This window comes from Falco cherrug, chromosome 12 (assembly GCF_023634085.1).
Source record: "Falco cherrug isolate bFalChe1 chromosome 12, bFalChe1.pri, whole genome shotgun sequence".
Taxonomy (NCBI): Eukaryota; Metazoa; Chordata; class Aves; order Falconiformes; family Falconidae; genus Falco; species Falco cherrug.
In genome coordinates, this window is record NC_073708.1 from 4,344,156 (window position 1) to 4,460,659 (window position 116,504).

Here is a 116,504-nt window from a genome sequence, read left to right on the forward strand (position 1 = left end):
GCATCTTGTTTGACAATGAGGAAGCTTGCTTCAACAATTAATTTGCAAAGGTCTGTATGTTAGCTGCTTTGACATGAATGTCCTAACTAATTAAAAGACAGCCTCTAATGGTAGCTGAGCAGGAATGATCACCTCTAGTTGTGTTGTTTAACACATTTCATAACCTAGTGACTAAGCAGAGAAGGAAATGGTGTTTGAATTTACCAAATATGATTTGTGTATTTAGTAAACAAGAAAAGTTCAACACATTTAATTTATTTTAATTTACGTATCTATAAACGCCTGTAATTACTTGGCCACTGGAACAGGCAAATGGATTATGCAACAGCTGAAGGTGATTCTCAGCTCTAGGGTTCCTTAATTTATAAGAAATAAAATCAAGAATCACATTTTAAAGCTTCTGAATTTCACATCCCTATTCAGTCTTTATTCCTTTCCCCCATGCCCTTAGTCCCATGTCATGTCCTAACAATCAAGGATTTTCTCCTTACCAATTCCCAGTTGTGTTGGGTTTGCCGCACCTCTTTACTTTCCTGTTCTTCTAGAGCCAGTGTTACTGCTCCAGCCTTCCGAAAGGAGACTCCAGCTTCAAAGAGTCACAAGGCTGGCACAGAAAGAACAGGCTTAAAGCAGTGTTCTCATTAGGTTCCTGACATGGCAGGTGCAGGGGGCAACAGCACTCCTGTAGTAAAACCAGAGAGAGGGAGAGAAGACCTGGAGAACTTTACAGCACAGGGCCTGAAGATAAATTATTTCAGAGTTAAGGTAAGGTGAAGTCTCTTGTTCTTCGAGGTTGCTGGTTTCAGAGGATTTTTCTACTTAAGTACTCATGGTGCACAGGGTGCTTTTCCTTTTCCACAGCCACTGTCTAGCGCTATACTTGAAAGAATCTGTTTATTTGTAATAAATCAATTTTAGAAACTGTTTTTAAAAAGCAGCCTTGACATGCAAGTCGGTAATATGCCCTGAGTACTAGGCTTGTGTATTTTGTTATAAGGAGTACAACTTGTTCAGAGGATATTTACAAGATTTTGCTTGTACTCCATGTGAACTGGGGACCACACTGAAGGGCTCTTGCAAATCAAAAAGAAAAGAACATGCATTCAAGTGTATACCATTAGCAGTGTGCTAGTATCCTAATTTTTGAGAAGCAATTCTGTGTAAGCAGCATTCTTATGTTTTGCTTACCGAGTGTCTTTAAAGCCCATCTGCTTAAATCCTCTCACTCAAGAATTTCAGGTGTCAAAAAAAGCTTCTAGCCCTCATTTACCAGGTAGCTTTCATGGCCACACCTCACACTTTGACAACTAAGAACAAAGAGTTTTTACCCCAAGTTTTCTACCTTTCCACTAAAAAGTATTTGTTTTTGAGGAATAAGATGCGTGCTGTTTGGATACCAAGGATGGAAGCTCTAGGTCTGTAGCAGTGCTAACTTCTAGCCTCGCCTCGCCATGGGCTAGGCATGTATATGTTTACTAAATGCAAGTGGAGAACTACTGAACTCTAATGTGTCACCATTAATGCGCTATGAGAACATTTAATTGCTGAAAAGTTTCAAAAATCTCTCTGATTATGAATCAGATTAAATTCTGTGGATGAAACTGACATCTATGAACGATTTGTAGCCAAGCGAGGTAAAATGATGTACTTCTAATCTGGCATTTTATGAGCATTGGTATTCACTGAGTATTCAAACGAAGGTTGTTTACATGTTGAATGGCAAGAAAATATAAATGGGAAGAAAATAAGGAGTGAGCAGTGCAGCCAGCAAAGCCTCCTCCTCCATAAGGCTGTGCATTCAGTGACCTAATTACATTTTGACGCACAACACGTTTTAGAGCATGTTCTTTCACAGAACTAGTGAAAGCTAGAGATAGAGATACAAATTACATAAGTTTACCACCAAGATAGGGTCTGCTATTGAAATATACCTTAGCCTTGCTTTTCCTCCTTCAGGAGTAGTTCTGACTGTCATCCATACTTTCTGAAGTTACAAAAATAAGGGGGTTTATCTGATTTCTGTCTTTGAATGATGACCATAAGCACCACTCTTACCTCTTCCCTAGGACATAGTAGCACTTAATATACTGTGTCCACATCATGCTTTTTCATTTCATATTGATCTAAGTCAGAAACTTCTTACAGTAAGAACAGTTGTTCACTGGACAATCTCCCCAGGGACGCGGTAGACTTCATCGCTAGAGGTTCTCAAGATGCATTTGCAGGGTGCTAGATCATCTCATCTAGGCTCCCCTTCCCATGAAAGGTTGGACCAGGTGATCTTTTGAGGTTACTTCCAACCTGGGCTGTTCCATGAAACATGTTCCATGTTTCTGTGATTTAGAATCTATTCAAATCCACTCTTCTGTTTGTGGGTTTTCAGTGCTTTCTTGCCCGTCTCTCAGAACTAGGGTAGTAGCTAAAGCACAACCAACTCTTAACTTTTTTTTAAGGCTATTTTATCAAAATAGTATTTTTAGCTTTCCAGCCAGAACACTTGTGATTTTCTTAGAGTATCTTCTGCAGCTAGATTTTAAGACCTTCTGCTAACCTTTTGAAAATAACTCGTAACATTTTTCTGTTACTTAGATGGAAAGGATTCATAATAGATTTCAACCAACAGCCTGTCTGAGCAAAGGGCTGCTTTTATCTTATGACATGTCTTCTCGGTACTACTTTCTGCAACCTAGTTTTGCCTTTCAGACAATAATGATTACAGTTTCCTCTAGCAATAGATAATTAGTATTTATCCACATGGTTTTATTGTATTTGCAGCTGTCTTTGTCAACAGCACCTTGTTATCCTGCTTACAGAAGTCGGTGCTCTTGAAATGGCTGCTTTCCCTTGGAGAAATCTTGTAAGGTAGTTCTGGATAATTACGTTTCTCTCCCAGTGGATTTCATACGCATTTCACTTAAATGCTTCTGGTTGATAATAAACTGTGTTTCTGAGGCAACCAAGAAGGGTGTGGGAAAGTATATGCAGGATGAACCCTGCCATTCCCTCTAAAGAAAAGGGCGCAGTCAAGTGCTATTATGCAGCATGTCAAAGCAACTGGTTCCTTGGCATGCCTTCCTTACGGTTAGGCAAGTGTGGGTACACAGCAGAAATGGCCAACAATGTGACCACGATTTTATCGGTTCTTCTGATAACACGTCTGCAGTTTGTCAGCCCTGTGGACCTGTTAAGGACTGTGTGTTTGACTAAGAGCCGCTGGAAGTTTGTTACGGTGGTAATGCCTGTTTGCATGGAGAGTGGAGCTCATCATGTCTATGTCTGTGGCACATCAGGGTTACATTACCCTTCCCTCCGCAGGGAGGTAATGAAGAAGGGATTGGAGAGAGAACCTCCTTCTCCCTCCCTCCCAAAATAGCGTCGGAGGCTGATAATAAGGCAGTGTGCTGACTGTGCGCGGCACTTTTGGGGTACAGGAGCTCCCAGTACTTTCACTGGCTGCCTCGTGGGTCCAGACCATGAGGGAAGCTTGGACTCTGGTGACGTAAGAAACCACCTCTCTCCCGATGTCAAGGTGCCACGGGTGAAGTGGCTGAGGCTGCGGGCACAGATCTTCATTCCTTTGTTGAGGAGAAGGTGCCTCTCCTGGTTCTGTTGAATTCACTTTCTCTATGGGATGGAAGAGCTCAGCCAAGTTGCCCTTTCAAATTTAATGCAAAACAGGTGTTTAGAGAAGGAACTTTTTGGGACAGTAAAGGGAAAAACCCCTCAAAGATCAGGATTTCGTAGGAGAAAAAGTGGGAAAATATTTATTTTGCCTCTGGCGGTATTTTTGTTTTGATTGTATTACTTTATCAAGGGAGCTGCAGTGTGGATATGTTACATCAGACTAAAATCTAGCAGGGCCAATTTCTTATCTTAGGGAAGGATGGTTTTGTTATTAAGCAGCATAGAAACAGGATCATTTATATCTGTTCCTGACTTTGCTCACATTTCTCATGGTATCTTTTTAAGCTGTTTAAGATACAAATGTTGCGATTAAAACACAGCATTTCCCTATCTTAAAAGGAAAATGATGATCTTTAATTAGCTAGCATTTGTGAAATGCTTGGGGATCTTGGGGATCAGGTATTACCAAAGTATAAAATGTTATAATTAAAAGATGTATTCAGTTCTCATTTTGTTTTTGCCCTAGCTGTAATTAGACAGGGAGGTTTCCCATTCAGTATGCACGCTGACATCTGTTCTTGGGTATAAAGCTTCTGGGATTTGGCATATTTTCATCTGCTAAATGACGAGACAGAATAGCAATCCAGTTTAGGGCTCATGAATTTTCCATAGTTTATCTCTCCAGACTCCCAGAGCTGACTTGCATATTACATGTGACCATAGATTATGAAAGGCTTCTCAAATACATTTGATAAAAGATATGCTACACAGAGCGGATCCTGAATTCTCATCTGAGTTAATGCCTTTAAAATGCACAACAGTAAACAGTATTTCCTCATCGTTGTCTACTCCCACAGCTCCAACACATGCAGCGGGCAAACCGTAGCAGCCACCCTTCTGCGAGCAAGTGCGGAGCTCTCAAGCAGAGCTTAACAAGCAACCAGACTGATAATAGAGTCTGATTCACACTTGACTTCTAGAAGTGCTTTGATTTAGTATTATATTCTCAGCTGAGATACCTATAAACTTGTGAAATGCTCTTTTAGCGGTGCTCTGCATGAACCTGGTCTCCTCAAAGTAGTTGAACAATTGCTCTGTTACACGTTGGTACAACTGGCATGTGCCCAGAGAGCAGGAATTATATTGAAGTTGCCTTCAACCAGCTTTCTTGAAGGAAGAGGCTGTGTAGCAGAGTGCTAAACTTGGTGTTACATACCATCCTCAATGTGCCAAACTTGTGCCAAACCTGATCAAGTTTAGTGTTTGTTTAAAAAGTTCTAGGATTCAACGCAAACATTTTAAACTATCCTGTGATCAACTGAGTGGCAAAGTCTTAGACGTACCTACTGCTAAGCTACATGTGCAAAACGTAGCTATGTGAGAGCAGCTTCACAGCCAGCGACAGAGATGTACAAGCTGAACGAGAAGTATTCAAGTCGAAAACGTAACTTCCAGTCATTGCCAATCTCCCGCATGTCAGCACAATCCACACTTCCTGCGACTCACCAACTCCTCACTGAACATACGAGGCACAGTAACGTATGGCATGCTGCCCATTCCTGGTAAGCTGAATTAGCATTAGAAAAACAGCAAAACAGAAGAAAATACCTTAAAGTCACATATGGTATAAAGCGTCACTGGAATTATTATTCAGAGGCAAGGGAATTTGGATAATTATTCCGTACTATCTTACACCGCTGTGCCAAAGATCTGCAAACTGGTGCTCTTGCGTGTTTTAGGAAGTTGGTTTGAACACCAGACAGTATTTACTGAAGTGACATGCATGTTAGTGCCTGCTTGTGTAGGTTCATCGTTCATCCTGTAATCATATATTCAACAGCATCCTATATAGGCCACCAGAGTTCCCAGTAAGAGGCTGACTGGAGCGGGAAGATACAGCCCTGAAGACTGAGACACATGAATCCCATCTCAACATGCCTTGTAGAAGAAACATCCTATTTGAAGGATGTTTCAGGTGGTTCTTCCTTCTTGAAAAATGTTGGAGAACATTTCTAATGGCCTTCAGTCCTGCGACACCTACTGCATGAGTAATCGATGGTCTTTAGAGTAGCCTCCATGGAAACTTTAGAGGGTCTCAGCGTGGCTCCAAGGGGAAGTGGATTTTGCAATGGGCGTTACGAGTGACAGATGGGCAAGCGGAGACAAATGATGGGCCAAAGAGAAGAGGTGGGGGACACGTGCCCAGCCCCGCCCTCCCCTCTTGTCCGGCAGGTAGACGTGTTCTCCATCGCCTCTGCAACTTCTGCTGGAGCCTCCTGCCACCTCCCGCTCCTCAGCGCCCAGACAGGCAAGGGGCCGCCCCGGGGGGCGGCGGGGGGCAGCGGGGCCGGCGGAGCCCCCCCGGGCCCGGCCTCCTCCTGGCGGCGGGGGGCGGGAGGCGGCGCCTGCGGGAGGAAGCGGCGGGAGCGCGGGGCCGGGCCGGGCGGCGGCACTCCCCGGCTGCGCTCCCCGGCAGCGCCCGCAGAGCTGCGCCCGGCTGCGCCCCGGCAGCATGGGCGGCTCGGCCTCCAGCCTGCTGGACGAGAGCAAGTGCGCCTACATCCGAGGTAGGGCTCTGCCGGGGCGGCTCGTCCGGACAGCGCTGCAGCGGGCGCCGCGCCTGCCGGGGGGCTGGCAGGGAGAGCCGGGGGCGAGGGGAGGGCAGCCCCAGCTCCGGGCGGGGTCCCCGGGGGGCCGGGCGCGGTGCAGCCGCCAGCCGGGGGCCCGGGCGCCGGGCGGTGGGGCCGGCGGGGTCGGGGCAGGCTGCTCGGTGCTCGGGGAGGGAGCGCGGCCGGCGGGGGACGGGCGGCCGGGCTGCGAACGGCAGCGCCTGGCAGGCTCCCGGCGGGTGGGTGACAGCGTGCCGAAGAGCAGGCGGCGAAAGCCCCCGAGTGTGCGGAGGTGCGGGCGGGCGGCCGCGGGCCGTGTGGCAGCGAGGTCCCGGCGCTGCAGCACCGGCGGCTGAAACCTGTAAGGCACCGGGTTTTGCTAGAGTGGATTGGGGCAAGACCGTATGGGCTGATGTTTTGCAAAGCCCGTTGAAGGCAGCGGGAGAACTGCTAGGTGGGTGTGCCATTGAGCTACTCAGCCTTGTGTAAGACCAACTTTTTTATCCCATTAAAATGTTAGGAGAGAGAAAACAACAAAAAATTGCTTTAGGTTTACGCATATTGCTTTTAAATTACAAAGGAAAAGAGCGTAATTCTGTATTTTGGGGGTATTTTTGTTATTTCAGTAGTTAAAAGATGAAATACATTTGTCTCTTGCCTGTCTACCTACGCTCTATCGGTATGGTAGCAGGTACAGTATTTACAAGGCAAATTTTAAGACTGGAGATCTACAAGCAGAATAAAAGTTTGCATGTGAAAGGGAAGCCCTGTTCCAGTATGGTGTGTTACACATCCTTGCCGCTGCGGGCTGGGAGATCAAACTCGGTGCTGGTGATTCACCCCACAGGGTGACTCCTGGGTGGTGCTCGCAGCTGAGCTTGTTCTTTTATTCTGCTGCTTTGGGAGGGCTTTTGTGGTGTGGAGAGGGTGAAAATGTTGAACTGCTTCTCTGTTAGGACTCTTCTGAAATCACAGTGGATCTTTCAAGAGATTCCTGTAGTGGGAAAGATGTCCAAATATGAAATGGCTTTCACCCAAAAAGCAGTCAGCAAAGCTGCTGGCCTCGTATGCCGAGGTTTTTCTACAGTGTCCCCTCAGTATTGTCATTTTCTCCTGCCCGTGGAGGGTGTTTTCAGATCCCATCAGAGCCACGAGGGTGCAGTCCCTATGGATTTCTTTTTTGGTTTACACTCATCCCTGTGCTGCAGCCAAAATTGGATTTCCACATTCAGCATTTCAAGTTTTCTGCTCCCTGACTGGAGGTGGTTGTGAGCACCTGAAAAGGCTGCAAAAATTACTAAATTCTTGTTTATAACAATTTATTTATAATAATTGAAATAATTTAAATTCCAATTACTGGGAAAAAAATAGGAAATTCAGGGAGCTTGTTAGCTTCTTCACAGCTGTGCAAGAGGAAGTGGTGCAGGTGTTTGCCCTGGACATCAATGTAGAATTAGAATGGGGAGCTCATGCCAGAGGGTTGGGAAACCTCTGTCGTTTGGACACGTGTGAAACTGGACTGAGACGTCCCTGCAGCTCGAAGGGAGGGTGCCTCTGCCGTGCTGGGAGCTGTGCCGCTCTTCAGACACATCTCTCGTTTGCCTATCATGTCTTTGCAGAGGCAAGTGATAAAGCAAAATCACTGTGAAAAAAAGGAATTAAAACATTGTGCTTATCCCCTGCCGTTCTTGCTGTAAGTTAGGATCCTCCACTCTAAACTCTTGCTCTGAAAAATAATTAACGAGGCACTTTGTACAGAGGCTGCCCATAAATCAGTATTTCCAAGAAGGAAAAGGAATTGGGAAGAGCATCTTAAATCAGAGTGTGGTCTGGCCAGTTCATCAAACCTACTGCTCATGCTGAAGCTGGAGTCTGCAAGATTCAGACCTTGCTTATTTGTCTTCTATGTCTTGGTCTGATGTATTTTCAGAGCGAGTGCTGTGGTGAGCTCTCCTCGTTTGGAGAGGAAGCAGGCTGAATCACTGATTCTGTGAATTGAATAAGCAGCATGGTTTTTAGCTGGCTTCGTAAAGGTTAGGTGGGTTTTACTAGGAGGCTGGGAGTTTTAAGGGGTTTTTTTCTCCAAAGATGATGCAGAGGAGTCCTCAGTAAAAAGGGAAGGGAAATAGCTGCTTTTTGTCAGTAGAGCTGTCAAGCTGTAGTGCTTGAATGGGGTGGCACGGGTGAGGGAGGTTGTGAGGCAGCAAGCTCAAGGGTGCTGCCTCTCATATCTTGATCAGAGACTGCAGGCAGTGGCATTCTCCAAACTTTGCACATTTTGGGATGCTCACTCATATTGGCCCAAATATCATTCAACTCAAGGCAGGAAATCCTGCATATTACTTCAAGCGAGAGTTTGGTCTAGAGCATCTCTAGCGCTCCCTCCCAGCTGGCATTTCGGTAAACAAATTTATCCTCGTAATCTATATGTCCTGGTTTCAGCACGAGGCTTTTACATCTCCCTTGGCGTAGCTTGGTGGACGGCTCACGCTCCCCTTTCTTTGCCTTTGGGGGGGAAGCTTGCTTCTGGCATCTGGGGAGTTACTCCTGCCACGCCAACCTCCCCCTGCCGCAGAGAGGATTGCTTGGGTGGCGTGGCAGCTCTGCAGCCTGCCGGGCAGCTCCACGTTGGCCAGGATTGCGTGGGGCAGAGTTAAACATTGCTTGGATGTGGGGCAGGATTGCTGCATGGTTGTTCTCATGGTGGTAGAATTTAATTTCTTGCTGCCATAATGATAATTTAATTTGTCTGAAGCCATGTCCCTGTGTTGTAAAGCCTTGTCGTTTATTTGGACAACATTTAAGCTAAACCATAATATAACAAATGGAAATGGGGGACCGAGGGCTAAAGGGACAGCAGGTGGAGTTTTCAGCAATAAACTGGTAGGGTTTCTTCATCAACATACATACAAATCTACAGGTTTTCTAATTTCCAAAAGTCTATTTGCTCACATTATTTGAGGGATGAGAGGAGAACAAAACAGGGTCAAAAATTCTGTGCTATGTAAAATTATGTAAAAAAAATATGTAAAAACATACATGTAGGTGTCTATATAAACCAGTGAGAACATGGCCCTGGGCACAGCGCCACCAGGTAGAGCCTGGGAGACACTTTGCTCTGTGCGCTTCCCTGTGGGTGGCTAAGTGTAAGCCTCATGAGACCAGCTGGAGAAATGAATCCTGGAGAAACGCATGAAGGCATCCTATGTGGAGTCTCGGTTACTGAATTGTGATTTCCACCTAAACCGACCTCAACTGGTATGCCTTTAAGGAAGAAGTGGTAGCGTTGAACCAGCCAGACTGCAAATCATTGAGAGCCCTGTATACTTCTACGTGGGGTGGTATCTGGAGCCGTACCTGAAAGTCAACCAGTATAATTACTGACCTGGTAATGTGCATTTCCTGTAGCAAATAATTCCTAAGGAGAGAAGATATGATGCCAATGGGTAATTTTTTAAGTGGTCTTCACAGTATGATACACGTGAGACTGTGTTTGAAATCGCAAGGATCATCCTTGGGAAGTTTGAATTGGGGACAGGTACTTCACAAGCTGCCTAAAGACTTATTTGGGGATGGCAGTGTTCTGCAAAATAATTTTTATGCTCAGAAAATCTTTGCATTAAGAAACTATATATATGTAGCACGAAGTTACATTTTGCAAGCCGTCCCAAAATCTTTTTGTCTTTTTCAAGTAGAGATGAATGAAAATCGGTCATTATTGTGAGATGAAATTGTGAGTAAAATGTCAAGACCCAATATTCCTTACTCCTACCTGAAGGAAATTCATGTCATAGTAAGATAATGATGAAATGAGTCAGCAGGGACTCCTCTGAGTGCTGGGGGTGGCTTGTGTCCACTGTGAGAAGGTGGGTGGAGGATATTTAGGGGAGAGTAGGAGGTTGTGTAGTGCCAGCAAGGAGGAGTGGGGCAGAAAGCCAGACCACATGCGCTGTGGCATTACTAGTCTTGAAACCTTAGCAGTTTCAAAGGTGTCTTATGTGTAGCACGAGCCTGTTTTTCTAGCCATACCTATGGAAAAATATTTTTTTCCATTTATTTAAGATCCTTAAGATATTTAAAATACATACACACAACGTTATAAGCAGTACAATGATTTAGAGGCCCCTGAAATTAGAAGAAAATTTTATAGTAATTCCTCTAGGTTTTGGACTGAACCCTTAAAAAAGAAGGAGACTTGTGGTGGAGGTAATCCTTCTTTGTAGGTTTATGGTGGGATCACATGGGAATTATTCAGGATGCCAGTGAAATAGATGGAGTTTAAAAAATAGCAGTAATAATTAGGAGACTGGGAGTTGGTCATGTGAAAAGAGTTTATTAAAAAAATTCATGCTTTCAGTTTGATGAGGCATGGGCTAAACTTGTGATGGGAGGTTTTCATTGCATGATTTGTCTAATGATATTTAATGAGTGTTACACCCAACAGGGAGCGGTGCGGGGCGGTAGTGAGGAGTCATGGACTCGGGGTGCAATCACAAAATTGGGGGAAAAGATGAAAGTGCCTGTTAAAACAACTTGGTACTGTGCCCTGAGAGTTTGTGCTGGGGGTTTAAAGATTGCTGATAGAAAATTTCTGCTTTGTGTCTCTTAATACTCAGTAAGAAACAATCAAGGAAGCAGATCTCGCAGTGGGGAGAAGGTGAAAATGGCCCCGAGAGTCTTAATGATTTTCCATTTCTGCGGTCTCAGCAGCAGCAGTTGTAGGGGACCAAGCCCTGCCCTGTCACGTGTAGTCTGTTAGGACCAGATTTTTTTTAGATTTGCAGAGGTGGAGAGATTTCAAGCACCCGACGCCAGTAATTTCAACAGGTACATCTTCCAAAGAGTTTAGTATACAAAAAATTGAATTTCTCTGGAGGTTGTTTTTTTATTAAAGATGCTCAGTGTGCTTGGCCGTATCGAATCCACCCATTTCTATAAATGTAAAGCGCTGTGCACAGGACGAGGCTCTGTAGTAATTTGCTTTTGATTTGTTTGTTTAAATGCAGTTTTTCTTCTGTTCCTTCCCTTCTTTTCCATCTCTTTCCTCACACAGATGGGACAGCCTGGCCAAGGGACACAGCGACAGTGCTGTGACCCTGTGGTGCCCAGGGGTGCACCCTGTGGGTTTCCTCATTGTTCAGGACTTTCCTCTGAGCAGACCTTCCAGACGTTCTTCTTCTCAGCCAACAGTGAAAGCTATTACTTAATGTCTGTAAGAAGTTTCTTTCTAGTCATTTGTTTGGCCTGTGAATGTCAGTATGGTACTAATTAAGATGGGGTTTTTTTGCACAAGGATGAAACACTTTAAATGTGTCCATACAAGATGCAGCGCACTTGAAAAAAGCAGGTAGACTCCTCCTGTTCTGTCAAATTTTAGAGGAACGTGGTTTACCCTTTGCTTAAAAGGCAAGAAAATCAGTCGCTAGCTTTACAAGAAGCCGTTCGAACAAATACCATCGGCTGGACGGAGAGAAGTCCCATCCTTGGAGGGAGATAACCCAAGTGCCTGACACAGCTCTGGAGTGAAATTCTCTGCACAGAGCCATGAGCAGGGATGCTGGAGGATGGAAGAATAACTTGGAATTAATTCTGGAAAAGTTGGCCTTTTCTGGACAGGCCCTCAGAGTGCATGTTGGATTTTCTGCTTTAAACTGTCGCGTAGTCCTTCTGGTTTTAATTTGGTGTACAACTGCAAGTATAACAGAGTTTTGTAAAAAATCTGGCCGCACTTACTGCCTTTTCTCTCAGCCTGGTACGAGCTAAGTCTTGCTGTGTTTTGGAAACCCCTCAAGTTTTCTGCAGGTGAGCGTGGCTGTAGCATCAAAAAGAGCAGGAGTGTGGTGTGTCTACATTATCAGCATCTACTTCATGGCTCTTAGAGGGTGCTTTTCATTTTCACATTCTGAAGTTTGTGGTAAAAGCTGATACGATTTTTTTGTGTTTCCCAAAATCCAAGGAAGAGGCAGAATAGTATTTTCTTTTACAAACATGTATTGAATCCAGAATTCATGATTGTGGGTTAGCACTGAGCAAGTACTACCTGGTCCAATCCAAATAGGCATAAATACCCATGGAATGAAAAAATGATGTAAAGTGCATAAGAAATTAACATTTCAGTATGGATATGAGATTCTATTCTTTATTATATGCACCTTGCTAAGTTTTCAAGTTCTTGAAGACCTTAAGAAGTAAGATTTTGAAGAAAAATCCTTTTGGCTTTACTTGCTTTCTTGGAAGTTTTAGTCCTCAGAGAGGTTGTTGCTGTTGGGATAAAAATCCGCCACTGGCTCCATAGTTTTAATAAATGGTGCCTGTCTGTGTTGGAAAGGAGAGGCAACTTCTCTTTGGTCCTTTATATTCTTTAATTCATGGGGCCAGGCACTTTATCTTAGCTTTCGACTGAACAAGCAGAAGACGTCCAGGGATGTGATTGATGGGAAAGGTATTTGCCACCCAACTTGAACAGAATATACTGTACTTGGTAACTTCCAGATGTTAGCTTTGGGAGATTAGGGCAGGAGATACCTTCTCTGTTCAGTTTCCATTGCTCATACAGTCCCATTTATTAATTTTCAAAAGTACCATGAGCAATTTTGGAAGTTCACAGTCATATTGTCTTGCAACAGGCATGGTCAAGAATTTCCCTAATCAAAGCAGGAGGCAAGATACTGTTCTTTGGTTTGTCAGTTAAAGGGTTGTCTGTGATCACTTGACATTTTCAGAAACCCAGCAATCTTGGTTATCCATTTTGTGGCACAGCTTCTGCCAAAGCATCTGGGAAGCCAGGTTAGGCTCCTTGCCTCTTCAGCAGCATCATCTCAAGCTCCCTTACACCAAAGCAAACTGTGCTGCTTGCACAAGAACTAACCTTAAAGATGATGTGCTAATGCTTGCTACAGAGCATAGGTTTGAAAACTGAAAGGTGGTTTCTTTCTGGGAAAGAAGGTCAGTTTTTTATGGTACTGTGAGTGAAGGGAAACCACAGAGTGGTAGGGGAAGGCATGTAGCATTTTTGATGCTTTTCTGCCGTCTATGTAGAAAAAACTATGTACAATGTTTAATTAAGCACTTCCCAACAGAAAGAGTGTGAAATATGCTCACCTTTGCCCAAGAAACCTGTAATTGAGAGGCACACTGTAAGAGTGCAGTCTGCTGTGCTTTTGTACTTGATATTTTCCAAAATCTTGAAGATTGGAGGTTAATTAGTGCAGCTTGGCCACAAATTGTAAGACAGTCTTTGCATCTGATAGAAATTGTATTGATATTAAAGGGGGAGAAAGCAAGCTCTGAGATGATTAAAGCGGCTTTGTTGTTGATGCCTTTGGGCAGTAGCAGCTGAAAAGCCAGTGTCTAGGTCGGGAAGGATGATATTCATAAGCAATGTGGTCATGGCTGCTTTAAAGTACACAGCACTTCTTTCTACAGCTTTTCTGTTTGCATATAATGAACCTGCTGTTCTCTTCGCGCTAGAAGAACTATAATAGTGGCTGCAAGTTTTTGAACATGCATGCAAGCATTTTAGTTGCTTTGCAGTTAAAGGACAGTGATGAAACGAAGCCAACTTACAGAAAAGCGAGATTAAAGCTTGTGGAAATGGCCCAAACTTGTGTGAGGAAAGGGTTCACCTGTTTGGGTTTTCTAAAAACTTTATCCTGTATTTCTTTATTAGTCGTATATATAAAAAGAGTTTGGTGGTGATTTTATACTAATGCTTAACTTGATACGCATAACCTAAGATTTTGGTGACTTAGTTTCCCTAGGTATTTAATCGTTTATTTTTGAAATCATAAAACTTTAATCTTCAGGCTTCTGTGATATTAGTTGATACCTCAGACAGGAACAGTTGCTCTTACACTTTGGGTAGTACTAAAGCTTTAAGCCTACATGTTAGGCCATTGTAGTGCTACCAAAGTTGTTATTTAGTTATTGCATCTTTTTTAAAAAAACTAGGTAGTTGTTTTAGCTAGCAGTATCAGGAAGTAGAGAACAAAAGCAAGGCTGACTCTTGGGTCCTTCTAGTTAGATGATTAAAATGTTGAAAGCAACATAGTTTTCAAAAATATGTAGATTGTTTTTGTATGGTTAAAATTCTTCTGGGAAATAAGTGGAAGCAAGAATACGGTAGTTAATTTATTTTCTAAATAAATTTTTGAATCCCAAAATAACATCCAAAACATATTTTTAGTAGCTATTTGTGATGATCTTGATTTTAAGCCTGTTGCTCTGCCTTGCCCTGAGCAGCGCAGTTCCTAAGGAGCGTGCAGATGCTCCGGAGGCTTTTGTTGTGGCGGACGTGCGGTGATTTCACGCAGATTGCATTCTGTGCAGAGCCAGACCCACCACGTGTGTCTCGGGCGTGTGTCTGCTGAGCCTGTGGCGGCCGATGTGACAAGGAGGAGGTGCCATGTCAGCCCTCAGAGCGTGACTGTGACCGTGGTGCTTGGTCGGTGTTTGCTGCTGGCCCTTGCAGGTGCTGTGTGGTCACGCTCCGGGATCTCGGAGGGGGCTGTGCCAATTGTTCAGGTCGGGGCAGCACACGCTCCTTTGGGACTGCCTCAAACCGTGCCCAGCACCGTGCTGCTCGGCGGGCTGGGGGAGCTCCAGCCATGGGGGCAGCAGTGAATGAGCTCCACAGTGGAAAACAGCGCCAGAGCTTCCTGGCTTGCTGCCTCCTTTACGTGTCTTCCCAGTGAGCCACGTCTGTCCTTCAGAATAAATTCTGCTTTTGAGATTTATGCAAAGTGAGCACGTCAGCTGATCTTCAGGTTGTTTCTTCAAGATGTCATTGCTTAAGCCGCGAACGTGGTGCATCTTCCCCGCTACAGTCTCTGGCCAGGTGGCATGCCGAAGAAAGCCACCCACGTCAGTGCCTGGCCTGTTTTCGGTCTCTCCGCTGACAACACCAGCAGTGGTGGTGCCTTTTCAGATGATGGTGGACTTGCAAGGAGATCGTTGGTGATGGTGTAAGACAGTTCATCGCTCCCCCAAAATGCTGCTGTTTTTTCCAGGTTCACTGTGCGGTGTTAGAAGCATGTTTTGACTGCGGCTCTCATGCACTGCAACAGGTAACTCACAGAAACACCCGAACTGTGTGTTCGTTGTTGTGTGTGGGACACGTTAGTCCTCATAAATCGTGTCGTGATACAAGCAGTGTAAGGCAATCCTTGTTCCTGGTTGTTTACTCTTCAAGCAGGCAAACCACACAAAGCTACAGCAAAGGCCCAGAGGATCAAAGGCAGGGACCAGGGAGTGCCAGGCTGAGGAGAAGCAGCCTGTGCCAGTCCCCGGAGCAGGGTCAGGCCTCTGCATCAGTTCCAGCTGCACCGTGCTGATGTGTCAAAGCCAGGCAGGGTTAACAGCTACGGGACGTGCTAGGGACCAGCTGGATGTTTAAGCACTCGTGATCACTAAATACTTTCACAGCTGACCTTAGGAAAAAATGTCTGCAGCTTCTTTATGTTATAAAAACATCTGGGACTTCCCATGAAGGTTTATGTTCCCCAGGTCAAGGTAGCTGCAGGTTTTTTGGAGCTCAAAACCAGCTCTGTCCATGCATACAGTTTCTAAAGATCCCGTGCTCGCTGCCTGTGATGCCTGATTCTCTGAAGTAATACCTTCCTGGATTTACTGCTGGTTTTTAGTTCTGTGTGCTTGGGATCCCAGCTAAAACAAAAATTGCCCTCGTGTGCCATATCTGGAAGCTTACTGCCCATCAGCTTTTCCCTACTCTTTTTCAGAGCAATGTGGGCATTGTTGCTTCAAATTTACAAAAGATGCCACCGCCATCCCACCGCTCAGCGTTCCAGCTCACTCATCGCTGTCCTTTTAGCTAGCATTCTTCTTTAGCCCCCCCTCATCTGTTATCTTAGGAGGCAATTTTTAAAGCTTTACGTATTTTCCTTCCTCTGCGTGAAACCACAGTTGCTATTTGTGCTGAGATTCTCTGCAGAGTTTTATTGCGATGATGATAACTGAAGATCCGATTCTTGAAGCAGCATTGGGGATGTTAAATATCTTAGGTGTTGTCTAAAGACCAGCTTGCGTCTGTTGAAGGTGATAACGGAGAATCCTTGCAGATTTTCACTTGATATTCCACATATTATAGTGGTCACGCTACAGGAAAAGCAAGCTTTCATCATCCCCAGGCAAAGATTTAATGGCAGGGTCAGTGCAAAGGAAAAAAAACAAGGCTTTTTTGCTCTTACAGATATTCTGTAAAGAGTATTGTTGTCTGTAATTTAGTCTGCCAGACACTTTCCACTGTTTTCAGTTGCAAATGAGGCTTTGCCAGTCTTCAGCTGTTCAGGCTGAAGTTTCCATGCTAAGTGGCCTCAAATTGCATTTTTGAGAAAACTGCAGCTAAAGTGGATGAGGTTTTGGGGTTTTTTTTCTTTTTTTCTGAGAATTAAGCTAAAGAAAGCGTGGTTTTCCTCTCTTTGGATGTTCTGTTGAGCATCTCAAGCATATCCTGCAAGAGCAGGGAAGGGGCTGAGGGCCGTAGAGCTGGAATAAGGCAAGCCAGAGGCGAGTGGGAAGGGTTTCTATCCACTGCCCAGTGTTCCCCTGCTGAACTAAACCCTGTCGCTTCCACGTTTGCTCTTTGTGCAGGCTAGCAAATAGCTGTGACACCTACAGCTACCAGCAGCAGTTCAACCCTGTAGATAAAGGTGATGCCACAAAGCAAACACGACTTTCTATCGCATAAGCTTACTGTGTTAGTGAAAAGGTCCATGGATCAAAGCCCTGAACTTGCCCCTGTTGTTTGAGGGAGACCAGGGTACAAAGGCAGCTTTTTGATATATTTTTCTATTGGCTTCATTCAGTAGGAAGCCCCAGATTTGTTGTTTGCTTTGGTCTTTTTTTTTTTTTTTTTCCCCTTCTGAGATTTCCTGTACACCTGCCAAGCTACAGAGTCCCGTGCAGGCATCAATCAGCTGATCATCCCGCTGAGATACAGTGATAGGTGATGGTATTTTATTTCATACATGAGGAATTATGGCTATTAATTTGGGGCTTGACAAACCTAGTGCTTAATTTTTCAGGCAACTGGCCATTTTAATGCTCTCCCCGGATTTCCAGCCAGGCTCCAGCAGTGCTCAGTTGTGACTGCGGGCACTCCCCACTTTTGCAAATCAGAAAAAGAAGGTGGCAGGAGCCAGCTGAGAGCTTCTTCCATGAGTGATATACATTCTGTCCAGCTTTACATCTTGTAGAAGATATAGAGACAGGATCTGCTTCTTTGGGGTGGTATTTGCCTGCCTTAAATATAAATCAGCTCCCTGCTATTTCCAGCTCACCATGCCACAAACTTTCAGAGCTCTGCCGTGAATGGGGAGGTGATTAGAAGGTAGTATTTTTAGGTGTGATTGTAAAGAAAAGTAGCTGTAACCGCTGCTGCTTGTGCTTCATCATCTTTGCTCTGAGCCAGGGAAGCAGCAGCAAAACAACTGACACAAGGAGTGTTTGAGGATAGTGACAGTTCGTGAGTGTGGCTGGAGGGAGGTGTCCAGATGTCAGGGTTGCATTTGATGTGTCTGGAAGGAGGACTCAAAAAATTATCCAGATTGTCAGCTGATCTAAGTTTTTGGTGGGTTTTATGCTGCTTTTGGAGGAGAAAAGATCATAGAGGCATAGAATGGTTTGGGTTGGAAGGGACCTTTAGTCCAACCCCCCTGCCGTGGACAGGAACATCTCCCACCAGACCAGGTTGCTCCAAGCCCCGTCCAATCTGGCCTTGAGCACTTCCAGGGATGGGGCATCCACTGCTTCTCTGGTGCCAGTGTCCCACCACCCTTTAAAAGTGTTTCAAATGCACATAGAAAAGGAGACTGTCTGAATTAGAGGTACAGAGAAGACACAAGTTTTTGATTTTCATATGCTTTTAAAATGTAATCATGGTTGTTTAGTTAGTTATTAGTGTTTTTACCAAGCTTGGTAATTTGCAGTGGGTTTTCTTTCCAGCTATGGCCAGGAAACAGTTTCCTTTACCCGTCTTGTGGCCCACATTTGAAGAAGGCAAAACGATCATGTGATGACCCTGTGCTAGGAGCACAGGTCTGTTATGGTGCTGTACTTCTAACGAAGAAGGGCGGGCATCAGCTGAGGCTATGCCATTTCCTACAAAGTGATGTTGAAAAAATTATTCCGAACTGAAACATTGCCCAAAACCCAAAAGGAAAGTAGAAAACATCTGCAAATATCTTAAGGGCGAGTGTCAAGAGGATGGGGCCAGGCTCTTTTCAGTGGTGCCCAGCAACAGGGCAAGGGCCAATGGGCACAAACAAACACAGGCAGTTCCGTCTGAGTAGGAGGAAGAACTTTGCCTTGATGGTGGCAGAGCCCTGGCACAGGCAGCCCAGAGAGGCTGTGGAGTCTCCTGCTCTGGAGACATTCAAACCCCACCGGGATGTGACCCTGTGCAACCTGCTCCAGGTGACCCTGCTTTAGCAGGGGTTGGACTGGATGGTCTCCAGAGGTGCCTTCCAACCCCGCCTGTTCTGTGACTCCGTGAAGTGTCAGCCAGCACGGTGAAGGCACATCCACCTCCTGGGCAGGCTGGAGTTAGCAGATCAGCTGTGTGCGGAGGAAAGGGCGATGCCCTAAAATGAAGCTGTAAACTTTTTATACAAACCAAACCAGTCTCTGGCATTTCATGGATCAGACCTCAGAGGTATTGCTCAGTATTATAATGTACTAAAATGAAGGCTGGTGGGTGCACAGCTCCCTGGTGTAGCTTCCTATAACTTGGCATGGGAGGCTTGATAGACTGGAGCCAATGGTTGTTCCAGCATCTTTTGCTTTAAAAAAAGATAAACAATCAGAAATCCTGTGAAGCAAACCTGCACGTGCTGCACAGGAGGATTTAATCCAGGGAAATCAACCCAATTAATCCAGGTGTGTACTCTGTGATGGAGGGACATACATCCATTTGAATATGAAGCATAATAAATCATCTGTTTACCTCAAGAATCTGATATTTTCTCTCCAAAGCAGGATGGCAAGCTGTGTTAGCCTCCTTGCCCATTTATTCAGTTTGTGGTACAAATCAAACGTTAACAAGTTGGAAAGAGGTCTTGAGCAGACCAGTGAAAGGCCACAGGACAGGCATTGCTCCCAGTTTCCGTGAGCTTTATTGGAGTCCAACCGATATGTCAAAGGTGTTTGTAACCCATGCCAAAGTCTTACTTCAGCCATCACAATGTATTTAATTGAAGAAACTGATCTCAAGGAAGTTAAAAAAACTTCGTGAACTACAGAAGCAAATCGTGTGCTGGGTAGAAAATGATACCGATAGCTGCTTCTGTCAGCCTGCTGGTCCAAACCAGACTGAAGGAATGGGGAAGGATGTTGGTGTCCATATGGACTGATGTGGGATTTGAGTACCTCTCTCTCTGGATGCCCAAATCAAAGCATCTTGCAAACTTGAATCCTAATTTAACCTTACTTCTACATCTGTGGTACTTCACTGGTCTGCTGCATTGGCCACACTGCGTTTTTAGGGCTAGTATTAGGATTCAGCTCCCATTTCTCTCATTCCTTTAGAGATAAATATTTTAGTTATGTGGCAGATGCTTTCTTTGAGGAATGGCAGCAGCGTGCATGCTTGGCTTCGTGGTATGTAATTTCTGTGCCACTGGAGGGACCATGGGTGTTTTGTTAGCCCAGCAGTGCCAGTCCAATTGTCCCATTATGGGGTTTCCACAGGAGCTGTAGAAGAAAGGTCCCCATGTTGTTGTATGTATTTCAGCATTCTCTACCACAGCTCCAATTCCTTCCTCCTCTTCTTGAGTTTCAACTGCTTTTTAGCTGAGAGCAGGAGGGCCCAGCAGCAAGCTGCTTTCAAACCATGTCCAACCCAAGCAGTGAGGAGTAAGAGCAGAATTGAGGCCGTATTTGCTGTGAGACCCATCTGAGGTCTGCAACGCTAAAGAAGCTTCTGTAGAAGACTTTGGAGGTTGGGCATTAAGGGCCTGATGTGTTTGTGATAATCTCTTGGGAGCTGTGGCCAAGTAGCGGTGACAAATCATAAACTGAAGCAGCCCAGCGAGAAGCCACGCTGGCATTTTTTGGAGGAAGAAGCTGGGTTTGAAGGGAACGAAGAAGGAAGGCCCCCATGTGAACTTAACACCAACTTCCCTTACGCATGGAAAAAAACATGAAGCTGCTTGGCACATCTCGTACCAGAATGGGGGGTGTCTGAAGTTGATACCACACTGAGATACAAGGGAGTTACCAATGTAAACAAACATACAAAACCAACGTGTTGGTAAGAGTATAAGATACTAGGTGGTAATTTTGAGCAACAGCTTGTGGTTTGTTAGCTATTAATCTTGCTACATGGTTTTTCCTTAGCGTGCCTTAAATATTTAGGCAGCAGGAAGTGTGGTCAACTGAGAAGTTGCTGTGCTCTTTCTGTAACGCTTGGCATAGGCAGGTGTTACTTTCATGAATATAAACTGAAATCAGACTTGCCTTGGAGGGTGCTCTCACAGCCGAGTTGTGCAGGGCGTTGGGGCTGAACGGTGTAGGTGAACACTGGCTGGGGTTTTATTGCTACTGTCTGCAAAAGAGTAATTTTTGAAATAAAATCCAGCCTCCCTGATAGCTGAGGTGCCTGGAGTTCTTCTGTAGGAAGGGACACGTGATTTTCTGAGAGGCTGAACCAAAAATAAATTTAAAGCTGAATCTGAGGATGCTATACAAGATGTCAGGTTGAGTTTCTGTGACTGTTATGTATAGTAGCGTAGGCTGAATTGGTGCCAGAGATGTGAGCGTGCACAGCCTTGGGAGGATGTGAAAGCCATATTTCAGATGGGGCCCATCTCTCTATTCATAGTTTTAACTTCTTTTGGATGATGGAGACATCTGTAAAAAGTAGTAAGTCCCCTTTCCTTCCAGAATAAGACTATGAGTTTTCCAGCTGTTGGCTAAGACAGGTTTTCTTGTTGAAATAGCTTTTGTCTGATGTAAGTCTAAAACAATATGGTTATGGTAACTGAAAATATTTCTTTATCAATTCTGTCCCTTGTTAGTTTTAGTTGTAAATCTAAGTATTTCCATTCATTGTTGCTTCTTGGTAGCAGCTGTTTGATTTTTAAAACCTTATGGAGTCTTCCAGTGAAGTGCACACTGCTGATAATATGCAGTATTACTTATATTCTGTATTTTCTTTACCATACTGTGTGGTTAATTTTCTTTCATCTTCATAGTGGATTCTCGTGATCATAGAGCACGCTCTTGCTTTCCTTCAGAAATCCTGTCATCTTGAATAATGCAAAAACAAGCCCATAACATTGATTCATGTGGTTCTTGGTTGCAACCACAATAATATGGATTGTGCCATATATTTGTCAGCTGACGCCATTCTGTATTCATAAAACAGGCCTTAGGATCTTTTTTTAGATCTGTAGAGTTTAAAGATTAGCTTATTAGGCACCTCTCTGATGTGTAATTATTCTGGACTGAATAATATGTTAACCAGAAGATACGCAATTTATATACAGCAGACAAGTAAAGAAGAGCGTATGCTTAAAAAATCAGTTTGCTGGAGCAGTTTGGCAAAAAACTTAGTTCTAATGCATTTAAAAGACTTTTTATTTAAATAACTTTAAAAAAAATAATACATGTGCTGGCTAGTGAAGCGGTTTTACTTTTGTATCTTACATGTTTCTTGACTATAATTCTGTTTTCTCTCAATTTCAAAATACACTATTTTACAAATTAGAGGAACCCTAGGAATTAAGAGTTTAAAAAGCATGTTAGGGTATCTGCTGAATCATGGGACTGCATTATCTCCTCCAGCTTTCTTCACATTGCTCCGTACTAGTCATTCTTGAATGAGATAACATCTTATGCTTTCTTTTTTTGTCACAGAAGGTTCTCCTGAAGCACACTAAGCAGGTATTTTTAATACATCCACACAAAATTTGTAATTTTTAGAACTTCAGTTGGCATTTAGACTTTCAGCTTGGCTTCAGAGGTGCTGAGCACCCACCTGGCACTGGTGGTTGGAATCCAGAAGTTCTGGAAATGTGAGAAGTTGCCTCACACTGCTGGCAGCAAAAGTAATTTTCAGAAATGCCTTTGAATCTTCAACCATGTATACTATCTTCTTAGTGACAGAGGTACTTCTAAAAGTGAAATAATTATGACACAGGGACCTCGTTACTGATTCAAAAGAGGTTGTAAGAAGATTATCATCTCCTAGACTATGAGTTTTGTGGCATTTAGCTGGGGCATGTGTCCCTCGTAAGGACATGCCTGCAAGCAAAATTGGAACCCAGTATGTTAGATCTGAGACCTGTGTTTTGTTATCCTGACCCCTGAACTTCTGAGACGCACGAAGAGGAAGTCATGACTCCATGTAAACTCAGAGTTTTGGAGCCAGAAGGTTCAACTTGACTGGCTCATTTTCGAAGGTTTGGTGCATCTTTGCTAGTCCAGCTTAGCATAAAGCAGAGACTGCAAGATGCACTTTTTCAGCACTCTGTCCTAGTGGCCATGGGTTTTACATTGGAAGCTATAAAGAATCCATGAATCATATTGTTGGTTTTTGTGAATACAGTTTTCCAAAATTCCTGGCCTGTTCTTATTCAGTCATCCTTCACTGATGTGCTCTTTAGTTAACCAAAAGCCTGCCTGTTTGTATGAAGCAGCTGGTTTTATGCAAAACCAATGGTGAACCTCTTGGTGAAATAACTGCTTAGTGATGCTTGAAAGGGTAAACAGTGAAGAATTAGTGTCCCAGGGTACAAAGAAGTTCTGCTACTGCATGAGTAGCGTGTGGCCTGAGTAGCATCTCATCGGAAGAGATGATGGCACTGTATAGTAGAGGTCTTTAGGAGTAATGGCGAGGGATAGAAAAGTCTCTAAAAGGTTATTGTGGATTCAAGAGCTCTTGGGGGTGTTTTGAAGCCACACTGGATGCTGTTAGGTGGAAAAATATTTCATAGAAATTGAGTCCTCATCCTGCACTTCATCAGCTGTGTGAATCCCATCAGCCGAAACAAAGACAGAGATTGGATTTATGTGGCTTTCTGACAAAGAATGCAAACGTGGCTTTAAATTTAGTTGTAATCAGTAAAAGCAGGCAGCCTTTGGAGGAATTCAGATTTGGATGAGATTCAAAATGTGCGTTGCTCCATTAGAGGCAGTTTGTGGATATTGGACGCTTACATGGGCTCAAGGCAAGCTTTGGTAGAGCAGCCCTGAAGAGGCTGGAGCAAAAACTAGAGCATCTCAGAGACTCTCCTTTATCTTCTGCCATCACATAACTGAGGAGTTTGGGGAAAGACACACAAAAAAGTACATTGTATAATTTTGAAATGTCAAAGCAACACCACATAATCATAGCTGTTTATTATTATCCCAAATCTCCTCTTTCTTATGAAGACCTGCACTAACATAAACATTTTGTGCCCCTTTTTGCCACAGAGAGTTGCCTTTAGCATCCTTTTCCCCAGTTGTGAGTCTGTAAATAAAACTGCTGCCTGGCTGCCTCCCTGGTGAAATAAACCATGATAGTGTGCTTCAAATACAGTTGAGTAGATAGGAGCTAAATATGTTTACAGTAGCATTACTAATGATTACTTCTGCATTCAGAAAATGAAAATGTAATCTGAGGTACATAAATTTGCCAGTTAAAACTCCTTATCACACAAAAGCTATTCTCTTCTATTCTTATCCGCTCTTGCACGTTGCATTCTTATGGCTGTTTTTTTCATAGTCCTCTAAATAAAACATTTTACAAAACACAGAAAGATGAAGAATTTATGTTTTGATGTGGGCAAACACAGCAGAGGATCACATTCTTCTCCAAAAAGAGAGGAAGTATCGGCATCCACGTCGATAGGAGCTCAGATTGGGTTGAAGGTGAAAACTTTAGAGATCCAGGATAGACAAACTGGGACTTACCAAACTGGAGCTCCATAACTGATCAAAGGCTAGAGCGATGAAAGCCAACTGTTCGGTGCACTCCCTGAGGCATTGCCACCGTAGATATAAAACCCAGCCTTGAACATGTACTGGTTACATGTTGCCACAAGTCATGGTATATGGGCAAGTACTTTTGGTGTGTCTGTGCGTGGAGGTCCTGCTGAAGACCTCAGGAGGTGCAGCGCTACCGAGAACCAGCAGGAGAGCTCTCACTGAACCAGTTCCAAATAAATTCTTGGGAACAAATTTCCTCTTCTTAGTAATAACCTGTCTGGCTGTTTTTCTGAGCCCAGAAGCTCACGTGGTCCTACTGTACAAACACAGCGCTGGAAGAAGGTGGTTTTGATTTGGTTTTTTCCTTTCAAGTTGTGTCATGTCACAAGCCCTTCTGAATGTGAAAGATAAATGGAGAGGAAATGAAGCAACTTATCTTTTTTTTTTTTTTTTTTTTTTTTTTTTTCAAAAAGGAAGGAGCATTGAAACTTTGAGGCGGAAGAGCTGAGCGGCTGAGGAGACTCAAACACACATTTAGTGAGAGAGACAATAGCTGACTGTTGCTTCTTCCTGGGAAGGCTTCTTAGAAATGGAAAAAAACAAACACCAGCACTAGCCCTATTGTCTTCTCAGTGATGCTTTCATGAGCGCTTGAGGAACTGAAACTCATCCAGGCAGAAGAAGAAGAAAGTACAACACTTGGCGGACTGTCAAGTGGCTGGATTGTAACCCCTCTGAGCTTGATTCCACCGCATATAAGCAGGCTTTAGTGAGACCAGCTCTGTGGAGGAAGTAAGGTGACTTTGAGGCTCCTCCTGTGGACTTGTGTGCCACCCCCTTCCCGTCACAGCAAGCGACGCTGTGGCTACGCCTGCCTGGGAGTCACAGTCAGACACTCAGTGGGGCTCTGGTGTTTCTCTGAATTATGGCTAAAAGTAGAAGCCTGAAAAAGAAAATAAATACTTTTCAACAGTTTTCTGGAACAAAGAGTAATTAGACCTTAAACCCAGCATTTGTGCAGGAGTGACTGTAAGATGAAGGTCTTGCTTTGTATGTGTCCTCCTTTATATTTCCACCAAATTCTTTCTGAACACAGTTCTTTTTCCTTCTTTTTTCCTTCAATTCCCATAACCTGTGACCTTGTGACCTGGGAGTATTTCTTCTACCTCTGATCATCTGGATTGCTGGCACTGGCTGGCTGTAGGAAGAGCAGACCTGGTGAAAGTGAGGGTACCCGGTCATCTTTGATACTGCTGCAGTTGCAGAAAGTTAAGGGTTACTTTGATTTTTACTTGACTTCTTTTCAGGATAAAATTTCTGGAATTAATTCTGAATTTGCTAGCAGAAGGTATACTTTTATTAGTCAGGTCCCAACTATGATACACAAGAATCAAAGGCATAAACTCTGCCAAGTCCAAGGAATGATTAAGTTTAATGTGTCCTTTTAGCTTCGCAAAAAATCTCCAAAAATATTTGGATCACTTTGTTTCCTTCTTTCAGTGTTTCAAAAGTACTGGGATCTTGATTATGGCCATGCTCAAATTTGGATGGGACAAGAGAGGGAAAAGGAGGCCACTGGCGGGTCTCCTGTTTTGAGAAGCTCCAGGCAGCCAGAGGGCCATCTCCCTTCTTCTGTTTGCTTGTTCCCCTTTGTTTTCTATTCACGCCCTTTGCCTCATTTTCTCTGCTGCTGCCCATGGATTGTCCCTGGGCTAAATTTAGCAGGGGCTTTTGGAGTGGTCACATTGGTTTTGTGAGGGAAGGGAGGACCTCCTTCAGTCATTTGCAAATTCTGTTTCTGGTGCACCCATTTCACAGCTGGAAGAGAGCAAAAGGCTTTGTCCTAACCCAAACTGGGAATTCTGGGCAGCAGCAGCCTCTATAGTAGAGTCTGAGTAAAGCAGGAGTGAGAAAACCAGACATACTAATTCAGGCCAAGATTGTTTTAAGGGCGAGAGCAGACTTACTTGAGGTCTCTACAGCTGAGCATCAGTGCATCTTCCTGCCTTCGCTTTACACCAGACATTTCCGTAGCTTTGAAAAAACCCTGGGTCTGCACGTCTAGCACTGTGGTACCAGCTCTTGGTGTTTCTCAGCTAACTTGAATTATAAAGTTTATCTGTTGCATCATACGAGTTGTAGTTTCCCTTCCCCATCTCTAATATTCACAGAAAAAGAGACGGTTTTACATAGGGCTTGGTGAGCAGATTCATGTAATAATTATATACTTGCTTTTTAAACTCTTAACCTCAATTGATGCTTTTTTGCAGCCATCAGAAGAAACCTCTTTCCCCACAGGATGAGGCACCAACGCTTCCTCCTGACTCTTCTGCAGAATTAAACATTCAGTGAACAGTGTAGTTTTGCTGGCTGGGAGATACTATCATCCACAGAGAAGTAGAGTTGTAAAAGGGGAGACTCAGTTCCATGAATGTAGCCCCTTAAATGCTTGGAACTAGTTCTTACAAAGTATGAATGCAATCATTTTTAATTCTATTTATTTATAAAAATATAGCAATATTAGGATATTATCTTATTTTTCTGAATGGGAGAACAGACTGTCAGCAAAGAAGATTTGTCTAGTTTGCCTTAGCTAAGGCACAGAAAGGTTAAATAACCATATGTTATGAAAAATCATTTAGAAATGCCAGAACTAAGGAACATTTGTCTACTGATTCATTTTCCCACCTTAAAACCACTAGTCCGCACTGGTTGCTCTCCTGCAGCTGCTGGGTGTACATATGGATGGATAATATTATGGAAATAGTTTTTCAGTATTTTTAATGCGTATGCAAAACAGGTTACTCGGAGTCATAGTGAATAATTCTGGCTTTACCAAGGCAAGCATGCAGACTATTTGCTGGGATCGTGGCATTGCACCCTATGGCGTAATGTTGTGAAACAACATTTTGTCTTGTAGGTTGTGTCAACCCTGAACAATTCCTACTGTAGCATCTTCGTAGCCAACACAGTCCGTGTGTCGGAAAATGTTCCCACTGTATCCCCACGTTTTGTAACATCAAAATATATAATATATTGAAGAAATTCTGAAGTAATGCTTCACTCTTCTAGGTTATATGAAGTGAGTCCTCCCATACTCTCCCCGATAACGTTTTGCTGTGACAAGTTACGTTTCTTTGCATTCATCTTATAGTATTATAGCACAAAATTCGTAAGAACCTGAAGTAAATGATTAAAAATACACTACAATGGAAATATTCTTCTATTTTTGTTGTCCAAGCTTAATGCAAAGTGGGAGGTGGGGTAAAAAAATTCCTTGGGATGTGAACTGCACTTTACCTATTGCTCTTGCTGTAATATAAAGTTTTATTAGAAGCTGAAGTATATATATATATATATATTGTTTTTAAAAAGGGGGAAGAGTAATAAAATTGATTCTTGGTTTTCACAGTTATCTCTTTGTCCATCTGAAGACCTGTGTTTTCAGCTACATCTAATAAGGATAAATATTTGTCTCCTTTGCTATGTGAAATATGCATCTGTTATTTTTTTCCCCTGTGCATAACAAACTTTGCAGCCCAAGTATCACTGTGATTTTTACTTAAAAGAGCTTCCTGGGATGCTGTAGCAGTTACTAAGAAAGCAGCGTGTCAAAAGACCACATGGGGAAGAGGTTACCTGAGAGATTGTGACAGGAAAAGGCTTTTGGAAGCTCATAAGCTGGAGATGGGAAGGAGACCATCTCCGAGACTGCTGCTCCATTGTACCCCTCCTGGGGAGAAGATGGGCACATTCCTTGCAGTCTCTTTCCAAACATCTTTTACAGCTGCTGCCCTGCAGAGAACCAAGGCAAGGCAGTGTTGGCACAAGCTAAGAAAAATAGATGAAATTGGAAAATGGTCCAAACTGACATACTGGTGACATGTGTATGGCCTGGGGCTATAGATCCCCGCTTCAGAATCTGAACGGTGTTTGGGTTAAAATCTGTGTATTTACCTAGTTGGTCATTTTGGTGTTCAAAATGGCAAGGAGGAGCCCAGAGGCTGAAATCAGTTCTTGTGATAAAATTAAGAGATGTGACCGTGGTCTTGGAAATCTATTGAAATGAATGCCCATACTTTGAGACCTCTCATTTAATTTAGTTCAGAGGTGAATATTGTTTTTAACCTTTTTTTGCACATAGGCTAGCTGAAATATTGTCCTTTGCAAATCACGACATTTACTCATTTTTGGTGTGTATGGGAACCAAAAAAGAATCAAACACCTTATGATTCAATGAGAGAGATTGCAAGGAAAGGGGACCTGAAGACCTTTATTCCCATTTTGTTACCCAGATGTAGCCCTTTTCCATTGTGTGAGGTTTGTGTGTTTGTTGAAGAGAAACGGAATAAAATATTACCATGGGATAATGGCCTTCTGCTACAGTGCTTAACAAGTGATGCCTTTATGGGAAACCTGGTACTCTGAGAAGTCCAGCTGGGTTTACTTACACTAGACCGGTGGTGAAAAGAATTATAATGTAAAGGGAATAAAGGGAACCTCAGCCTAAATGAGGGCTTGCATGGGAAGATGTGTGTGAGTGTGTCTGTACTCATAACTATGTCCAATGTCATACGTGCCTTTGAGTAATTTTGTAATAGAGATGTCTGGTATGGCATGATTTTGGCAAAATAATTAAGAAAAAGGAAATGAGTAAAATTATCTCCTGGATCTGTATGAGCACACCCCAGGCATTACACAGAACTAATCTTATGCAGGTGTGTCTGTCTGTATAAATGCATACATATATTCAGAAAAACCTTCAACTAGTATCATGAGGACTTATTTCTGTTATCTGCATCTCTGGTGTGAGAATCGTTTTTATTAATTTATGTTGTGGATGGTTGGGCAGAGAGGTACATGGCTGCAACGCCTGTCACCCGAAATGGAGGGAAGAGGGAATACATCATCCTGATTTAAAGGGTGATGTGGCATTGGCTTACATTTTTTGAAAGCTGTTTAAATGTTCCCAAGAAACATTTGTGTATGACCTACCATGACTTGTAACGTGATGCTGAGATCTGGATTGGAGAAAGCTGCTCAGGACGTGCTTGGTGTCTATTTCCCCAATAGTGGCTCAGCTTGTGGCTCAAGGGGTTGAAAAAAACCCACAAAACTTGAAAACGACTGACCTTCACCAAATTAACTTAATACAGAGCGTAGTTTAGCTTCACGTGGCCCCCGGGAACTAGACTGGGTTCATTTATTTTATTAAATCACTAATTCTTCTGGTGCTGTGAAATAAGCTTATAAATAAAGGATTGTCAGACCTTATTCTTGATGAATTTGACCGTGAGTAGTTGTTTCTAGACAGAGCTTTGCTGCTTCTAACCCCGTTACCAATAAAGGATAAATTTCAGCAGCCTTAAGGATAAGCTTATCTGACACAGTGTTAATCAAACCCTTGGCTCAGGTTGGGCTTGTTTCTGCTTGATTACCCACAAGCTTTGGCCTTTATGTAAGTCATGATTGTTAGTATTTTTGTAACCTGACAGAAGTGCAAAGGCAACTCATGAAATCTTGTTTCTCCTCGGAGTATCGATTCAGCAATGGGGTTGGTGGTTGGTGGTCCCTGCTGTTCGATAGAGCAGCGCCCAATCTCACTAGTTGCAAGTCAGGCATTTAGAGGTTACAATTCAAATCCTTCCCGTTGTTTTCCCTATCCCCTGCTCCTGGCCTTCGCGTTTAGGAGGGCAGCACTGCAGCACTGCCAACGGCTTCCTGATGTTTACTGCCTCTCCCCTCTGCAATGCTGGGGGAGCTGCTCGTGCGGGACCTGTCTCCAGCTAGAGAAGTTGTCCGTCCATTTCCCCCAGCGGGAGAGATGATCCATGTATGGGAGGAGGTGTGAAGAAGCTGGAGGCAGCAGTGTCCCAGGGCTGGCCCGTGTCCGTGAAGTGCACGTGCTGAAGGACGAGATGTACCCAGTGGAGGCTGCTTCTGTGGTTCAAGCAGGTGCGAGACACGTACCATCCCAACCCGCTGCCTTGCAGTGGCGGATTGATGCTAAAATATGTTCCCCTGGGCATTTCCACCTTACCAGCAGTGGGTCTCAAATAAAATACCCTGGCAGCATGTAGTGCAGTTGGAGGGAATTGTGTACTTGCAAAGGACAGAGCTTAGGAATAACGTGATTACAACTGAGATATCCTCCGGAGAGTTTCAGGATAGAGCAGACGCTTGTGAGGGCGTGGAAGGTGTGCTGTTAGTATATTGATGGTTAATCATAGATCAAAGGTGTGATAGTCCTGTCTCTGCGTTTCCTGAGAAGAATTTTCTTGATCCTGGTCTGGGAGGGAAGAGGAAAGGGGAAAGGAAATCTGGCTGCAGGAATGAATCTCTGAGTTTGACCCAAGAGACAGTCTGTGTTTAAGTAGGATTAGTGCTCTGTATTTTGCTTTGCATTTTTTAATAATGAGATAGTATTCAGAATGAATTTCAAATAGCAGGATCCATAGTTAAATCACAAGCTACTCTTAAGAAAACAAGCCTTTTTTTAGAGCGTATGAGGTCTGTCTCACTCAGGTCTGTCTACTCCCTCTGAAATACTTGATGCTCATGAAGTTGCCTGAGAAGAACGTTATAGGTATATAGATCTAGTGAAATCTATGGGATAATTGTGCAGCTCAGTATAAAATGTAGCCTTGTTTAGTGGAGCACTTGAGGAAGAGCTAAGTACTCAAGTAAAAAATTGTAGAAGGGGAGATCTGCAAGGCTGGAATGGAGCCTGTTATTTTTGGCTCCTTCTTTGCTGTGGATCAAGCTTACATGAACTTACAAATGTGTTTGTTTAGCTTGCCCTGAGAAAGAAGCTTCGCTTCTGGTGGAGAACAAATTTCACACCCACGGTCTCAGCTGGTGAACTTGCTAAGAAATCTGATTTTTTTCACAAGGCAGCATCGACTTTCTCACTCATCCTATAGAGAAGATGGGCTAAGCACCCAAGGAGTGCTTATATGCTGAGACTCAGGAAGAAGGTGATCCAAAGTGTGATGGGTATTATTCTCTCCTATGCATTGCATTTTGGGTGACAAACTGGAATTTTATCAGTGCAGTTTAGTATCTGCGTTGCAGAAGGATAATTCAGGAGTGTGTGCATACCAGTGTGGTTGCAGCATCGTAAGTTTTTAGTGAGAGTAGTCTCCGTTAATACAAAACAAAGCTGAGAGTAAAGAATTGGTTTCAATATTTTGTCAGGTGCAAACTGTGCTGTTCAGCGTGTGTGCCTGGGAAAGAGGGGCAGCTCCACTGCAGAGCTTCTTGGTTTGGCAAAGTGAGTGCAAACAAACTTGCAGAGGCGATGCAGCCAAATTAGAACGTGCAATTTATGTCTGTCATCCCTTTTTGCCATAACAGATATTAAGTCATGACTCACAAATAATCAAAATACTGTTTCTATAAATAAAGATCAAACTGAGCTATGCTTTCTACAACAAAAAGAGTATTTTATATTGCCTCCCGGTACATGTAGGATAAAGCCTGGGAGCTCTTGGATTTAAGCAGTTTCTGGGTGGTACTGTAAGTCCTGCACAAGAAAGGAGACTGTAGGAGAGAGGGAATCTGGTGATTCCCACTGCACTACTGTGTGTCCCAGGGCACCAGAAGGTGGTGAGCGCTGTTAGAGAGGATACGCCAAAAAGAATTGCTTTTACAAGTTTTCTGGTTACCAGATGCATTTAATAAATGATAATGATGTTTGAAATGAATGGGTGAATTCAGGAAGAGCAGGTTTTATACACAATATTGCAGCAGAAGCTGCTTCTCTCTTTTCACAGCGAGTATCTAACCCATTTTAGAGCTGCCGATGCTGACATCCACCTTTACCGATTCACAGGGCTCAAGTAGAGCATCTACAATTTTAGATGTTTATCTCAAAGGTTGTATTTATCTTGGAGTTGGGATGAAGTTGACCCATGAGCTGAATGAACACTGGTGATTTTATTAACTCATTTTGCTGCTACCCTGATGGGCTACGAGAATACAATTACGTATTTGGATAGACGGACAGATGGATGGACATACAGTCGTAATTTTAAAGCTTGGTACTGAATTTGCTGAATAAGATTAAGGCACACAGCACAGTTTATAGTTTATTGTTTATTGTTTAAAAGCAAGTCCCCAGTTGTGGGCTGCACTCCTGCCTGGTGAAGTACCATGTGGGTATGATCAACTGATCTTTTTATATTTACTTCCGACACCTTTGCTTGTGGCCTTGTGGGAGAAATACAGGGACAAAGTCATTCGTTCCTGTTCTGTCTCAGTACTTCACACTTGTTTGAAGTGCTGGGTGTACTGGCATTCAGCATGCACAATGCTTATTGTTTCTTTTAGGTTTTATTTTGTCTAGGGTTTGCTTTGATATGGCAGATCATCTACTTTTTTTACAGTTCACGTCCCTCGGGGCACAAAGTGTCTTTTTCAATGGGCTTAAATGGTTTAAGAAGATAAATCCCCCAGATCGCCAAAGAGATTTGTATCACTGCTGATGGTATTTTTCAAAAACCCTGTTCAAAAGGTGCTGAGTGCAAGCCATTGTGCTATGAAGAGGAAGGGTCATAGTCATCTTGCTACCCTTGGAAGGGTCATCTTACTCCCAGAGAACAATATATAAGTGGAGTAGCATTTTTTATGGCAAATCCTTACTTCTTTCTCTCCCTTACTTCCAAATGACTGAAGTCCGGTGAGTGCGGGCAGCGCCTCTGTTGTATGCCAGCCAAGAAGTTACTATTTTCTGACTTCTTCCTGAATTTTCCTGACCTGCATCCATACCAGTCACTTGGCAACACGTTGTTGGGAGTGGAGAAGCACGGCAGGGCAAGGTAACCAGCCTGTGCGTGGCTGTGCCACCAAGCTGAAAGCCAGCAGCTAGACCTGGTTTGGGAAAACCTGCCAAGGATTGCCCATAGTTTTTAAAGTTGTATGTCAGTTTATTTCAGTAAAAGCAGAGAAACCCAAAATAAAAAGTTGGGTATTTGAAGACATGCTATGGGTTGATGACTTGGAATTACGTGTAGGTGTCCAGCATGGGTGACACACAGTTAAGAAGGTCAAAGGCAGTGGAGAAACAAGAAGAAACAGGTTTGGGGGAGGATTCTCCCATTTCCAGTAGGGCAACTGGCAGATGTTTCTTGTTTCTCAGTGGAGTCGCATTTGGGTTTAGTCTTATAAGACGTATCATAACTTCTGCTAAACTTTTGTGATCAAATGCAAGGGTGATTCTGTGGAGCAGGAGATGCATTGTGGAGCATTAGCAAAGTTTATTCTGGAGCAGGATCTAACCCTGAGCAAAGGGGGAATGGACCTTTGCCGTGTTAATTTGACAGAAATCCTTCTACCTCCATCACTTGTCACCTTTTCATGTTGGTAAATTCAGTTGCATGCAGGCTTCTACTGGGGATGATAAAACTATGTATTCTCCGAGGATAAAGGTCCTAGCTGCTGGGTTTCAGGTCACATTTATGTGGGCTGGAGCTGCGCCATTGCCAGACTGAGCAAGTGGGAAAGCTGCCCTTGCTCCGTATCAACAGCTCTGACTAAGCAAGCCACACTAAATTTGGAAAAGAATTAGGGGAACTCATTTTTCAACTGCCCTGGAGTATTTTGTCTCCAGTTGCCCCATGTTATCATTTAATGGGAAGAGTTTCTATTACTCATGACTGTTCGCATCATGTTTATTTTCAGATAGTGTATTTTTATCTTCTGTAAACCAAACGAGTTTAAAGATCCGTCAACGAACAATGGATCAAGGGTCCATCCGCTTCTCTTCCCACCCGCAGGTAGTGTTGCAATTCTTGTTGAGCCAAATGGTGCAAGGCCAGGGCTTCATGTGGTGCCACTCACAATCTCTTCAAAAAAACATTTCTTCCGATTTTAAGAGGGGGTGGTATTTTTAATGCGGACATCCTTTGCAACAAGTAGTGCAAAGACTGGAATAAACAGCCTGAAACATTTGCTCCTCGATTCATGTCTTGATTGATTGTAAATATAATCTGCACATAAAAATTACATTGATGTCATATTTCTTACTTCTATATTATGAACTACGTAGTTCCTTTCTCTTTGGTCATAGTACTTAAAGCTGATCTAAGGAATACTGACAGTAAAGAATCACACTTTGGAGCTGATTTAGCCATAATTGAAAGACTTTGCCAAAATTACAGATATTTCCTGCGATTGTTGGGGTTTTTTCCCAACACCAGATTTTTGTTCTTTGTCCCACTTCCTCTACAAATTTTTACTGCAGGATGCAGGCAGTAGTCAAGTGAGGTCCAGTGTCTCTGAGCCCTCTGTAACAGATTAAGAGGCCACTGCAAGCTGGAAAAGAAAAAGCCACAGTGGAAAATAGGGGCGAACCCTGAGCAGGAAACTCCACCGGGGCCAACAACATCCTACTGCTGGCTGGGACCAGAAGAAAAAAAAAAATGCTATAAAGAAAGTTTTGGGAAGCTTTGTCCTTATTTGGAGAATAAGTTTATGCCTCTGACCAAAGCAGGCTAGTTTCTAAAAGGCTGTCAGATGGGCAGGGATTTTCTGCTTCAGCAGCACTGGTATCCTGCTGTTGTGCACAAGCACATCCCAGAATGGGTATGTCTCAAAAAATGTGGTCTCGTAAAACTGGAGGGCTGGAGTCCAGGTTGTCACCTGGTGCTGTCCCACAAGTAGATGTGTGAAAAACTTACGTACTTGAAAACTTAACCCAGCCTCCTGACATCCCCCCAGCTTTGTGTAATGCCTCTGCGCGTGCGGCAGTCAGCTGAGCTGTCTCCTTCACGTACCTGGGCAGGGCTTGAAGGGGCGGCAGGTTTGTAACCCAGCAGTGATGTGGGGTTGGAAAGGGGCAGGAGTGGGGCAAAAGGGACTTGCAGTTTAGCTGAAGGCAGCGACGCCGTTGATGCTTAAGAAGGAGAAGGCTCCAGCTCTCCTCTCTGAGCTGGTTACACGGGAATAGGTGGAATGAAAGGTTATGTCACTATGTCCCTAAACTTGAGGGATGCATCAAATTCTGTTCATCAAACTGCAAATAAAAATGCAGAAGCAGAGGAGCTAATGTATAGCTTTTTCTTTTGTGGCATGTAACTAAAGTGATGTAATTATCAGGAAGTTATGGAGTAATTAAATACTGTGGCTGTCTGAATTGATGAAATTACTTCTGTCAGCCTGGTAATGTCCCACATTAGGAGCAGATCAGAGCTGGACCTGAAATAGACACTTTACAAAGTCTTTTGCCATTGCCCATCTCTGTGAACTCCTCAGCAAACTAGCTATTTTTCCATGGCAGTCTCAGCCACACGTATTTGGGGTTTTTAAATGGAAATAAGGTAGCCAGATGCAGTAAATCTTGGACGACAGGATCTTGTACACCAGAGCATCCATGAACTTTCTCCCATAAAATTCCATGCACTTATTCTGGTAATGATCCATGGCTTTTCTCTTTATTCGACTATATTTAAAATTATTTAAGATTTAAAAAGGCATGAACGTTCTGGGAACTGCACTGACAGTTGAACACCATTTTTTGGTCAGAAACGGCAATCAAATCAGTAGTAATCCAGCAAGTATTGCATGGTTGCTTTATAAGGACTATGCTTACATGCTTGAAAGAGCAAATCCGTCGAGTCCTCTCTCTGATTTCATCATAGTTGCTGCAGACTCACAGCCCTTTGTATGAAATACAGAAACATCATCAAGACTCCTCATGAATCCCTGTCGGTGATTTGTGCTGGCAGGTGCCTGGGAGGAGTTTATCAATCTGGGAACATCATTGTAGGTGGTTCAGCTTCTCCAGGACTCTGGAGGTCTCGGTGCTTCTTGCTGGTTCCTCTGTTTGGCCCTTCAAGAGTGCTAGTCCTGGTCTAGGAGTCCATGCATATAAAGGCTTCAAGAAATTTCAGTTTGGGAACTACCATATTTTTTGCCAGAAAATTTGGTATTTTTTCCCCAAGCAAAACAAAATAAAATTGTGAAAACATCAAAATTGCTTGAGGTGTGAAACTACATTTCTCTATTGTATGCTGAGGAAAACCCCTTTGTCATGGGGCTCCTTAATACAAAGAAGAAAGGGATCTATCTTTCCAGTCCCCAGGACAGTCGGGATGCTATCTAGATCATAGTCCAGGTTTTGGTTTTCACATTGCTGCAGACTCTTTGTCACATATACACATGGCCTTAAAGTTTAACTTCACTTCCTTGTCTGTAAAGCTTTAATTTCTTTGATCAAGTTAATGAGTTAATTACTCCTAAATTGCTTTAAGATTCTCAGGAATGAGGCTGTCTGTGTGTTTATTGCTGTTATTGCTACTGATGAGATCTTGATCATAGCAAGACAATACAAAATTAGTGTTTATTGCAGCATGACTGAGTATCTGTTTATATTCAAACAAAGAAGAGATTGCAGTGCCCAAGCCTAGAAAACATCCTTTGTAAGAGCTTTGAGTCAGCTTTAAAATCTCACTGTGTGATAAAACTGGCTAAATCGGCTAAACACTAGCTAGCATCACTTGTCTGTATGCTTATCACTTGTCTATATGTTTCGTTGAAAACCTTATCAGCTGTTAAACACCCGTGGATCTGTGGCAGAATGTCCCAGGGAGAGGCATACAGCATCTTTTCTTAGAGAAATAGATTTGGGGTATGTTTTGCTCACTCTTGGAAGGAAAACCCCATGTCCAAACTCCAGTGTTTTCCTGGACAAATCCCCTCTGCGCTTTGTTGTCACAACAGCTGAATGCATCTCCAGGGGTGTCCTGGTCTGCTGTGCAGGTTGGTACGCTCAGGCAATATTTTGGGTTGCTGGTGATAACTGCCTTGGTACTATGCTACAGTTTCTGAATCCACATATATTAAATACAATTAAATCTCAATTTCTGCTTCAGGAAAAACAGAGGCCGTCATCAAAAACTTCAGCCCGCACTACAGACGCCAGTATGCGGTGGCTTTCTGCAAGCACGTGCAGGATGAGCTGGAGCAGCACCGGGATTCCCAGTCCCGGTTCCTGAAAACCAAGGTAGGAGGGCACACATAAGCCCTTCCCCATCCTCAAGCTACCATACAGATCTGCTCTCCTGCATGAAATAATTAACACGTCAACTATTTAAATAACGCATTTAGTAGTTGAAGTGTATGAAAAATATGAGCTGGAAATGTATCAGCTGCTGACTGGACTCGGTTTTCTTGTTTTTCCCAGTCTTGAATGCCCTCAAGTAAAGTTATTAGGCGGTACAGATACTCAAAGCTTCTAAAAATCAAACCCCAAGTATTTTTCAAGTTATTTAAATGTTTCTAATACACAAGCACACAATGCAGAAATATTCTTTCAGCTTCTTATACTGAGTAATTTAATACATAATAAATGTGTATCTAGGATATGTTATGTGTGTACTTTCTTATATACAACCTAAGTGTACACAACAGATTTGCAAGTACAGATGTTTGATTTGGTTCAGTTAGGTTTTGGATGGAAAAGCTGCATTTGGTTTCAAGTTTGAAGTTTGGTTTTGAAAATACATCTTTGTTTTGGTCTTGTTTGGTTGTCTCATCGTAGCATGAGAAGAACCATGACACAAGTTTCTGGTACAAAGCGTGCATCTCATCGAGATGGAGGTGGACACTTGGACAAAACTAGTTGCTTCCTGCTGATGGCAAGGTTTTGCAAGAATCTTGGGACAGAGATCATACAGTCAGGGCAGAAAATCCTGTGGGAAACTTAATTAACCCTTTCATCCATGGCTATAGGGTTTCATAAAGAAGATGCAGCAATCCCTTCTGTGAAGTGAGCTGTGGAAAGCTGTTTTTTATTAGAAAAAGAGAGACAAAAAAAGACAGAAATCTCTTTATTGGAGGAAAATGCAGAGAACCAGCCTTCAATATTAAGAAAATATGGGTCTAAATTTTTCAGGTGTATTGGAAATCATGGGTTTCCAATGATCTTGAAGTGAGTAAGCTAAAGCAATGAGGTGGAATGTAAAAGGTGGGATAATAGAACAGCTGCGTCTTTCAGAAAAATGCATATCAGTTACAAGAGCACAGATGCAAAAGTGTCACAAAGCAATTGGAAGTAATTTTCTATTTTATAATAAAAAAATTGTTGCATCAATGCAATGGGTTTAGTACATAGTGGAAAGTGGGAGATGATGAACTACAAGTCATCTTGCATTCAGCATGGCATCCAAAAGGTAAATAAGAATGTCTCTGTCTCAGAAATCTGGAAGTATTTTTGGAAGACAGAGCTCTACTGCTGCCTCCTCACCTCAGGGTACAGAATTTGATTGTGTATTTTTGAGAACTGAGGTGTGATTATGAGAATGTCAGATCTCAAAACCTGTCTTTATAGCCCCCGCTGGAAGCTGGGACAGTCTTATATGAAGCAGAGCTGCTGCATTTTGCTGAGGATCTGAAGAAGTGGAAGGACAGATATGTCGTTATCAGAAATGACTACACTGTGGATTGCTTTGAGAGTAAAGAGGTAAATGCTTCTTCCTCTTACATTCTTCTACGCTTCCAAATAAACTCATACCAAGTGAATTTTCCAGTGCTGCTGCCTTTCTTTTAGCATTTTTAGATGAAACGTTATCCTCAGTGAGGCAGCTTCAGCCTTGTGAACTGGCCTGAAGCTCCACAGGGATGGATGAGGGTACAACTGAGCGCCTTGACTTGGCCATATGTATTTGCAAGAACTAGCAAATCATTTTAACAGCGCTTTGAACTTTCCTTTGCCTATCGTAGAGTGCTTCTTATCTGTATGTCATTGTAATACATCCCCATGCTTCTGCAGTTGGATTTTAAGGAGCCGTTCTTGGGTGGCTTCAAGCTGACTGCAGTGAAGCTTTTCATTTAGCAGCTGCCACAGTCAAACTAGTCCTGGCTGACAAATCAAACAAATAGAGTTTAGAAGAAAATCCCATCCTTTTCCCTTCCCTTCTGTCCCTGAGTCTTCACCATGGCTGATAAGCACTGAGAGGATATTTTAAAATATGCTTCTTACATTCAACCATGGTTTAGATTTGACGTGTCTAGGGAATATATCCAAAATTCAGTCTGACAAAAAAACTTTTCCCTTTGGGGAATATCCCTGTGCATTAGCTTTGTCAATGAGTTGTGTATTTTATCTTTTCCCTCTCTCTTGTTTTTCCAGGCCTACCAGAAAGGAGCCAGCCCTAAATATCACATTCTTCCTGCAGGAGGCAAAGTACTGACTTCAGAAGAAGATTACAATTTGCTGTCTGATAAACATTTTCCAGATCCTGTTGGTAAGCCCCTTTTGAAGCTGAACTGCCAAACCCCACGCTCTGTTACCTACACAGACCACTTCTGGGCAGGCTTTCAGGCTAGACTTTAAAATGGGGCAACAGGAGATGCACACAGCCCTTTTTCTAAGTCAAAGCACAGCTCCAGAGTGTATGTACACAGAAGATGCTATAAGCTAATGTTCTCAGAAATGCTGGGTCCTGTTTTTTTTTCAGCATCCCGGCACAAAGCCGCTGGAAGCTCTGCAGAAGCAAGGCAGGAACCACACCACCATTGTTCCTGGGCCTAGTAAATATTCCTGGTTTATTTGTTTCCATTTTTAGATGCCAGCTGCCTGTGTTGACTCACAGTTGATAATAAGTCCCACAGAGAGGGCAGGAAGGTTGCTGCTGCTTTTGTTTCTGGGACAGGAACCATTGTGGTCCTGCCGGCCCCCCCTCCACGAAGATGGAGAAAATTCGGGCTTTAAGGGAGTAGATCTCATGTTGCAGAGTCAGATTTGGAAAATGGAATGCCACATAAGGAAAGGATAAGAGCAAGATGTAGACAAGGTGTTTTTTTTTAAGTCTTGTCTCATGCCACTTAAAATTATGACTGCTGGGACGTGCCCCCCTTACACCCCTTTCCCAAGGCATAGGGGGGTCAGAGGGTAGTGTGGGGCAGCTGTGCCTGGAGGTGACTTCTGTGTGTCACCACAGCTCTGCAGGAGTTGGGCTTGAGTAACATGGAGTAGCCCAAGGCTGCTTGCGGGCTTCTGTGCCTCTCCCTTCACAATGACTGGCTCAGTTAGTCTTTTATCGACCTTCTCCCCTTCTGTGCGATGCTGAAGACACCCAGAGATCATTTAGTCATCCATAAACAGTGTTGTACAGCATCATCCCTTGTGCAGAGAGACTGGAAAGTGGAGATACTGAGTGCTGTCTTTGCTTCACCTTCCAGGCCTTGAAGTGACAGTTCGTAAGGCCGTCTTGCAGTGTTTGGAAACCCTGGAGGTGGGGAAACCACTGCTGTTCCTACATGGTTGATGGAGTTTGTTTCTATACAGAAGACCATACGCTCCTGTATGGTCTCTATGTGGAAGAGACCAGAGCTGCCCACTGACCTATTTGCCGTGAAAACCTTTTCCCTAGCAGCTACAATCCAATGAAATAGTTTCTTTGAAATTTTACAAGGAATGTGTAGTTTTTGGCCACCTTGAATACAAAACAAGAGGACATCAAGTTGCTACAGTATAACTTAGAGAGGTGGTTGGTGCCTGTTGAGAGTGCCCATCCCAGCCGTGCCCCCCTGCCCTCTGTGCCCAATTGCTTGGATCAAGACTTGATTTTGTCATGTCTCATGCTTCCCTGCTAGCAAAGGTCTGTTTTCTCTGTCATAGCAGAAGAAAAGAGCCGAAGCCCCCAGGAAACCTGCAGATTTCAAATGGAAATGTGTTTTCTGTGCAGGGTCGAGTGAGAAGGAGGTCGCCCAAGCCTTCGTTCAGCTGCCGAAGGAGTTCCCGGTTTACCTGTGGCAGCCTTTCAGCCGGCACAGCTACTATTGCTTCCCGGAGCCAGAGGCTCAGAGGCGGTTCAGCGCCATGCTGGGGGACTGTGTGAGACACTCAAACCACGGTGAGTGCAGAAGGGGCCTTGTCCAGCATGTCATTCACCCCGGGGAAGATTTAAGTAGCTGTTATAGTAAAAAAGCTGTAGAAAAATGCAAATCACCTACGAAAGATGCTTGGCTTTCAGTACTTTGAGGAATACATTAATTTCTTCTTGCTTTGCTGGGAGCGAAGTTAGGTGGGATTTGAGCTACAGTGTGGCACACTTGGGTAGAAAACATGGGATTTGCTTTGCAAGTGGTACTCCCCTCTCTCTCAGCTCATCCAGTATCATAATGGAAAATCATAAGAGATGTTTATGAAAGAAATCTGGCGTAACAAACTCTCCCCAGTGTTTGCAAGCTTGGCAAATGCATTATAGATATAGTAGACCAGGTTTGTACAACATGAAGAGAGCGTAGTTTCCCAGTACGTTTATGAGATGTTATACATATATCGCCAATGGTCAAACATTTGATGTTTTCTGGGGGTGTTTAGATGGCAGCTTAAGCCCCAGCCATGATTAAGCCTCATAGCTGGGTCATGAGTGGTGTGTACGACATGGTATTGATTGTTTGCACAAGGATAAATTTTAGATCTCGCTTTCCGAGTATGTTAGACTAGAAAACTTAAAAAAAAAAACCAACTTGTGACTGGCTAGGATTATAAAAACAACCTTGCTCCCATGGAATTGGAAGATCATTTGTGAGTTGGATCCTTAGAAAAAGGAATGCTTGCCTGTTTTTCAGGTGACTTTTCTCTTTTTCCATCAAGCTGACCTGGTTCCCCTGCTGGTGTCCAAGCTGTTCCCTGCCTTTAGTGTCACTTTTGAGTCCCATCTGCTTCTGCTGCCCTTGGTGAGAGATAGGAACACTCAGGAACTTATCCAGCAATCTCAGCTAATTGGGCCTGAAGCCCGTGCTTGTAGATAAATTAATTGAGAGTGCAGTGTGTCAGCAGTCTCTTTTACTTACAGAAGTGGGTCCCAGTGTATTTTCTTTAGTGTCACACTTGCCTCCTGGTCATCATCTTCACCCCATTATGCTCAGACAGCCGTCTCACAGTCTTGCTTGGATACTTCTCAATTGCTCTCTCTTTTCCCTTGTCTCCACTGCCAAAGGCATTCCTGGTCTCCTTTAGGACTTCACCCCTACAATAAAAACACACATTACTGCAGTGCTAGGCAGTGTCCTAAGACGTGTAGCTATTTGTGTGGTGCTCGTGATGGTTGATGGCAGGTGCCGCCTTCGCACGCCACACAGGATTCTTGGTCCCAGTGCTAGCCAGGTGGTGTACACTCCCGTGACGCTTGGTGGTCCCCCTCTCCAACTTTTTTCCAAGCCATGCTGAAAGTGGTGAGGCACTGTGTGCCCCTCTGGCTCTGACAGCCTCCTACGAACCAGAGGAAGCAGCTCCAATGCAGATCTGTGTAGGCGTGGAGAGGCTGAGGGCTAAAATACCCTGGTAGGCAAATACCCAGTCATGGGGACTATCAAGACTGTTTTGTGGCTAGATTAACATGGGTTGGAGGCATCAGTCTAGAATGAACATGCCTTCACTTGGCACTTCCCAATAGCTTGAGTTTCAGTAACTGTTCTCTCTATAGTTGCTGGAGGAAGAGGAATTCCCATAGTGTGCCTGAGGGCAAAGCCTGCCTGTGTGATTTTCAGTTCTGACTCGCCAGGTTTCAGCTGCAGCAGTCATGCAGTATGGAAGTGCTCTGGACTTTGGAAACCACCCCTTCGCTCCTCACCAAGGTTTGCTAAGGAGATGGGGATACAATCAAGTTTTCCTGGCACTGTCAGTCCCCCATGACTTGAAGCCTGTTCATTTGCTTTGGGGTTTTTCATTTCTCTCTTCTGGAGCAAGTGTAACAGGCTTGACAAAGCTTTTGGCAGCCTTTTTTTTCTTAAAGTTCAGCACATCACTCTAGGGACCAATTCTGAATTGGCAGGGGCTGGGACTAGATGACCTAATAGGTCTTTTCCATCTCCAGTGCCTGTGAGTCTGTGTTTTATTATATTTCATATGGCTCAGCTATTGCTCATTTATACATCTGTTCCAGGATTTATCCCTCTCAGTTTTTTCTGTGGTCAAGTTTTTATCTTGATGTCAGTAGATGCTTAGTGACACCGGAGTGTCTTCATCAAGGCTCACCCTTTCTGTCGTGTTATTTCTGTTCAACAGGCTGATTGGTAGATTAGATAGTCTGGATTAAGACCTACTGTTACACCAGTAAAAGTGAACAGTTTTTTACAGCTAGGGAAATGGAAGCCCATATTTTCTGGATTTCTTGGAGTCTCCTAGAAACCCAGGGCTGCAAGCAGAAAAATGATCAATGACGAGTACCCCAGTAACCTTAACTCTACCCTTGCAGTGAATTTCTTCATTTTATTGGGTTTTTTTCCCCAAGAACTTCATATTGATTTCTGTTCATTCTCACACGGCTGAAAGATGTTACATTACTAATACTTTTAAAAGCTTTACTTGCAAACAATTCTGCCTACAAAAAACAGGCAACTGAACAAACTGACAAAGTTATAGGCGCGTGCAGCAATACAATGGGTAATAAGGCTTGTGATATAAAAATTGGCTGGCCTCTTTCATTAAAAAAATTGAAAAGAGAGAAGAAATGTGAAAAATCCTTTGAGTTCAATTGTGGAGTGTAATTTAGTGGGATAAGGAGCCCCGGCCAAGGCAGCACTCGCCCCCCCTCTTCTAAAAAGTACCCAGTTAACTTTTGCCAGGGCAGATTTTGCAAGGGCAGGAGAAAGATGTTACAACTGATCAGAAATTGCCTTTCTGTCTTTTCTATAATCTACCACTTCTGGAAGGGAATGTATCGCACAGGGCTTTAGCCAAAAACTTGGAGGAGTTTTTGGTTAAAGTCTGTTTTCTCCCGGGAAGCAGAATTAAATACAGTCTCTCGCTGAACAGAAGACTGGAGCGGATCGGCATGTGGGCTTGTGGTGGGAGCGACCCTGGCATTCAGCTGGTTCCTCTCTTCAGAGTCCCTCTGGCATAAATAACCCGTCCAGCCTGTGCTTCTGGGTTTTCTGGTCAGAACTCATGGTCAGGAGAATAATTACAAGTGTTTGGATCTAGTGATCACCACTTGTAAATATGATTCAGATGTACAGACTGTGGGTTCTGGCCCTCCCCTCCCCCCCCCCCCCCCCCCCCCAAGTTTTCCTATTGTGTTTGGCCTTTATACGAATTGATCAGGGTTTGCAGTTCTAGCGGACAATGATTTCCTTCATTATCAGTGGAATATGTAGATCTTTTGCACCCGTCTTGAGTACACTTCAAGTAAAGCACATTTAAAACCTTTAAAATAAGCCTGAGCTGGTTGTGGCTTTAAAAATATTCTGGCACAACTGGATGTGTACACCAAGATTCTCTGAATGACCCTCGCTCTGAAAGCTGACGGACTTAATTAATTAATTAATTAATTAATCTGCCTGCAGAAACTGTCCCAGGTTAGTGATGCATCTGAGCAGCTCCCGCTTTGCTTTTGGGATACCTCAGGACTTGGGGAGGGGTTCATACGCCTGCTGGGTTTTAAGCTGTGAGGTCATTTGATTAAGGGCTAATTAATGAAAACACAAACGCCCAGGGAGCAGCAGAGGAACCCCGACAAACAGACGGTGCAGAGGGGACCCCACCCTGGCTGCCCCAGTGCCCACAGCAGGGGGCTCAGCTCACGGACCTGCTGTGAAACCCACCCAGGTGGGCCACCAGCAGCTCTCCCTGACGCCGTGCAGCCTGCAGGGCTGTGGTTGCATAAGCAGGAACGGGACTCACTTTGGGATGGACGGGAAAAGCATTTGGAGATTGTGTGAAGTGCATTATGGGATGTTTTCCAGGAGACTGTTGGGATATGTGAGATTTATTATGGGATGATTAGGGGAAGGACCAAAGGTTGGAAAAGGGAAGGATCAAAGTGGGTTGGAGAGGATCAAGTGTGGGATAACAGGGGGAAAAAGGGGATAAATGGGGTCAGCTGGGTGTGAGCAGGCGGCTTTAGTCAGTACACTCGTCCCACACTTCATCACCACAGTCTGTCCTGTCTTCTTACTAAACTTCACTTCGGTTTTCCAGGGTGAGAGTGCTCTCTGGTGTGTGTGTTGGGGTCCTCAGTGCCAGCAAGTCAAGAAGGGGTCACGGGGACTCCACAGATTTGAGGTGCCAGCACCTGGAGAGATGTGTGTGAGAGGTCCCAGTGCCAGCAATGGGAGGAGGGACCACAGAGTACAGGGGCCCGCGGGTGCAGGGCCACATTCTGGTGAGACCAGAGCGCTTTCCTGATGAGCTTCTACTAGCCGTGCATGTACGTAGGCTTCACTCACTAGCAGACTTCAGTCTGTACTATCTGGCAAAGTAGAGGAGAAGAGGAGTGGGAGTCAGTGACCAGAGGCACCATAGGCGTGGGACGAGTACTGTAGGGATCGTGTGTCTGAGCCAGCTACTGAAAAGATGTGGGAAGATACGGGTGAGTCTGGGAGTTCCTGCCGGGGGGAACGTAGGTCTGGACCTGCTGTCAGTGGGAGCAGGTGCAGAAGGATCTAATGAGAGCTGCAGCTATTGGGTTACCGGATTTGGCAACTCTAACATAAGCCATGCCTGCATCTGAATCACTTTTCTGGCTGAGTTTGAGTCAAATCAATTTCAAAATTGCTGTTCACCATATAGTGTGTGACCCTTCTCCTCTGAAAATTAACAACTGTGTAACTTTGCTCCCAGGAAAAAAAAGACTACTGTTAATTTGCATACTCAGTACAGAGGTGCTACTGTCTAATCTTGACCATTATCTCAAAAGCTCCATCAAAAAACTTCCTTCCAAGCTGTCGATTCTTTACCAGCAGCTTTGTAATTAAGGACTTCAGTGAGCTGCGTTAAAGAACATTGTGTGCAGCTCTGAAATGCCATGTTTAATTTCTCATTGAATTTATTACCTCGGCATAGGATATAAAGCATTATAATGGACATACTTGCTGATTTCAAAGCTTTTTGGCTTTGATCAATGAATATGATAAATGAAAGCGTGAGTTAAAGTAGTTAAATGGCATAAGTGTACATACAGAAAGATAACATTGAGGGAGTTCTCTAGATATGTAACACAGCTCAGCCAAAAGCTGTTCTTTGCAGAAGAGCATCAAGCAAACAGATACAGAGGCGTCAGTAGTAAAATAGGGTAGTGTAGAGGAATAGAGTAGTAGTGTAAAGTAATCATAAAAGTTTCACATATAGAAAAGAACGTACAGTTCTCTGGGTACAGGATTACACAACTAAATTTTCAACGTTCACTTTGCTAGTCTGTTCCTTATGCCATAGGACATTTGCTGTATTTTCCTGGGGCAATTATGTAGCCTTCACTGTTTTAGTAAAACTGAAAAATTAATGTTTCAAATGATGAATGTGGCAAAGAAAATGATAGTTGTTGTGAAAAATGCAGTTTCAAGGGTTACTGGAGAACTCTTGCTTTCTGACCTGATCCGAGTGGGGATGCATTTACAGGACACTAAATGTGGCCTTATTAGCTTTAGTAAATAATTAGAATTGTTGACCACATTAGAATTTCTATCTAGAGAGTCTACATTACATCATTCTATATGTACTATATTTGTTTCAGTTTTGATGATTCATTATTAATTCAGGAGAATAAGAGCATGTGTCAAAAAATATGTATCCTAATACCACTTTCATATTAAAGTCCTGACAGAAGGTGCAGCAAGAAGGAGAATTTTCTGCCCATAACATTTTTTTAACTTTGCCTCCCTAATCTTTGCCTCAGTTGAGTGTTTCTTAGGTTAATAGGGAGGAGCTGCTGACTGTTCCGTGGTACTTCCAGGGAGCCTGTTCTCAAGCATCTGTGGAGGTCATACCTTCATCACTATAGGATTTTACGTAATGCTTAGTTTTAAAAACTTCTGAGGTTTTTAAAGAAGCTGTGCTTAAGTTGAAGTGTAGGGTGAAAGGAAATGGCTTCGTTGTTTCCTCCAATTTCCTAAACCACTACTGCCAGTTTAGATGTGGGCTGTAGCGTGCAATTCATTGGTTTGCCTTTATCTCCATGATCCCTCCACTTTCATCCACAGCTTGGACTTACTCTGGTTCCCTCTCCATCCACATTTTCCTAGTGAAATGATGAGAACTACACCTCAAATTTTGGTAGGAATTTGCTGCTGAAATGGCCATCTAACCTCCAACAGGGAAGCGCTGTCAGTCCCAGAATGGCAGTAATGAAGGAAATGCTCAGAATATTCACAGTGCTCTTAACAGTTCCCATTCTCCAGTTTTTAATCCTTTACATATGTATACCCTGAAAATCAGACTGAAGTTTATTCCAAGTGCTTGTTTTTTGTTATTTTAGGAGGTCTTCTCATTTTCTATGTGAGGTTACCAACTGTTGTGTTTCACTTCGTATTTGCTGTTAAAAGTGAAGAAGCCCAACCACTTGGTGCTAGGATAGGGGGAAGTCTGTGTGATAAGAAGGAAAATACAACTAGCTAATTCTGGGAGATAAGGAGTTTCGCTTCATGATTTTATTTTCTTTCATCTGGTTTGATTTCACATCCTTAACTTGATAATCACCCTCATGACACAGAAAGCTAAGGGACTTTCAAAACCACACATATCCTGACATCTCCAATTTCACCATAAATAACAAAACAAAGCAAAAAAAATTAGAGACATAAATACATTAAAGACATAAAAGAAAGAAATACATTAGGCAAGAGGGAAATACAAAATGTACTTTTTGGCTCCTGTGGGGCATTGTGTCACAACTTGGCTACGTCAGAGCAACTAGGACAGCTTCAGATTTTTTTTCTCCATCTGTCTTCCAGGGTTGCCATTAGCTGTGTCCACATTCCCTTTTTCAACTCTTAAGTTTAGCTGGCAGGTGTTTTTCTCATAATTATTTCTATCTTTCCTATGCTACATGTATATAGTACACGTAGGGCTTACCAAATCTTGGACTATAATTCAAAATAACTACTGAAGCGTTAAAGGTTGAAAAGATGACATTGAATACTTAAGCTGAAGGATATATATCTCCATATACAGAGCAAAGCAGCTCTCACAAGTCCAAATAGAACTTCAGAAAGATTTCTGAGCCTTCATCTTGTAAACAGGGTGGGCTTTTCTTCTCCAGAGAGGGCAGATGAAAAGGATTTTCTTGTTGCCTTTTTCAGATGACATGCAGAAGGATCAATTAAAGTAGAACTGAGGAGGAAATTGCTTTTTTTGACACTAAAGAACAATGTCCTTCTGCACTGGGATGAAAGCAAGGTTTGTTTGGTAATTTGGGGTGGGAAAAGGTACGAATAGAGACAGATTATTCAGCCCGTCGCCTAGACCTGGGCCTTGAGTCTGGGCTCCTCTCACTGCAGCTGCTGCACTTTGATTAATTAAATCACTTTATAGTTAATAAGATAAGCTCTCCTGTGATCCACATGAGTTGTTGAGACCATGGCTGGTCTTTCACCAGACAGATACCTGAGGTGCAAATGGACTTCTCAAAACTGATGTGTAAAGTTTCACAGAAATATTAATGCTGTCGTAACATTCAAAACCATTTTGCTATAAATATCTTTGATGAGGCTTGTGGGATGCTGTGAAACTCATGAAGTATTTTAGGACACAATTTAGATTTATTTTTTTTTGTGTAATATAGAATATTTTGCTTAAAATGAGACTATTTTTCCTCTTTCTGGGATGTTTTTGCTCTACAACATCAGTTCTTTCAATCATTGTGGCTATCGCTTTTCCAGTAAGCCTGCTTGCTTATAGTATAGTTAGGATTTTCAGTCTGTGGGAGTTACTTTCATTCTGAAACATCAAGATGATTAATGTGCTAAAATCCTAACTACAATTACAGTCCTCCTACTTCTCTCACCTCCACGCCTTGTGCTGATTCTCCTTTTCTTACATAATACCTAGTGTGGGGTGGTACAGAAGAGGCCCTGGCTTGTGCCTAGCACCCAAGCCTATTTCAGGAGCCATGAAGATACTCCTTTGTGCAGGTGTACGGTTGTATTCATGCTCCAGCTTCAAAGTTCAGCAGCAGAAAAAATTCTCACCTGCACCAGGAGCACAGTAGCTGGTTTGGAAGGTGCCTGGAAGTTGCCAGAGAAAAATGATACTACGATTCTTTGTGTGTGTTTATACAGTGCACTTCTGTTAAAACTATGAAAGCTGCTGGTCCCAGCAGAGGGAGGTTCCTTGTAATCTGTCGTATGCTGATTTGAACAGCTTTAATGCAGGCATTGTGTGCTGCAAAGCAAATAGTTAAACCTGTTGAATGTTGGTTTGATGATCTCGGAGGGAACTTGTGCTGCAAAGCTTTATTTGCTATAAATACAGCTTATTATGGCAGGGTTGTATCCTGTTTGGAAATGACCTCATCTAGCTTCTGTTAGTGGTTAGCAGCTTCATACCACATGATCTATGAATAATATACGTTGCTGTCAGGAAAACATCAGAGCTGTGAGCTTCGTGCTTCTCAGAACCAGGGTATTACACTTTGCTTTGTTCTTGATTTGATATGACAGGACTCCATTTTGTAAAAGTAAAGTGTGTCCTTTTATTCAGAGGATCAATTCCAAAGGTGCTATAGCTGTGTTAACAAGCCCTCGGCAAGCTATCTTTTCCTGGGGTCCAGTTCCCAAGCTCTGCTCATTGCCCCAGATTCAAGCAGATGGATTCACTCTCGTTTTATTACTTACATTTGCTTGTTTTTTGTGGACAGAAATTTTCGGAACGTTGTTTTTCGGATTTGATGCCCATCGCGTTTCTTACCAATTTGCTGTACTATCTTACAAGCAACAGCTCCTGAAATGTGCTGGGGACTCCGGTGGTCACTTTTTGCCATGTGCTAACGTGATGGGACGGTCTTGGCCTCCGTTAGCCATTCTGTGTCCTGTCTGTAATCCTCTGTGTGGTGATATTACTCATACACTCCACAGCAGAGTTACTCATCGTTAAACAGAAACTATGTGAGCAACAGACAACAATCACTTCAGTCCCTGCCCACAGCAAATAAATCCCAGGCAGGTATTTACCAGGAATGCTAGAAAAAAACACTGTTGCAGGAAACCTGTGCTACAAAGATCACTCTTAGAAAGGGAAATTGTTCTTTGATATGCCAATTTATTTTTATTTGATAGGCATCCCCTAATTGTGGTGTTGGGAGGCTGGCAGAATGATTCGTTGACTACAGAAACTTCTTTTATTCCCTGATGTTCTCCAGCTGCCTTCACTCCAAATCCTTGGGCAGCTGGCAGCTCGCAGTAGCTTTCTCTGGAGTATCAGTACAAGAGATGGAAATGTCCTCTGTATTTAGATGGTTAAGACACCACCATTTTTAAAAATGGCAGCCTTTTCTTTCAGCAGCCTCCCTCTGGTTTGGGGTTGTGTATTTTCTTTCTTACCAGCTTTTGTTTTCAAAGAACTAAGTTTTTTTAAAATTCTGTTAGATTTTCTTTTCTATTTTAAAGAACATGTATAATGGAAAGCAGAGGAAAAACAACAATCTAAATAACATTGAAAGAAACAGATGCCAAGGTGAGAGGAGAATGACTTGGAAGGATCAGAAAATGGGGGAAAATGTAATTTGGATTTCTTAGGATGAAATCTATTCCATTGAGGGTAGCAGTGTCTAGTGGAAATAGTAAGTGGTGGAAGCACCATCTTTTGAGGCTGCTAAAACCAAACACAAGACACTTAAAAATCCAAATATTCTTCAGCTTTATCTGTTACCTGTTTGTAGCATCAGAAGAAGGAAGGCCCTTCACTGATAACCTGAACAGAGAATTTTCTTGTCCTAGGAAAATGCAAAATCGATGTTTTGGCACTGTCTTCACCTGAGCCAGCTTTCCACCAAATAGATGAGGAAGCAAGGAAATATGATTGTGAGATCACATAAAATTAAATGCAGTTTCTACTAATTTATCCTATTTCAAAAATCATAGTAAGTGACGCTCTTGCTGTCAGTGAAAGGCCACCAAACTCAACTCCTTGGTCATCTTCATTTCCTTCCAGTGGCTGTCCTTCAGCCTTTCCCACTTTTTAACCAAAGTCATCCTGCAGTTTTTGAAGATTTGAGGAGGTATTCATGGGCGCTGCTGTCTTGTAGGAGGGAACTAAAAAGTATACCAGGTTGTTAGCTGCTTGTGTTGGGAAGAGACATTTGACTGAAGGTGCAGTTACGGAGGAAGGTAGGCACAAGCCAGGCAAGGCTGTCTTCCTACCTGTGGGCATCTACATGATCATCTCTTGTAAATACAGCCATTGTTGGATGCCTAGTTATTCTAATATCAGTTATAGGTACCTGCAGGAAGAATTCAGGGACTGTATAGAAAACAATATTCACTGAACGCCGAATTGTTCACCAAACACTAGGCAGCTCTCCAGCTCAGGAATGCATGTGTAGATGTGGGTGCTGCAGGAAACAGATGAAGCCGGGGTGGATTACTTCCGAGTTTTGGTAGTCAGATGATGGACGTTATGTCAGAATCAGCATTTCTTTAATTAAAACCCGTGCTCTATGAGCTCAGACCCCTGGATTCTGGTTTAACAGTTGTTCATCTACATCTTTGGGCCTCAGCCTTTTGTGAAATGTCAGCCAAAAAGCTTAGATTACTCTCAGTGGTTTAGCTTGTTTTGGTAAAGCACTTTGTCCACAGTCAATATATCCCTTTGCTATTACTAACAACAAAAGTAATACATTTATTGTAAGAAGAAGCCATACGGGGGAAGGACGTTTGCTCGATTGCAATAGGGGCACTCAGTTTGTTTTGGAGAATGACATAATCAATTTTTACACATCATAAAACATCCTGACTACAGTTCCTTGGCTCTCCAAACAGTTTAACATGGTAATGCTGCCACTGTGTCCAAAAATCAGCAAGTCCCAGTTTGCAGAATTAGCCAAGATGCAGAAGAGAACTGTGAAACACTGGTGTCTCGGTAGAGCAAACTGCCCCATTAGTTCTGGGAGGTGGAAAATTCTCGCTGTCTGGTTATTGCATCCGACTTAAGTCCCACGAGGAGCTGGAGAAACATTTCCCTGCTCTTCCCAAACAGACTTTTCCATGTGGTTTGCACGAGCAGTACAGAAATGAGCTGTGCTGCTACTTATATGAAAACTCTGCTTGTCACCATTGCATTTGTTAAGGGGGTAAATGGTATGCCATCTGTCTTCAACACCTCTTGGCATTCCTGGTGTATGATGATGACCATTTTAGGCTCTCTCATGCTGCAGTAATGAGTTTGAGTAGCTTTATTAATGAAAATTATTGTTCAGAGGGGCAAGCAGTTTAAACTGGATATTGAAATACTTTTTAACAGTTAGCATGGCAGGTTAGGATCTGTAATGTTAAAGAGGCATCTTTCTTTGATTGTAATTAAAAAAAATCATCATCTAAGCCATTAAACATTATCTGGTTTTGAGCTTTCTGCTACAAAGCGCAGCAAGAGACCCAGCGCAGAAGTCTGCAATACATACAGATACAAAATTTGAACTGGAATGTTGGAACACAGATTTCATATTATCTGGATTTGCCGAAAATCCACAATTTTAGCTAGAGGCAGTGAGGTCTGCAGCACTCATCCTCACTGGTAATGAGGCCTATTTATAGAAGTTTTTGCATAGAGGTCTTCGGTACTTTGACTGATTGACAGGTCGATCTATGGCTGTGGAGGAGACCAAATTCACCAGTGTTGGAAGAAGGGTTCGCCGGAGTCAAGAAGACGCTCAATATGAGTTATGCATCTTGCTCAACTTTATTAGTTTCTAACACTACTTATATAGAACCGATACACATGCATATTCGTAAAGCAGAAATATAATTGGTTAGTAGTCTCTAAACGCACGTGGTTCTCACACCCCTAATTATCATGACTGAAATAAGCATTCTATCCATGTAGCTAATTGTGTTGCTGTGCTTCAGCCTTGTAGTTTGTTACTCCCTATTTTCCCATACCGGTCCCTATCTTTCTTGGCCCTGCACCTGCTTTCCCAGCAGCTGTAGCTTGTTACAGCCACGGCCTGTTGGCACAACATAATTACTTGGTCTCAGGATTCAAGAATAGCTCAGGGCTACCTTTCTTGCTAACTTCAGTACAATTCTGATTACAGGCCTATTCTAATACCAGGCCTGGATTGTGCAGATCTTCAGAGATTCTAAGGCCACGCTTCTGCAGCCATTCTTATACGCACCAGGGCAGTTATTTTTCACTGCTGTCTTTAGACACACAGAGGAAGTATTAGCAAGTCAGAAAAAGTGTTCAGGTAGCCTTTCCCCAGGAGCTTTTAAATGATGTGCCAGTGACACGTCCATCTTCAAACAAAGGTGCAGCTGTCCTGCCGTGGGTGGGGAACTTGGGACCAAAGATTTCCTTGTGACTTACCCCTACGACCAAACATTCATCTGCCAAGTGACAGAGAAAGAGCTGCAGCTCATAGCCTGGAGCACCTCGCTGGGACACTGCAAGTCCCACAGCAGCCAAAATATCAGATACAGCTGAAATTAGGAACAGGACCCTCTAAGTTAACACTTCTGCACCAGGTGCAAATGCACTCAATTGGTGTTGAGTAGACTGGTCCTCTGTGTATCATTTTGATAAGTTAAGGTTTGAGATTTTTCTTCTTTTAAAAGAGGGATTTAAACTGTTTATATGCTCATTCCTACAGAGAGCTTTCTGCAGTACTGAACAAACTCAGCCATGCCTTTGAGAGATATGCAAATTTGGGCAGATTTATAAAGTCATGGTCTTTACAGGTGTCCTTCCATCTTTTAAAAAGGAGCTTTATAGCAGTTATTATGTTATGTTTATAAAAAGAATCTATGGGCAATATCTTATCTGTTATTAAAATTAGGCTCCGCCCTTGGATCTATAGAGTCTCTAGATGGGTTTTCTTATTTTAAAATTAAACAGAACAAACAGATGGGTTTTTTTACTCTCCACAAATAAGCTGAAGTTATATACATTAGCAGCAGAAGAAGCTGCTTGGGTAATTTTCCCAGTGCAGACCAGCCTAGATTAAGCACATAGCATCAGTCTGGGTACCTGTAAAGCCTCACTGGCCTTTTGCTGGAGGACATTCAGTAAACTTTAGGGCTTTCTATGGGATTTGGGTAAGGATGACCTACAACCGCCACTGCGCCAAGCTCCCCTAACAGGCTCCACTTTCTGCAGACAGTAGGGGCAGATGCATCACTCATGATAGGTGCCGGGCAGATGTGTTGAAGGGGAAGCCCCTGTGAGCGCATTCAGGAGAGCGAAGCACATGTCCTTTCTGCTGACAAACAAATCATTCCTGATACCACTGGCATTTACCACCTGCCCTATTTGCAGCTGCAGCGTCTGTTTCCATCTCCCACGCACCATCCTCTCTCTTGCACGCAAGCAGGATTGCCCCAACAGCTTATTCATTGTTTTCTTCACTTTGCTGTGGCATAATGGAGCTGGCTACCAAGCCAGCCACAGTCCTCTAGCCTTTTCATATGCTAGATCTGATTTACAGGAGCCCTGGCTCTTCCCTGCTGAAATCTTGGAGGATGTGCACCGCAGCTCCTTTCAGCTTGGGTACAATTCCCTTTTCTTGAGCCATATCCCATGAATGTGCCTCTGTCTTGTGTGCCTCGCCAACAGCTTCTGCACAGCCCAACATTGGATGGATGTAGTTGTTCAATGTTTTATCGCTGATGCAATCATTTCCTCCTATGGAAAATTAAAATGAAATTGCCTAAATTAAGCAATTGTGGTAGCCTTGAAGGATAAAGCTGCCTTTCTACTTTCAGCTGGTTTTGTAGTAAGACTGCCATAATTGTGTTTTTCTCCTGTGTTTACTGGCATAGGAAAAAATGTGTGATTGGGATTTTATGCTACTTACAGCTTGGTGTTTTTCCCATGAACTATTTTCAAATGAATTGCTCTTGGATTTTGAGCACCTTCTTCCTACTTCCTCATGGGGTTGGGAACAGTCAGAATAGAGAAAATACTCCCCTGAGTGTGAAGTTTAAAACTTGATGATCTTAGAGGGCAGGCTTTTGTCAGGACTGGCACATCATCATCTCAGCAGGTCCAAGATCCAGCCCTTTGGATGGTCTGTTGTCCCTTTTGGTTAGGAGGGAGCACAGCTGTGAAGAAGGAAAACATGTGAGTCATGATCAGAGGGCTGCAGGAGCTGCAGTTCTCCCTTCCGTCAGCCAAGCCTGGCCCTCTTCTTTTCAAAATATTCAAGGTTTAATTTTGGGAGGACAAAAGCTTTCAGCTTCACTAGTTTTTCAGGTGGAATACTCCATTCTTTAATTAAAGCTGCCGTCAGAGGATGTCCGCTTGGCAGTGAACACCCTGACTTACAACTGACATTTTAGCATCCTGGTTTATGGTTTGCTATTAAAAATGCTATATATCATGGAGGTTGCAATGAAGGTATGGTTGGGATTTTACCTGGCTGTTTTCTTTTCTTTGATCATCATGTGGGCTTGTAGAAATCGTGTGATCTCTCTGGACCTCCAAATATTTGCCAAACAGAGATCTATATAGATCCATAGTATCTATAGTGTGGCACTGAGAGAGTGTTTACTGCACCCCAGTATGTATAACATACCTTCCTGAAGTAATGATTATGCCCAGGGGAAACTGAAAGGGCAAATTCTGACATTTGGATTCTTAGCAGATCTGAAACCTCATTGCCTGCCATGTAGATAAATTCTACACAGTGAGTGCTGTTTTCAAGCAATAGCCAGGGTGAAACGTTGATTAAGTTAATTGTAGGTTTCTGTAGCTTTTGTTTTTGTATAAAGAACATGAAGGAGACATTTCAGGCATTACTGTAGTGTGAATCCTTCATGTTTCCCATAATTTGTATAATCCCTGTATTGCCCTTGGCATGTGTGCAAGCCTCCTATAAAGCTGCTCTCTTTAGAACTTTCATGAGCAAGTCAAAAGAAGTGTCTTGCTTGACAGGCAAGGCTTGAGAAATTACTGTTGAACATAACAATTGTTTATACATACGAGTATCTTTTAAAGCAGCATAGTAATCTTTGAAAGAATTAACATTCTTCCCTCCTTTCTTCCTAATGTGTGCACAACAGGACTTCATCTGATCAAGGCTACAAGCAGATGACCTTGTAGAAAGGACAATAAACCATTGTGGCTTTGTTTTTCCTTAAGATAATAATCCTCACAATAATCCTGAAGCTTTGTTTCATAGCAAAGATATACCACTTGAATTCCTGAAGTGTTTCAGTAGTGGTTTCTCTTCCCCAGGTTTGTCAAGCAGCCTGATTGCTCTAGGGAGCTTTTCCACATTTTGAGGCAGAAAGACTGTTTCTCCTCCAAATCACGACAAACTAGTCCTGCTGCTGCACTCTTCATTAGCTGTGTTTTTGTGTGCTTTCATGTGAAGGAGAGTGTTGGCTGCCACTCCCTTGAAAGCCTTTAGCAGTTTGGAAAGAACAAATTGCCTGAGACGTAATTTCTGTTGCGTGGCTGGTTATCCAGGGTTTGTAAGAGCAAACTAGCTCAGCCATTTCTCAGTTTTTTTCATGCTGTGGCCTCATTTGTACAACAGAGTGTCCCCAGGCTACCACATTGTCCTTGGGAAGAGTTACCATCTAGCAGCAGTAGCCATGGACAATAACCAGATACTCCTGAGCTGTGGTTAAACATTCCTGAAATATTTAGGTAAAGCAGCACAATTTTGTTAGAAGTTCTTGTGCTTAACTGGTATGAGCAAGGTGCTTACTTTGTCCAGGTCCGTTTTATTGTAAGTCCATGAAAAATCGTCTTGTTCATCAATTTCTTAATAAAACAACGGAAATAAAAGACTATTGGGGAGTGTTAATTTAGGGTTTAGCAATTTATCAAGGGCATACAACGTGCTGTGATCATTATCTTAAATTTGTAATTCTTAACTTAAACGAAAGTTGCAGAAGCTCCCAACTCTTGGCCCTGGTAGGTGATGTCAGATTCTTCCCGTGTACCATCTTACATTGCTCATAGGCTTAACAGCAAAGGATGAGCTTTCATGTGTTAATGAATGCCTTATCAAAGTCTACCACAGACAAGGCTTGCCACTGTAAAACTCTTACCTTATCATGTGCTCCATATTAACATTTAACTTACCAACTTTGGTGGGATGGCTTGTGATGTGTACAATGTGGTAGTTCAACATTATGCTTCTGAATTTTAAGGAAAGCCCAAGGTTCAGACATTCAGGTTTTGTAAATGGTTTACAAATATTATTGCTAGATACACGTGGAACAGGAAAATGGATCAAAAGGGGATGGTTATTTTTTAAAGGTCATTTATGGGTAAATCCTTTGTGTTCCTCTTTGTTTTCTCTAGATTTTCTCAAGCAGACCACGTACGAGGTCCAGGCGTTCTTAGAAGCCATTCAGTTCTTCCGGCAGGAGAAAGGCCACTATGGGACGTGGGAAATGATAACTGGCAACGAAAAAGAGGTAGAAGAATAACTTCCTGATTTTTTTTTTTCCTTTGGATATGGCAGCACTGAGGATAGTGACAGTTGTAAAGCCTCTTTGTAAAAAAATGCACTTTTAAGAAGAAAATCTAGTAGGTAGAAATACCCAAGATTTCAAGATAAACCCCATTTTGAATTTTTTGCTAGAAAGGGAAAGAAAGTGTGCTGTGAACTGAAATCGTTGTGTTGTGCTGGAATGTAGGGATGGCCATGTTTCCAGAAAAAGCTCGTATGTCTACTTTAACTTTATGTCACGGGGTCAACCGGTGAATAAATACTGTGTCTAAAACAAGGCACTTGCTAACGGTCTCACTACCACATTTGCTGCTGTTTATAGTTTTGGTAAATGAGTGAGACCAAAGGCAACACACACGAAACTCAGAACCCACGGTTTGTACGCAGCAGATATTCACTGTCAGCTGCACTGGGCCGTGCTCTGGTTTTCTGTCTTTCATGACAGCTATTTGCAGGTAAGAGATACTTCTTTCTTCTGTTGCTATTACCTTTGTTACAGAACACAACAGTTTCCTGTTGCTTGTCTTGTAATGCCTCCAGATGCCATTGGAGATCAGGCTTTACGAAGAACAGGATAGCAGCTAGACATAAATTTTGAAGAATCTTTTCATTTTGCTTTTCCCTGTTCTTTGGGAATGAAGCTTTTAGTCCTGAGTGAGTAAACTGATAGACCTACTTACTGTGCCAGACTTCTGAAACAGAGCTTGGCATAGTAACACAGTCACACTTCAAACACCAAGAATTGTGTACCTCAGTTCTTCAAAAATGAGATGCTAAGCTCAGGGTCTGGGTCTGTATTTGGACACCTGAATGAGCAGCTTTGGGGCACTGATGGTAGTTGAAGGAGCTCCACTGATCCCTCTGGCATCACTCCAGATGTCTTTTAGTGCAATTGAGACCTTATTCGGGCTCTGATTTATAATTTTTTTCCAAAGTGTTGAGCGCTCAGCAGCAAATATTTACTTTAGTACCAGCTGTTGGGTGTTTTCCTTGATGAAATCTGGCTTCGCTTTGGGAAAATGGAAAAAAGCCTGACAGAGAGTTCATGATCCAGGGTTTTGTTTCAAGAAACCAGATTATTCTTTTAGGAGAAGTCTACCTCTGAAATGCTGAAAAATGTGAAAACTGGAGAAGAATCTATAAACAGTGTTTTTCGCAGTGCCATCATGTCAGGGATTGAACTTTCCTGCTAACATCTGATAATTAATTTCTTAGTATAAGGAGTTCCATCCTTCCAGTGGAGGCAGTGAGGTTTCTCTCTCCTCCCCTCTTCCCGCGAGTTATGGAGCTATTATAGTGCTAGTTTCATTTTATGTTTTTTCCTATTGCTTGCCAACTACTTACTCATAACCTGTATACCTCAAGAGAGCTATAATCAGAAGGCATCGAGGCTAGTTATGCTATTATCTTCTTAGTAATAATTCATTCTGTAAGTATAGTGTGTTCTCATGCCTGCTTTGACCAAATACAGTAATTATTTTAGGCAAATATCCAAGCTAAGTGAATGGTTTGGAACAAACAAGCTACAATTTGTTGCTGTAAAAATCTCTGCAGAATGCCAGTAAATATATTCCCTGACATTCATTTATAATGACAGAGTCTCTGCAGCATTAGCTCACGCAGTTCTGCCTAGGTACTGCGACATTATTAGCAAGTACTCAGTCACTCAGCTGAAGACCTCCTAATTTTTTTTTTTTGTGGCATAAAAGTTCTTTTACTGGTTTTGGTTTTGTTCTTTTTAATTTTTAAGGTTTCATTACTAACAAAGGATAAATTCAACTGTAGATGGTATTTTTCTGTAGGTTCAGTGCTGAAATACAGGTTTAAAACAGGGACATTTTGGACACTTCTTATAAGTGACAGTACAGCCACATAGTGAGAGCACTACAACACACCAATTTTATATTTGTGTAACTCCATTGATCAGTACTACATGAATGTATAAATAGCATATTAGTAAATCAAGGATAGCTGAATTAAGAGATTAAAAAACCCCAAACCGCTACAGTGCACCTTTCTATACAGAAATATAAAACAAATCCAGCATTCCTAAAAACTATTCCAGAGAGCTCAGATTCTTCAGAGTATGTTTGATTTGTTGTCACATTTATAATTTGGTCTGTGGTGCTCTAGTTTGACTTATTTGTGAGATTTTTTTTTAAGTGACCCATTAGTTTAGGACCTGATTTAGTTTTGACAGGTATTTGAGTCAGCATAGCTGAACCCAAAGCAGTGCTGTGGCATAATCTATAAGTACTTCAGTGGCATGGAACAACAATAATAGGGTGTTGCATATTATAGCTATATTAGAAGCATATTAATAAAGTAGGGTATTGTGTGTTCTATTTCTGTAGGGTGTCTTGTGCCCAGGGGGTACTCTGTTTTACACTGTGGCATGCAGTCAGAGCCTTTTCTTTCTTACCTTTACTGTCTAAATAAATCCCTGCCATTTCCCTATCATGTTATTGGTGCATGCCTAAAACCCGTTGAGGCAGCTATAATACATGAGGTTGAATGTCAGGAAGCACTGGCAGAAATGGAAAAGCACTGGCACGATGAAAATGTGAAGTTGAGCAGTGTTTTTGCACTCTGTATTGGCTCAGCCATCAGCTGGGTGCATCAGGGCAGAGATCCTTGAACAAGGACCAAGCTGGGCGGTTGCTGAAGCAAGGAAAAGAGCTGGGTTCAAATCCACATCACTTTGCAAAAACTCTGTTCAAGCCCCACTGGAGAGAAAGGAAGACTACATACATTGTCCGTGAGACTTTACTGAAACTGTTGAGCAAGCTAGTAATCCTTTACCCAGAGTAAATGAGAAATGTACATAAACTTACGATGCATTTTGTCTGCCTTTTTGTAGGGTTACTGTGTCTCTTTGTGATTTGCAGGATATCCACTGCAATTCAAAGCTTTCAAGAGGCTGTGGACAACCTCGTATGCACTGTACAGTCAGGGCAGATAAAAAGCCTTGATGAAGGGGTTATGTGCCATTCTGTATAGCACATGCATGATAGTATTGCCTCTGTCATCATAAAGTGGCAGCAGTGCATCTGTAACTGTGGGCCAGTACAAACATACCTGGGCAAGATCTATGAGCATGTCCAGAAATAAAAGATGTCCCTCCCTCCTCTGAATCATGAGGATGAGTAATGAGTGAACCAAATACGGGACTGAGTTCTTTAGCTGAAAATCAAGACACTTTAAGTAGAGAAATTCAAGAACCCAGCATATATCCCCCGCACTGATAAGATGCCTCCATAGAAAATGTGTTCAGAGTCCTGAGATCACAAAGAAATAGAAATAGAGCAGGTGCCATGATGAACTGCTTCCCTCTACTTGCATAGTTTGCCTTGTTGGCCAATGGCAAGAAGAAAGTGCAGGAGAAAGAGAGGTCTTGCAGCTTTCTCAGGCCAGAGATACAGTGTTCATAAATAAAAAAAACTGGAGGTTTTTTGAGACTTAGACTTTGAGAGCTTAGACTCTCAAAATGAGGTGTACGCTTGTAATTCTGTGTATTTATTGCCAGTTTGCTGTATCTGAGTAGGATGGGCAAGGAAGAAGTTGTAGTTCAAATCTGGACGTAGGAGGTGCAAAGCCTGACAAAATGGGTAATTCTGAAGAAAACTTCTGAAATGGGTGCCAGTGCATGAAACCAGGAATCTATCTCACACCATTTCATTCTTTCTGAATTGAAGAAGCCAGATTTTGATGCTTCCTCTGTAGAAAGTTGGGTGACACAATCAACAGAACCACAGAACCAGAGAACAGTTTTGTTAAAAGGGAATCCCTGGAGATTATCTGGCCTGGTCCCCGACTCAAAGCAGAGCCAACTTCAGGGACTTTGTGTAGCTGCGTTCTGATATCCAAGGTTGGAGACTGCATGACTTGTTCCCCTGACTGCCCGCATGGTGAAAAATATTTCTGGATACATGATTACTGTTTCCCTTGTTGTTACTTGTAATGGTCACCCTCTTCCTTTCCCTGTGCGTTTCCAAGAAAATCTGGCTCTGCCCAGCATCCTCCAATATGTAGTTGTAGACAGCAATAAGGTCTTCTCTGAGCCTAATCTTCTTAAGGCTGAGCAAACTCGGTTCCCTCCACCTCTCCTCACATGTCGTGTGCTCCATCTCCTGACGATCATGTTGACCTCCGCTGGAATCACTCCAGTGTTTCAAGATCTGTGTTGTACTGGGGAGCTCCAAACTGAACAGCACTCCAGATGTGGTCTGACAAGTACTGACCAGAGGGGCACATTTTGCTCCCTCAACCTGATGTTGCTCTTTGCTGTGAGGGCAGCCCTGCAGACCAATGTTGCATTTCTTGTCCACCAGGATGCCCAAGTTCCTTTCTGCAAAACTACTTTCCAGCCAGTTGTCACCAGCCTATACTGGTGCACAAGATTGTTCTATCCCAGATGCTGGACTATGCATTTGCTTTTGCTGAACTTCATGAGGTTTTTGTCCACTCATTTCTTCAGCTGTCTAGGTCCCTCTGAATAACAGCCTTGCTTGCCAGCGTATTGACCACTCCCCCAAATTGGTATCATCTGTATTCCCAGTCTGATATCTTTTCTTTTGAATTGGAACCATCTGCAAGTCTGAACTGCCAGTTAGATGCTGGGATCAGAGAGGGTGATGCATCTCTTCCACAACCACTGAATCCTGTTTTTAACTGAAAATGTTCTTGAGGGAGAAAAGTACTCGGTGTCAATTTAGAGAAATACAGCAATAATCGAACAACAATATACTTACAGAAACAATCAAAAAATGGGGTGATGATACCTTTTCCTCAGTTTTCCAACATCCATCAGGAATGCTTGATGTGTAAAAGGCCTTTTGACACTCTTCTTCCCTTGTCTTTCTGCTGTGGTGCACCTTTGTCACAGAATGTCTTGGTTATATATATAACGTCTTTTGTTCAAGAGTCTGGAGGTGTTGGGAGGAGGCTTTAACATATACGAATTCTACAGTGTGAAAGTTTTACTGGTTTTAGACCAGTATAGTCGTCTTTTAGTGACAAAAGAAATTGCTTGAAAAGTTTTTCCCAAACTCCCAACAGCTATTTATTTTATCACTTTTGCCTCAGGATTAGGCTGAAGCTAATGAATCTTTTGGATCATGTTTCACATTTTTGAAAAAAAAAATAAAAATAAAAAGATCAGATAGGGTAGAATTACTTGATTCACATGTTACCCACATTTCTGGGTTCCCTTTTTGTTCTAGATCATGTTTTTCCTGGGATCTCCTTCTTTTCTTGTTTGAATTGTGAAGTTGGTGCTCACCCAAAAAAGTGCTAGAGATTCATGTTGGTACAGTCATATCTTTCTTTTCTTGGCCAAATATATTCGTATCAGAAGCATCCTTTGTCTGACGAATTTTTAGAACAATTTCTTTTCAATGGTACCTTCTCTGGGAGGGTGTGCATGTCCCACAGCAAGGTCAGTTTGGGGAAGCATCAGTCAGCAAACCAACTTTTCAAATGTTTTTGATCCAGTTACTCAGTTGATATCGATCATTTTAGCTCTATTGATTTGCACATGGCAATTTCATAATAGCATGCAGTAAGTTTAAACAGGCTTTGTAGTTCAACATCTTTGTTCATTGATGTCGATTGCCTCAAAGTCTTTCAGTGAAAAATGCTTCAGATTAAATGCATGGAGTTTCCCTCAGGCATATCTAGTATTTTAAATCCAGCCCTCCTGGTAACCTGGAGTAGCTCAGCCACTGTACATTTGAGGTTGCCTGTGTTTGCACGTCACTCTGTGATGCAAGTGCTCAGTTTTCAGATGAAGAACAGTGTGTGAAAATGCCATTTTAATCTTCTGACCATATAGATCCTGAGCAACCTTGTGATGGAGGAACTTCTGCCTAACCTTCAGACAATGATCCTGCCTAAAATGAAAGGCAAGCGGAATGATAGGAAGCGGGCCTGGTTTAGTGTAAGTACTGATATTTGCAGGGTAGTTATTTCTCATAGCAATTGTCTGTGTATGCTGATTCTGATCTATGCTTCTTAATTTGATTTGGGTTTAGATCGTAGAAGAAACTTACGGCTTAGTCCAGCAGCAGGTGGCAGAAGGATTAAGTACCTTGAAAGAAGAATGCAGAGATTTTGCAAAATCTCTTGAAGGAACCATTCGTTCAGACATGGATCAGATTCTGAACTCCAAGAACTTCTTAGCTGGAAAAATTAATGGTTAGTGGAGGAACAGCTGTGTTTTGGAGCAATTTTTTAATGTTTCATTTTTGTGTTGCTTAAATTACCAGTTGTCATTGTTTTGAAATCCTCATGTGTTTTGAAAAATCCAGTTGGAGACACTGGTTTTCAGGGAACAAATACTTTGAGCCTCAGCTGCCTTTGATGGGAACTGATACCTGTGGCCAGTGTGATACCTGTGAAAATACCAGGTCTTCTAGAGCTGACAGGTTTTGAGTATCCTGATTAGAGTTTCTCATTCTGCTTTCATTTTCACTTGGACAGCCTTATGTAATGAAGAGACAGGTCACATGAGCATAATTAAAAGTGTAGTGGTTTTGACCTGATGTCTAGGAATATTCCACAAAACCAGGTTCTGGTTATGTGAAAATTCATAGGCTACCAAAGATTATTTAAACCAAAGGGCTTCTTAGGTGGTTTTAAACTAAGTATAATTTTTCTATGACTATAAAAATGAGTGTAAAAAGCAGGTGAAACATTAGCTGATGTTGCTTACGCTAGCAAATAAAGAAATAGCTGATAATTTAGGAGCTATTTTGATAAAACTCAGGGTGTTCTGTTGATATTCTTACTTACCAGACTAGGAAGTTTTCAGTGAACTGTAGAGTACCAAGTTCAGGTGCCTCCTTATAGAGTGATCGTGGCCATGCTCTGTGCAAACCTCCCAGTATGTATAAATACTTAGAGCTGCCTTTTCCTCTGCTCCCACAGGGCCCCCAAGCCACTAGCCTTTGGTGAGGTGGGGCATGGGAAAGATGTTTCATTGTCATTCATAAAACTAAAAACTCTCCTTTCATCACCCTCATCATCTTTATGGAGGTGTGACTCCAGGGAAAAATACAGTAATTTAATTTGTTGTAAAGTGAATCAGATTACTTTTTTCACTATATCTCTTAGTAGCCTAAATGCTGCTGTTGTATTGTCTTACACTCCAGCCACTGTTTCTGAGCCTGCCCAGAAGTGCTGCACAGAAAACATCCAGCCGTTTCTCACGTCAATATTAGAGGAGCTCATGGGTCCAGTGAGTTCTGGATTCACTGAAGTCCGCTCACTTTTTGATAAAGAAGTTAATGAAATCATCCAGGACTTCCAGAAGACAAACGATATCATGAAGCTAAAGGAGGTAAGACAAAAATATATTTGGAACCTTTTATATTAGCACAAGAACCTTCTAGCTAGAACTTGGCTGACAGCACCATTTGCTTTCCCAGGTGGTAGGGGTTTAGCATTTGGTTGTGTCATTTTGAAAGTCTTCTGGTATTTGAGCAACTAGAGTGTAGATACCAGAATTTGTTTTAGGGCCACTGTTACATTCTCTATTAAAAATTCGCCTCAGGTTGCTTTCTCTCAAAACCTGTTCTTCCTCCACTGGAATGCAGAATGTGGATCAGCTTATGAACCTACCATTCAACTCTGTGAAAATGGAGCCCTGCTACCTGAAAGTGAACCTCCTCCAGGAGCTCCTTCAGGACCTCAAGAGTCGCTTCAAGGTCTATCATATTGATTTTGTGATTCAGAGGACACAGAACTTCATGCAAGAGGTACTGTAAGATCCAGTTTTTCCTCCTGGGAGAACAGGTTAGGTTTGTCCTTCTAATCTGCTTCAAAGTAATCTTGATAAAAAGTTGAGCAAGAGCGCCAGAATATCTCTCAAATCAAAGTACAGGTAACAAAACCTAAGAAAATCAGAGCTAGAAGATGTTTGACATTTATATTTGTGAGGTTGCGTGTGTGAGTCTCAGCAAGGAACAAAAATTTTGGATGTATCCTTTCTTCCCCTGCACTTTCATGTTCTGAATTCTCAGCGTCTCAGCACCCAAGAAAGTTGTGGTTGTAACCAATGCGGTGGCTAAAATTTACCACCAAAAGGTTGATTTTTCAGGAAGGGTCTTAAATACATTTTACCAAAATGGAATGTCTCCTCCTTAGTAGTGTGTTTTCTCATTAATATGAAGTAAGGCAATTAATGTTAGAAACTGGCAATTACTTGGACACAGGTGACGTCTCAGGATATAGCTGCATGTAGGTGCTTTAAGCAACTTCAATCCTCATGCGAATGGTTGAAGCGACGACATAATTTCAGATTTAAAATGAACTCTTATCTCTTTTTCCTTTAGTGTATGTTGGTATAGGCTATAATTTTGCTTTGCTTTTATTTCTTTTGGATGCCTGGCCAGAAATCTATTAGGAACTGGCCAGTAGACTTACTTCGATTGCCAGATCACAAGGCAGATTTGGCCTTGTATCTCTATGTTGAACCCTGTGATTTTAATCCATAGTTGAGAAACTAAATAATCTAGTCAGTAATCTTGTGAAATGGAGCTGGTCCAGTTCTACAGAGTGGGAGTTATGAATATGGAAAGCAAGTCTCTAGCACAGTGCTGGAACAGGGTTTTCCTAAAAGCAGCTCTTCTAAGTACAGCTGTGATCAGCAGCCAAAGAATTATTCAGAAATAAAATTCTGATTTCATGTCTGGGTCTTTCGGGGGGACCGTTCCAGAATGCTGCCAGATAAAATGTCTTTCAGTAAGTGAAGCCCATGAGGCAAGACAAAGAAGCAGACAGAAAATAGATCCCATGCAAACCAAGTGGTGTTTTTTTCTGAACAGCACGAGTCAAAACTGACAATCAATAAGTTAAATTAAAGCACAAGTTGTTCTAAAAATGCTGGTATTGCTTCTCTCTCTTTAAAAGGCTGGTATTTTTCTCATAAAAATAGTATGTAGTTTCATTTTGTGTCCATGGACATTTATTTTATTAACGAGTAAGGCGAGACATGGCTATGCTCATGTAGTCTTAAAAGAAGCATTTGGTTTAACTCTTAACTGGGCAGAGGCTGGAGGAGGATTCCTTGGCTTGGGAGCTTGGCATCCTCTAGTGGCCAATTTTAGGAAATTTGGGAGCAGAATGCTCAACTGGCATTAATAAAGCAGCTGCAGTGACTTCACCAGAACTACACCAATTTATGATTTGCTTCCAATAAAAATTGAAATAAAAAGTGAGTAGTTCATCTTTAATTAGCCTCACTTAACTCTACACTGATCCTGTCTTTTTCTTGCATCCAAGGTCTTGCTGTGCATGAGTATTTACTGTACAGCTTTCTGATGCATCCACAAATTGAGTAAACCTCCATCTTCTCCATTGCCACTTGTAAACACAGTCTGTATAGTCCAACGCTACATTATCTGCAAAGCCAGTTACAAAAATCAGCCTTCAACATTTGTCACTGCGTATTTTCATTCATGAAAATACTGCTAGCCAAGGAGGAGTTGAAAGCATGTCTTATCCATAAGTATGTACATACTCATTTACAAACTACAAGAAGTCCTCTACAGTATATGGCTGTCTATGTATATTGACTGGGATGGGTCCCATGGGATACAGAGGAAGACCCAGCCATGTGGACAGCCTCTCTGGGCTTGTTTCTGTACTCCTCCAATAAGAATATATTAAAATTTGAATGGAAACACTTAGGTAAAAAAGGCAAAACCTCATTAAGTAGACATAATTACCGCTTGCAGTACTGTTTTTCTGAAATATCTTTTCAGAGTAGGGGATTTAATATTTTTAATGACTCTCTGGATAACCTGAAAATATGGCAAATGCCAGCCTAACATAATTCTGTGAGAAATAATTGTGCTCTGTGCAATTTTTGTGAATAATTGTATTATAAGGACAGCTACTGATTAATTACTTTTAAAAATAATTTATCTGTAGTATTAATGATTAAGACCATAAAAATCTGGTAGGAGTCAATGGGATTCTTATTATGGATAATCAGTTTTATGTATGGCCTTTATATGTAGACAATCAATTTTACTTCTTGTCCTTGTCACTGTAAGTTTAGATGGTGACAGGAGATAATATATATATGCTACTGTGCTGTGATAGCATAATAATGATACCAAGGCTTAATTTGCTTTATTTATTGTGACATTTCTGTGCATGTTAGCCTTCAGAGAACTGAAACAGCTGAAAAATTTTGGACGTTTTAATTAATCTACTCTGAGCAAGTTTGCTGCTGGAACTGTTTGTTTAGTTACATTAGCAGACTTCCTAGTATAAACCTGCCTATAAACTCAAGAGAGATGCTGAGGCAGTTTCATTTTCTTATTCTCTTGCATTAGATAATCTTCTTTTGGGTTTCCCATTCCAAAACTGAGTGTTGCAATCTAAACTAAACAAGGCTTTCCTTCCCCTTTCACAATCATTTAAAGTACTGGAAATATTTATTGATCTTAGGCCCGTTATATTTTCTCCAATTCACCTTCTCAAAAATACAATCTAAGTTAATAGTTATATTTACAGTGCTTCTTTACATAGGTAGGATTTTTATGTTATTGGTCTTTAACAGATTTTTTTATTTATTATTTTTAGCTGATGGAAAATGCAGTTTATACTTTTGAGCAGTTGTTCTCTCTAAGTCCCCAGGCAGACTCAGTGAAAGTTGCAACAACTATTGAAAAAGTCAAGCTGAGAGTACTGAAGGTAAGTGTAATTCAGCAGCACTTGCACAGGAGGACCTTGGGTTCTGCCTTGTTGGAAATGGAGAATTTATTTTATGTGAATTTAGCTCAGTATTTGAAAGAAGAGGTTGGGTGGCACTTAGCAAAGCTCCTCATTTTGGGGGTAAAACCTAATTCTGGGGAGACCCTTGTAAAAGTATTTACATGTGCAGCCCCTTTAATTGCAATTAAACAAGCTGGTTATGATGCTGTCAATCTGGGTAAATATTTTTTTATTAGCTTTATAATTAGCCTACCCCTAGAATTCAGAAGAGGCAGTGCTGAAGTACCTGGAAAGAGCATTCAGGGGCTGATTCTAGGCTAGGTATTAAAAAAATGAAGATAAAGAGATTCCAGAAAACTAAATTTCAGAGTATTTTTGTAAAAACTGGAATAACCTGCATGGGAATTCAAACCCCTGATTGTGTTTGCATGAGTGCACCCATGATGTGGTATCCTTTGGGATTTATCTGTCACCAGTCACAGAGTAACAAGAACCAGTTCCTCCTATGAGTGATTAATAACCCCAAACATGTTTGGGCTTGTTTCTCCTTTTGTCTGTTTTGACAGCAATATGATTATGACAGCAGCACCATCCGGAAGAAGATATTTCAAGAAGCACTGGTACAGATTACTTTGCCCACAATGCAAAAGACACTGGCTTCAACATGCAAACCAGTAGGTTTCTGTGATTAAAAAGATACAGTAATAAAAGGCAGGGAAGGATTAACACCTTGGCAGTAAATCCTCAACTCTGTAAAGCTGTTTTCTTTTGAGAGTTGTGCAGATTGGCTGCCTGATTAGCAAAATGATGCTTCAATTTGCCAGTTCATGGATTGGGTAGATGTGGAACATAAGGAAGATTTTGGGAAACAGGGAAGCTGTATATACAGCTTTCTTTCTCTTTGCCCATCCCTGTTTCATTTCTTCCATATAGATCTGACGTCACCTCAAACCAGACTCCTCTTGACAGTTACAATTGTAGGTTATGAGCCTACCCTTACGTTCAGCAGCCAGGCTGCAGGCTGAAATTCAGTCCGTGGGAGAGGGTGCTTTGCTCTTCAGCAGCACCCCAAGGTGCAGCTGTGACCATACACCGCCTCTGCTGATGATCTTCAAAGCCTAATGCCTGCTTGGGCAGCAGGAGCAGCAAGCAGACAGGCCGTGCACTTCCTTTCCGTGATTTTAAATGGAAGTAATTGCATCAGCACTGCTGCCCTTAATTAAATAGGTAGGTTAGTTCTCAGCTACTGCTGGTGAGGAAATGCCTCAATGTTTGTCCAAGGAGGCAAATCCATACTGAGCATGGAAGATACAGGGTTTGGGTTTGTTTTTCTAATAGGTGTGTAACATTTTTACCTTACTGATTTATACGCAATAGGCTGTCTAGACAATAATTGAGTCATTATCACTAAGCAGCTGCTTGGTGGTCTATAAAAAGTAAATGAACTCTGCCCCCTTCTAGAAGAGGCACCTACATAAAAATATCTGGAGGCTTTCAAGTAAAAGATCAAGACTTGACTGGACATGTCAGTTGTGTCATGCATTTGCTTCTAGAGCTGACTGCTCATTTCTGTAGAGGTACAAATGCAGAAGGCTCGTGGGAAATTAAATAGAATGGGCTCGGGGGAAGTTTGCACCACCACTGCTTCCTCTGTCCCGTATGACACAGATATGATGTGGAGCTCCACCCTCTCTACATATATTCAAGGTGATAAAATGGTTGTCCTTGTGCTTAGACACCATGTGTTGAAGCAGGACTCCTAAAATCTCTCATTTTTATGCATCTGTTCCTTTCTTCTCTGTCTGCACAGGAGCTGCAGAAATATGAGCAGTTCATTTTTGCTGATTACACTAGTGTGATCCAAGTAGAGAATGTGTATGAAGAGATTTTATATCAGACACTGCTTGAAGAAACCCTGAAAGGTGAGAACATTCATGAGGTGACAGTAGTAATGTTTCAGCTGTCAACTGTGAGCTCCTGCTTCAGAGCTTCCCAGCATTCTAATCTGGCTGTTTCAGATCCAGGCCCCACTCTCCCAAAGTCTGGTGGTTACAATGCTACAGTGTTTTCATTTAGCTCACTAAAGATGTGTGACGAGCCCTAAAATCTGAATTATGGGGCAACTTTACTAAATCTGGGAAACTCAAAGTGATAGGTTGGCACGAGCCTATTTCTAACAAAACGTAATTACGCCAACTTCCTTTTATCTTCATTCCCTGAGCCAAGGAGTGAGATTATGCTCTTGCTTGCAAAGACTTTGTGATATCTAATGGCAGTGCAAATGAATTTCCCCAAATGAAATTAACTGCTGGATGCAGTTTCCAGTACATCACTGATGCCAGAGCAGTACTCCATGCAGATCTCTCTGCTTTTGTGTCAGAAAACTAAACTACTCTTGGTGGCGTATATAGATAAATAAAATACTTGCATCTTTCTGGATCTGTCTGTCTATCTATACCCTAGATAACAGACAAGGATATGTATCGTACAGTAAGTTTTAACAGACCCTCTTTGGTGCTCCTGTTCAAAAACACCAGTATAATAATTAATATGAGTACACTTTTATTTATATATTCAGTGTAAATCCTTCTGCACTGAAACATTACCTTCATGCATTGTGGGTCCTGTGTTAGTTTTCTATTACAGCAATGCTTAGGTCAACATTGAAGTTCCATTATTCAAAACAGAGAAAATCCCCACCCCCCAGTAAAGAAATGTAAACTAAAAGCAAGTTGAAAATGAAAATCACTGTTATCTGTAATATCAAAATGTATAACATTAGAAACTCGCGTAAACACTTCTTTAATGTACCTCTGTCAAGGTACATTAAAGATCAAAGATTTAATTTTTGATTAACAGTTTGATTTCTCTGTTTTATTTAGTGATAAAAGAAGCTGCCATTATGAAGAAGCACAACCTCTTTGAAGATAACTTGAATTTGCCCTGTGAAAGCGTGTCCAGCTTAACAGACCTAAAGACCCCTTCAGGGTCAGCACAAACAACTCCTGCAAAAAAGCCTTCCACTGCCCGAGCTGAGATGTCAGACACTGAAGCTCAAAGTGATGAAACGCTTATTGTGACAGGGAAAATTCCTTGGGAGAAGGATGCTGATTATAGAAAGTCATCAGACAAAGAGGCAGTCACTTCTGTTAATACAGCTGGGGATCAGGCAAGCAAAAGTGAAGAAGTGATCAGTACAGACATTGGCAAAAAAGAGGAGTCCCTTTCAGCTACCCTTACAAAACAAGAAGTTGCAGAGGAAAAAAGTTCTTTGGAGAACAAAGACTCAGTGAAAGCAGAATGTGTAGTGAACACTGAGAAAGAGCTTAAGACACAAGAAGAAGCTGCGGAGGAAAAAGTAGCTTGTGGCACTGAAACTGCAGTGAAAGATTTTGGAGGCAGCCTTAAAAAAGAACTTAAGGTACATGAAGAGGCAGTGGAGGAAAAGGTAACTTCTGAGAGTCAAACAGCAATGGATGCTGCGTTTGTTGGTGGCATTGAAAAAGAAAGCAAAGCACAGGAAGAACTTTCTGAGATAAAACTGACTTCCCCACATGATAATGTAGCAGAAGCGGAGATTTTAGGGAATGCTGAAGAGAAAATCAAGGTAGAAAAAGAAATTTCAGAAAAATTATCTCAGAGAGAAAATGTGGTAGGAACAAGGTTTGAAGAGGATAGTAACAAAGAAAGCAGTGACCAAGGAGCAAGTACTGAAACAAGGGTTATTGCCCAGGATGAAAACACAGGGAAAGAAGGGTTTGGGGATAATCCTCAAAAAGAAAGCAGGTTAAAAGAAAAGAGTTGTAAATCCCCTGATGATGTGAATGAGATAAAGAGTTTGCTGATGGTAGCAGTTGAGATACCAGCAGATACTCCAGCTGAGAACATAAAGGAGATTTGTGAAGATGAGATATTAAAGCTGCAGCAGCACAATAAAGAGGACGAGTTGAGCAAAATGGCTGCAGCAGAAATTCAAGTGAGCCAGACAATGATGAATAAAGATACAGCAGAATGCACAGAGTTCAAGGAGGACCAATCATCTTCATCTAGTTTGGGGACAGATGGTATGAATTTAGTGAATGTGTCCAAGGGGGCCTGCAATATGGCACAAGCAGAATGGCTGGTGGAAAGCTCAGATACACCTCAAGAGGTAAAGGCAGAGGTGGAGATGAAGCAAAGCATTTGGTACACAGGTGTGAGAAGCTGTGGAAGTGATAGATTGCAGTCAGAGGAACACACTGAAAACGTGTCCAAAGGCAAAAGATTAGATGGGGAAGAGGGAGGCACAGGAAATAACCATGCTGTCCCAGTGGAAGTAGGGACTGAGGGCTTTTTTCATAATCCTGCTGAAAATGCAGACACAATGCAAGTGCCTGTTTTGGATACAGAAAACCCAACAGGACTGCTAGATGTGCCGGTTTCTTTGGTGCCAGAGCAGAGCAAGGTTAGCGCCAAAGAGGTGACAGGAGATACAGAGGCTAGTGGGGGTGAAGGGCAGCCAGAAGATGAATCGTCTTCACACAGAGAAACAAAAAGCACCGAAGTAAAAGATGTTTTCACAGAGGAAAACAGAGAAGACAGTTATGCACAGCAAAACTCTGAAGAGTAAAAAGCATTTTTCAGCCCAGCCCTGCAGGATTTATTTACTCCAGTAATCCCTGTTTAATTGTGAATACTTACTTGGGTCAGGGCTAGAGGAACTGGGCTTTATGGTATTACCAGCTCTTGCAGATTTAGCATGGAACCCTTCCTGAGAGATGGGTAATACGTTTCTTTTTGGTTAAAGCCGTCACTGTTTAAAACCGGGTTACTGTTGGGGAATCTCATATTTCTCTGAAAATTTGCTACTTTTTATGGCTATAGAAAAAGTCTGAAAATGTGACCACTGAATGCTTCAAAAGCAACTCACCCCCAACTGTAAAGGTATTTTAACAACTTAACTGTTCTTAGTGTTTTAGCAGGGGAGTAGCTCATGATTTTTACATGCATGGATTTGACAAGTACTGCTATGATTCTTAGGTGGTTGGTACATACATTTCTAGTCAAGGATGCTTTTAGTATTTGCATGCAGTATACAGGAAATACGTACACCTTTTAGTAGTTAAACAGACCAAATAGTTAATTTAGTAGGTTGCTCAAAAGCCACACTCTATGCAAACTCGGCAAACTGATCACTTAATTATTTTGAAGTTTTGACAGATATTAAAGACAAGCAAGTGTTCTGATTTTTTTTTCTCTTATTGCTATATTTAAAATGGGGAAAATATGGGAGCAGGTTTCTCAGTCCCACTCTGCACTTCTGGGTTATTTAGCCTTCCAGAGCACTTTACGGCTATTTTATTTTGTTTTATTTTATGGAAGGGAAAGATGAGAATGTTTACAATAATTGTAACCAATAGGCAGCATCTTTCTGGTTTACTTCCCACCATAAAATATATTCACTTTCATCCGTCTAATGCAGAATATTAAGAGTTCTGCCATTCCCATTCTTACTGAGTTACCCAGTTCTGTAGGCCTTTTTAGGTGCAGAAATTATGTAATAAATTGCAATAATTGTGAAATATCATAATCATTGCTAATAATGTCTAATACAGATGTTAACTGAAGCAGAAAGCAGCCAAAGGTTATTCACATGTGCTTGGGTTTTGGAGGGCAGAATCACATCGCAAAAGCAGTTAGTAAAATAAGACCTACTGCTTTCATAGCTGGCATATATATTATCATCCACATCAAACCTGGATCTATGCGTGAAGTTGCTTATATGCATTATTTGCATGCACAGTTTAAAGACTGCACAGGAAAGTTTGGAAATTAAAACCAGTATTTTAATAAAATGGCCTTTAGAGTTCAAAACCTCCCTTTAGAGGTCAATTTAAAACACCTTAAAAATTTGGCCTTCAGACTGTTTCTGAATAAATATAATACAGTACAGAACAGCAAAGATTAATGACAAATACAGTTTGGACTGCAGGATTTACAGGCATAAAGACATGGGAAGAAATAACAAAGTCCCAAGACTTTGTTGGCATTTAACTTCAAGAAATTGTGCCAAATCTATTATTGAATGTTATTGAAGTATGCTATAATACTAACAGAGAATTGACACTAGAGGAGCAAGCAAATATTGCTGCATAAGTAAGGAACGTTGTTGAGCAACTGAACCAACTGCAAAGTCACTATTGTAAAATTAATGCAACTCCTATTTATTCCAGAAGCCATGCTGTGGTATAGATACAGATCACAGGTCACAGAGGTTTTCCTTGCAAAAGTACTTTGACTTATTTCCTTCTTATATTTCATGGAAAAATACTAATTTGTAAACACACAAACCACTGTCAGCCAGTATTTAAAAAAAATCCTTAGTTATTTCACTGTCAGCTGCTTTGTTTTTGCAAATCATAAGCTATTTCTGATAGGTACCAAACATTAAGTGTCTTCAAATTATAACGTGTACTTTAAAGTTAAGCAGCACCAGTCTCTTTTAGCCATGCTAAAATCGGGGAATATGGCATTTTAATACATTTTTTTATACAAAAGAGGATTACCAAGACAGTGAGTCTGTGAAAAACACTGCTGTCTCCTACAAAAGCCGTTTACAGCTGATATGAATTAGATACATATGTACAGAAAATACTTCATAATGGTTCCCATCATAGTATTTTTTTTGTTATTTCTATCATAGGCTTAGATCTGGGTAATACTTTCCTATAATATTGAAGAATTGAGTTGTTGAATACAGATACTCAACATACTTGTTTTTCACAAGGAGAATGGGAAAGAACAAGGAAGATCTAGCATATACATCTCTCTGTTCTGCAACTTAAATAGAAGTTCCTCATGGCTAGGGGACTGATTTTTTGCCTTTGTGGACGTTTTCTGTACATTCAGATGTCTGCAAATGGATAGAGTAATATTTTTTAAGTCTTTAACCAGACTTGGGTAGAGGTGACAGCAATTTAGAGGTCAGCAATCTGCAACATTATGTTGGACCACTGATTAAAAATTATAATAATCCACCCATTCAGGAAGTTTTGTCGCTTTCATGGGATTTCCAACACATACCTGGAATGAATTATTTTGCTTGTAAACTAGGAACAATAATAAATCACCTTTCAGCGCCTGGAGGGCTGAGGGTTCAAGCACCACAGTGCCTTGAGGGAAGCGGGCTGGGGGGGCATTACCACGGTTTTATTTCATGGGGTTGCTAGTTTTAAAGGACAGGATATGAAACACATTGTACCTTGCTTGTAACTTTGTAAAAACGCTTGTCATGAAAATAAAAGCTCTTCCCTTCCATCGTTGGGAGGCTGGGTTTGTGCATGTGTGATAATTTAATTTGGGGGGGTGTACTACAAAAAAAAAGGAGGGGCACTTCAAGCAGCTGCCGGAGGGCGAGCAAAGGAGACGCTTGCCTTGCACTCTCCCCAGCCGAGGAGTGTGTTTTGGGCTTAGTTTCGCTGCTGGACGCCCGGCTGGCAGCTCTCCTCAGGGAGCGCGAACTACGGCCCGCTCCCGGTGCATGCCGGGAGCTGTAGTCTGGCGCCACCGCGCCCGCGCGCCGCTCCCCCGCCTCTCCTTTTGTCCACGTCGCCCTCTCGGTCGGCGCGCCGCTGCTGTCACGTGGCCCGCGCGCCCTCCCGCCTCTCGGCGCTCCTGCGCCGTTCCTATTGGCCCGGCGGGGCGGCGCGTGCGGGGGGACCCGGAAGCGGCGTAGCGAGGCGGTTTCCTTGGCTACGCCACAGGAAAGCGGAGGGCCGGTCCCTTCCGCCTGCGCGTCGGCGGTGGGAGCCGCGGCCGCCGCGCCGCGAGGGGCGGGCAGCGGGCGAGATGGGCCGGAGCCGGGCCTAGCGGCAGCAGGCAGGCGGCCGCGGCCATGAGCGGAGCTGTGGGCTGCCAGGGGGGCGGCGGCGACCGGGGGCCCCGCTGGAGGAGGCCGTGGAAGCTCCTGGCCCTTGGCCTGCTCTCCGCCTCCTCCGTGCTGGCGGCCGCCCCGGGGGCCGGGGCCATGAGCAAGGAGGAGAAGCGCCGGTTGGGGTGAGCGCCGCCGCCGCGCCGGGCTGGGCTGGGCCGGGCCGGGCCGGGAGCTGAAGGGGGAGGAACGGCGGTGGCGCCGGGTCGCCCTCGGGGCCGCCGGAGCCCTGTGAGGCCGAGGCGGAGGCCGGCGGGGCCCGGGCCGAGCCCACCGCCCGCGGCGGCTTCGCGGTGCGCCCGCGTCCCCTCGCCGCTCATCGGGCCCTGGCCGTGCTGGGGCGGCGGGATCCGCGCTCCCCCCGGGGGTCGGGGTGGACAGGACGGGGGCGGCTGTGCCCCTCGCCCGGCGAGCTCCGGGGACGTCTTCCCTGGCTCCCCCTTTCCCCTCCGAGCCAACCGAGATGTGTGGCATCGCCCCCCCCCCCCCCCAGTGCTCTGGGGGGTGTGTGCCAGAGCCGGGCTGCTCTTTCAGGTCAGGTCGCCGCAGTTTGTGGAGCAGGCAGCCCCCTGTCGCCTCTGCTGCCTGTGGGGTCAAACCCCTCTGCCATATGCTTGGCAGCTCCAGTCTTGAAGATTGCAGCCAGTGGTTGTGTGGAATGATGAGTAGAAGTGATCAAAGGTAAATCTAAATCCATAGCCAGTTGCTCTAATTATGGCTTTGCCTCTGGAGCATGTGAGTGTTTGGGAGTCATAAAACAGGTAAAGGTTTACATGTGGTATTGCCTAGTTCCCATATATAAACTAAACTACTTTTGTCCTCAATGCATGTACATGTAAGAAGCCGATTCTCTTTTCATATAGTTTTTAGCTGAAGGATAAAGATTACAGTATAATTGGCAATGTATTGCGCTGCATGAAGTAGGAATTTTTTTTAGCAAGTATGTAATCAAGCATATCGTGAAAGGAGACTGTAGCAAGGTGGAGGTGTGTTTCTTTTACTCAGGTAAAAAGTGATAGGATGAGAGGAAACGGCCTCAAGTTTTGCCAGGGGATGTTAAATTGGGTGTTAGGAGAAAATTCTTCACCCAAAGGGTTATCAAATGCTGCAACAGGCTGCCCAGGGAAGTAATGGAGTCACTGTCCCTGGAGGTATTTGAAAGACTTGTAGATGTGGCAGTTAGGGACGTGGGTTAGTGGTGGACTTGGCAGTGCTAGGTTAACAGTTGGACATGATGATCTTAAAGGTCTTTTCCAACCTAAACAGTTCTATGATTCTGTATAGATCCTATTACTGGGACAGTTTCATCATCATCCTCTTCCCATCTACTGGTCAATTGCACAGCAATGATGCAAAAAATCTGCTGGAGAAACACTGGATGCTCTCATGGTTATTAATCATTAGATAGAAGTTGATACTTAACTCTGATTATGTTTACGGTTATTGGGGGTTTCCATCGTGGGTTCTCAGGGTACTTTGTGTTTTATGTGTTTTCTTCATGTGACTACATAAGGAGTTTGTTTCATTCATCAGTTGGTTTTAAAATTTTTGCATTCATAACTTGCACTGGCTGTATCGTCTGATGCTGCAGGCATACAGAAGTGATGTCTTGCCACGGTTTGTATTTGGGGGCACCAGGCTGGGTCGTTTCTGAATAATGGCAGGTAATCTGTGTATTTCTTTAATGACAAGATCATGTCAGAAAAATGCCCTGCAAATGTGAGTTACATGTAGAGAAATAAAAGTTTTAAGAAGCTTTCTGTATGTTGTATCACTGAACAGCATTGTATGCTTAGTTCATCTGGATATGGCACGTGTGTGTCAAACCCTGGTGTTTTGTCTGCTGCACAGATCCCAGAACTGCAGACTGGATGTAGTCTGTCAAGGACCTGAAAAAAACATCATACTCTGCTCTTTTGATGACTTAATGCATTTGATGAGTTAAAACTACTTCTTAAATTTCCAAGTCGTTGAACTAAATCAGATATTTACAATATAATTGTGGTGTTCTTGTCTGTTTTATGTTCAGTCTTATCAGCAGAGATTTTGAATTATGTTGATGGGAGCTTAGAAATTAGCATGCTCTTTTGCCTTGCGGGGCTCTTCAGTAAAACCGTTAGGCACGACTAGAAGTAGTGCTTTCTCTTGAAAAACCAGTGCTTTTTTTATATAGTGGTATTTCTCACCTTGACTGCTTTTCAAACGTGAAATAAATGTATCCATAAGGGGTTTACTTTAGTATTTGCTTGCCAAGACTTCTAATGCAAGGAGGAAGTGTACCTTGTAACTTATGGCCGTTTTCTGAATCACAGGCAGGAGTTTATGCTGTGTCAATGGTTTTAGGGTTGGTGATTACAAGCAGGATATAATTCTGTTTGCTGGTTTTTGCTGAGCATGGAATGTGTCCCATCTCAGCTTTAATGTGTTGGTGATGTCTACAGCTATTTAAGGGGAAGCACAGCAGAGATCTGCGAGAAGCACTGCGAGAGATCTCAAAATACTTAATTTTGTGTTAAGTGAAGAAGTAGTTTTTCCTTTCTGCAGTGAACGAAAGTAGCTGCATTAGGAAAAATTATTATGCCTGTATTTCATTTACTTGAGTACATTAGTAAAGGACCCATTATTGATATTCAGATATCAAAGCATAATATATCTTGCTGTTCTAGGGTGGTGTGTTAAAGGCCATTGTAAGGCTGACCCTAATGCTTTTTCCTTTTCTTTTTTAGAAACCAAGTGCTTGAAATGTTTGATCATGCATATAGTAATTATATGGTAAGTAAAATACTTGTTTAATTTTTTTAGGAGTTGTTGCTGACCTGAGAGAGAAAGCAGTGTACAGTGCATGACACTCCAGAGTAATGGCAGGGAGGCAGGGATGAAAACAAAGCTGAAATAAATAAGAACACCTGTATAGCCTTTAAAAAGAAATGAACAAATATTACTTCCAGGAAGAGCAGGGGCGGGGGTTGTGATCGCTTTCAGAATGGTACCTAGGAATTGCTAGCAGTAACCTGTTAATCTGTGCCTGAGCTTTCTCAAACCAGTTTACCTCACATCAAGCTGTGAACAGTTTTCATCTTCGGTAAAGTATTTAGTTTGAAATTTCAGACTCCTAAAAATACTGGGAAAAGGAAGCTCAAGAAGAGCTGTCTGTAGACAGCAGATTCTGGAGAATACAAATTGATCTTACTTATTTTGAAGGTAAATGTGCAGTATTTCTTCTGGGGTAATACATGTTAGATGCAGTTTGGTAGCTCTTTTATGAAGAAACACTTTGTAGAACCAAGTACAATAAAAAGGGGATCTGGTGTCATATCCATGCATTATAGCCTCTTCTGAGTCTGTGACTGTCATATGACAGTGAGCCATGCTCGCTATGGTTTCTTCTAGTTTGACTGGTGATTTTCTGCGCAGGTGTCTTCATGTTCTGGATATGTGAGCCATTCTGCACTCTTAGTCAACATACATTAGCTTAGTTTGATATGTTTAAGAATAAAGAATTAGTGGACTGACTTTCCTCAAGTAATAATTACTTTCACATATGCTACAAGTAATAAGACTTCTGAGGAGAAACTGTAAATGTGAGTAAGATAAATATAAAAGATGCGTTCTTACTGAGTTTGTGTAACAATGTTTTTGTTCATTCTTTGTGGCTGTTGCAGGACCCCTTTTCTTTGAAGTTGCACCAGTTCCTGCAGGACAAACCGCTGTCTCTTGACAGTACCTTGCCACATGTCCCAGTTTCTATATATGGTTTAACGCTTTAATATGTAATACAAGCTTAAAAGCTTGTGAGTTACAAGTTTATACAGTACATGAGACTTCTAGAACTCTCGAATGGATAGAAAGACAAGCAAGAGTATTTTCAAAGTGGGTCTAGTTTTTCTTTCTAACATTAGCTCTTGCTTTTGGCACCTGAGCAGTAACTAGTTAGTTGGGGCCTGGTTCCATAAAAAACACTTGGCTTGGGTTTACCATGGCAGTCTGAAGTAAAAACTGTTACGTATTTGGCAAAATTGGATGTCATGTTATATGCCAGTAGAAAGGATCTGTGCTCCTACTATGCATTGTGTGATAAATTAGAAACTGGTAGGTGCCTTGATACACCTGACGCAAGAAAGTTAGAGATGAAAAAGAATTACTTCAGCTATCCTGGAAACTTCGAAGCCAAAAGGATATTCATTTGCCACGTATGCTGGAGCACTAAACAAACAGAGAAATATGACTTGTTTGTGTAAGGTTGAAAAAAGATTGGGCTATCAGACTTGATTCTGACAGCAAGAGAATTAAGTGGTTTTGCAGCTGCTTATGAAACAGCCACCTGAAAAGTTTTGATTTTCTGTTTCTATTTAGAAGACTGAAAATTCATGTTTGCATGCAAGGGGGAAACTCCCTGGTCTCTTTTTTTTCAGTTGTTATCAGGAGCATTGAGTAAAAACTGCTGGTTTTTTTCAGTCCTTTAACAATATTTCTAATAATTGGCATTTTTTGCTTCTTGACTGTCAGAAAGAATATGTGAAAATGTCAGTCACTTGAGGCCAGTAGGTATTTCTTGTTTTACAGCACTGGTAGCAATGTGTCTTTTTTTCGTTACTCAAGTACTGTGCTGCCCTGAGTTTACAGTCCTGAAATTAGGCAATATGATCATCTGTTCAGTCAGAATGTGTAGAAATTCCAGCGTATCTGTTGAGCTTCTTATGTGTAATATTTTCCAGAAGTATGTTTACTGTAACATTTGCGCCATATTTTATATTTAATGGGTCTTGCTACCTTCCTTTGAGGTTACTTGAAAGGGGAGAAGTTACAAGTTGGGAAATGACTTGACCCAGTAAGTAGCCTTTCCTGCTCTAGACAGAGAATAAGTGGATTGGTTTTTTTTCAAAATGTTTCTAGTTCCTTATGATTTTTGAAGTCTAGAAGTTTTTTTCCAGAATTTTTATCACCTTTTTTCTCCATAGTTTAAGCCAGAGATCTTAGTTTTGACATTGCTTTTGTTGTGCACTTCTTTAATCTCTGTTTTTCTGAATACTTGCACAGATATTCGGAAACATCTGAGCCTTATTAAAATGATCTAGATTCTGGCTTTTGTAGTTGAACTTGAGGAAAATATTCATGCAAAGACTTAAAAAACTTGGGAGGGTGGTAGACAGGGAAACAAACCATCCGTTTCAAAAGAAGTTGCTGTAAGAGCTGTTTATTTATAGAAGAATGTTCCTTCCTTTCCTCTCTATTTCATGTTTGAATATAGATTATTTTTTGTACCATATATTTGGAAAGACTTTGAATGTGTTTACTTGCAGTTCAGTGCAGTAGTTGAACTTCTTTTTTATTCTGCCATGTGTTAGTTCTTCACTAAAAGTAAAATCGGAGAGCACCATACAGCAGCCGGTTTTCTGATGAATCAAAAGAGAGAAGCTCATCCCAAATCACTTATATTGGGCTTCTAATGGAGAGGCAATTTCATCTGTGCTTGTTAAAATGAGATATATTTAAGATTAATTTTTCTTAGTGGCAGTGGCTACTCTGAAAGTTTTTCAGTAAAGTCCTATTGCACAATGATGAATTTCAAATCTGTGTCTGTTTCATTTGCTAGCCTGTTTTGTTGGGAGATCGAACCTACAAAACATACATTGGCTTGAACAGGCATTTTATTCTGTCTGCTTGACATAGGCGGTGGTGCCACTCCTGTTGTTTCTGACTGACTAATGAGAAAAAAGTTAAAATAAAGCTTGCTTTGCAGAGTGCTTTTTCTAGAAATGTGGAAAAGAATAGTAGATTTAAAAAAAGAATCTAGCAATGTCTCTCTAAAAAAAAGGTTGTATTTGTAAAAGGCTCAGTCTTGGTAAGCTTTTTTTTTGTGTGTGAATGTTATCTTTTGTTATGCCTTGTGTAGTGATTTACCAATTTACTACCTTACCTTCTAAGTGAGTTCTCTTATCTGGCACTGATTGTGACCCTAAGTCACTTAGTCATTTGGAAATGTTTCCAGAGTGACTTTAAAGTCTAACTCCCACTAATTTCTCCATGAAGTACCGGACATTGATAAAGCCTGTATTAAACTCATCTTTAACATGGTAACTTCTGTCTAAGGAACATTATAGGAAGTGTCACATGCATCTTGTTGGAGAAAGCACACGATTAAGTATTCAAGTTAATCGGTGGGGTTTTTTTTGAAGCTTTTTGAAGGGTTTTTTTTGGATGTGCTGTTAGTTGTTCCAGACTTCTTTGGGAGGTTAGAAAGAGGTCCTGTTGCTCTGCTCACACTTTAATCATTTCCAGCCACCCAGCTGGAAAGCAGCTCAGCAGAAAAGGACCCGGGGGTCCTAGTGGACGCGCAGTTGATCATGAGCCAGCAATGTGCCCCTGCAGCAAAGGCAGCTAATGGTGTCCTGGGCTGCATTAGGCAAAACATTGCCAGCAGGTCGAGGGAGGGGATCCTTCCTCTCTCCTCAGCACTGGGTGGGGGGCACACCTGGAGTGCTGTGCTCAGTTCTGGCCTCTTCAATACAAGAGAGATGTAGACATACTGGACAGAGTCCAGTGAGGAAGGGCCATAAAGGTGATGGAGAGACTGGAGGATCTTTCCTATGGGGAAAGGCTGAGGGAGTTGGGGCTGTTCAGCCTGGAGCAGAGAAGACTCTAAGGGAATCTTATGAATGTAGATCAATACCTGAAGGAAGGCTGTAAAGGAGATGGAGCCAGGCTTTTCTCAGTGGTGCCCAGTGGCAGGACCAGAGGCACTGAGCACAAACTGAAACATGCGAGGTTCCCTCTGAACATCAGGAAACACTTTACTGTGAAGGTGACTGAGTACTGGTACAGGTTGCCCCGAGATGTTGTGGAGTCTCCTTCCTTGGAGATAGTCAAAGGTTGTCAGGACACAGTACTGGGCAACTGGTCTGGGTGGCCAAGCTTGAGTAAAGGGATCGGACAAGATGACCTCCAGAGGTCCCTCCCACCTCAAAATTCTGTGATTGTCATGCAGTTTTTCTGAAGTACAGCGTAATTTGGCTTCCTTTTAATGGGCTCTGAAGAGCTGCTGAAATGGCTGTAGCAGTTGTAACGTTCCCTTGGTTTGTTTCCCTACAGGAGCATGCGTATCCAGCTGATGAACTCATGCCTTTAACTTGCCGTGGACGAGTACGGGGTCAGGAGCCAAGTCGAGGGGATGTGGATGATGCCTTGGGAAAGTTAGTGTTTGAAATGGTTACTGTCTCACATAAACATCTAGGAATCTAAGTACAATTTGCAGTCCATAAAACTTGTTTGTTCAGTTGACGTGTCGATAAACTTGCACTTGTAAGAAATGCTTGCTTTTAGTATTTCCTCCCATGCTGTTAACTGATGTGAAAGTGTATCTTAATCAGAAAAAGAGACTTGACCAGCGAATGAGATCCAAAGATAATTTTTTTTAATCATTCTTCAAGTATTTTCCATAGGAAAGCCTTCCAAATATGAACTGATGTTTATGGTATCAGTAAATTTGACTGCTCAATAGAGGTTGTAAGGGTTAATTATCAGCTGCACGGAGCAGTAAACTGTTACCCATTATGCTGGCCTTAACTGATATTTGAAATACTTCTTTTCTTTTTTTTTAGAAAGCTCTCTGAAAACATGGTTAATCAAATGATTATCGTGTGTGTGGTAGCCTGAGGCCTTAGCCAGAATATAAAACATTATTTCAGACATGGAAATTCTTCATATTTTTTTCCTTTAAGATAGCTTATAATGCAAAGTACTGGTTCTTTGGCCATCAAAATGTAGATTTAAGTACTTTTTCTCCAATGTAAATTGAAAAAGATGAAATTAACTTACTCTAAATGTGTTTGTAATTGATTCCTTTGTTGTCTGTGTACATGCAGTTTATAGAGCAAATAATAAATAGCTGATGCTGTTTTTATTGGTATCATTGCTTAGTGTCCTGAAGCAGAATAGTGTTAATCAAAAGTGAAGTCCTTGTCTTAAATACTACTTCTAATTCACTCTATGATATTGAGCATATGATTTTGGTTATTTTTTGCTATGTGCATAAGTTTCTTAGCCTAGAGACTCCTATATAAGCCTGCTGCCTTGGTGGTATTGAGACATCCAGGTGATGAGAAAGAAGTGTTGAGAAAATGTATTTTTAATCCTGGTCATGCATTCTTTTAAATGATCTCTTTTTACTTATTAACGTACTATTGTTTGAGTAAAAATACCTTCTAGTCCCTTAGATGCATTGAATAGTGTATTTATTATTTTTTCTGTGTACGTGCTTTTTTCTGTTCCTAAAAATTAGCTCTGTTATTATTTATTAGATTTCTTATATAATCCTTTTTTCTTGCCAGCTGGCTCAGTCATGTTCTCTACAAGCTTTTGCAATCACAAATGACAGGGTGAGACGGCTAGGTCAATTCTGTTTCCCTGGAGGGCTGGGGAGTATAGCTGCACACCAGCCTTCTCAGCTGTGCAATGCGTGATCTCCCCCCCTTTTGTGTGGAAAAAGTTATGTATTTATTATGCAGTTGCGCACAGCCACTAGTTAATCTCTTTCTCTTGTAGAACAACGCTCCCAGAATGCCTTTATATCTTTACAAATTAAAGAAAATAATAATATATGGCCACTTCATTAGAATTTGAATTCTGCTCCATGTATAGTCACGTGTTGCCTACAGGCTCTCAAACACTGGGCACTTGCTTAAATTCTGGACACTTGTTTTTCAATAGGCAGTTGTAACTGTTTCCAAACTTCAATTTTACTACCCTCGTATTCCGTAAATTCTATTCGATGCATGTTTTGTGTTTCTTAACATAAGAGCAATTTTATTCAGGTTATGCCGAAGGTCCATTCAGCTTGGCTAGCACTATAACAGGCCTAGAGAAGAATATATGAACAGAACAAGCCTTATGGCGATATTCGTGTTTCAAACAGCGTGGACCTGTTCTCTTTTTGTGGAATAAGTAGTTCTTTATTTTAAGCCTGCCACTTGCTAGTGCTGGATGGCACCAGGTGAAATGTACTGTGAGGAACAGTGAATCTTCATGTAATTATCTTCATATAATGACACTTGAGCTTTTACAGGCTGAAAAGCCCTGGTGTGTTCTCTTGTTCCTAGTACAGAAGCTGTTACATACCTTCAGCCCCTCCTTACTGCCCTTTTCCTGTTCCATTATATCCTGCATTTAAGTTGCATAACAAAACAACAGCATTTTATTTAGTCTTTCACCACTAATTTTGACAGAGTTTGATTGCAACAAATTGCAGCTTTTTCTGAAGCAGTTAATTGGAACAGTTTGTGGTAGAAGACATTTAGCTTGGAGGGATTTTTGATCTTCCTTAATGTTTTTATTATTACACTTAATAAGTCAACATTCTTTCATTTTTTGAAAAAGAAAGAAAAAAAGAGGTTGAGAAAATACTTTGAACCAGTCTGCTGGGTTTTTTAGGGTATTTGATTGGCGACTAGAAATAAAAATTGAATTTGCTTAAAAGTTGGAAAGCTTTGCAGTAAGTATATCTTTATAATCATAGCTTGTTTCAGTCAGCTCCTGTTTTGGTCACTAACAAAGGGAAGAAACTTGCTAGGGTGTTTTGGTGTTAAACATATTGTGTGCAACTGATTTTTTAGCAGCTAATGGTCTGTGAGAAATTAGTTTCTTCCATGGTATTGGTTACTATTAAAAATGGTTTAATTTCTACACGTACAGGTCTATAGTAAGTCTCTTAAATTTTGTTTCATAGATTTTCACTGACCTTGATTGATACCTTGGACACTCTTGTGGTAAGTTTAATCTATTAGCAAAGTTTGATAAAATAAAAAGATTGTGTTCTGATGCTCAGACTTATTTTTAGATTTCTATTTTGTTAAATTATACATTAAAAATACTATTTTTTCTTCACCTTTGATCTCTGGCTATTTGTTTGAAGTGGCTATTGCTTGTAAGAACTTCCAAGCGCTCTAATGGTGGTGGCTGGAGTTTGCTGCAAAAAGAAAACTAGAACAGTTCCTTCACATTTCACTGGTGCTTTCTCATCTTGCTTTTCCTGGGCTCTTAACTTCACAGAAAAGTATGTGAGTTTGCTTCCCATTATAGTCTAAAGCAACATGCTGACTTATGGGTGAACACCTCTTAATAGCTATTGACTTATGTATGGTTTTAAATTGTGTGTACACATTTCATGGATGAATTTGTGTTCACTTAAATACATGTTAAACAAATGCAACCCTGGATGTGTTTGCCAGGAAATGTTGCCAAACTTCTTATGTTCCATCTCTTATTTTAAAGATTCCAATCATTAATGAACTATTTTTCATTAGATTTCAGTCCCTTTGACATAGTTTGTTATCATAAGATAGAGTTTGGAAATCAGGAGGTTTTGGCCATTTGCATCTATCTACAAGTAAATCTAAAAAGTTTTGAAAATCCTTACTGTACTGGTTTGGGGTGTGAATCATATAATGCTCTTTCCTGACAGCCATTCCCTTTTTACGATGTGCTAGGAGATGACCCTTGGCTCCTTTGAAACTGGGACCGTAAAAGCTGAAAATGTGGAGTCTGGATCTTCCAGTCTCTGCCGGACACTCAGATGGATTATTGTGGTTTATTTTTTTCTTCTCTTAGAGCAGGATTAACACTTGGGGAATTTAAAGGCATTTGCAATAATAAATTGGATGTCACAAAAATTCTTAAAAGATTGATTGAACTAAAAGAAAGCCAGTGTGAAAGAAAATCTGGAGGGAATGCCTGAGCTGTTCTTCAGGCACAAGGAGGAAACTGTTGGGAGGAGGATGACTGCTAGGATGATTCACCGAGCTTAGGACATGGGTCCTTAGTCCATGGGTAGGAGGCTTCTGTGAAACTGGAGGCATTGGAGCAGGCCAGTCTTTGCCTACTTTTTCCAGCACAGCCCACAGTCCTGTTGCTACAGTCATGGCATGAGAGTAGGGAAAGGAACAAGCAAATAAATCCCTGGGTAATACTTCGGGTACATTCTCAGGGACTTTCTTCTGCGTACAACTTCTTTTCTCTTTCACGTATCTCATGAGAAAAACAATAATATTAAAGTCTGTCTGCACTGTATCAGAGTATGCCCCTGCAGGGCCAGAGTATCAATCTAAGGCATGTTAAATGCTTTCTTTTTTAATTCATTGCACCTGTTCTACACCTTGGTGTGACTGCATTAGCTATGTTGGAACCTAAACACCTGGTTACATTTGTATTCCAGGTGTTAAATAAAACCAAAGAGTTTGAAGAGGCTGTAAAAAAAGTAATAAAGGATGTTAATTTAGATAACGACATAGTTGTATCTGTCTTTGAAACCAACATAAGAGTCCTTGGGTGAGTAACTTTTATGTTTTCAAAACTTTTGAAAATGGATTTTTAGTAAATGTCCTTAAGCCATACCCTTCTGTGCTGTTTCACCTCATTTAAAACAGTTGTGCCTTTGTCAGCATAGCTTGACACTTGCCCTAAGAAAGGTTTTAAAATGCTGGGAAGGAATCCATGCAGTGGTACTGAATCAAGTTGACCCCCATCTATCTGCTGCAGCCATAGCTTTTTTTGATTTTAAAACACTGTGCATGCTGAGGTAGCAGTGGTTTTTCTTAATGGAAACAGCCTTACAGATTGCACCATTCAATACTTGATTTAATGGATAGAACGATGCTTAGTGTGATAGATTATTTTAAGTTGGAAGGGACCTCTGGAGGTCTCTGGTCCAACTTGCTGCTCAACACAGGATCAGAGCAGGTTATTTTTAAGCTATTATATGCAGTTTTAGAGGTGTTGGTTGTTATTCTTCACTAACTATATTAATGAATCAATGATTCCTCTACAGTTTAGAACTGAGTCCTAAACAGTAAGAATTGCTTCCAAAATACTGGCAGCTAACCTCGATTATAGCAGAATTGCATCTGCTCAGCGTTTCTGAAAATTAGGGCCATGTAAATATAGCACAGTTATATACATAGTCATCTAAATTGTAGAAATTTTTGCTTTGCTGTTCAGATGAATATACCTGTTGAGATGTGGATAATTTTTCTTGGTTTTAGAGGTCTCCTAGGTGGGCATTCGGTGGCAATCATGCTGAAAGAAAAAGGTGAATATATGCAGTGGTACAATGGTGAACTTCTGCACATGGCAAAGGAACTAGGCTACAAGCTTTTACCTGCTTTTAACACCACTAGTGGTCTCCCTTATCCAAGAGTAAGTTCTCTGGTTTCTGCAATTCAGGATTACTTCTGTAAGCAAAGGGGTTTTTTTGTTTTGGTTTTATCTCTGTTTCTAAGATTACTTGTATATTTATTAAGTGTACAGAAAATCAAAACCTGTAAAGTGCTCATTTGTAATATAAGCTACCTGGTATTTTAAAATACGGTTTTAGGCTCTCTGAATTCGCACGTTTCCAGCTCTGAAAATTCTAACATACATTGTGATGGGTAAATAGTAACAGTGTAATCACTGCCTGCTGATTTCTTGCTCCTTGCTACTATAGGCACAACCAAGTAGCTGAGGAAAGTAATTTTTGTTTTGGTACGTATCTCTCACTAAGACAGTGAAAGAGCAACTTGCAGGCACTTGCTTTTGAATTTAGCACAAAAATGATTAATCTTCATGGTCTACATCTGTATTTTTAAGAGGGCAAAGGTAGCTGTAATCTAAAAATACTCACTTAACGTAAAAACTTTCATCATCTTCTAACAAAGCATAGTACCTATTCTTTGAATGACAGAAAACTACTTCCCGTGCATATCATCCACTGAGTTTGTGAAATGCGGCTTTGATTGGAAACTTTCCCATAAATTAAAAACTTAATCTCAGTAAATCAGCATTTTTCTAGTGAAAATGTCTAATTTGAAATGTTCAGTGTTTGACAGCCTTCTGCTGAGAGGGCCCTCTCCAGAATGTGGAAAGTTGTGCCCACAACAAAAGCAGGTCCATCTAGCAGGTATCCTCTGGAGCCTGCAGTTGTGAGATATTTACAAAGCTTGGTTTCCATGAGCACTTCTGATGTTCAGAGTTCCTGATTTGCTGGTAAATAAATTGCTAGAATTAGATATTTCAGAGTGGTATTCTTTTATTCAATTGTCCAGTGAACCAGGCAAGAGGTGTTTGGGCCAGTCCTTGTTTTGGAGGTTTGAGTATTTTGAGTACTCCTGGATAACTTTATGTGCATGTTTGAGTTGACAGTATGTGGTAAAGCAGAGCAAAACTGAAGTGGGCTGTGTCATCTTTTTCTTGCCTTTAGAAAAAGCGTAGATTGTATCATTGCTCTACAGACCTATCGTGGGAGTGTGAATTCTGTAAGCTAGTAATAAAGATTATAATCTCTACTTTTCTTTAGGTTAACTTAAAATTTGGTGTAAGACATCCAGAAGCTCGAACAGGAACAGAAACTGATACCTGTACAGCTTGTGCAGGTACCTTGATCCTTGAGTTTGCAGCTTTAAGCCGATTCACAGGAACATCTATATTTGAGGTTTGCTTTCCATGATATCTTATATTTTGGATTAGGCATTCATTAGTGTTCTATTACATTTCTGTGATTTTGGAAAAAAACAATTTTGAGTGCATGAAATGGGTACATATCTTAGCTGTTCTGCACAGAAGGTTTGTATGTGTTCAGATTTATTGTGTTTGTGGGCTTTTTTCTAAGTATTAATTTGATTATTTTTTGTAAATACAGGAAATAATTCGAAAGTAGTTAAAGAAGTACAGAAGTAAACAAGATAGATATACTGAAGATCAGCTAAAGGATAATGCTTGCATAGTTTTTGGGTAGAATGATCAGGACTAATAAGAAGAAGTGTGAGATACTTGGTCTTTAAAATGCAGCTTAACAAAAATAATAAAAATATCCACACATGTAGTCCCACTGAATATGTGCAAGACCTACCTAAGAGTATACTGTCAGCAGAAAGCTAAACGAAAATGCTTGCAGGTATGTTTTCTTTGATCTGATAAAAAAAAAAAAAAAGTTAGGCTGTGTTCCAGATTAGAGTTTTTTGAAATCTTTCATTATGTGCCTGGTATTTCATATCACAGAACCTGGTGGAATCATAGCTGAGCCTGTGTTGTGTGTTTTGGTACAGCCTGCCCCCTAAAATTCCATGTGTGTGGTGATTTAAAGCCTTTCTTGTTGAGTAGGTTCAAATTAATTTTGTGTATATAAAGAATGTATGTAACTTGTATACTAACAAACGGAGGTTGCTGCTTTACCTTGAGATGTCTGAAAAGACACAGTGACTTTGATTCTAAGGATTATATATTTCTTGAAATATTTTAATTAGGTAACACTATCCCATCTGTATAAACAATTTTAGAGGAGTAAACCCATGCAGAACGATGTTTGACTTCCCTAAGACCATACAGTGTATTAGCAAACAGTTGTGTTGTCAAGCACCGTTCTTTCCAATAAGCAACTGAATAATTATATAACATGTGGACTGAATATCGTAGTATTTAAGTGTGTGTAATACTGAGTTTAACAATTATTAGATGTGAAACATAACTTCCTAACATGTTAATTTCTATAGACAAAAGAGTAAGTCTCTAGTATCTGTGTTTCTGTAATTTCCTTTAATGAGACTTTCTTGTTGTTGCAGGAATATGCGCGGAAAGCACTTGATTTTATTTGGGAAAAGAGACAGCGCAGCAGCAATTTAGTGGGCGTTACTATTAATATTCATACTGGAGACTGGGTCCGCAAAGGTGTGTGGTATTTTGACTCAGAATCAGTGACCACAAGTGGTTTTGGGCAAAAAAAACAACCAAACAACAAACCTTTACACGGACACACCCCACTCCAGCTAACATACTTACCTACATTATTCAAAAATATTAATGGAATAGGCAAATGGAGTTACATAACTCCAGCGCTGGACAAACCTGCTACAATGGAGCCTGGCTTTGCTCTGAAAGGGGGTTTTAGTAGTGGAACTAGTTTTATTCATTGCAAAGAAAGTGTTCTTTGATTCAGTTTAATGCTGCGAGGGGAATGCCTTGGGATAAATTTTCAGAGATTCAACTCTAAGTACATAGGAAAAATATAAATAGGACTGACGTTATTTATGGCACCCAGTAGAAATATTTCATATGAGAAAAGTGAAATAACTGGCTTCAATGCATGTCTGTTCATATTACTATATGCGCTGATATTGCAAAGCCTTTAGCATAGATGTACAGTATTGTGTCTCTGCATCCATCTGTGCCATAATTCTAGCGATAGGATGCATTTCCTTTTACTGAAAAAGCCTTTAAAATCCAAATGAAACTGAGGGAAAATAGCCATATAGCTACTTAAACTTCAAACCACCTTTTCATTTTCTGCTGTTTCTAGATAGTGGAGTTGGAGCAGGAATAGATTCGTATTATGAATATTTATTAAAAGCCTATGTCTTGCTGGGAGATGACAGTTTCCTGGAAAGATTTAACACGGTAAGTTAACACCTTGCTCAGGTTTGTGCCTTCTGTAAGACAAATTTAAGACTAATTGTATTGTCAGTTGTTAGCCTGAGAAGCCTGTGAAGAGCTCTTTAGTAGAATTTCTGTGACTTGTGACGTGTCTAGTGCCAGCTTATTTTACTATGAGTTTCTGCTAATCTCAGGTGAACTGTCACCTGAGCAGCTATTTTAACCCCATCCAATGAAAACTGAAATCTTCTGGACTATTTTCCATGTTTCCAGTACAGGAGAAGCTGTATTTCAAGGTCACCTTGGAGAGTGTAATACTGCAAATGTTTCTGTAAAACAGCATAGGGGTCTCTTGTCACAAGCCATGGTACAGTCTCTTTCTGTCCTGGAGCAACAAAAAAGATCTGAAAATCAAAGTCTGGGTCTTGCATTACACTGCAGATCCTAAGGCCTGGTATATGTTTAAGTATACTTACAAGCTGAAAACCACACTTGGACTACTAAGCAACTTTGTCAGCATCGTTATTCTTTCGTAAAAGTATTCTTTCTTTTGAAAATGGCAATATCCAATAAAACCATGTTATATCATGAAATAATTTTATACAGCATGATCTTATATCATAAGCAATATTAAAATTGGAATAATTCAGTAGCTAAAGGCCTGTTGCAACACTTTAAGTGTAATGAATATTTCATATTACTAACCTGCAGCCACCATTTTATTTTGTCTCAATTACGTCTGTTAACAGTTTCCTATCGATTTGGCTCATGTGCTCACAATTGTACCTTCTGTGCTTCAGAAAACAAGAAAGGCCGTTATCTTGGGGAGTATAGGGTTGGAGGTCAGCAAGTTGGCAAGCGAGCTAGTGGGTTTTAATGTTCGTATAAGCCATCGAGTCCAGCTGCTCTGTTGGGGTTTTATATCTTCTTTTCCCCTTCTTCTGAGATGCATTTGCTTTAGAATTTTCTTGTTCAGAGAAAGCAATTTCAGCTTTGTTTAGCATGTGCTTAAAAATTCAGTCAAAACAAATGTACCTTAACTGTGGTAGTTACTTGTTTATCACGTGGCTGCTGAATATACTTCCGTGTATGTGTATTACTTGGAATATATGATGTGTATTGCATTGGAATACCGTGGAGCTCTTCAGTATTTACTACACGTCTTTTTAGTTTGCAAAACTAGAAACTACTGTGCATTGCCAAATGTAATAATGCTTGAGAGTGTGGTACTGGTTCTTCCATTGAAAGAAAATGCCGCAGTCCGGTGATCTAGATGTATTTTGTAAAATGTATTGATAATATAAACTCACGATTTTTCTGATGTTTGTCAGCACTATGATGCCATAATGAGATACATTAGCCAACCACCTCTTCTTCTTGATGTTCATATTCATAAACCAATGCTAAATGCTAGGACCTGGATGGATTCTTTGCTGGCTTTCTTCCCTGGATTGCAGGTAAGGTTTAAAACCCACATGCAGGTGATTTTAATAACAAGTAAATGATTAAATAGACTGGATATATAATTGACAAGTCAAGTGTAGTAATTTGATTTCTCAGAAATACTGAATGAGGATTTCTGTACTCACTCATCCTGTCCCTTCAGTGCTATAATGCAAGTTAACATGCGTTTCTGGCCATGTTGAGTATCAGGAAAAATATGTCTGTACGATATGCTTCCTTCTCTCCTAGTCATGAAAACGCTCAAATGAAGTTGCCTTTTTAATAGTCTAGTGACAAGTTTTCTAGTTTGTGTGCCGTTTGCGTCTTTAAGGCAAACTAAATGATAGTTCCACCACAGTTCTCTAAATGATAGAGATCCTTTTTCTACATAGCCAGTAGTCTTAAACCTCACTGATTGTGCTTAAAAAGCTCTTATGGAATATCTATGGATCTGTGGTTTACACTGAAAGGGGGTAATACTTACAGCATGTGTCCACTGAAAATGTAGGAATTGGTCTGTAGCTTTACATGAACAGTGAGCATGCCTAACTTTGAATATTATTCCTGTGCATGGTGAATTAGTGTTAATTTTATTATTTAATTTTAGGTGTTGAAGGGCGATATTAGACCTGCTATTGAAACTCACGAGATGCTCTATCAGGTTATAAAAAAGCATAACTTTCTTCCAGAGGTAAGGTAGTAATTTTTTGATCATGTAAACTGATTCTTACCCAGATTTGAGCAGTCTTGGATAACCATTTGAAAAAATTGTAGGTGTATTTGTTATTAAAACCAAAGGCTCGTTTCCACAGCATTCTTACATGATTTACAGTTCTGCATGTATGACAGCTGTGTTTTGGATATGAAATATTTTTCCTTCAGTTATGCTGTAATTAACAAAATAATAGGAAGCTGCAGCTATTAGTAATTGCTTAGGCTTTATATTTCAGCCTTTCAGAATTGACCTTGACTCATTTCAGTATGCAAAACTTGTATAAGCACATGTTGTATTAGCTGTTTAGTAATATAACACCATTAATGCTAAAGATCAGAATCATCTTTATTAACCCAAGGAGGGTGTTGTGGTTTAACCCCAGGTGGCAACTAAGCCCTACACAGCCACTTGCTCACTCCCTGCTGGTGGAATGGGGGAGTGAATCAGAAGAGTAAAAGAGAAAACTCATGGTTTAAGATAAAAACAATTTAAGTAAAGTAAAAGCTGCACATGCAAGCAGAGCAAAACAAGGAATTCATTCACCGCTTCCCATCAGCAGGCAGGTGTTCAGCCACCTCTGGGAAAGCAGGGCTCCATCACAGCTAATGGCTACTTGGAAAGACAAATGCCATCGCTCTGAACATCCCCCCTTCCTCCTTCTTACCCAGCTTTATGTGCTGAGCGTGATGCCATGTGGTAGGGGATATCCCGTGGGGCAGCTGGGGGCGGCTGTCCCGGCTGTGTCCCCTCCCAGCTCCTTGTGCGCCCCCAGCCTGCTTGAAAGGCCTTGGTGCTGCGTGAGCACCGCTCAGCAATAATTAAAATGTCCCTGTGTTATCAACACTGTTTCTAGGACAAATTCAAACCATAGCCCCATATCAGCTACCATGAAGAGAACTAACTCTACCCCAGCCAAAATCAGCACAGAGGGAAACTAAAGACTGAATTGTTCTGAGAGAATGTTCTGAATTCTTGCCTAGTGTCCTCGAAAGTATGTACACAAACCTATGTATAGATACCACAAGTGTGGTCTTTGAGCAAGTTAGTTCTGCACAGGGAAGCTTGTTTACCTGCTGAAGTGTGTGTCTTTATTCTGTGATGACCCAGAACATAGGAAGAAGCTTCTGACTCCAGTTTGAATTTTGACTTTCTTCTGGTGTAAGCTTATTTCTCTTAGAGAATATTTTAATTAACATCACATTCACATGTGGCTATCAAGACCAAAGAATGCTTTCTAAGCATTGGAATGATTTTATTTTATTTTTTTTTAATGCTTTTAAAATGGTATGATTTAGCTCCTTATGGTTCTTTTGTTTTTTTCCAGTGCTTTGTACTTCTGAAGGAAACTTTGAAAGATGAGTTAGTTGTATTTAACCCGATATGCCATCACCTTTAGCAAAAACTTAGTTTAAACCCTGGTATGAACTAGTAGTGAATATAAGGCATCACAGAAGTGGCTTTTGCCAGTGCATATTAAGAGTGAATACATATACTAGGAAATTTTTAGGTAACTGACTTCTAGTCTGTGGTATTTCTTATGCTAGAAACAGCTGCTTACCATCAGTCAGTCTGAAAGGACACTTTAATGCACTGGAAGTGTCAGGTAGCAGGTACGTTTGCAGAAATGGTGTTTGGCAAAGCCTGGGTGGTCTCTGTGTAGCAGCCCTGCTCCAGGCGGCTTTGCTTGGGTTGCAGCAGCAGCTGGAGGTCGGGCTGTGCTGATGGGAGCCCCTGGAGGCCCTGAGCTGCCTCCTGGGTCTGGAACACGGGTTCTCTCTGGTACCTCCTGCTGGAACTCCACTTGCTGGACACTCGGCAAGAGGCTGGGTGGTGCCTGGAGTCCTGCACTAACACAACCCTAAATCTCGCTCATGCCAAGTGGATGAGAGCGCTGGTTGAGGTTTAGGTTTTGGCCTCAAATGTACTAACTGGACAGAGGTTCTTATAACCCCCCTGAGACTGATGCTGGGCCTTCAGTCCTGCACTGTTGCGTATTTTAGCTGTTGTAATGTGGTTAACGCAGGATCCAAAATAAACCTGTGTTTGGTTTTCATTCTTGCATTTATTTTTGTCTGTTCTTTTTCCTCCTCAGGCATTCACAACGGACTTTAGAGTTCACTGGGCTCAGCATCCTTTAAGGCCTGAATTTGCTGAAAGCACTTACTTCTTGTATAAGGTAAGATCACTTATATTCCTCTGACTGTTGGTCACTTTGTGTAGTACTTGGTATTTTGTTGATGTTTTATTTCAGTATAGAATGAGCAGCGTATCTCCAGCTTATTTTATGTACTGGACCCTGTAGATAGTAGATGAAAGTACTGGTTATCAAAAATTGTCCTACGAATTTTGTTTTATATGCCTAGAATTAGAAAGAAAACTGTTAAGTGACAGAGGCCCGTATGTTGTAAAGTACTTAGATCTTTCTAAACTCTCTTAAAGAGGTCTTGGAGGCTAAGAGCAAAAGCCGTTTGTACCTTGCACAGGAGAGCAGTGCCTAAATGTCTTGCGTTCCTGTATTTCCATGTGCTTATCTGCATATTCGTAATAGGTAATCCAGTAGTATCCAATAACTAAATTAGACTTTACTGGTGTCTGAGAAGGTATGGAGTCAATAAATCAGCACTGGGAAGATGAAAGCTGCTAATTGTACAGTAAGTCAGCTGCACCTATATGTTTGGGTTCGGTTTTTGGTTTTCTTTTATAGGCTACTGGGGACCCTTACTATCTAGAAGTAGGAAAAACACTCATTGAGAACTTGAACAAGTATGCAAGAGTACCGTGTGGGTTTGCTGCAATGAAGGATGTTCGTACAGGAAGTCATGAAGACAGGTAAAAGTTCGCAACTTTTTTTTTTTTCTCTCATAAAACGATTATATAAAAAAATTAATTGCCCTGTTTACATAATTTAATTGACTTTTGAGTAGCTGTCTTGTTTGATAACCAAGCCTTAAATTGCCTGTTTGTCATAGTCGATAAACTATTTCAATATTTTTAGTTTAACTTTACATTTGTCTCAGAGCAGTAGATTAATTACTTTCAATAACAAAATATACTTCAAATCTAGAAGTTTAAGAGCTTTATTAGTTTTTTCTATATTGCTGTTTTGTACTGAACACGCTGAATCGTTTCCCTCCAAACATAGTTTCTTCCAAGTAGAAGGAAAGCTAATGGCATTAAGTTCAACAAAAATAGTCATGAAGTCTTCAGAGATGGAGCAAATATGAGTATTTGTTTCACTTATGCTTTAGAAAAAAGGGGATCTTCCTAAAGGACGAACGCTTTTTTTTTTTTTTTTTTTTTTTTCCTCCATAGAATGGATTCTTTCTTTCTGGCTGAGATGTTTAAATATCTTTACCTGCTGTTTGCTGATAAGGAAGACATGATTTTCGACATTGAAGATTATATCTTCACTACAGAAGCTCATCTATTGCCACTTTGGCTTTCCACTACAAACCAAACCATCTCTAAAAAAAATACAGTAAGTAACAGCTCAAATCTAAATCAGTTTTAGTGATGTTTTGAAGCAGTTCCTTTTTTTTTTTTTTTTTTTTTTTTTTTGATGAGAGGAAATGGAAGAAAAATCATAGTTTGAAGTACACCAGTTCTAACACTTTGTTTCATATGAACTATTTCATCAAATTAACAGTGCCAGTCACACGGGTATGAATAATGTTTCTATGACTGGATTCTGCATTGCTGAATCTTGAGAAAAAAAGCTGTGGAATATTAGCACTATTTAAAAAGAAAATCATTCCTTACCTCTGTATAAATTTGAAAACACACACTATGATATTTTTATCTGCATCTTTGTTTTCTGTTATTTTTTCTAAAACATTTGTTGTTTGTTTTACTATATGAATGCTTGGGTAATTTTTGAAAGGTTTTTTGAGACTGCTACAAAGTTAGACAAGATACAGCTATGGCTTTTGGGATAATTAAGTTTTTGAGTCCATGCAATAGGCATCTGTGGTGTAAATGTGAGAACATTTATGGGTTTATAAATTACTTAACCTTCCAAAATAACCTATAGTAATGTAACTTTGCATGAAGCATCATAAATATGGTGGGGTTTTTTGGTTTTTTTTGCTCAGTAAGGTGATATAATTTATCTTTAAGGCAGTAATACTACTGGGAAGCAGAAGAAATGCACGAGAAAGTGGAGAGAGAGATGTGTCTGGCATCAGGGGCATAAATTCACTTATGTTAGTGTGCCCCTATTTTTCCTTTTACTACGAGTTGTACAATAATGCATGGATCAGAGGAGAATGCTCGTGTATCTCAAGCCATGTGTCCTGGAGAAATCTCGTAATTGAGTAGAAAGCACCCTGTCTTAGGGGCTCTAGGATTAGACAGTGAAAAATTTTTAATTACTTGCTCTTAATGTTTAACATTGGTAATACATTTAATGGGTCATGGGACTAATTTTTCATGTTCCTTGATAGTGGGGGTCCTGCACCCTCTCTGAAATGTTCTTTCCTTGAGCATTTATCATCTTTTCTCTTTGAGTTTTGGAAACAGAGGCTGTTTTTTAAACTATGCAAGAAGTTCCCTGACGGGCCTGAAGGAGCACTTTGTATGACTTTCATTCCCGACATAAGAAGATGATACTTTTGAGAAGACAGGATTCCCACAGCTGATGCTGTGTGCAGTGCAGTGCTGGCCTAACTTAGGCAGTTCTCTTGAGAACTGTGAATGTTCATAGAAGGCCAGTAATGAGGATAGAGTGAATTGTTCAAATGCAGTTTTGTTAAGCTCTTTATGTCAAAGCTGCTAACGTGCGTAATACAAGGAAAGGTCCATTGAAAATGGTGTCCACGAAATGCGTTACATGACCAAAGGGCTGTGAAGACGAATGTGTTACTGTTATGGATTTTATCTGATGGGGGAAAAATTGATAAGGAACAAATGGAATGTGTAAATTATTTTTAATATAAACATAGTGCTATTAAGCCAAAATGTCTGTGAGATAGTTTGTAGTATCAACCCAACATCCTGTTTGTATTTAGTCTCATGAGCAGGAAAGGTCATGTTTTACTATGCTGATGCTTGCAGTAGTGCTTGTAAGACCTTCTTTCTTAAGTGATGTGACTACTATTTATCACATTAAGGCTGTATGTACTTCAAAGTGTTTATTCCAGTAGCCTAATAGCCTTTTAGGTCTTGTTTTTTAGGGAGCCTTTAAATACTACATTATTTTTTTTAAATTAGCTAATACGTTGCAAACGGGGTTTTTTGCAAGTAGATAAATACTACATGAATTTTTATAGGTGAGAACATTAACTTGCCAGTTATCCAACCAGCTATTTGCAAAACTAAGAGGCTAAATATGGCTCCAAACCACCATGGATGTTCTGCATGGTTTCACATGTTACAAAACAGCGATTTGTACAAATCTTAACTCTTGTCTTTTCTGAAAATAGAGATTGTTCGAATTATATATAGATTCATCCTTGCCCATTCAGACTTGCAAGTCTGTGTGGCTCCTGAAGAGGACAATCTTTTGTTCGTATGAAAAGATGTGACATTCCTAGTCGTACAAAGCAAGGAATATAAAAAATACAAGCCTTGCAGCTCATCCACTCAGCAGAAAGGCAATACCAAATGAAATCAATAACTACTTCCTTTCATTGTCCAGCACGTAAAAATCCAAGGGCACTAGCGACAGCATGCATACGTGAGACATTCTGTTTGCCCGTAGAGGATTAGCTGTTTCTGAAAAAAAATCCCAGAAACTGTGGATACCAGTTTGGTAGGCTAGAAATTAAAACTGGTGTTGTATTTATCTATCCCTTGAAAGCGGTTGTAGCGCACTGGTTACCCTTTATTATTACAACGTGTAGCACAGAAGAGTGATGCATTCTTTATTCCTGGCATCTGTGTGGTTGTAGGACATTTATTGTGTTCAGCTGCTGTGTGTCCTGAGCGCACAGATTACTTATGGGTAGGTCTCTCCGTTGATTTTCTTTGTGTAGAAATGTAACCTGCATTTTCAATAGGTGATCTGTATCTTTCATTTTAGACTACGGAATACACAGAGCTGGATGACAGCAACTTTGACTGGACCTGTCCCAACACCCAGATTCTTTTCCCAAATGACCCTATGTTTGCTCAGAGTATTCGTGAACCTTTGAAAAATGTGGTGGATAAGAGCTGTCCTAGGGGTATTTCCAGAGCGTAAGATGAATATTTTCTGTCTTTTGTTAGACTAGAAGCGAGAGGAGTAGGGTATGTTATGCATGGGAGGAGAAACGTGAGGTGTACTGGAGCTTGCTCTGCTTGAGTTTTAGCCCTTTTAAGAACGGATAGCCTAGGTATGGGAAAAATCAGTTCTGTTTTCTGTGGCATCATCAGCAAGGCTTTGTTCATTCCAGCAAAAATTAGCAAGTGTTTCAAAGCAAAAGGAGCTTAATGAGCCACAGACTCCCGAGTGGGAAAGGTAGCCCAGGTACACAGGAAATATGTCTCTCTTGATTTGTGAAATTCATTTCTGTAGTCTCTTGAACAGTTCTGCAACTCTTTGTAGTAAGCAAATCATGCTACTGTACGTAACCTCAACTGTGTTGAAGAGCTTAGGACAGTGCCTGCTAAAGCTGAGGAGGTTTGTCCTTCTGACCACCTCTTTGATATTTACACTTCTTGAGTAAAATCAGTAGTAACTGTATGAGGAAAACTGGTTTTAGTCAGTCTTACAATAATCCAGATTATTTAGAAACAAGAGATAGTATATGGTAGTTTTATGAACATTGCCTGTGCTTGTTGCACTACAAAATTATTGATAATATTGACAACTTTTAAAAAAGGTAATTTGACAGAGATGTTGCGTCCTAGTGAAGCTTGTACTCAGCATTATTCCGAAGAATTCTAATCTTGTGGTAGTAGGAATAACTTGAGAGTTATGTTTCAAGAATAATCTGTTTTTTTAAAGCTTTGATCTCTGATATCTTTTGGCAGAGAAGAGAATTTGGGAAGTGGACCAAAACCACCACTGAGAGCCAGAGATTTCATGGCCAGTAATCCTGAACACTTGGAGATACTGAAGAAGATGGGAGTCAGTTTGATCCATCTGAAAGATGGAAGAGTACAATTAGTACAGCACGCAGTGCAAGTAAGACAGTACTTCTGTTTAAAACTTTCAGTGAAATCCTACTGGCAATGATACTTGTCACATAAAGCTTCAGGAGGGAGAGCCAGACTCTGGGAGGAGGCACATGAGGTGGATGTACAACTGGGTTTAGCAGGCTGATGCTTGCTAGTCCTTCGCCTCAGTGACACTTTTAACTAACCTTCCATTAAATTAGATGGAGACTTTTCATGTCAAAGTGATGTAGCTAATGGTGTCTTATCTGAAAATACTAGCTTTCAGTGTGAGATACTTCTGTTTGTTTAGGAGGTCTGTATATTTGTATTTTTTTAGACTTCTGGGTGGTGGAGGTGCAAATAGATTAACTTCCTAGTTTGAAATGATGAATGAATGCCAGTGAGCATCCATGCTGTGTTTTTAAATATTTGTAGCAGTGGTCCAAGCAAACCTTCAAGTTTCTATTTTAACTTTTTTCCCAAATTTCTCAAAACATTTAAGAAGAAACTGTTTCTCATTTCTTTGCTACTCAGGCAGCAAGTTCGCTCGATGCTGAAGATGGCTTACGGTTCATGCAGGAAATGATTGAACTCTCCAGTCAGCAACAGAAAGAACAACAGCTACCTCCTCGTGCCGTTCAAATTGTTTCCCATCCGTTCTTTGGCAGGGTGGTCTTGACTGCTGGACCAGCACAATTTGGGATGGACTTATCCAAACACAAAGCAGGGGTATGTAATATGTGTATATGATCTGTTCCTAGCTTTCTGTTACTTTCCTTATTGCATAAGCCTGAATTTTTACAGTACTGGTACTATTTCAGGGTGGCCAGCTAGAGGGGGATCAATTAATGACAGTGGTTAAAATGACAGGGCGCAGCAATGACAGCAGTGACAGTCTTATAGATGAGTGGCTTATCAGCCTGTGGCCCATGCTCTGCTCCCGAGTCATTGGTCATAATTTAGGATTTAAAATGCATACGCAATATGGCTTTTGAAACGAACTTACATAATCTGCAGTGCATATCTTGAGAGATGTTGATTTAAGGGAAGGTTTTCCTGCCATGTCAGCCATGAATTTGCAGACGCCATTTTAGAGTTACAACAGGCTGTCCTTACGCAAGCTTTTACAAAAGGCTGTGTCTAGATGGAAGAAGAAAATAGCACAGAAGCAGCAGTCGTGGTCTCTGTTAGAAGCAGTAGGAGAACCCAGTGACTTCAGCTGGGCAAGAAACAGCCCAAAAGAGGAGTTCCAGATCAGTAGTTCACAGAAGAAAATTCCCCAGAGACAACAGTTCCCAGGTATAGAAAAAATAAGCCAAATATGAGAATTAGGTTTTCACTCGGGCATTCTTTGCTGCTTAGAACTCCGGCTTCAGGGTAAAGATGGCCTGCACTGACAGAAGACAACGCTTAAATGTGTTAGATTAACTGAAGAAATGAAAATCTTAGGAATCTTTTGCAATCTTGAGCCTAGTGCTCTAATTCTCTCTTTCTTTTTGTTTTTCCAAACAGACGAGAGGATTTGTTGCAACCATTAAGCCATATAATGGATGCTCAGAGATCACTAATCCTGAGGCAGTGAAAGAGAAAATTGCTCTGATGCAAAGAGGCCAGTGTATGTTTGCTGAAAAGGCACGAAACATTCAAAAAGCTGGGGCAATAGGAGGCATTGTCATCGGTAAATAAAATTTCAGGTTCTTCGTTTGTGTAAATGTAACCTGTATTTTACAGATTTGAAGATACCGGAAAGCTGACAAGAAGCTGTTAAACTTTCTGAGATGCCAGTACTCCAGCACAGAAATTGTGCTGTCAGAAGACGAGGAAATGTTTTGGTTTTGTCTTGTTCTGCGCAGAAAGTGTGGCGAAATAAATTGGGATGGGTGATTGTCACCGGGTTTGCAGATTAAAAGTTGTTATTTAAGGAGCATTGAGCACTGAAATAGTGATGTCTACTAACTGCTGAGGAAGACGAGATAGAAATGAAAAATGTTAAGGAAAACAAGTACACAAGTTGGCTTTTTGCTTTTTACGACCAACGTGCCATTTTATGCCTGGGATGCCCTTAACTGATCGGGCAGTGGCAAGCTGCTCAGAAAGTCTGCTGACGTTCGGAGTCATGGCCTGTTTGCCTAACAGGAGGTTTGCTTGCTTTTCCTTTTGTGTGCCTCTGGCTAGATGACAACGAGGGAAGCAGCAGCGACACGGCTCCTCTCTTCCAAATGGCCGGTGACGGAAAGAATACAGACGATATTACGATTCCCATGCTCTTCCTCTTCAACAAGGAAGGAAACATTATACTGGACGCAATCCAGGAGTACGAGGCTGTGGAGGTGCTCCTTTCTGATAAAGCAAAAGACAGAGGTAAGATTTGAGGCTATTTATACAAATTTAGCTTCCATCTGTGCTGTGGGACAGTGTAAAATGTACAATAATGATTTCTATTGCTGCCCAAAGGTGCAGACGTGCATCTGGTAGCTCTGGTTTTCTTTTTGACATTGGTGTTATTTTTTTTTCATAAGAAAGCCATTATCTGAGATGTGTCATTATCTGCTCGCCCCCCCCCCCCCCCCCCCCAACATTAACATTAACATCCAGAAATGCTGTTCGTAAGTTATTTGTCTGTTTGACTAATGAGAAAACTCAGCCTTTTGGGTTCCTTTTGAACGCTTTTTGTCATAATCTGCTTTGAAGTAGTGTCAGGAATAGCGTGAGTGATTTCAGTGCCCTACATTGTAAATGCCTCTCTCTTATCTAGCTCCCCAGTGACATTCTTGGTACCCAAAAGGAAAGAGACAACTGTTACAACTATTTTGCCTATCTAAGGAGAAGTGGTTATCATGAGAAATAAGGCTGCTGACCTCAGATGTTTTGCAGTTTTTCTGGTGTAATACAAGAAAATTGCAAGCTAATACATTCCCAGTTGAAATGTTTGCATATGGCAGGAAATTCTGGGTTTTTGCTTTTGTAAGCCTTCCACCTAGCGCTGCTTTGTCCGAGCAGCATACGTAAGAACAAGTATCTCTAGTAAACCAGTGACAGCGTTTATTTTCTGCACGTTTGTAAAGGTGATATGCTAAAAGCTAGTGTTGTTTCTTTGTAGCTGCTTACAAATTCCTCCTGATTAACTATGCTGTTAAGCTGCTCTAACAAAATATTAAATACAAAAGATAGCTCTGCATTTAAGAATTTATAATCCCTATCTGCTTCTTCCCCCTTCCTCGTGCTTCCGTTTGGAATCCCAGCAACAATCTTTAAAGGTAAAATGATTCCAAACTACATTATTGATAGCAGTAAGTATCCCATGTTAAAACTGGCGTATGCAGTTAAGCTCCCTGCAAGCCCTGAAATACTAGTGTCCTGTCTAGTAGCTATAAACATCGAGCTGCAGAGAAGTCTGCATGGTTAAACTGGACAGCTGCTGTAAAGCTAAATCAGTACTTGAGATATGTACGGTAGTTGCTTTGAGTTGTGATGAGGCGCTTTGTTTAATTCCCAGTTCAGTGAACTTAAAACTGCCTGACTCCCACTTCCTTAGATGTGGGATAGTGGTGGATCTGGGAGTGCTTTAAAATCTGGTGTTGAGGTCCCGTGCACGCGGTGGGTATTTGCTTAAGGCTGAAGGACGGTAACTAGCGCTGACCCAGAAGTCGCTATTCAAGTTGGAGGAGCCAAAGCTATTTTCGCTATATTGTTTGCCCTAATTTAGAATGTGTTTAAATGTCTTCCCTCCTCTCCCTCCCTCTGTAAAATGTGTTTCTTAGTAACATTAAATTTTCATATCAATGGAAAGTCTGCACTTCCTTGAGGAAGTAAGGCCAGGGGAAGTGATCTTGCTTTTGAAATACGTAATAAAATGCTGCCTTCCTAGTTTGGTTTTTTTTTCCCAAAGTTTTTTGTTTTCTTTTTCTTTTCCCTCTCAAAGACTTGGAAATGGAGAATATGGACCAGAAATTATCTGAAAACGATTCACATAAACAGAATTCAGAGGAAGCCACTTCAGCATCTCAGGATGTTGGTGTAGTCAGTGAGGAGCCTGAAGAAGGAGAGAGCTCCGATGTTACTGACCCTGATTCTTTATCTCCTGCAAACACAGACAGTGACAGCGTTTCCATTTCAAATCAGGATTCCTACGTCCCTGGAACCGATGAGGCTAGTGCTCCAGAGCCAGCATGTACACAAGGGAATAACCAGCCTCAGGAACAAAAGACCGAGACAGAGTCAAATTCCAAAGTTAACTGGGATAATAAAGTCCAACCTATGGAATCCATATTAGCAGACTGGAATGAAGATATAGAAGCATTTGAAATGATGGAAAAGGATGAGCTATGACTTGTAATAATAACTTATTTGTTAGTAAGCAGATGGCGAACTCTGTGGGTAGAAGTGAGGCCCTGATACCTGAGAACTAGAAAACATATTCAGTATTGTGATGAGCAACCAGGTTTCACCTGGGAAATACCACAGAAATCCAGCACGTGCTCTTTGTATTGTTTTATTTTTTCCTGTTTGAGAATGGGAACGTGCAATTGAAGCATCTGTCCGGCTCCACTGCATGGTGCTGTGGGGGAGCCCAGGAGGCTCCTGCAGGGAGCGAGCCCCACTTCTGCATTCCAGGCTGCGAGGTCACGCTCCTTGGTGCCTGGAAGGCAGAAGTTGAACACGGTGGGGTTAACGTACCACGTAACGGTTATCGGTGAGGGCACCCGGAGGCAGTGGGTCAGCCCCTGTTCGGGTGGGAACAGAGGTGCGGTTTCACGGCTTTCCACCCAGCTGCAGGCCTGCCTTGGTAGCAGGAGGTGAAATTGTTTCCAGTTGTCGTGTCTTTAAGACACAGCTAGAAGCAGTTTGATTTTATCCTGACATATCACACTGAGACATGGTAGTGTTGCTCATCACTCCTTCCATCTGTTACCGCGAAGAACAGCCATGATGACATGTGAGTTTTCCCTTCTGCTCCGCTTTCACTTAGAGAAGCTGTATAAACCAAAGGCAACGTGTACTTTGTAAGCAGGTTCCATCAGGGCAACTAAGACAGCCTTGGGGTCCACCAGGTAAAGGTTCGCGGCGTGTTGTGAAAGTTACGCTCGAGGTTAAGGCAGAGTGGGCAAGGCAGGCGGTGAGTTACGGGTGTTTCCTTTGGCCTCCCAGGTTGAAAAACTCAAATCTACCCCGAGATACGGAATTTAAACCGGCAATATTCTCTAAAAGGACACTAAACAGAACTAGATCCGCTGTAACAAAATCTTCCTTTTTCTACACGTTTGACTTCTAATGGCTTGACTTTGTTGCCATTCTTTTTATATGCAACTTCTATACGTGCGATACTTAAGGCAGCGAGGCCAGTACCAGTAGTGAAGCGCAACAATTTTGGCTGTTGGGTCCATAGTTCAAAGTATAGTGGTGTGAACTGTGAGGACGACTGGTTTGTTACTCTGGGCTTCAGGAGTTTGTTACAGGTAAGTGTGAGTCCTAATTTGTTATCCCAATTACGCAAAATATTATTTAAATAAAAATGGGGATGTTTAAACCCACTGAGAGACGTTTTGACTGTGTCCAAAGAAACTGCCAAAACTAATCAACTTGATTTATATAAAACTGCTTTTAGTGAATCGTGGTTCAGAGAATTGTTTTATATTAAAGAATAAATTAACACTGCCTATATGCTGCACCAGGCTAAAAACGAAGGTTTATATTCATCATTACAATGGAATAAGAAAAAGCCCCGCTCTGAATTGCACCTTTCATTTAGCTGGTGAAATTATGCGTGCTGAATATGCAACTGTTAATTAGTACAGCCATACTGTATGTATTTATGTATCCTCCTGTACAGTGTGAATGGAGAGATGCCAGGCAAATGGTGTATACATGTATACTTAACGACACTTGCTTTCAAGAGTATCAGAATGCACAGGCACCTTTTGAGAGCACGACAGTCTATCAGAATATTATCCATAAAGTGAATGATAACTTTATTTAAATCACTAGAGAAGGAGGTAATTTCGAGGAGGGAATGAAGTGGTAGCAGAATAGTGAATAAGTGTCCTTTTAAATAAATTAGCTTTTAAATGTAGTTATAACTCCTTTGCACAAATAACCGGATGGAGGTTTGGACTGAATGAGCAGGGCTTGAAGCAGCTGGGGTTTTTCGGCTGAGAATTTTTTGATTTCTCTTTTTTGTTACGTGAGTTTCTTCATGTAAAGCATTTGGTCATGGGAGCCTTTAAAGTGTCCTTCGTTACTTGGAGCCCCAGCCCGCCCCCAAGAGATGCTGCGCTCCCCTGGCCGCGCCTGGGCTCGAAGCGACGGGGCCAAGTGCAGTCAGCTGCCGGATCAAAACCATCAGGTGCAGAGCAAAAGTTTTCACTCTGATAATTCCTCTGATCTGTCAGTGCTTAGTGCCACGAAAGGAGCATTTTTGTTCCCATGCTCTTCAACATGGACTATGTCTTCATATTTGTTAGCTATTTTGGTGGAAATAGAACTATTTTTATAGGTGGAGAGGCCCTCCGGTCATTATGTTAAGACTGTCAATATAGCAACTAAAGGTTTTCTTTTTGGTTTTGTTCTTTTTTTTTTTTTTTTTTTACTTGCAGAAAATTTAGGTGTAGATGTAAAATTTTATTAAAAGATTAACTTTCCTTGCCATCACCAACTCATTTAACTGCTTTTTCCACATCTACTGCTGAAGCAGCAGACATTAGCTCTCTTTTTAAGGGATTTAGAATGATCCCAGAACTCAAAATGGATTTGAAGCATCATTTTGGTGGTGGCCTACCTCAGATAACTGTTGCCTCCTTCCTTTCGGTTTGGTTTGGGTTTGTTTTGTTCTGCTTTCCCTTTGAAACCATCATGAGAGCCATAGCTTTGTTTACGGAACTCAATCGGGTAAGGTTGACCTTTAGGGAAAGAGGACTAAATGGGGGGGGGGGGGCAGTTTTATTCAGGTTATTTTCACTTTGTATTCCTTATGAGGAAATAGACTTTAGTTTAACCTTTCCATATCATTCTGGAAATAATTCAAGTTTCTGTCACTGTCATCTTTAAGAACAAAAAGAATGTATTCATCAAAAAAAAATATCAACAACCTTTTGGAGAAGGGAGTAAGTGTTGTGCCCAAATTTTTAGGGGACTGCACCCTCCGTGCGGAATATCGCTGGTTAATCAGTAATTGCCTCTGTGCGGTGTTGTACATTTATTTGTATGGTATTGAACACTGAAGGGTTCAGTAATCGCAGCTGGAACTAGCACTTACTCCATGCCATGTAATTCAGATCAGCCAATTAATTTCTCATTTGATCTTAGAGGAATCTTCTTAATTGTTTACATTTATTATTTCTTAATGAAGTTTCAAAATGAGTCCAGCTTTGGTGGTTCTCCTGCAAGCGTACCTGAAGGCGCAGCAGTAGGCACGAGTAAGCGCGTGTTGAGAGGTTAAAACCAGGACATCTTATGCAAACGGCATCAGTCAGAACATAGAAGAAAAAACCATTCTGTGAATGAAATATTGTATGTTCAGATTTTATAAGATTTTTTTTTTTTTTTTTTTTTTTTTAGCCAGCCCAATTTACAGCCGTATATTTTCTTATGAAAGATGTCTAATAACAGGTGCTGTAACACTATTGTTGGGTTTTACTGTCTGGTGGTAAGTGTATACAATATTTCTAAGGGCAACTATGTACTGTGATGTAAAAGTCTGGGCTAAAATGTATATAATCTGTGTACATAATTGTGTACTTGATTATAATTGCTGATTGTAAAGATTTAATAAAATGTAAATATTCTGGTCCAGCTGTGCTAAACTGTTGCTGATTTCTGGATTGTCCAGCTGTGTTTGCCGTGGTTTTTCAGCCGTCACACCGATACTCCCGTGTCTGTACTAGTGACCCTGATGCAGCGATTGCGCCGCTGGCACCCTGGTGAAGCGGTCGGCACCCCGGGGGCAGCGCTGCTATCCGGGGTCTTTGAAAGGCAGGAGAAAGCGCCGCTGGGAACCTGGAAGCATTTCTCCATCTGGGAGCACACAGGGTAAGGCCGCGGCTCTGCGGGATGCGCTGAGGGCAGGCCAGCCGGCGGTGACGGGGGCTGGTGGGCGCAGGGGTGCACAGCCAGGCAGCGCAGGACCTTTGGAAATAAAAAGTGGCTTTTCCCTGCGAGGCTGGGAAACAGGGATGTTCCGCATCATCAAGCCACCTCCTTTTCAGTATAAAATTGGAAGTGTGCTGGAAAGGCTCTCAGCAGCCTCGTTGAATTGGACTATTTCAACTCTTTTTTTTTTTTTTCTTTCTTTCTTTCTTTAGTCCATTCCTGCAGTGAGAATACAGATCCTCAAAAGTTTAAGTATGACAACTTCTGATCCTGTTTTCACTAAATTGAAAAAAACCCCAGGTCTCTCTTGGGCCTGATCAGGTACTCCATCATCCTTCCTCTGTTAGCCAGCTGTTCCCTGACACCTCTACTCCTATGAGCTTTTCCTCCGTGGAATTTAGGATTAAGAAAATAAAATATGCAGGAGCTCTGAATGTAAGTCCTTGCTCAAGTGCTCAGCAGTGTTCATGATATTAAGTAGAAACCATGAACAGCCTCACCCATGAAGTGCTAGATTTCTTCAACCTATCGTTCTGGGAACATCGGGACTTCAGGGACTAGAGTGTTTTTGGAGCAAAGGCACCTTCCACCTTCCTCATCCCTTGAAAGGTCTTTAAGCTGGGATGCTCAGAAAGCATTTTGGTCTGCAGGGTATGTAACACCACCCTTGAAGGTCCTGTGTGCTTCCCTTGCCTCTGTTTATTTTGGGAGTTGTAGGTGTTCCTGAAATCAGATGTCTACTGCCTATTGACCCTGCAGGGCAACACGGCTCAGAGACGGGCAAACTGAGACATGTGCTCTTGAGTCCAGCACAAATGTGGGGTTTTGCAGAAAAAGATTAAAATAATAAAAGACTGCCCCAAGGAAACGTGCAGAGAGACAGGTGGGCAGAGGAGAGCACTGGTACAAGCAGACAAATACATGGATCGAGGTGTGTCACGCTCCTCTGGCATCTCTTTGGAGTGGATGACCGCGGGCAAGGGCTAAGCCAGGGATGGCACGCGCGGGTTTAGACCAAACCCTTCAGGACTGACCTCTCCAGCGCGATGGAGCAGCCCTCGTGGCTGCAGCCCTTCACGTTTTCCCACCTTTCTTGATAAGCATTGTGGCCTCCCGTCTGCTCTGCCTTTTCTGCAGGGATGCCACATCCCTACCTCCCTGCGTTCCTTCCCGTCTGTCCGTTAACCAAGTGTTGAACTTGCACCCCAAAAAAGGCAGAGATGTTTGTCCTCTGCCAGCGTCCTACGGCCGTGGGTCATTGTGGTGCTGCCCCTGCGGGCAGAGGGATCTGGTTGCTTAAAAGAAGCACCAATTCTGCAAACCCCTGGTCCTCCTGGGCAAGACGCGGTGCAGGAGCGTTTCACCCGTTGCCCTCCCAGCTGCTGGGTCTGGGTGGGGGGTGGGTGGGGGCTTGGGAGGTTGGAGCACAGCCATGAACGGCAGTAAAGTTGGTCCTCTCATCTCTACTGGGCTAACGGGAGAGGTCTTGGAGCAAACCCTCAGCAAAGCGTATTACTTTTAATTTTCTTAAAAAGAGAGAGAAAATAAAAAAGAAATCTCTTAGAGGAATCAGTGTTCTCTCTTAGTGACACCCTGCTGCAGTCCTTAAGAGGATCTGTTTTTATCTCCCCATGTTCATCTCCGCTGCCTTGCCAGCTGTGATGCCCAGATGCTGTTTCAAATAACAAGGAATCGCCCTCCCGTTGCAGGTGGCCTCTGGGAGGCAAAAATGTTATGCAAAATTAACAGGGTGGGTCCCCATCCCTGCCTCTCTTTACAATTCTTTTGTAACAAGAAATCAGGAATATTTAGTTAGTTATTTCCAGGTCTGAACATGTTCCTGATACTCCTGCTCCCCAGGGACAGAACGCCCGTTGCACAGATGTGGGAAGGGTAAGGGAGGCATGGCGGCACCAGTACATCACACCTCCTATCCAAACTATCTTTAATAATTACTCTGTGCCAATAGTTGTATTGACGGGCGGTGACTCAGTTTTCCCATTTCCACTTCCCAGTTAGGTCACCCAAAGCTGGAGGATTTCAGCTGCTCTGGCAAAAATTCAGCCTCAGCTGCTGCGTGTCCCATCGCTCAGGTCAGCCCAGATCTGCTGGCGGCAGGAGTCCCATTTTCTTCTGAAGTTCTACATAAAAAAGATAACGCCAATAAACGCCTCCAGCTGGAGCGGGCCCTACAGGACAGTTTGCCTGGGAGAGTTCACCCAAGCCACTGAGCCCCAGCGCGGGTGCATCCATCTTCATTAACCCTCCGGCGGCGGGCGCAGCGCGATGCCGTGACCAGGGCTGCTCCAACTGCATTTAAGCCAAACTTGTGCAAATGCAGAATGCTCAGGGGTACCCACACATGCTTTTGGGGAGCCCTGGGCCCGTGGGGACGGCTCGGGTGCCCCGCTGGCTGCGACACCAGGACAGACCTGCTGGCAGCAGTGCAGGGCAGAGAATGAGAAGAAATACAGCCAAGCAGCTTCATCTTTTAAAAGATAAGCCCCCAAACCTTACCCGAGCATTTGTCTGCCTTCACACCCTTTGCCAGGTGCTGCCTTGCCTTCGCACCACTTTGGGGTGTCTGGGTCCCTGGGGTCTGGGCATGAGCCCTGGGGGAGGGGGATGCTCGGAGCTTTGCGCAGGGACCTGCAGAGCAGCGACTGATGAGCAATTCAGAGCTCGTGGGATTGAATTTGATGCATTTTAGGAGTTCTCTGTGGACTCTTCTCCTCACGGGTGGCAGGGTGGTAACAGAATAAATGTTGATCATGAGAGCCGTGCGTGATCCTCCCCTCCACAGCAAAAGCCCTTTCCTCATCCCAACAGTCCTCGCGGTCCGGTTTAAGAAAATTATCAAAGATGACTTAGAAAGGCATAAGGGGAAAAAAAGGGGCAAAAGATGTGCAGGAAAGGGCAAAAAGGCATTTCCAGCACCGGCGGGCTCTCACAGCTGTTTTATGTAACCAAGCACGTGGCTTTGCACGTTTGTTTTCTGGCTTGACACAGGTTATCTGATTGCCAGGCAGAGAGCATCTCTGTTAAATGATGTCAATCCTCGCCGCACTAGCATTACACCATCATAAAAAATTACATAGCTGCTATTTTTGGGTAGCAGCTCTCTCCAACTCAGTGAATAAATGCATCTCCATATGACTCACTCCAGGGGATTATTAATAGACACAAAAGCAGAATGCCAAACCCCCAAGAATATCACTCAGTTCTCACATGTAGCTTTCTAGTTTCTTGCAGTAATCACACGAATACTTTTTTGTCTCAAAAATTATTATTTTTTTAAAAAAATATATATATACAGGGGAACAAATTTGCTATTCAACTCACACCTTGAAGGCTTGTGGAGGGAAAGAAAGTCTGCAGCGCTGGAGGATGCTCGTTGCAGCAGCTCGGGGCGTGCAGGGTACCACCCTCCCGCCCAGCACCACAACCAGGGCAGACCCGTAAGGCCAGGCGGTCGCTGATAACAAGGCTTGAGATCAAAGCACAGGTCTCCTGATTTACACAGAAACCATCGGGATGGCAGCGCAGCAGGGACGAAGCGAGTCGTTCTGGGAAGGAAAACTCACGGCTCCTTTTGCTGTGCGACACCAGCGGATAAATCAGTGATGGGCAGCTACTGTCAGGAAAAGACACGGCCTCCAGCCCGGAGCTCACCCCACGCCAGGGCCGGCTTCTTCGTTCAACTTTTCAGGAATTAGGGTGAAAGCCATCGGTGGGGTCCCCTGCCGTCCTGGCCCCGCTGCCACATGGAACTGCTGCGCTTGAAGAGTGTCAGCTTTGGTAATGCTGGCAAACCTTGGAAAAAACAGGACAGTTTTCTCCTAAAATGTGCTGTTGGTGTTCACAACGCTGCCGAGGCGCTGCTGTGGGCGCAGGAACAGGTGCCCACGAGGACGGTGTTACTATAGGTGGCTTTTACGAAGCAGGTTCACAGTCCCACACGTTTATGATGATGATGAAGATGGAGAAGATGGTAAGGAAGAACAACAAGATGATAAAAATGATAAAAGCGGATGTAATGGGTAGAGATATGCAGTTACACTAAAAAAATAGATATTTTTTTAATATATATATTTTTTAAAGCAAGTAAGTATCGGAAGGCCAGAGCAAGGTCTCCCGGAGCCCTCCCTCCCCCAGGCTGAGCCACCCCAGCTCTCCCAGCCCGTCCCCACAGCAGAGGGGCTCCAGCCCTCCCACCGTCCCCGCGGCTGCCTCTGGGCCCGCTCCAGCAGCTCCATGGCTGGCGGGTACTGGGGACCCAGGGCTCCAGGGGGGTCTCACCAGAGCGGAGCAGAGGGGGGGCACCCCCTCCCCAGGCTGCTGGCCACGCTGCTGGGATGCACCCAGGGCACAGTGCTGGCTCATGTCCAATTCTTCACCCACCAGTGTCCCCAGGTCCTTCTCCGCAGGGCTGCTCTCCATCCAGCCATCCCTCAGTCCATCCTGATAGCGGGGATTGCCCCAGCCCAGGCGCAGGACCTTGCGTGTGGCCTTCTGGAACTTCATGGGCCCACTCCTCCAGCCTGCCAAGGTCCCTCCGGGTGGCATCCCTTCCCTACAGCGAAACAACCGCACCCCTCAGCTTGGTGCCACCCACAGACGTGCTGAGTGTGCACTTAGTCCCACTGTTGATGCCACTGATAAAGCTACTGACTACTACTGGTCCCCGGAGGGGCTCCTGAGGGACACCTGTGGCACAGCCACGACCCCACAGGCAGGTGCTCTCTGGCTGTATCGGCCTCCGTTGGCTTTGGCTGGCCCCTCCGCAGGCTGCGGGGAGCCCTGACCCTGCTGACATCCCTTCGCTTCGGTGCCTTCTCCCTGCAGATGCAGAAATCGCCTCCACAAGCCACTCGGCACCTCCGGCTGGAAGGCAGCAGTTCTCCATCCTGCTTGGTGTGTGCGGGGACCTGGCTGGATGCACGCTTGCAGTCATGCAGCTTTAGAGACGGTGCTGCCTTTGGAAAACGTTGTTTAACCTTTGTCGAGTTAGAAAACGTGAACTTACAGTGGTGATCGTGCCGGGTAGGCGGTTTCACGGAGCCTGGTGCTCTTCATCGGTGGCAGCGGGTGGCAGTGAATGGGGGGCACGCTGCGCCGCTGCTCCCCACAGCCTGATGTGACCTGGAGGTGCCGTAGGTTTCCCCCATGCTGGGGGGGTGAAGGCACCTGGTGGGCCATCAGAGCACAAGTTTGCCAGCTCGCAGTTCAGAAAACAAAGGAGAAATGGCCAACGTGGCAAGTCACATTGGAAGAGGAGCATAAAACATGTATGCTGGAGACAAAGCCTACATGGTGTCACGGACTGTCACCTGCAAAGCTGCAACGCTAACCAAAGCTGCTGGTGGGACAGAAGTCCCAACTGCAACTGGAAATCGCTCCCTTTTGTTTAAAGCTCTTATTAAATTCATTCCTTGGTGGATGCATACATCACCCAGCTGGAAGCGTCTCCTATCCTGAAGGTCTGGCATGTCAGCCAAGCTGATGTGGAGTTGAGTCATTGCTAACTCCAAAACTGAAGTGACAGGTAATTATTGTTTTATAGACTTGACAGAATTGAAATAGCTGAGAACCGAATATTTATCTTCAGTCTCATTTTCGTGCAATGATGGCAGTGTCTTTGGAGTTGAAACATGTCTCTGGTGCTTCATCTACCCATTCACTCGACTCATCATTCAGATTTTAAAATACTTGTGCTTCGTGGGCTCTCTTACAGCCACAAAAAGGTACGCTGCAAAAAAATCATGCAATATTGCTGGTCACTGCCTCCCTTCTCTTACAGCAGTGGCCGCTGCGTCTTGAGGCAGCACCTCGCACAACTCCACCGGCTGCTGGCAAGGTCAGAGCCCGCCCAAGTGCATGCAGGGATGACGGCATGAGGGTGATGGAGGGCGTTTGAGGGATGAAGATGTCACCTGTGCATCCAAGGTCTGAGCAGCACTGCTATTCTTGATGAGCACAAAGGGATGGAGAGGTGCAGTAAGTCAGCCCAGGTTCAGCATGGCCCGTCCGTGGCCACAACGAACTTGTGGCACAGGAGGAGACCGAGCTGGGTCTTCTGGGTCTCAGCAGAGAGACTTAATTAAACAAAAAAACTCTTACTGAAAGCAAAGGAGGAAATTAATGTTGAGTTTTGTATGGTATAGTTTTGGGGCTGAAGTCCAGTATCAGAGGAAGGTTCATGGGAAACAGCAGTATGAGTAGTCAGCTAATTAACTGGCTGCTTTGATGAACCTTTTCAAAGGTATTTGGCCAAGGTCTGCAGATGGGTTTCTCAGTTTTATCTGTTTACCCATCCATCCTCTCCAAATGTCTACACTGTTTCCAGGCTGCTCTTCACCCTCGAAACCGTAACACCTGTGAGCAGTAACATCTATCTGCACCAGGCAAATAAAGCACCTGCAGGCGCGAGCCCTTCATGGGGAGTCAAAGTGGATCCTGCCCCAGTCAGCCCAGGCTTATTTCTAAAAGGTAAATTCAAACAGAGATTAGAAGTAACAATGAAAGGAAAGGGCATTTGCCACACACTTGTTCAAGACAAGTGTTCAAGACAAGTGCCAAACCAGCGAGTTCAAGACAACATCCTAAAAAACATCAGCCACACCAGCAAAAGCCCAGAGAGCTTCTAACACCCTGCCCAGCTCTTCATGATAAAGTGGGAATCTCCACAAAATTTCAGAGAAGCCCAGTTTGCCAAGCTGTGCTCCCCAGCAGTTCCTACAGATCTTCGTTTATGTGGACATCATGGAAAATCCTGCAGTAGCCCAGCAAGTCCATCTGACCACGCATTGCTCCTGCGAAGCCTTGCTCCCAGCCAGGACAGACTGGGGTTTGCTCAGGTCCTTCGATGCTTTCTCAGAGTCCCAGCGGTGGAGAAATCACTCCTGGTCCCTTGTGCTGCACGCAGAGACCTGGCCCAGAACATCTCCTGCCAGGAGTCCCAAGGGACAAAAGTACAGCTGTCAGCATGTGAATGATGTGAAATGATCCACAGCCTTCCAAGAAGAAAAAAAGCACCAATATGATTTGGGGTTTCTTTAATCTAATGTAGGCGCAGACTCCTGCGGCTCAAGAGATGCCCTGGGTCAAGCGATGCTCTTGGTTACAGCGTGATGCTGTCGAGGCAAAGCAATGCCTTGGCACCACGGGTTGGTGCTGGCATCCAAGAGCAGGATTTCCCCTTGCCCCTGAAAAATCCAGATTCCAAATGCCAACCTTCCAAACGGAGTAGAACCAGAGCAGCACACAGAATGGCCAGCTCCTCCCTGGACCAGAGCAGCTGCAACCCAAGCACGTTAGAAAATTGTCCTAAGCCACACAACCACACTTCAGGTAGGAGGGTAAAGTCTCCTCCTGCCCGCCGTGACCGGACCTGCTCCCTTGGTGAGCTGGATGCTGTAAGGAAGGTAGAAGGGATTGGGAGGGGACACAGGTGAAGAGAAACTCTCAATAATTAATAAATAAATAAATAAATAAAGGCATCAGCTTTTCAGGTCAAAGCGTCTGTGTTGCAATAGATACAATATGGAGACAGACAGTGACTGAAGGAGACATTGCCAAAACCTCGCAAAACTAGACCGAAGGCAGAATGTGTCCCTGTCTCTAGTTACTAGTGATGGAGGCAGAAATTAGTGTCA

General features: G+C 42.2%; 2 protein-coding genes across 4 annotated transcripts; both read left to right on the top strand.

Annotated features, from left to right (window-relative positions):
* Nucleotides 1-6,035: 6,035 nt before the first annotated feature.
* On the top strand, nucleotides 6,036-75,521 carry NIBAN1 (niban apoptosis regulator 1). Of its 2 annotated transcripts, none has more exons than XM_055724713.1 (14): nucleotides 6,036-6,191; nucleotides 37,034-37,164; nucleotides 38,491-38,622; nucleotides 39,292-39,406; nucleotides 40,850-41,017; nucleotides 57,352-57,467; nucleotides 63,336-63,440; nucleotides 63,535-63,697; nucleotides 64,654-64,841; nucleotides 65,098-65,259; nucleotides 68,096-68,206; nucleotides 68,794-68,901; nucleotides 70,038-70,149; nucleotides 71,110-75,521. In XM_055724713.1, exons 1-14 carry the CDS (start codon nucleotides 6,137-6,139, stop codon nucleotides 72,834-72,836), a joined length of 3,393 nt encoding a protein of 1,130 aa, XP_055580688.1. In that variant the 5' UTR covers nucleotides 6,036-6,136; the 3' UTR covers nucleotides 72,837-75,521. The 2 variants fall into 2 exon arrangements, with proteins under 2 accessions (XP_055580688.1, XP_055580689.1); XM_055724714.1 differs by lacking the exon at nucleotides 6,036-6,191 and adding an exon at nucleotides 25,268-25,391.
* A 439-nt stretch (nucleotides 75,522-75,960) lies between these two features.
* EDEM3 (ER degradation enhancing alpha-mannosidase like protein 3) lies at nucleotides 75,961-108,552 on the top strand. Of its 2 annotated transcripts, XM_055724725.1 has the most exons (21): nucleotides 75,961-76,261; nucleotides 78,863-78,908; nucleotides 83,226-83,326; nucleotides 85,858-85,897; nucleotides 87,343-87,455; nucleotides 88,169-88,322; nucleotides 89,461-89,595; nucleotides 90,722-90,827; nucleotides 91,456-91,553; nucleotides 92,861-92,986; nucleotides 93,580-93,663; nucleotides 95,780-95,863; nucleotides 96,392-96,516; nucleotides 97,000-97,165; nucleotides 99,707-99,861; nucleotides 100,639-100,792; nucleotides 101,299-101,493; nucleotides 102,277-102,442; nucleotides 102,940-103,125; nucleotides 104,007-104,054; nucleotides 104,687-108,552. In XM_055724725.1, the coding sequence occupies exons 1-21, from the start codon at nucleotides 76,101-76,103 to the stop codon at nucleotides 105,091-105,093; spliced, it is 2,850 nt and encodes a 949-aa protein (XP_055580700.1). In that variant the 5' UTR covers nucleotides 75,961-76,100; the 3' UTR covers nucleotides 105,094-108,552. The 2 variants fall into 2 exon arrangements, with proteins under 2 accessions (XP_055580700.1, XP_055580699.1); XM_055724724.1 differs by lacking the exon at nucleotides 104,007-104,054.
* The last annotated feature ends 7,952 nt before the right edge of the window (nucleotides 108,553-116,504 follow it).

Excerpts from the sequence above, each read along its gene's own strand:
- NIBAN1 (XM_055724713.1), top strand. The coding sequence starts at position 6,137 with ATGGGCGGCTCGGCCTCCAGCCTGCTGGACGAGAGCAAGTGCGCCTAC. Across the intron at positions 41,018-57,351 it reads TGTGAGACACTCAAACCACG|ATTTTCTCAAGCAGACCACG; the intron begins GTGAGTGCAGAA and ends TGTTTTCTCTAG. Across the intron at positions 65,260-68,095 it reads CACAGAACTTCATGCAAGAG|CTGATGGAAAATGCAGTTTA; the intron begins GTACTGTAAGAT and ends TATTATTTTTAG.
- EDEM3 (XM_055724725.1), top strand. The coding sequence starts at position 76,101 with ATGAGCGGAGCTGTGGGCTGCCAGGGGGGCGGCGGCGACCGGGGGCCC. Across the intron at positions 93,664-95,779 it reads AGCATAACTTTCTTCCAGAG|GCATTCACAACGGACTTTAG; the intron begins GTAAGGTAGTAA and ends TTTCCTCCTCAG. Across the intron at positions 100,793-101,298 it reads TAGTACAGCACGCAGTGCAA|GCAGCAAGTTCGCTCGATGC; the intron begins GTAAGACAGTAC and ends TTTGCTACTCAG.